The sequence below is a fragment of the Grus americana genome, chromosome 2 (genome assembly GCF_028858705.1).
Source record: "Grus americana isolate bGruAme1 chromosome 2, bGruAme1.mat, whole genome shotgun sequence".
NCBI lineage: Eukaryota > Metazoa > Chordata > Aves > Gruiformes > Gruidae > Grus > Grus americana.
This window is the reverse complement of record NC_072853.1, coordinates 80,702,329-80,846,507: the sequence shown is the minus strand read 5'-3', so window position 1 is coordinate 80,846,507 and position 144,179 is coordinate 80,702,329. Positions and strand designations below refer to the sequence as shown.

General features: G+C 37.4%; 1 long non-coding RNA gene across 1 annotated transcript; it reads left to right on the top strand.

Moving 5' to 3' along the window:
• The first annotated feature begins 31,720 nt into the window (after positions 1-31,720).
• On the top strand, positions 31,721-128,920 carry LOC129203602 (uncharacterized). Its single transcript, XR_008576090.1, has 4 exons — positions 31,721-31,776; positions 32,039-32,125; positions 122,803-122,917; positions 126,432-128,920. It is a non-coding gene; the product is annotated as an uncharacterized LOC129203602 (long non-coding RNA).
• Positions 128,921-144,179: the final 15,259 nt, after the last annotated feature.

Here is a 144,179-nt window from a genome sequence, read left to right as displayed (position 1 = left end):
CTACTTCCAGAGTAATATACATGTTTTAGGATTTCCAGTGTATTGGTTGGTGGGAATTCTTGATTTACGCTGTCACAATGATTTATGATATATCAATATAATTTAATTTAATTTAATTATGTAATTATTTATTTCCTTTTGGATGCGCTCTTTAAGTTATTTTTTAGCTTACTTAAACATGTCTTCATTTACCAAATAATAAAATATGTTTTTAAGTTTAAGAGTACTTTAAAGGAACATAAGACATTTGAGTTATTTGAAGTTTAAAGTGTTGTGCAAATCTAATATTCTGTTCAGTAATTAGCACTGAGCACTTAACTAATTGAACTCTACGCAGCTTTTGTAATGAAACCAGAAAACTTGGCCCAACACAAGCTGGCACATTCTAGCAACAAAAGTGTCAGGAAACCCCATTCTCAAAAAAAAAAAAAAAAAAAAATAGTTTTTATAATCAGAATGGCCAACTGCTGAATGCCAGAAAAGCCTGTCACAAATTTGTGTGTACACATATTCCTGCTATCTGAATCATTATAAATCTATATACATATTATACTGTGTCTGGCTGGAATGGAGTTAATTCTCTTCATAGCAGCCTGTATGGTGCTGTGTTTTGGATTTGTAACCAAAAGAGTGTTGATAACGCTGTAAGAGTGTTTCGGCTGTTGCTGAGTAGAGTTTGCACAGCAGCAAGGCTTTCTCTTTTTCCCACTCTCCCCGCACCCCTCCCCGCCCCCCAGTGATTAGGCTGGGGGTGCATAAAGGTTGGGAGGGAAGAGCTGCCCAGAATTGACCAAAGGGATATTCCATACCATATAATGTTGTTCTCAGCAATAAAAACTCAGGAAAAGGAGGAGGAAGCAGGAACAATTGTAGATGCCTCCTGATAGGAAGTAGCACATAAATTCCTTATTTTGCTTCGCTTGCACATACAGCTTTCCTTTACTTATTAAACTGTTTCTACCTCAACTAACAAGTTTTCCCACTTTTGCTCTTCTGATTCTCTCCCCCATCCCTCCTGGGGGTGGGGAGTGACCAAGTGGCTAGAGGGGTGCTTAGGTGCTGGCCAGGGTCAACAAAATATATGTATATATACACATATGTATGTTTTCACAAGCTTTGCCCTTCCTTATTTGCAGTTTGTTCTCTGAGCCATTAAAGACAATTCACCTTCTAAACTTTCTTCCTAAAGCTCCATATTCTAGAAAGCTTTAACATTTGTGCTGGGATTTTCTGTTTGTTCGCTTTGCTTTATTTGGCTTTAAACTTTCTCATGTAAACATTTATCTGAGAAACTTTAAGGATGTCATAGGATTCATAACTGGAGTTCCAATGTTAAAATATTCCAGCAGATGACATAACTAGAGAAGAAGTAAAATTAAGTTATTCAGGCTTCATTGTAAATTATCTGACAGTGTCACCTCTGAAAGATATCTTCAAATTATTGGATCCTTCTTTAATGATTGAATCATTTCATTCTTGTAATTAATGGCAGCCACAATTAATAGTACCTAACTACCTGAAGAGTTTCAGTTTCGTCAGTTAACAGTTTTGCATGAAGATGTCCAAGGGTTTCAACACACAAAAGGTGTTTGTGAAAGCAAATGAGTTTTCTACAAAATGTCTACTGTGCTTTTAGCCACATCCTCGCAGTTCTTCTCCACTTTTAACTACTGCTTGTCCTGTGGCAATAGTGAAAAAGCAATATATGCAGATCATCCCAATAGTGCTGTATGGCCATATATATCATTTTTTCTTCTGCCCATCCCAATTAAATAAGGGTGAAACAAAATCTGTCTTTGAGACTCCCAGAGAAGTCACAAAAGTGCTTGAGAAACCTGAGGTAAGTTAGTTTATGTGAGAACTGAAAACAAATCTTCTGCCCAGAAAAGATACATGTGGCACTTGATTATTATATTTTACTTTGGATTTACCGTAGAGTAGTCAATATTTTAGAGTTAAATATTTGGCAACAAATTAGATTAGGAAGCATGTGTCACATACCTCTCCATTGAATCTCAGTGTTGTCATCGACATTGAAAAAACAGATAATGTATCTCTAAAAAAATTATTATTATAAAATAAAATGTATTTTTGTTTGTTTAATAAATTAAGCTGATAATGTGAATTTGTATTCATTTTCCTGAAGAAGGATTTTGTTGTCATGGTTTTTTATGTATTTTCAGCTTAATATCACATCCTTTGGTTAAAAACATATATATTCTGTGCAATTATTTTATACAACATCACTAACTTTGTGCTTTATTAGATTAAATTTGATTTGAAACTATGTTGCTTCAATACTACAGTAACTCTTAAATGTATTCAATGAATATCTCATAGGTTTTTTTGAAGTCCTTCCTTTAAAATCATCCCTCAATTTCTCTCCTCTGAGATGGTGTGTTATAAATACTAAGAGTAATACTAAGAACTATGCTGCGTATCCTACACTGACACTGATATTTTCTATATAATGTTCTCTTACTCTTTAGAATAATTTATTTTCTTTTTGAATCAGCACTCGGTATACTTTGGAAGAATGGCACATTCTCAGGATTACATGGGTAATAAAAATTCAAGGTCTTGAATTCTTGCATTTAGCTTTGGTCTCAGTGAATTTTACTGCACAGAGTGATGGAGTACATCTGGAGTTAATGATGTGCAATCCCCGTACCTTAGGAGGGATGAAATATGAAATATTCAGCTAGCACTTCTTTACTTCCCCCTCCCTGACACACAAACAGCTAAATGTTTAAGTCCTGGCTACTAGATAACAATCTTTGTATTATACAGAAGAAAAGGTATTTTTAGGTTCATACTGGGGAGAATATACCAGCCCTGTCTTACGGTTTTGCCTTCAGAAAAGCAAACAGAATAAATGGCAAGAGGTTATATACTAGGCAGCAGAGAAAGAAAAAATAAAATCAAATCAGTTGTAAAAGTGCTGTTAACATACAGAAAAACATAGATTGGCAACACCTTCAACAGACGCTCCTGGGACACCTCTTGCTTGTAATCGGAGAAGCAACTTTGATAGAATATCTTGTCCATCACTGTGCTTCGAGCTCGGAATTACGCTCTGCACAGGAATCACAGGGCCCACAGAATCGCTGGAACTCTGTCAGGTCAGGCTGCCGTGCCCGCAAACAGATTGATGCTTTATCCTGAAACAAGGTTGAGACCAGTCATTCTGACATCTAACTGCTAGGTCTCTGAAAAACCCATGAATATAGATCAGAAAGAATGAGTGGGTGGAATCAGGATCCTAAGGACAGCACAGCAAGCTAACTTGTACTCTCTTCTGCCCCCCCCCCCCCCCCCCCCCCCCCTTCTGTGATTCTCTGTCACCAGCCAGATGCAAATATTTGGTGGGAAAATTCCCTCCTTTCCTCCCATCTAGACACACACAATTATCTTTTTCAATTGCTTTTATCATCTTTGTGAGCCACTGTCTGGAGTGGAAATCCAATTACTAAGGTAAATAAATAAAAGATAGCTAAAATTCTTTCCAGTATATTGACAGGAAAATCTTCTATTTCTGTAAGTATTATCTTAGATGATATAAACAGACCTACCAATATTTTTTTTCTGCATAAAATTTAATGTTTCAATAAATAAGAAACATTCACCTTTTCTCAGATATTGTTCTAATATTCGAAAGATTTTTAGGCAGGGTTCATAGGACCCCTGGCTCACAGCTTTGGGTAGCGAGACCTGTAGTCCCAGCAGCCCGTAGCATAGTTAATTCACGTGCTCCGACTTCACCGAAGCCTGTAGAACACATTAACACAAGTCGCAGACTCCAGGTCACTCCAGAACTGCAGTTACAAATCACACAAATAAGCAAAAAATAACAACAGAAAAAAGCAAACTCCTAGCTTATGCACTGGTGGGGGAGCCCTCATCTTCTGCAGTTGATCAACTGGAATCCTAAAGCGCAGAGCTGGTGCAAATAAACAATCAGGGAACAGTAATGAATTTTCCTGCAACCACTTTGAGATTACAGTAAATTGTCCTACTAGATACTCTTGTCCCAGACTTAATATTCCACCTTTGGGATGACTCCTCTCCTGTTACAAAACTCCTTCCCTAATAGGCAAACTGCATCTTGAAATAACTTAAGAACTTTCCTTCTATTATTTCATTCAGATGATCTTTTTTAGCACTCCACTCACTCATAGGTTAAAAAATTTTGTTCCTATTTTCTGTCAAAACTTATGTTACCAATAAAGGCACTGCTATACTCTACTAAGTGTGATTTGGACTCATATCATTATTTAAGTACATTAGTGTATCATTCAACTCAATCAAAATCCCATGTAATATCAGATAACTTCACAGAAGTAAATCTGGTAGTAAATATTAAACTCTTCACACGTGGAATATCTAAAAGAACCCAGACAGTGAGTATTGGACTCTGACAACCTATTTGTAATCATTTCCACCAGGCTCTTAGAACACTTTATATCACATTTGAATAGTTACAGGATTCCTGCCACTCCCCTTCTTGTTACTCTAAAACACACTTAAAGAGACTGAGTATCTTTCTCAGTCATTTTTGTGCTGAAATAGGTAAGATTTTTAGTATTTTCTTAAAATAAATGCTCCTTCCCTGGTCATCCTAGCAGCCAATTGCTACCCTTGTTGCAAGTTAACCTGGTTTTGAACATAGATAATCAGAACCGCATAGAATATATTAATTGACATGTTCTCTGTGTCTTGTGTACTTATCCATTGCTTTTCTCTATTGCAGATACTTTCTCTGACAGATCTTGGCATCATTTTTCCCATTTTTTTTTCCTATGTAGTTGCTCATAATGATCCTATGACTAAAAAATATATATTCAGATTTCTCTCATTTTCTATCAGCTTCAACTAATGATGTATTTCTATGTAGCAGAACTCCTCATTATTATTCCATTAGCCCATGACTTTGAAATTTTGTGCTAAGAATTTTATTTCTTTTTCTACTAGGAAGCAGGGTCTAATTATTCTTGTAGTATTATCTCATTCTTCACAGCATCAGCAATACCTCCAAATTATAAGCATACACCTCCTTCAGGATATTAACGAGCTCAACTTTACATATTTAAGGAAATTTCATTTGTTATACCCTCATTAAAAAGATCAAACAAAAAATAATGCATCCATTGGAAACTGGCATCTTCCAGGATGCAGTTTAGTGCAGAGTTTTTGCAAGAGAGACTTCGGTTCCAAATCTAGTCCCTATTCAGGCCACTGTAACCAGTGATAGCTTCAGCCTAAGGTGGGTATATATTGGCCAATGAATACACCTTGCCTTTTATTATTGTTTATGTTATCTTCATTACTTTTACTTCTGTGAACAATCAGAGGACTGAATTGTCTGCAGTGAAAATTTATATTGCTACCCATAGACTACTGGTACATCATTATTAATTTGGAAGCTTGCAAAATTCTAGAAGCTATGCATATGGTACATGAATATGGCATAAATTTTGTTATATTTACTAAAATGTAATCACAGTGAAGGTTGGGTCATAGTCTCCTTTTTCAGCATTTGCTAGATACAGGATTTTTATTTTTAAGTACTTACCCAAAACAATTATATTTCAGGAGATCTTTCATAATGATTCTTTCAGTTGTTCGGATTTTGCAAAGCCATATCATTCCTTTTAATGAGATTTTGTCCATCCACATCAACTGTTGTCAATCTAAGCAGAACTGCATTGATAACAAAACTCTGGTTCCTAAAAGGTTGAAGCATTTCCTAACTAAAATGCTCAGAAGTGACTAATGATAGTGGCAGTGGCAGGCTTAAAGAGATGTTTTTCAGGAAGGGGTGATCATGCTTATTTAAACATCACAATTCCAGATGAGAACTCAGATAAGAAATCCAAAAGCCAGTAGTCTTTCTGAAAATATTGGATTTCATATCTACAAAAAAGCCAAAACTGCAAGTCTGACTAAATGATTTATAATGCCAGTATTAGCCTGAGTTGAAGTAGTTAGACTTCAAATTCTCACAATACTTGTATTATTTTTATTTTAAAGTCTTCTGTTTAATCCAAACACATTGTTTAAAATCATGGCACTTTTTTCTTTTTTGCACTATGAGACAAGTGTTTCAACTACTTTGAAAAGTAGATCTTAAATCTCATCTTGTAACTTAACAGTCATAATGTAGAGAGAACTGAGGTTGTTACTTTACCTTTGTTCTGAAATACTGTGAATATTCTTTTTATTATTATTTCTCCTTTAAATTTATTTTGAATGGAGCATTAATTCCATGACTAGAAGTTAGGAGTAGCTGCAAGTTGGTAAAGTTAATAAAATTTTCTCGTGCCTCTGTCTTCAAAATCTTAGGTTTAGTGCAGGGAGAATAAAAAAAAAAAAAAGGGTTTTAAAAATGAACAATATCTTAGTATGTAATTACCTGTCCTTGTAAACAGCACAATGCAAAGTTCATGATCATCCAGCTATCATGGTACTGCTGTATAATGAAATTTAGATTCTGTTAATGGTGATTAATAAATAACAACACAGGAACTGGGACTTCTAAAGAAGACAGAGCACACAATTTGTAAGCTGCCCTAGAACTTAAAAATGGCTTTTGATAAATTATAAATACTGGGCTGAAATTCTCAAGCCATAGTCTGGAGGATTTACTCCTGGTCATTTTAAATTGTTGTTTGTCTGTTTCCGGCTACTGAATTGAATTAAGACTGCAAAATACCTTTGAGCTAAAGCAGAACTATCCATTTATTTCAAACCAAATCATTTAAAGCATGAAAATGCTACTTAAACAAAAGCATCATTTGTAATTTTTTAAACGTTTAGGAATCTATGTGTTTGTGGCAAAATTAGTCCATCCGAAATATTATTATATTAAAATAATATATCCTTTACTTTTCACAAGGATTCAACATTGGGTTATGAGCACAATCATGTTTATATTTCTTACAAATCAATAACATGCCTTTAAAAATAACCTCCTTTTGGTGAGGAAAGGTAGGGAGCAAATTAGCACTGGTTGACATTTATATCAATAGTCAACCCCCATACTGATATAACCCCCGTTAAACTTTTTTTATTACTATCCTTCTACCGTTCCTCCAAGTGACATTAATATGTGACCACAACAACGCTGGTTCTGCCATAAGGAAAAAGAAAATCTTATTCTGCAGTTCTCATACCTTTCCTTCCTTATAGCAGTTTGAAAAACGGTACAGTTTAAAGTAGTAATAGTGTTGTAGCACTATAAGGATAAAAAAGTTCACAATACAGTTTCTCCTCACAAACCTTGCTACAGTTTTTTATTGATACAATTTTTTCTGCAGATTGTTTTTCCTTGTAGATTTCTTGGTCCTTTTTTCACAATGTAGAAAACGCTGGTTAGATTTCTTAGCAGAGACTGCAGAGCGGGCGGAAAATCCCCTTGCTGCAGAAGCACCCAGGTCAGATGGTTCTAGTCCCGTGCAAACTTGGCCAATATGTTCCTGTGTCACCGTGTCTAGAGATCCCACCTGTGACCCAGAGTCCGGCTTCTTCTTGAAACATAACGGAGAGGAGAAAGCCCTGGCTTCCAGAAGTACATGCCTATACTGCAGTAAAAACATGGGTTTGTTCGGGTGGTTCTAGTATGAAGGTAGCGAGGATTTCAAATGAGCTAATAGTGCACAAGCGGTGATGGTGTGCACAGGGGCTCCCGGTACTGCACAGAAAGTTAGAAAAATCTGGTGTGTATGTTTGTGCACTTTTGACGATATTTTCAACACACGTTAGTTTAGATCAACACAACAGGAGATCGGTAGCTCAGTTACTGGTGCTTTAATAATCAGGTATTTGCCCTTTTATTTCCCATGGTTTTAATATGCCCAGCTGTTGATTTGTACTTCAGTTTATATGACCATTCTAGGTTAAAATCTCCAAACTGTACCAGTGATATGTATGAAATGGGAAATTAGTATATATAAGAAGTAAGTATAGATATAGGTATACAGATATAAGTATATATAAGTATATATTAACATAAGTATATGTTAAATAAGTGTATATAAAAAAATTATACACTGAGATAAGTGTTAGTTTCAGATTTTAATAGAGAACGTGTTCCACAAAGAGAAAAGTCAAGGTGGATTCCCACATTAAAGAAAACTGATTTGATATATATATAGCAGTATTTACGAGTTTTCATTGAGGATGCCAGAGTTAGGAAAGAGTGCATTTTCAGATGAAATGGACATGCAACAAAGTATTTATTAGGTAGATTCAACTGATTCAAGTGAAGACTTGAAAGTAACAGCACAAAGAGAATAGCAAATGCTGTTGCTTGACACTAGAGACAGTGGAGAAGATTTAGGGGTTTATCTTTCTAACAGGATTTAGAGAGCTTAGCACACTCTCGCTTTTAGGTCTAATATAGGAGCAGGTTTTTGTACGTAGGGATTTGACAAACAAACTTTATTTGATCTCTGTGAGGAGCTTAAAGAAGACTTTAAGGCAAGGCAATGGAGAACTATCCTTTACAGAGTAAGAAATACTTGAAGTGTCACACTAATCATTGGCCAGAAGCTCTCTGTAGATTTTGGTAAGTTCAGTAATATTAACCCTTTTTTTTCTTCCTGGACTTGTGCCATTTTCTCCTTGTAAGTCCAGCATCGCTTCAGGCTGTGAGAAAAAGCACGCTGAATCCAGTGCTGAGATACGCGACGCGGTCAGTCCCGCAGTGCTGTCGCGGTTTAGCCCCAGCCGGCAGCTGAGCACCGCGCAGCCGCTCGCTCACATCCCCCCTCCCCCTCCCTCCTCTCCCTCCCCCTGGTGGGATGGGGAGGAGAATGGGAAGGAAAAGGCAAGACCTGGTGTGTTGGCGTAAGGACAGTTTACTGGGACAGCAAAGGGAGAGGGGAAAAGGAAAAAAACAAACCAAACCAGTACTTAACAGAATATACAAAACTGGTGACACACAATACAGTTTATCACTCGAGGACCGTACAACTCAGACCGCACGCTCAGACCCATCCCGAAACCAGACCGTCCCCAAGCCACGTGTCCTGGAGCTGCTGCTGCACCTCCCCGACTAGCCCCCCCCTTTTATGCTGAGCATGATGTCACATGGTATGGAATATCCCTTTGGCTGGTTTGGGTCACCTGTCCTGTCTGTGTCCCCTCCGAACTCCTTGTGCACCCCCAGCCATCCCGCTGGCAGGGCAGTGCGGGAAGCAGAAACGGCCTTGGCTCTGTGTGAGCACTGCTCAACAGCAACAGGGCCATATAACAAAAACATCTCTGTGTTATCAACACTGTTTCCGGCACAAATCCAAAACACAGCCCCATACTAGCCACTATGAAGAAAATTAACCCTCTCAGCTGAAACCAGGACAAGTGCTCTCACAGCAGCTGGGTGGTGGTGATGGAGAAGCCATAGGTGGCATTGGAAGGAACGTGTGACTCCCCAGAGCAGGCTGGCCCTGCAGTCCGTGGATCCAGCATGCTGAGTGCTCCAGCAAAGGTCAACCCAGGCCACACTGGGTACCAGGCATCATGCTGAAAATGTTAGAGGTACGCCCATGTCTACCACCACTGTGCGCTTTGTTGAACAGTGGGAATAATTTTCAGCTCTTCTCAAAACTGAGCCCCAAACCTAGTGCCCACTTCTTGTATAGAATAAGGAAAATGGTGAAATTCTTGTTCTTCATTATTTTCTTGTCAAGAAGAATGTATTAATTCACTTTACTGGGGTTATTCTTGGTTTAGATCAAGAATGCAAATGAAAGCAAAATCTCAGTTAAAAAACCTGTTTAACATTTTCTCCATCTCTCAATATTGTTAGTATACCAAATATTTGCATTCATTTTCAAACAAATCCATTTCTTAAAAGGATAATATGAATTATTGGTACCAGCACTTTATCTAACAAAGTGAATTATTGTAATTTTAACTTTAAATTCTTATCAATATAAGATACCATATACTTTAATTTCTAAAAGTTAAATGAGATTAAATACCTGCCAATTGCTCTTTCTAGTGGAGGGATGCTATTAAGAATTGTTTCTTAAAATGAATTTTCTTTCAGCTTAAATCAAAATTACATATTGTAGCACAGAAATGGATATGATTGCATACAAATTCTATTTCAATTATTTAGTTAAGAATAGTTATCTTCTTAATTTTAATTAAAAAAAAAGTTTTTCTGTTCTTTTCAAAGGAGAACCGGGGTTTTACAATGACAGGGCAACCTAAGCTTCCAATTACCTTTCTCTGTTTAACAGATAACTTTCTTTGCCCACAGTATTTTCTTTGAAAATAATAAAGCCTTCAAACCAAGAGCCTAATAAGGCTATTGGTCTGAGGCAATTACAAAGTTTGAATGTAAGCCCAAATGCAGTCAGCATCTGCCCTGTTTCTTTGAACAAGATGCAAATGTCTGAAATGCAGACTGGTTTTGGTGGCCTTCTATGATGGGAATACAGCGTTGGTGGATAAGGGAAGGGCAGCTGACATCATCTACCTGGACTTGTGCAAGGCATTTGACACTGTCCCGCACAACATCCTTGTCTCTCCAATTTAGAGACATGGATTCGATGGATGGACCACTCGGTGGATAAGGAATTGGCTGGATGGTCACACTCAAAGAGTTGTGGTCAATGGCTCAATGTCCAAGTGGAGACCAGTGATGAGTGGCGTTCCTCAGGGGTCGGTACTGGGACCGGCACTGTTCAACATCTTTGTCAGCAACATGGACAGTGGGATCGAGTGCACCCTCAGCAAGTTTGCCAACGACACCAAGCTGTGTGGTGTGGTCGACATGCTGGAGGGAAGGGATGCCATCCAGAGGGACCTTGACAGGGCTTGAGAGGTGGGCCTGTGTGAACTGCATGAAGTTCAACAAGGCCAAGTGCAAGGTCCTGCACGTGTGTCGGCACAATCCCAAGCACATCTACAGGCTGGGTGAGGAATGGATTGAGAGCAGCCCCGAGGAGAAGGACTTGGGCGTATGGATTGATGAGAAGCTCAACATGAGCCGGCAGTGTGTGCTTGCAGCCCAGAAAGCCAACTGTGTCCTGGGCTGCACCAAAAGAAACATGACCAGCAGGTCAAGGGAGGTGATCCTGCCCCTCTACTCTGCTCTCATGAGACCCCACCTGGAGTACTGCGTCCAGCTCTGGGGGCCCCAGTACAGGAGAGACATGGAGCTGTTGGAGGGAGTCCAGAGGAGGGCCATGAAGTTGATCAGAGGGCTGGAGCACCTCTCCTGTGAGGACAGGCGGAGAGAGTTGGGGTTGTTCAGCCTGGAGAAGAGAAGGCAGCTCCAGGGAGATCTAATTGCGGCCTTCCAGTACCTGAAGGGGCCTACAGGAAAGCTGGAGAGGGACTGTTTATCAGGGAGTGTAGTGACAGGACAAGGGGTAATGGGTTTAAGCTGAAGGAGGGTCGATTTAGATTAGATGTTAGAAAGAAATTCTTTCCTGTGAGGGTGGTGAGGCACTGGAACAGGTTGCCCAGAGAAGCTGTGGCTGCCCCATCCCTGGAAGTGTTCAATGCCAGGTTGGATGGGGCTTTGGGCAACGTGGTCTAGTGGAGGGTGTCCCTGCCCATGGCCGGGGGGATGGAACTAGATGGTCTTTAAGGTCCCTTCCAACCCAAACCATTCTGTGGTTCTATGATTCTATGAATAGATTATTTAAACTTTTACAAATTGAAATTGTATTATATTACACCCAAATTCCTGATATTGACAGAGAAATGCCATACTGTATAAAAGAAACCAATCATTTTCTCTTAGGCCAAATAGAACTTTTAGCAGGCATATTATAGTACATGTAGTGATGAGGTTTACCAGTTTTAAAATAAAAAAGGGTCGATTTAGATTAGATATTAGGAAGAAATTCTTTACTGTGAGAGTGGTGAGGCACTGGAACAGGTTGTCCAGGGAGGTTATGGATGCCCCCTCCCTGGAAGTGTTCAAGGCCAGGTTGGATGGGGCTTTGAGGGCAACGTGGTCTAGTGGAGGGTGTCCCTGCCCATGGCAGGGGGGTTGGAACTTTAAGGTCCCTTCTAACCCAAACCATTCTATGATTCTATGATTCTAGACATTCAGACAACTGTATCAACATATCAATTGCATGCTGTGATTTGTCAGTTACTCCAATGCAATTGAATAATATTCTTTAGTTCTACTTACTAGTAGCTTTAGGATGAAAATGGAGTCTTGATTTAACTTATAACCATGCATTTTGTCTGATGAGTTTATTTCTAAAATAATAGATATTGGAAAAAGCATTTACCATGCAATAAGAATCGGGCTGTTTTTTGAAAGACTTGCCATCTGAGTATGATTATGATAGTCAGGATGAAGGCATTTAGGAATCAGTCTTATGGTGGGATGATTAAGGAATTTAGAAGCACATTCTCAGAAAAAAAAATGGGTATGAGTCTATGGTTGTATACAAGACTATAGCCTCACTACTGAACCCACTTTATTTCTGCTCGGGATCTCTTCTACTCTGATCTTCTAAAAGGTATACGCTGTTGTACTGGAGATAAAGGAGAAGTAGCAACCAGTGAAATAAGTAGGCTTCCAATGAAAGAAAATTTTAAGCAGACGTTTCTCAGAGTATTTGCAGTGTTTCTGCTCATACTCAAATGTGACCTGCTGACCTTGGGGCTCAGGATTTCCTACAGCAGCCACATCCCACCACAGTGGCGGCTCTGCGGCCTGGGGGTGGCCAACTTTCTTACAAATTTTCACAGGAACCAGACTTTCTTCATGCAATTCATTCCCATTAGGTCATGCAAGTGTGGAACACGTTTCTTTGAGACAGATTACGCAAGTGAATCCTTCAGAAAAGTCCGCCTTTGGAAATATCTAAAAGTACATATTCACTAAGATTTGTTTGTGCTGTGTGGTAAAAAGAAAGGAAGATTTCTATTTGATTTTATTTTGAAAATTTGGGCTGATTTTCAATTATGTGTTTCAGAAGCAAGGCTTGGATCCTCAAAATCCTTATGCAATTAGCATTCATTATTTTAATAAATGCAGTGTCAAAGCTCTGATAAACATGATACAGCCTATTTTATGACATATATTGCTACCTTCACTTATGAATATACTTTAATTTTATGGATTTTATAACCTTTATGCTGGTCATTTTTTAATCAATAATGGTTTGAGGGATTGTAGCTTCATATGTGTGTTAGAACTACTCTAAGCAAATCCTTCTGGGTTTTGGATTGATATTTCTACTACCTACATTACATTTCAATGCTTTCTTTTGTGGGTTTCTTTTTTTAACATTTTTGCAAAACAGCTGCAGGAATAAGTTCTTTGTAGGGGACGAAATGTCTGAGCTGCAGAACACCATTTGTTGACCTTTTTATATTTCTGTACACACATAACCAGCCAACTGGTTATCTCTTTTGCAACTGGTTCAAAACTAGTCAATCTCAAAAGATATTTTGAGATAAGGGGCGGTAAAAAAGCTCTTATTGCCACCTTGACCTTAAATACAGCATTGCAGCACCACTTCTCTGTCACCCATGTAGATAAAAATGACAAGTGACTGAAGATCTTCACTGTACTTACAGATTAGTATACACCTGTGATCACAGACACACTTATTTCTGTAGAAGTGAGAACTACAGAGTTTTATTATAGGTTTTCTTCTGATGCATACCTCAATAATGTTAAAAAGGGATTAAACTGTTGTACCTTTCTCCTCTAGAAACAGTGTGTTCACGACTGAAAATTTCTGGCATTTTATAACAGAAAGCAAGTTTGTCATTGGGCTGGATCAACCATGCTATTTCTGTAGTTAAATTGAAGCGCAAACTAAGTGAAGGTTGTTCTTTACATGCAACTATCTCTTTTTAAATGAGAACAAAGTTAATATTTTGAAACATGTAAACACATGTAAACACAAAAATGCATTTGACTTCCTGCAACGTCCTCAGGAAGGAATGCATAGAAATGTACTATTTATACATGATAAGGACACAAAGATGTACTGTGAACACATCTCTTTAATTTTCTAGTTTTCCCATTAGTATTTTATGTAATTAAATGGAAAAAAATATTGTTCTGTGCATGGTGCTCAGACTCATTCTTTCTACGACAGCAGATATGCTCGATGAAGTCCCCCCCATTGAAGCAGCCCCAGAAGACTTCACCATCATCACAATGAATGATTTTGTGCTGACGTTACCAGTTGAGATGGGGCTATTATACTATTGTATCCACTTTAGAGGGGGGGAACATGAGACGCAGAATGATATGCTCAAGGTCATGCATAAAAACAGAAATAGGCAAAAATGGAGTTTTCTAAGTAACTTCCGAAAAGTTATAAGCCTAGATGCATTTGAAAAATCTCACTAGGCATCCTATTTTCAAGCTTAGCTGTTTGAATGCCTTTACAATCCGTTCCTTATCACTGTGGAAGAAAAAATTTGGTCCTGTAGCTGAACGATAGCTCATGTCACTCAAGATTTTCAAAATTGTGCTGCAAAGTAGAAGAAGGTGTCCCATTCCATATCATTTCAACTGTTTGTAGAAAATAACAATATTGGTGAGAAATAAAAAAAGCCCTGAAAGCTCAAATCTGGGCTTTCTGGGAAAGGTAGATTTAAAAATAGGAAGCACCATACGGTTTTGGAATTTATATTTATGAAAAAATAGAATAGCAAAAAGTGCTGAATGGTTACTGCAAATAAAACGGATTCAAATCTCATATGTGAATCTCTTTAAAGTGAATTTGCATGATGTGGAAATGCACTTATAAGTGGAAAAGAGAGATAAGAAATCTTTGGTGTATATTTTTCTATTGTGCATTTGTAAGCCCTTAATCTCACATTTAAAACATTTCTCCTCGGGGAACAGAAGCAGTGTTATGTGATTTACAAGGAAAATTACATAATAAATAAAAAATAACCAAAATTTGATTAAAACAGCTCAGGAATAATCCACCATCTGATTACCATTGGTCTAAGATCTTCAGTGAAATTCTTTAGTCATATACATATTTTCAAAAATCAGGGTGACTTTCCTTTTATTTAGCAATTGAATAACGGCCAAATTTTGAATAACTTATAAATCCAAGGGCCAGTTTTACTTTAATCCATTTAGAGAACTTTTTCCAGCGATATGTAGCCTTATGTTGCATTCTTTGAATGTCAACATTCAGTAAAGAGGCAAAATTTAATGAAATAAACAAAGTATACATTTTTAATGTATCCTAAGACAAACATGCAAGAATTACTGTCTGAACCAGCTGTATATCTTTGGTCCCTAGATGTACTATTGTGCATTATAGGTGTTATATGTCTTCATATAAGTAGTTGTGGAATGGTGTCTATATGAAACAAAAAAACCCAAGCTGTATTTGATTCATGCCATATTTATTGTTCACATCAGAATTTTTCTTCTTGTTTTCCCTGCTCAGTTTATTGTGCTGCAATCATCACATGCTAGCCACATATAATTGGATTCTGCTTTTCATGTCTTGTTATTTCTCTGAGATGAGAAGCATCAAAGAAAGCAGTTCCCAGTTTGCTCTTCCTTATCTTCACCATTTCTTTTTTTCCTGCTCTGGAACAATGAAATGTGAATCTCTTCAGAGCCTTTGGGCCAGAACAGAAGGTAACAGTTGTGTCTCCTACCGTTTTTGCTATTAGTTGTCCTCCTGCTGGAGGTCTTTTAAGCTTTTGAAGGCTTGCTCTTGGAGCTCATGAAACCGAGTCCTGAGTATTAATGCCTCCACTGTCCCTGAAATGCTTTTGTTTTTCTTGTCAGCCTCACTGGGAAGAGTCTGCTGCCAGAGCTACTGTAAATACCTCTGGTAAGCATACCTGTCACCTGTCTGGATTGAAGCCAAAAAATAAAACAAATATGCATAAGTGGAAACAGCAAATATGAAGCATGATTTTTGACTATAGGATAGAAGCGTGGGTTTTGGTTTGTTGGGTTTTGGGTTGTTTTTTTTTTTAAATGCTGACTACTGCCTAGGAAGCCTCTGAACCTGTTCTGGAGTACACTCAATTTATAGCTATGTAAAGGACAGATTTCAAGGCTGGACAATTACAGTTCATTAATACCAGAAAACATTCTGAACAGCATCATTAGAATTTTAAATAAAGGGAATGCCAAAAATACCCAAGTAAAAATGGATGCAGTGCTTAAAATAGATTTTGAGCTAACTCTAATTAATGATAATTGCAGTCTAATTCATTAGGATTGAGATGATCCTGATAGGAGAATGTGGTGTAGCACGCAGAATACACTCCCTGGCTGGCAGTGGGGGCAATCAGCCTTCAGCTGGGTCAGAAGCTGCACATGGTTAGATATGAGACATTCATGAAGTATCCGGAAAACTTTGAAGCTCGTGGTTATTTCAAGCTTTTGAAGGTATATGAAGAGCGCAAAGAGGAGAAGCTGTGGGTTTCTCTTCTGACAAGATGGTGTTGAGGAGCAAGACTGATAAGAGATGAGTGTTGTTTTAGTGGGTTGTGTTTTGATGTTGGAAATGAAGAAAAGTTGCTGTAATAGCTAAAATAGAATAGATCTCACAGACATTGTAAGGGTATTTCAAATTTAACTAGGTTTTTTTTTTGTCCCTTTGCTTTTCTGTTTAGGATACGATGCTTTGCTATGGGGCCATGGGATATGTGGCTATTAAATGAAATCGCGTGATGTTCTAAAGTATTTTCACCTCCTTTCACTTCTTTAAATAAGGCAGTCTACAGAGAGCTGGCCAGGCTAGCAGGGAGTGTAGTCACCTGAAAGGAGACCTGTGGGATTGGATGTTTGGTTTAATGTAATATGTATCAGATATATATGATGAACTAGTGAAAAAACGAGGATAACTTTCTTTGTAAGTATGAATTGGTGTTTTGTCTGATGTCTTAGCAGGTATTTTGAGACTTTCAGATAGCCTTTTTAAGGCACACCCTTCTGGTGTGTTTCTGTCTTTGTGATAAAAGCATCTGCTCTGTTGTCCTCTGGTCCTAATACACTTTTACTTCAAATGCATTTTAATTGTGATAGATAAGGATTGCAAAATGGTGGGAAGGTTTGTTTTTAGTGAGTCTTTAACTCACTAAAGTATGTGATTATACACATAAACAGCTGAAGTGCTAGGGAAAATAAAACAGAGGCTTTATAGAGTCATTTTCTGTTGGAGTTTTTTGTTTGTTCTTTTTGAGATAAATTTTTTCCCCCTGTGTGCTCCTGAGGGTTCCTTTTCCTGGTGAGAGAGGCTTCTGATTTGGGGGAAAGGTGGGAAGGAGAAGCAAAAAATGGATGAATGTTATCTTTCTGTGCAATTGCAACGGTCTCAGGAAAACCTGCCATTGGATGGCTTGGGCTGTTGGGAGAGAGCAGAAAAGGCTTTTGGGCAACAATAACTCTTACAGAGGGGTTTCTGTGCAAGACATCTCTTGCCTCTTGAGCAGGCGGGCAGAAGCAGGTCTTATGGGTCTTTCCCTGGGCTGGATAAACATCATGAAAAATTATGGAGGGGAAAAAAAAAAACAAACAGGAGGATGGCTCCTCTCATATACTTAACTCCTAAACTCTGTTTATCTCATCATGGCACGGATAGCCAAAACTTCAATAACAACAAAAAAAATTGCTGTTTACTATTTACTATTTTGCTGTTTGACATACTCTAAACCTTTAGGTAGTTTCTTGCAAAGAACTTGTCAATAAAAAGTCTTGCAGTGAATAGAGGACTTTCTCAAGGACCTGGCATTACACAGTTGGGTTTCAGGTTCCTGTCCAATCCCAATTTCTGTTTAAAACCTTTAATAACTTCCATAGCAGGGTAGCACCATGATAACTGTTTCTCTCTTTTTAAAACAATGGAGGTATGGAGGGGAGGAATGTAAAACAGGTTAACAATAGTTTGAGAAAGATTATAGCGAGGACAGCACTGGTATCTTTCTGAAAAAGAGAATGTGTGAAGTAATGTGCGGTAGGAAGATTTCTATGACATGATTACTGTTGCTGTGACCACTGCCTGCTTTTCCAACTTTCTCATTTACCTCGAATTGCTGGTAAATCTCTCTCTGTCAAAAGTAAACGCCCTCATTAGATGGAGAAGAAGATAAATTTTAAACCTTTCTTATCAATAAAATAGTATTTTGAGCAGCATCAGAGGCTATGATGATAGACTCAGCTGCAATACACTTAGGATAACAAAAGGAAGGAGACAAAATGCGAAGGAATGGTGTACCAGGTTCTTTAATCTGTTTAATAAGTTACAGACAACTGATTAGGCAATAATTCAGATATGAATGAGCTAATCTGTAACATGCAGTGGTAGGAACAATCTTTCCTGGCTAAGCTTTTTTCCATTCCAAAAAGATGCTAAAATATCCGCAGAATGTGTGAAATCGTCACAAGGACACTATGGTACGAGTTGAATACTATCTGATTTCCACTAGTGAAAGCAAGATCCACATTCAGTGGATTTTGAGAATGCTCTGTAATATCGAGATCAAAGTTGTGAAAGTTATGGACTCAGTTTTATGCATAGCAATAATTTTACCTTTCTTCAGTCTTCAAGTTCTTGTGGTTTTGAACTGTTAAAATCATATTTGTAAGTATAAAGATATAGGCCCTTTAACAAAATGGAGTTTTTTTAATGTGTTCAGAAAATAACTGCTATGGCTGCAATTTTTTATTTTTTAAAATTTTTAATTTTTTTTTTTAGTTTGGTTTATATGCATTTTCAGTTCCTTGGTGTTTTTACTCATCTAAATTTAATGTTAAACTAATTAAACTATTTTGTAATTAATTTTTATAGCATGTGTGTCTGAAAAACAGTAATTTTGCTTTGTCTTCTTAACATCTAAATGTTTGTTCTAAAGCAATGGGGAGATGTTGATGGGTTCAAATTAAGGGATTTATGTCTGTGTATGTATCTTTTACTTTTATTAACAACTTCGTAAGTTAATGATCATTCTGTAGCTGTTAAGTCCCAGTTAAATCCAAGCTAATTAGTTTTCTAATGATTAAACTGAAGCTTCAGTGCAGCTGCATGAAAGACAAAGTATCTTAGCGAGGAAACTTCACCACTCTTATCTTTTGTTTAAGTTGATACTTTTACAATAGAACATGATGATGATGAAGAAATTCCACGCATAGATGCTAAGAAAGCATACACAAGTATAAGGTTAATGTCAGATAAACATAAGAATTGCAACAGACCTGAGAAAGAAATCCCTAGTATGGTTGGTTTGTTTTCTTCAGGAAAGTATTTTCTAACATGGAAAATTACTCAATAACACTGCCAGTTAATAAGAAATGTATGGTAGGAAAAAAGAAATGTCTTAGCATGGTAGGACACGGTACCTGATTTAGAATGACTTCGAGATTAATCCTTGTTTCATTGATACTGAAGACTGAAGAAAAAGGAAGAAACTTGATTAATGGGCTTGTAGAAGGATGAGTAGGGTTATAATTTAACATATTCATGTCCTATTGAAGTTGATGCATGGGATAGAAATAAATCAACTTTACTCACATCAAGCTGGAATCTGTCAAAGAACAGGAATATATGATTATTCAGGCATGGAATTCACTGGATTCAGACTTTCTGGTATCACTTAAAATGATTAATTTTTACTATTATTATAACTTGGGATTGTGAATACAGAACATATTTTGTTGCTTTTAGTGATCACGAGGTATACAACATTTTGACTATATAAACATTTTTCATCATTGGATTCAACCTTTGGGAGGTATGTATGAGTGTTTAAGTCATAATGAAAATTGTTGAATTTCTTACCACACGCATTACTCAAATTTAGCGCATCGAGACCTGCAAATCAATGCAGTTCTGAAGATAACTGGTGTATTTTGACAAAAGTATAAATCTCAGTACATCTATTTCAACCTTCTCCCCTCCAAACTATTTTAAAGAATTCATACAGAATCATAATAGTTGTATCTTCTTGCTGCTCCACCAAGTAAATATGCTATTGATCTTCAAATTATGTATCTTTAAATTCCAGGTTTCCACAGCTCCGTTTGTGTATGTGTACCTCTATATGCATGTGCCAATATGATAATATAATTTTGTGCACATAGCTGCATAGAACAACAGTTATCCAAAACTATTATTCAGGGGAAAAGATTCTGAAGGTAAACCACAAGAAAAACTTTTTCCAACACCATAAGTTGAAAAACAGATGTTATTGCTATCTTCTTATTGGCAGTTGTTCCAACAGAGAATCACTTATGATGTGAAATAGTATATAGCACTCATAAATGGGTTTCCAAAATGGAGTATAATATGAAAGACATAACTTATGAAGAGTTTGTTTCTTCGGGGGAATTCATAATGCTAGTTTGATCTTAAAATTAAAAAAAAAAAAAAAAAAAAAAAGATGTACTCTTCTGCTCTTCTTCCTTTTGACTTGAACACTACACTGGCAAAAAATGAAGCTCGTATCTGAATTCAATCACTTTCTTACAAGGTCTTTTCTGTAAATGCCAATAGTAGTGAACTGAATATTCTTACTGAGGAAAAACTTCCAACAGTAACTTCAGTAACCCTGTTGCCTCTGGTCTGTTTGGGGGGGATCCTTGTGCATGTAAGGTTTACCTTCAAGACGGATGAGACTAGTGGTATTGATACTTAAATTAGCATGCCAGCTTCAACAACAGCAAATGTACTGGCAGCATAATGCTGCCAAGAAATTGCTCAGCCTTCAAAAAATTGTGGTTTTGGCAGGCAATCCTTTTAAATATATATTAGAAAAGGGGGGTGGTGAAAGTGACCATTATAGCCACATGGCAGAAAATATCCTCTAGAAACTAGCCATGTTATATCTTTGCTAAATCTCTCACCTGTAGCTTCAGGTTTTGAGCATAACCTGCACAAGTTTTCAGAATTTTGGCAAAATGGACATAGACTATTGGGATATAGGAGATATTTACTAGTTCTCTAATTTAAAGTGTATACATGCAGACTCCTAGATAATTTTATGCTTGACATGTATGGGTTACTGAAATTTCCAAAATGTCTATACCACAGAATTAAGTAGAAGAAAAAGTGCCCAATTCAATTCTTGTTTAAAATCTGTAACAAAACGTCCACTGTTGAGATGGTGGGGTTTGCAGATCAACTCCATTTGCATACAGTGAAAGAGCAATGACTGTTGTATTGACTATTGCTACTGGAAGATCTCTTTACGAGGTTTTTTTGAGAGCCTTCCCGCATGAGTTGGATGGTGATATTAAAGGTAGAGAAAGGACATGGATGGGTAGGATAAGCTTAACCAAGTAGCTTTGATTCTTTTCCTCTGAATAGCAACGTTTTGGGTTACTGCTCTGGAAGTAACTGGCACAGGTAAAGCTACACGTGTGGTGATCACTAAACAAGTCTAAACATGTATGAAGACTGAAGCTGCACACATAGGAAGCCTGAAGCTTTTTCCCAAAGGCAGCAAGCAAGTTCATTCTGATACCTCGAAAAACACGAATACACTAAATGTGTGCACTAAATGTATACAACTTATAAGTGCACAGTTTTACAGTGTGTAAAGCACTGCTGGACCCAAACTTGAAACCTCGAGTAATCACAGACAGTGCATAAACTAATGCCTTCTAATAAAGTTTAGAAATCTCTTCAACTAGGAAGTTATTTTCTTCAGTGATACCTATAATATTTCTGTACTACAAAAAGTTTGTGGAAAGAAATTTGGATGAGATTAATCACTTTCACACAGTATTAAAAAAATATATCTAATCCAGGTGAAGAAGTGATCAGACCCGTGAGTTCTTGAAAGTATAGTTTGCTTCCTATTACTTCAGGAAGGATCGGTAACTGGAAAGATAAAACCCCGGAGGAACACTGAACGGAAAAAAAAAGTCTGTTACAGGAGAGAAATCAGCATGAAAATTAATCAGCTGTTGTTTTCCTTCTCCTTGGTAAATGGATTAAGAAACACATAGGAATGAAACCAGCTGACACAATCAATTTTACCAGTTCACATAAGAGAAAGGAACTCTTGCTTCTCAGCTTGTCTTGCCCTGAGCAGACGATGTGTGGAGAAAAATTACTATGCAAATTTTTTTTTTCTTAGGTTTCAAAGTCTTCCTTCAAAAGTCTAATGCTCTCTTAGCACGCAGAAGTCTCCCATTCCTTTAACCATCACAGGTATTGTTCAGGCAATGAGAGCTTTCCTGAATTTGAATCTGGTGGTGTCATGAAAGTTTTCAAAGTGAAGGTGAAGAACAGTGTGTCACCATGTTCACAGAAAAATGTCTCCAGATCCAACTGAAAAATATTTGGATGCTAATGCCTGACTCTCCTATGCCGCTGAAGCCAACAGGGCTGTTAGAAAGTGTGGCTGTGACTAAATGAATCGGTATAAACTAAGGTACGAACGTTTGACTGTAAACTAACTTATGAGACGATAGTTTTCTTTTGATCAACAACTGGTAAAGGGTCTTGAGCAAGAAGTTAATCCTCTAAAATTTATATGAAATGGGAGTGTATCTTTGCTATGTAACAAGTCCTTAAGTACAGTGTCCTGAAGCAGATGAAGCCTTGTAAGAACTGGTCTTTAAGGTTGTTTAAATCTTTCTTTAACTCTTTCTCTTAGGAAATTTAGTAAAATTTTAAATAGGAAAGCTACCGAGGACTTCCTAAATGCTACACACAAGCAAGATGTCTTCATGAAATCCAAGCTAAAAAATATGACTCATGACTTGTTAAGGTGACTTTCAGGTTGGAGAGTATGCATGCAAAGGCATGCATAAGTTAAACTTTCTATTGTGCTGCAAGCTTGGCCTGAGTAGATAATTTTATCTTGTACAAATGAGGATGAAGAAAGCACACTAAAACTCAACTGGTGTAAGTTTACAGATTTGCATATTCTGAATTCTTGTTTTATATGGAAGGAAATTTATGGCAGTCTTGCTCTTGTGTGTAAAAAATACTTTGAAAAGTTATCATAAAGCTCTGCCAGTATACATGTAAGAATAATAGTAGTCAATACTCCTCCCGATAGTCTTCTAAGAGTCAGCATTGCAAAGACGGTAGAGGTTGTACAGTTGAAATCATAGAATCATAGAAATACACATCTTTGTTTTAGTAGAGCTCCTGGGAATGTTTTGTGTGTCTTTGATAATGAAAAACATGGTTTATAGATCAAGATGGGAAGAACCCTTTGTGGAAGGATTAGCATTGTGAATCTTTTTTTGTTGTTGTTATTTTGTTTGGAAAACAGTGCATCTACAGAAAAGAAACTTGTAAGCTTAGTAATAAAACTTAGAGAAACTCATGTTATATGCAGCGTGACTCCATCTTTTACATGTTTGCCATTCATAAATTCTCAGGATTATCTCCTCTTCAGCCAAGGAAGCTCAGGGGAAGAGCTAAAAGTAGGCCATAGACCAGAAACAGTTGCCGTCCTGTTCCCTGGAGGATGAGGGTTGGGTCGCAGGTGGGTTTTGTACAAAGCTAGCTTTAGCAGCACCTTAATTAAGGACATGAATTATGTACCACCTTTATAGGCAGCACAGCTTTTGCTGCTGGAGGTAGTTTGATCCTAACACAGGAACAAAACTGCCTTTGGGCCGTGGGTTGGCAAGATCTCCTGTATGGCTCAGGAGTCTCTCCTAAGGCGAGACTAAAACAGGAGCAGGAAGTCAATTGTTAAACTTAGCCAGAACATCTCAGCTTCTGTAATCTCACCACAATGATACATCCCGGAGTTACAAAAGAGACTGGTGTCCCATCAGGTTTGCTTTTCACTGTATAACTCTAAGCTGCAACAGTTAAAGTTATGCTGGAAACAGTGAAGCTCAGAAACGGTGGTCTTTGGTTTGTGTATGTGCTGTCTGATTAATGAAACTCTGTGCCAGTATCTTGGACCATCTGTAGCACCTGATCATAGTATAGTCAAGTGATTAATTACCTTATTTTGCTGATACTTATCAGTGTGACGATGATCATGATGTTTAGTTTTGCTTAATAGGATTTTTCTCTACTCAAATTCAAGAAACCTTTGAAAGAAAGCAAACTTGTGAATCACGACAGTGCACCAGGTCCTCAAATAATGAAAAAAACTAATAAACCCCGAAGTATCAATATTGTTGTGTTCTGGCATTACTTAGTTTACAAGGGGGTTTTTTTGTGGTGTACATTATAGAAAGCTATTAAGAAGACACTGAATCAGCCTGGCCAGTTGCAAGATCCAGTCACAGTGTACTTTGGTGAGAGGTGTAACTCATTGTAAGGAACCTTCAATACTGAACCAAGTTTTCTTTCTTCTGTTCTCAATTGTAACCTTATTTCTGTGAATAAAGATGTTTAGAATGACTTGTTTTCAAAATGACATATTAATTTTCAACTCCTAAATACATAGTATATGATGGCATATGGGTTTTATATAGTCATGGTAAGAATTTGACTTTTCATCATTTTAGGACTGTGTCCGTTTTCTAAAGATACTTTATCAATATGTCTATGCCTTCAGAGAAAAGGAATATGAGAAAGAAGCTTCTGACAGCCAAGAAGCTTGTTTCTATGGAAACATTTTGTTTTCTTTGAAACGTTCTTTTTTTCTTTAAAAAACAAACCATCTGAAATAAACACCATCAGTGTGACAGATGCAGATGTTCATGTATCTATTCCTTTGAGACAGGTTTTGCACAATTAACTTTGGCAACTAATGCTGAAGAAATACAGCTTAGTTGCTAGAGATATTGAGTAATACAGTGTTCTGGATCTCATAGGGTAGTGAATAATTGCCATCTTTGATTTCACTGAATCTGGAACAAAGAAGTAATCTTGTGGTTGCTTGGGAATGCAAAGCCAGGCAGGATGCAAGCTTGGCACCAGCCAAGGCTCTTGTTTCCACCCCTGCCTCACCAAGTTTCAAGACTTGGTTGATGTCCTGGTAACAGATTTTTTTTTTTTTTTTAAATAACGACACTATTTATTGTTGTTTGATACTAACCTCTGTGTATCTAAAAGCTCTCCATTGAAGTGCTGCCCCACATAACTGGCCATTTTCAAGTGTCTAATGATCTCACACTGCTCGTGGCTAGAATAAGTTTTAAGAGCCTCATGAATTTCAACATGGCAAATGCAAAGTGCAGCCGGTGGGAAGACCTCTTTGCAACAGTATAGGCTGGGAACTGAATGTCTGCGGAGCAGCTCTCCTGGAAAGGACCTTGGTGTCTTGGCAGGCACAGGCTGAATATGAGCTGTGGGCCCTGGCAGCAAAGGTGGTCAAAGGTATGCTGGGCTGTATTAAAAGGAGCACATCTGGTAGATGGGGATAGTGATTATTCCCCTCTACTCAGCACTCAGTAGACTCTATCCACAACACTGTGTCCGGTTTTGGCACTGCATCATAACTATTTTGTTATAAGAATAATATTAGGAATGATTAATTATATCATACTATTGATATCAATAAACTGGAAAGAGTTTGGGGCAGGAGGGCATGGCTGGAGCAAATGTTTGGGGGCTGGAGCACTTGGTCTATGAGGAGAGGTTGAGGCTTGTTCAGCCTGAGGGAGAAAAGGCTTTCGGGAGGACCAACGGCAGCAGCCAGTATCCACACGGAAGTCATTAAGATGGAGCCAGGCTCTTTACTGCTCCAACAGTATTTGTCAGTTTAGACAGGATCACTGGTGCCTTCTACAGTTTCCCTATAGTTTCTTCTATAGTTTCTATAGGGTTTTTTATAGTATTATTTAGCTAAACTGCTTTCAGCTGTTTTCTACAACATCTAGCCACAGATATCAATGTTAACTAAACAGCACATACTCAGACTTCTGAGAAGGGAAGGAGAAAAGGTGGCAATTAAGGAAACAATGCAATCTTCTATTTTGATTTTATTTATTTATTAGTTCATCAACAATCTGATTAAAGAAAACAGTAGTCAGAAGTAGCTTGCTTTAGAATTTATTTCCTAAAGAAATTATGTAGAACTGATATCCACAAAGTAGAATTTTCCACTTTACAGGGACAGAAATGTGTTTGGCTTAGTGCTTAGACACTTTAATTTAGGGTTAAATGCACTATTTGCTTTGCTAACGACTATACCTTTGAAGAAGAGCCGAAAGACTGATAAAAAGCATGCTTTGCTAAAGAGTATCCTTGAAGGAGAGCTGAAAAACTGATAAAAAGGAAACATCCTGCCCCAGAAGGCGTGGAGAGCTGGGTGATTGCCAGAGGCCTGAAGTCAACAAGAATGGGCAGTAACTAGGGGAAGGGAAAGGTGGCTGGGGGAAGTTCGCGACCACATACCCAGTTAAAGGACTATGCAAATTACACCCCCCCACATACACTCTCAAGGAGCATGCGTGCTAATTTAAAGATGCTTGACCATTAGTAGATGATACAGTAATTAATAACCAATTGGCATAAATTTAAGCAGGTTTTTCTAATCCTGTAACAAGATAAATATGTGGTAGTTTTTGTGTGTAGGGTGCTAGCTTTGTGGAATTACCACCTAGCACCTATCTATGCACAGACACAAAACAAATAAAATACCTCTGCTCTGTGTGTATATTGGCATACTGCACACTGGGTAAATGATCCCACTTTTGGGACAATAGAACCAGGGTGGATGTTGACAGCTCCGTGGAAGAAGTGGTATAAGTCAAGTCATGTTAAATATCTGTACTGCAAGATACTCAGCTACAAGTAGCAGGGATCAATATTTAAGGATAAATAAATTCTAGATTAAAGTCTCTTCTGGTTTTGATAGTATTCCAATAATTTACTGAAAGCGTAAGGTTAAGCATACTTTAGCTTTCCCCGGAAGGCAGTCAAGTTTACCAGTGCAGTGAGTGTTGTTTTGTCTGAACTGGAAATGGCAAAAGAGTTAAGGGCATACAACTGCTCTCAGGGTATGTTATGGCAGGATACCAAAGCAAAGCCTTATGCACATCCTCACAACAGCTCCTTTTCAGTCAGAGTCAGTCTGAAGACATACATTTATTGGTCTGCCTTTTCTTTCTTAGTTTTTGGTAAATTCCCTTATTGGTTTCAAGCAAATTTAATAGGTGATCTCAACGGTAGCAGTGGTCTCCACTTTCTGTAGGACTCTATTCTTTGTTGAACTTAAGAAGTTTGTCATGTGATAGTCTTTTTCTTAGAGCTCACCTCACTGGGAGGAGGAATTCATTGCCCATATATTTCCAATAACTTTTTTTTTTTTCCCCAAACTCTCTCTAAATGTGATGTTGAGTCCTCATTTAGAACTTAGACTTACGACTAGGACTGCAGAAAGAGTCTTTTCTACAGCTTGTTACTGGGAGTTCATTAATTATTCAAATGGTGGAATTATTGTGCTGTAAAATGAAGCAAAGTTCATGTATATGGTGCTTATCAGGGATTTAACTAGATATCTTTTGTGAATATCTTTATTAAGGAATGCTGAGTCAGCTTCCAGAGCTAATTAGTTATAAATGTGGATACATAGGTAATCATAAATGCATTTGTTGATTACAAGCTGAGAGCAATGTTAATTTCCTTGCAAGCAGATTTCAAAGACCAGTGAACAAAATAGGGTTGAAATTCAGTTTTAGTGTTCAGTACCTCCAAGATTAGACCACTAGCAACATACAGAATGAATAAGATGTGAGATCCTTTTAGCAGACAAATACAGCCTCATGAACTCATCCAAATAAAGAGTTACGATAATTTAAATGAAATAAACATGCAACTTTTTATTTACTGTGTAAATTCATACTTGAATCAGTGTTATCTACCTATTTTTAATTTATAGTGTAACAAACAGATCACATCTTACGATCTGTGTACAATATTTTCTTACATCTTTATTGTTCTTATGAGCTTAATTCCATACAATCTTTTGTATTAAACAAAAATTATGCTATACACAAACAATTAGTGCTTTTATTACTCAGTATTTATTTATCATGTAGAGCATACTATTGTCATTAACTTTCCTGCACTCTAAGAATATGTATAGCGCTCACAAACTGCAGAACACCAATTATGGATATGTGATTCACAGCTTACTCTAAAGTACTTATTAATTTGATGTACTCTATTTTAGTAAACTTCAGTCCTCAAATGACATTTTACCTAAGTAAGAATGAAAACTCTTGAGTCATGCCAAACAGAGCTCATAATGCTTAGGCTTTTCATATCCAAGTTGAACAAAACACATAACTGGAGTATTGCTTGCCTCTGACTTGCACTAATTCCTATAGCTTAATCAATTTATTGTGGGTACCAAGCAGAACGGACCTATACTGATAAACAGACCTACACCAACCACAGGAAGCAGGGAGGGAAAGAGAGATTTTCTGAAAGCACTATGTTTTTCTACGCTATATTGTACCTAAATCTCTACAGTTAGGAATGAAAGTGTTGTGTTCTGTAGTTTAAAAAACTTTCTTCTGTTGGATAAACAGAAAACTAAGTTTGTTCTTGGTTGTTATGGAATAGGAACTTTGAAATTCTCCTTCTCCAAATCTTAAATCTAACCTAACAAAATTTCTATTTTTAAAATATTTGGATATGTTATATAAATATAAATATTATAATATTATATATTTTATAATAAATATTTTTAATATATATTATAACCACAGTTAGAACAGTAAATTTTATACTGCCTTATAATTCGATTAGTTGAATCTGTAACTTCATCTTGCTTTTTGAAAGACTAACCTATCTATCTATTTAATTATAGCTCTCATTTAGTGTAAAACCTAAATCTTCTAAGTTCTAGCTGACACAGTCTGGGGTAGGGAGGGTTTTGATAAGGCATCAGTGCCGTGAGGTCTGTCTGTGGAGGACTGTGACAATCCTGGTAACACCCCTCAGCCGTGGGGTTCGCTTGGGGCCATTTTTGTATGTTTTCCTATCTCAGCCTTCCGCCTTCTCATCGCTTCTCAGGCAAAGTCTGGGAGCTGCAGGGGGCCGTACCACAGCCCCGTTACCCAGAGGGGCTGTTCATGTAGAGGGGCCAGCCCCCTGCCCCCGGGAGCTCCCAGAGCGACACCAGCGCAGGGAGGACACGGGCACGTGGCCACCAGGCGATCGCTGCCACGGCTAAAACCAGCTCCTGCCAAGGCAGGGCCGGACGTGTCCTGAGACCCAGTGCTGCCAGCTGTCTGCTGATCCTCTGGCTTTTTAGTAGGAATCGCAAAATAATTTTCTGGCCTACACAGGTACTTCAGCTTTAATAACAGTGAGCTATCCAGACTTATTTATTTTACCAATGGAAATGTTTTGCAATTTTTATGTACTTATTTTTTGGTAACAGCAGTAATGAACACCTTTTTTACTATTTTCTGTCATGTAGAACCTACATTATAAAGAATGTGATTACTTACGTCAGCACACATCATACTATTTTGTGGTTTTACAGAAAATATTAAAACTTGACAGTAGCTTGGAGTACTTCCTTTGGTACTTTCCAATCAAGGATTAGAAAAGAAATGTTATCAAACAAACACATCAATCAGTCTACCCAGTACAACACAGTTTGGAAGCAGATTCAGCCGATCATGAATATCCAGTTACTGAATGATATGTCTTTCAGTGTTTAAGCCCAGAACGTAATTCTGTTTTGTGAACGTGGTGACGCTTGCTTGTAGACTTCTAGTGTGATTACCAGGGATATTTTCCACCAGCAATACAGACTGGGCACACTGTTCATGGAAAACATTTGAGATTTCTGTTACTGCAATATACGGAAGTTCAAGATTTCATTGTATCAGGTCTGTAGATGTGTGGGTTCGCTGGCTCATACCAAAGATCTACACGGCCTTGCTTGTTGTCCTGTTATGCAAGTGAATGCATAAATAGACAGCGAGGGGACTAGCAGCACACCTCTCCTTCACACTTTCCTAGACTCCCAACTGTTTTCCGGTGTTTTTCTATGTCTGGCAAAACTTTGTCTCTTCAGTCACTGTCTGATTCTGATTTCAAATATTTGTCTAGTTTCTCCTTGAACACTTGTAAACTTCGTCCATTCACTACGTCCTCTGCGAAGAGTTTCATAGGTCTACTACACATTGTGAAACGACATTAACTAGACAACGCTTGCTCACTCTGTTTCAGTAAGTAGGTAAGCTACCTAAAAACAGTCACCAGAGAAGAAGCTTAAGACAAACCACTCCAAGTTTCAAACATTTCGTAAAGAACAAAAAAAGATATGCTGTTAAGAATCGGACTATAATCTAAAATATCCAAATGAGAAATCTGTCACAGAACTTGTTGGAACAGGAATACTTTCCCCAAAATGTAGGATGTGGACTATTTCTTTTTCCTATCCTTCAATCGCCAGATATCTACTTTCTTCTGTGTATTGTGCAACAGTGAAAGCTGACACCTATTTTCATTAATTATGTTTCATTTCTTAATTTTTTCATGATATTTTCCATTTTTTAATGTGAAATAAAAAACAAGCAGCTTTTGGCTTGCTGCTACTCTACTTTCCACATACAACTGCCTCTTGCTTCTCTTATTCAAATATTTGATGAAAGGTGGCATTGTGAACTGATTTAATGGTTCACTGATCCTACTATAACTTAGGTTAGATAATCCCTCAGCTGAATCTGCAGAATAGGAAGTAATTTAAAACAAAAGCTTCAGGCAGTTGGTATTCTCTCTTGTTTTAGCCTTTCTTGCCTAAGCAATCAATGAGCCCAGAAGAATAAGGCATAGCAGATTCATTTTTGAAAACTGACACTGAGGTGATAATTATCATAAACCTGCAATTTTTTTATGGCTTAAATTAGCAGTTAAAGCAAGATGGGTTTTTTTACTTAGTTTAAGAAGGAGGTAATAAACATTCAAGGAAAATATTTCCATTTCTTTGAAATATCTGTACATCTCTTATCCCATCTTGTTTATCCCTTTCACTAACAGAAATTGCAGGTAAAAGGGGGTGGGTGGTACAAGAGTGATATTGTTCCTGTAAAACTAACCTATGACAATGACTCTGTCTAGAATTAGTGAAGTAATAGATCTTAATTACTATTGTAGGATTTCCCTGACTCTTTATCAACCAAATAATTTTGCTTGTCAAACTTTTCAAATCTGACTATTTATTCTAATCCAGTGCAATATTCTGAAATTAATATATCTGGATCATAACATTCCTTTTAGATGGTAAAAATTCATCTTCAGAAGTGTCTCAGTAGGTATTTCGGCTCATGATAACCAAAATCATTCCACATAGTTGCAGTTAAGAGTTTAAGAAGTCTTTCTCATCTGGCAATCTAAAATCTCCGAAATGTTGCATTTCAGTTTAGTCCCTTCTCTGCAAGATCCTGCTTAAAGGATTATTGCCTTCTCTAGATGGCCTTGAGTCACTTCTTGAAATAAACTATTTTCTTACTCTGTAACCAAAACTAAAATGCTTTACAAAAGTAGTTCTGTGCACTCACAGTGTAGACAGTTTGAAATGTCTGTTCTAACCACAAAAACTGCCTTGCCTGTTTTCCAGGGAATCATAGTCATCCTGGCAAGTTAAAGCCAATTAAAGAAACTGATACTTGCCTCTGTGGTTACACCAAGTAAAAATCTAAACTTACCTGTAGTATAGCTCTTCATCAGTGAACACCATTAGTTAAAATTCATTAATGTTAACCTCTTGCAGGTGCTTAGTGTGTGAAAACTCAGTGCCGGAAATCACAGGTTAATAATTCTTTCAATTCTTGGAAAGGAGAGCAAAGGACATTTTACTTCTAATTAGTTATCCACTTTCTTGTACTCAAATTGTGAGAGTGGAAGACTGCATGACGTACTTGTCTCCAGATATAGGACCATCTGCACCAACTGACAGGTGGGATTTTTTTATTTATTTATTTATTTATTTTTTTAACTAGAGAAGTGCAAAACACAGAACATGTTAAGAAGACATGAACTATTATACTTCTGAATTTAGGTTCAGGTGTATATAAGACTTGGAAGCTTGCTGCTTCTATAACTGTTTTCTCTTGATGGTAAAACTTCATCCATGAAATCCTAGGCTGAATATTAAATAGTTTTTGTTTGTAATTTTGCAGTAAATTTGCATACTCTCATCAACTGTTTTTCTTTTGAAGGGGAGGAACATAAATTCTGAATTATGGGCCACTGGCTTATTTGTCCCGTAGTCCTCATTAGAACTTCACATCCCCTTTCATGTTACAGTAAGTAAGATATCTTTCAGGATGTGCCTAAGGATGTGCTTTAAACTGAATTCAAGTTAAGGACTGAAAATAAGAGCGAGCTGTAGCCAACTCAAAGTGCTTTGTGAGTGGTGAAAGGAATCTCCCAAAAACCCTGGTGGAACAGCCTGAGCAACCGTCAGTGCCACTCAGCACGACAGTAGGGTATTAATGTAAACCAGGTATTCAGTTGTTTAAGATAGTAATGCCAGTTTTTCTTAAAGAAGTACTTAACAAAAAAAAAAAAAAAAAAAAAAGAAGTAGCTGCCTCCTTAGGTGAAAGGTAACAAATGAGAGAAAATTGAATTCATAGACTATTCTCTACCAATTTCTGGGTAAAACTGAATGTTGCATACTGTAAGAAAAGGGGTTGAAAAGTTCTGAAGTGTTTTACCATTCTTGTGATATTGTCTCCTAATATATATATCTTGAAGTATATCTATCTATATATCTATCACTACTGTATTCTCCTTTTACCCCTTTATAGCATGGGTTTTGGGGAGAAATTCTGTAAATTCTCCTTTCCATAATAACAAAATAAATGGGGGGGGGGGGGGGAGACACAGACCACAAAAAATATTTCTTAGACTGAGTTTAACTATCCTCAGCTCATAAATTTTGTTTGCTTATGATAAATTTCAATACAATGCAATTTTTATATTGCAAGATATCTTTAGTCTATTTGATTCAACTGGGTCCCAATAGTATCTGAAAGCCTGCTGTTCTAGACAGCGTCCTTTGCATTTTAAAGAAAAACTATGTACGTATGGCAAGTTAATTGGCAGTCAGAATGATTCGTAATTTTACATCTGAGAGAAGAAACAAAAGATAGATGGTATGTCCTTGAAAGGAAATAGATGATGTTCTCTGAACCGGAAAAATCTCAGTGCTAAGAAAACTGAGTATCATTCAATGACAAGTGCTTGTTACTCACTGTATTTGGAGATGAGCTTTTTTTTTAAATATGTAACTTCCTAAACTGTAACATAGTTAATTCTGATGTCACACAAAAAAAAACCCCAAAACCAAAACCCAAACCAAAACAAAACATTACTGCAACACATCTGAATTGAGACTTCATACCTGAATACACAAAAAATAAAGTTTAATTTGAAATACATAGTGCAGTTTCCTATTGTGCAATTTTAATTATGAGTGCAAACTTCACTGGAAATGGTTGATAACACTGTAAATAATACTAACAATATAGCTGCTCATGAAAATGATTCTGTACAAAGCTATTTTAAGCTGGGCCATCTTTAAGCAAAAGGGTAAAGTTCGTTTACATCCAAGTGATGGTTTTGACTCTCTCTTCTTCAGTAACCTAACATGAAATTTAATTAGCCGTGGAAAGAATTTATGGTGTGCTTGCTGGTCAACTTTTGTGTTATGAATGGTGTTGGCTGTCTTTAAAACAGGTTTCAAGAGATGTAATATGTCCCTTCCACAGACATTTTTTAATTATGTGGAAACCTATAGCAATAACTAAACTTTATTCTGTTTCTATACCAAATATTTGCACTTACACTTTTTTTTTTTTTTTTTAAATCGATTGTAAAATTAGCAGACAGTTTTGAATAAGCTTTGGTTCAATACTACATTTTTACTTTGAGGGAAATGGGGACTTAAAACATAGGGGTGTGTCTTCAAAATAGAAAATAGGCAATAGAGGTTCTTATTCCAGTCTCAGTGTCTATGCTTTCCTTCCCTTCAGAGCAGGGTCTCTCACAAGTAGATCTGCCTTAAAGTATGTATCCATACTGGGATAAAATGGTTTGTTAAATACATCAAGACTGTTGGTAAACAATCATAGAATCATGGAATGGTTTGGGTTCAATGTTTGTGCCTACCTCACTGTGACTATATAGAATTAGAAACTCCAACTTCCAAAGCAGGTTGTGGTTTCTCACATTTAAAAAGATATATAGGTCTTCAAACTACAATGTCCTTACTTTTCAGCCAGCTGTGTCCTGTTAAATCAGTCCAACGTAAAGTGGGGCCACAGCCATAGAGCTTATATGGGAGAATCCAATTGTATCTTGGAAAATGAATGGAGCCTGAAACAGACAAATGCTTTGGAAACTCACTGAATATGAAAAGTAATACAAATTGGACCTCCTTCTACTTCTCCCAATATTGGTTTAGCATACTCTTTCTAAACCAACAGCAAAGTCCCTAGAACTTAAATTTCGCTGCAGTTAAAGCAAACTTGCATTTCAGGGGTGTTCAGAGTAGTCTCCAGGGTGAATTGGAGTATGATAATCAAATACTGCATAGTGACCCAAACTTTTATATACCAGATGAAACTTTTGTTGTTGACTTCATACGTCTGTGCTGTAGGAGAGCTCTAACGCCAAACAGTGGATGAATGAAGTCTTCAAATGATAAATGGAGGAGAATTTCAAATAAACTAAATAATAAAGGCCAAGTTTCTCTAGTACTCTGATGTCCTGGCTTTCTCTGTTCTTGAGTCTCAAGTGACATTACCATTCCAAAATTTGAACATATAGCTGTTATTCCTGCCCTTGTTGCTCCCTAACTGTAAGATTTCTGGGTACAACTTTTCTGCTTTTTGCCAATCATTTTGTTCTTTTCCCCACCCTGGCTACATAAATGCCTAGCAAAAAGTAGTAGGAAGTACCCTTTTTCTTTTCCATAGAAAAATAAGTGCACTTGCCAGGCTTTTAGTTTCAGGAAATTGGATGAAAAGATAACATACAGAGTCATTTTCCAGATGTTTGCTCTCCTCCCTGTACAAATGTTTGATATGAACTTATGTCATGACTTATACCGGACTTTCTGGAAGTTCAGTAGTTACGTAAACTTGGATCAGTTCAGTCTTAATAACCTGAGGAACAGGTGTGAAAGTACATTCTCATTAACCTTGCATGATCATTTCTAGGAGTCACCGGTTTCCCTGGAAGCATTTGGATACTCCTTATTAAAGTACATTAATTTAGGTACCTTATTAAGGAAATGGAGCCATTTTTAACAGATGTACTGTTTTCCCAATGTTCAAATGGTAATTGCTACCTAAGTAATCTATTTCACAGTCTAATAGCTCTATACAACATTTTTAGTGATATATATGCAAAAACCCAACTATTTTGAAACCCTTTTTGTACTTGCCTCGAGAATTGAATTAGCAATTTTAGCTATTCGTCCTAACAATTGTAGCTTGTTACTGATTTTTGTGTGTGTGTGTGTTTCTGAGTGTCCCTGCATTGCTATCCTTACCCTACCAATTGTTTGCTTCAACTTTGTGACTGTCTTTTATGACACTTGTTCCCATTATGGGATTGCAATGACTATACTTTCTAATGGAGAAATATATGAAATGCAAATAGGAATCTGCTTCAAGGACAAATGGTTGTCTTCCTTGATTCTGTACCTGAATGAACAGCCAGTGCTTTAATGAAACCAGTTCCTTTGAATACTTTCTATGGTAACTAGATCTCATAAATTAGGCCAAAGTAAATAAGTTAGCACAGAAATGTTAAATCAACTGTAGTTCACTTTATTATGCTGTCTGACAATCATACGTACATACATACGTATATATATATACACACACATTTCATTAAAATGTTAGCTTTCTTGCCTGAAATCTTGTGTGCCTCATTAACAGATTTCAGCAGATTTCTTATATGTGGATTTTAAGTCTTAAAACCAAAAAGGCATGAATACGCTTGTATAGTCAGGACCACGGCAATGCTAAGAATACATCTGAAAATTCATTTCCTTGATTGTAATGTCGCTCACCAGGTGAATAGAAAATAATCTGTGGCATGTCTGTCTCATTTAGAAGTTAAGTTTTGAGAGGGTTAAGCTTAAGATGGAAAGAAGAGTAAGTCGTGCTAATATGACAAGGTAGCAGAAAGCTGCTCTGTCCATAATCTGCCATTTAGAAGTATTTTGAAAGGAGAAAAAAGAACTTATTTTTTTATTCAGAGTTTAAAGGAAGGAAAAGAAGTTTTGTACAAACAAGAGGTAGTTCTGGGTTTATATCTGCCATTATCCTGAAAAATCTTATGGCAACTTAAGGCATTTTTTCTGCTGTCCAATAGAAAAAATATATCATTCTTCCAGACTCTACTGTCAAAACAGGAGGTTTGCAGGTTTTTCCCCTTCTTCCTATTAGTATGGATGTGCTAAGCATATAAAAGAAAAAAGAAACCAAAACGAACTCATAATCATCCTGTGGAATGTAAGTCCATTTAACTGTTTGTTAGAAAAACTCGAATCGCTGGCAGACTATTTTGTGCAAAGTGTCCAGCTTTCAGCAGTATTTTTCCACTGTTTCCTACTGTACAGTATGTGCACACAAAAAAATAAAAATCTAATATTTCACATTAGAGCAAATCAAGCATATATTTGTGGCACAACAGAAGGAAAACACAGCAGTCTGTGAAGTGCTCGTCTGACAAAAGAAGGTTAGTCATTTCAATAGAGCAGGCGACAGACTTTCAAACATATCCTGTCATGGTTACAGGAGCCACATGAGGAGATCTAAAGATAAATATAGCAGGAGTAATGATGCGAGACTTTATCTTGTTGACATGGAAAAGGATATATCTCTATTTGAGTAGTTCAGCTAATGGAAACTGTTTCTGTGAGTTCAGATTTTTGTTGAAGTATTTACGTGATGAAAACTTGAGCTTACACATTCAAATAGCAATCTGTCTCATACAAATCTGAACTTGAAACTGAACCAGCAGCAGTTAATCTTCCAGTGAAATTAAAATTCAAACCACTTTCTATATCTTTTCTGCTTGAAAGCTGATTCACTTCAGCAGATACAACAAGGTGACTGCTTTTAGAATGGTGGAGGCAGAGGCAGTGTGGTTGGCAAAATTATTTGGGAGGGTGACATCCCTCACTTTCTGCAATAAACTTGTATTTGCTTTAAAAGGTTTATCACACCTTCATAAGGATGCATTTGTACTTTTTTGTGTTAGTTCTTAAGGATTACATTAAGAGTTGATTAGTCACAGATTCATATCGCTGCATATATTGTGAGCCTGCATATCATTACACAGTTCTTTTAGCCATTTAAAATGTTACTGAAGTATTTTAGTGTCTATGGAACTTGACATTTTAAGCTGCCAGTATGGGTTATTTTGTCTGAATATTGGAATGAAGTGCCTCCACCTAATAATGTTGTTTAATAGCATTCTATTTTAATAGGATATCAGGGTCATATCAAGATCTTTAATTTCTTTTAATACATTGCTGAGTGTTTCTGCTAGAGAAACATGGTTGGCAGCTGCTTCTGCTTGACCTCTACTTTTACCTGTAGCATGCTTTTTAATAATTACTTTTATTTCTTATATTTTATTATATACAAGGCATTATGCACTTAGTTTTGTATTATGAAAATATTTCAGTCTTTAGAAACCCCTTAATTACTATACTCATGTCACTTTGTTTAGGCACTATGTTTTGAAAAATTAATATTTTAAAATACTGTTTACTTGTTTCTGTAACACTTTCTCTCTTCTGGTTATTTTTAACATTTCTAGTTCTATTACTCTGTGAAACTAATATTTTAGGATGTTGACTGTTTAAACAGAAACCAATAAGGGGCTACACTGTGCTTATGAGGCAGAACATGCAGTGTTATAGTTTTCCTTAGCACAGATCCAAAAGTGATACAGAAAGTAATTTTTGTCTTTTGTTCCCTGGAATTTGCAGGGGCATGTTTACAGTGGTTTTTAATCAATGACCAGAAGAGGTAAAAAAATCCTGGAACACAAAAAGCCCAAGGTCTGCTAATGGGATGGGACTGTTACTTTAGACATCTGTTTCCATATTCCTGGCTCCCTTACAATGATATGCTTATTCGTGTTTTTCATAATGTATGGTAATGAAAGCTGTTTAAATACTTTAGCTATGTAATACAAGTAGTCCAGTGGATGTTGAATGCACCTGAATTCTGAACTTTGTGCTGGCAGGTGGAAATATAGATTACAGTTCCTACTTTAAATAAGGTCTAAACAAGACTATTCTTGGGCAATATCCCACCCTTCTGCCATGTTAGGAGAAATATGCTTTTTCTTTAAAAGGATTTATTCCTATTTGGTCTTTTTTATTGATTCTTTACTGGTCTTGAAATACTGGAGATCATTTCCACAAGGTATTGAGATGGTAACAATGGTTTGCTGCTACATTACAGTTATACCTGAAGGTTTTGGCACACAATCAAGTGTAATAGTTGTATTATCTTTATGATATTTCTGTGGTTTAAGTAGCTAATAAAGAGAACTACACGTTATCTGTATAAACCTCTTCTCTCAGTTGCTAGTTCTCCTTGTTTCAGTTTAATGTTTAGCATTTGTCTTCAGTTTAGTGAAGTTAATGGTAAGGGGCTTTCATTTTTTAAGAGGTTATTGAGCTAAATATATAATCTGAAAAAGGAAAAGATATATAGCCATGATAAAGCACATTTTATTTTCAATATATCAATTTCATATTGAACTCAAAAGTGTTGTAGCTAGCTTGAACTATCTTGAGCTTAAAACTATTTATCCTTCTCTTGTCTCATGCACAACCCACTGCATGATTGTGTGCTACTCTATTATTGTGTCAGAATCTTTACTTTGAACACAGTAGTTCAAAGGAGCTCTGGTCACTTTTATACGGTATCATTTATTACTCCTCTGGCAACTAGTCCAACCTAAAGCCTCACAGTTTTGTCTGCTTGTCATACATGACTCAGAGCATCACAGATACATTCCAGGGCAACAGAAGGTTCTTCGTAATCCAGTCTAATTTCAGTGCTTTGCTATATTTCAAGATATTGCCCAGCAATAGAGTCTTGGTATTAACTTTCAGTTGTACTCTTAACCTGCTTTCTCTGAGGAAGAAAAAAGCTATGTAGATTCTGTCATTTTCTGAGCTTGTCTACATTTCAGAAAACTTCTTCAAATATGGGAAAACAAAAGCAGGTAGAAATGCCTGTATTTTGCCTTTAGACATCTCTCTCTGGCACATTTCAAATTGCACATGGTGACCTACTTCAGGGTCTGTTTTTTTCCTGGGGACTGTTGTGAACAGGTCTGTATTTGTAGCTTTGAGATGAAAAATTTAAGTCTCTGCATTTATAAGAAAAGCAAAGACCTCTACACAAATTACAAATCTAAATAATACCTTTATGAGCTTTCTTTGAAGTATTTAAAAAAAAAAAAAAAGCCCAACTTGTTAAATATATCTTGTTTATTCAATTGGCAGTTCCACAGTAAAAATTTTACTTCAGGTAATGCTTTGAGAGCATTCCTTTAAAAGTAGTTGTCATGCCTTATGACATGAGACATCATCTTGGACAGTATTGTAGCTCGAACACATTTCTTTGACTACTAGCTTTGATTATAGCCAGCTGCTTAAGGCTTTGCTTGAATAAAAATGGGATATATTGCATACATGACTAAACGTAGACTTGAGCAAGACTTCAAAGGATCTCTTGTGGGAGGAAGCACAAGGATAAAATGACATCAAAGCACAATTGTATGAATGATAGCTGACAGCAGATCTCATTGAAGTTGTTGCTGTCCCCAGTTGCTTGTTGCAATCTTTTCAATGATATAAATGAGGAACTGGTTTGGTTTTCTGTCTGGCTTCTGACTGTCTTGGATGGTTATGACACCAGATAATATAGAGCTATGAAATAATGCGTTGAGAGTATCCTTCCTTCATTGAGGAATGGAACTTTGCATATTTTAAAGCTTCTAGGAGAACTAACAAAGCTTAGCACATCAGATAGTACAGACAATAAACACAGTCATACAAAAGCTGAAGTGTTGATCAAGGCTCTGTTGTGGCAGGCATAACAAGACAGTCCTCATCTGAAAGAGTTTACAATGGGCACTGTCAAGCTTTCTCTGAGACAACTGAGCCATTGAGACACTTAAGAAAAAATCTCAGTAACTGTAAGAAAAGTCACCTCCTTTGTTTCTAGTCAACATTATAACAGCATGATTAAAGTCTTGCTCTATAGCTTTTTGGAAAATTCAGTTGTGTATGTACTGCATCCTCATTTTAATGTATGATCTTTCATGCAAGGCAACAGCTTGAACAACTGGGTTTATTTAAAAAAAAAAAAAAGAAAAAAGAAAAGAGAGGAAGGGGGGAGAAAGGGAGACACATCTTGGATGCTGTGGGTTTTAACTTATTTTCCAGGAAAAGTCTGGTGAGGCTTAGTTATTCTGTCAGGCAGCCTCTTTGTATGTTAAATTACCTGATAGATACCATTATATGTCAATGACTCTGGTTAATCTTTCAAGCTAGTCTAGATATGCCCATGGAAGATACTGTGTATTGATAACTTTTAGCAAATATCTTGACACTTGAGTGAAAGCATTCAGTTTCTCAAAGTCATGTAACAAACTGCAAGGTTATTCTGGTAAATAGACACAATATTTGTAGGATTGTATCATAAATTTCCTGTGTTCTTAATATCTGATGACATCAGATCATTGAAAAAACTACCAAACACAAATCCTTATGCAAATAATTCTGCAGGCTATTGTAAAAATGAGGAAAAAAAACCCCCAAAAACAAACCAGAATTAAGAAAAAGAAAAAAAGCCCTACTTAAAAAAGTTCTGATGTTATTTTCTCCAGAGAATCTGAAATGAAACTCAAAAATTTAGAAACCAGCCAGTTCTTGAATGGTGCTCCATCAATTCTCAAAGTTCTTAATCTACTAATTATTGCTTAATCTATTTCCATGTTATGAAATAATGGTCACCTTGGTCCTATTGAACTGGAACTCTGCAGGGCACAAGAGTTGAACTGAACCAGTAGCAGAAGTCTTGCTTTTGCCACGTCAGCTAACCCATTGCTGATAGCTATTCATCGTAAGCGTTTTGTGTATACATATAAATATATAATTACATAATTTATGTCCTTAGATTGAAATGTCCTATATAAACATAAACTATATAATGCCCTAATCCTATTTGAGTAATAACAGATAGTTGCCACATTATATTATCTATGAAGCCAATATTAGTCAGTAATCCTGAACCCAACAAATCCAACAACAACTTTTAGAAATTGCTTTCTCACATCTACCCTGGTGAACAGAAGGCTAACTTGCGATGCAAGATCTGGGTTCAGATATTCACAGACTTAACTGAGACAAGAAAACTGAACCTACATATCACAATGGAGTTCCATATCCAATTTGAGGATGGAACTCACTTTCTTCAGTTCAAATTTCTTTGGTTCTTTTGTGTAATATATTAGATTCTTTGGTTTGTCACTTTCTATAATAATGCTTTTCCTGACACAGTGGTTGTTTTCTTTGTGTGTGTGTGTGTTTGTGTTAAGCAAAGAAGTGATACAGTTTCACCTGGGGCAAATTAAAGCTCTACGTAAGTTTATTCCCTATCTTTGTGGCCTGGGAACTCAGACTGGAGGTAAAGGTTCAAATCAGTCAAAACTGGGACTGAAATAAAGATCTCTCATACAATGAATGGGCTTTAACTAATAACAATAAAAGGGCTATGTCTCCTTCCTAGACCTGAGTTCTGAAGTCAGACTCACTTTCTTTTATGCGAAGACTCAAAGGTTGATAATTCTAAACACAGAGCAAATCTATGGCTTATACAATCATGTATAGAGCACAGTAGTTTCTTTGCAATCTGCTGTGGAATTGGGGGACTTGAGGAAAAGGTTTCTGTGGCAAAACTTCTGTGCACAATGGCAAAATTCTGTGGGGAAGTAGCAAATTCCAAAGAAGGCTCCCTGTATTAAACTTGGTTCTCAGTTCTTCTTACTCATAGATGATAATGAACTAGCTTGACAAACAGTATTTTATTAAACAAAAAAAAAAAAAAAAGAAGACGACAAAATATATAGTGTACAGGACAGAAGATAGATTTAGGAGGTTTAGATTAGATGCTAGGAAAAATTTCTTCACCGAAAGAGTGGTCAGGCATTGGAACAGGCTGCCCAGAGAGGTGGTGGAGTCACCATCCCTGGAGCTGTTTAAAAAAACGTGTAGATGTGGCACTTCAGGACATAGTTTAGTAGACATGGTGATGTTGGGTTGATGGTTGGACTTGATGATCTTAGAGGTCTTTTCCAATCATAAGATTCTGTGATTCGATGATTCTATAATACCTAATTGCTCAGTTATTTTAGTGCATCTGCTCTTCACAAAGAAACTCAGGACTGGGTGTGGTTTTTGTTGTCATTGGGTTGGGTTTTTTTTCCTCCACTTCTTTCCTCACTGTCTGCCTCACACTCCTACTACTCCACAAATTGTCAAGTACTGTGAGGTGGCAAAGCTCATGCCTTCTTAGGCAGGACTAAGGGTGTGTTGGGTTTGCGTGGCAGGGTTTTGGTAGCGGGGGGGCTACAGGGGTGGCTTCTGTGAGAAGCTGCTAGAAGCTCCCCCTGTGTCTGATAGAGCCAATGCCAGCCGGCTCTAAGACGGACCCACCACAGGCCAAGGCCAAGCCAATCAGCGCCTCTGTGATAACATATTTAAGAAGAAGAAAAACAATTAGGGAGAGAGAGCTTTTGCAGCTGGAGAGAGGAGTGAGAAGATGTAAGAAACTCTGCAGACACCAAGGTCAGATGCAGATGGAGGGGGAGGAGGAGCTCCAGACACCAGAGCAAAGATCCCCCTGCAGCCCGTGGTGAAGGCCATGGTGAAGCAGGCTGTCCCCCTGCAGCCCATGGAGGAAGGATGAGGGGGTGTAGAGATTCCACCTGCAGCCCGTGGAGGACCCCATGCCGGAGCAGGTGGAGGCACCTGAAGGAGGCTGCGGCCCGTGGGAAGCCCACGCTGGAGCAAGTTCCTGGCCGGACCGGTGCACCCGTGAAGAGGGGAGCCCATGCCAGGGCAGGTTTGCTGGCAGGACTTATGACCCCGTGGGGGACCCCACGCTGGAGCAGTTTGCTCCTGAAGGTCTGCACCCCGTGAGAGGGACTCCATGCTGGAGCAGGGGAACGATGAGAGGAGTCCTCCCCCTGAGGATGAAGAAGCAGCAGAAACAACGTGAGATGAACTGACCGTAACCCTCACTCCCCGTCCCCCTGTGCCGCTGAGGGGGGGGAAGGTTGAAGCCGGAAGTGAAGTTGAGCCCGGGAAGATGGGAGGGGTGGGGGGAAGTGTTTTAAGAGTTGGTTTTATTTTCTCATTCCTCTACTCTATTTTGCCTAGTAATAAATTAGATGAATTCCCTCTCTAAGTTCGGTCTGTTTTGCTCGTGACAACAATTAGTGAGTGATCTCTCCCTGTCCTTATCTCGACCTGCAAGCATTTCGTTATGCCTTTTCTCCCCTGTTTAGTGAATGAGGGGAGTGAGAGAGCGGCTCTGGTGGGCACCTGGCCCCCAGCCAGGGTCAACCCACCACAAAGGGATATAGGAACTAAAACATAGTGTCCAAGTAGACTTTGGACTCAATTTAATTTTCTCACTAAACACCAACCACCCCACCTGACTAAATGCCCTATGAGACCTTAAAATTCTAGAAAAACAGTTCTGTCCCTTGTGATATTTGGGGATCATTTTTTTCACAGTATATTGAAAACTGTTATGCATAGAGTCGCAAACGCAGATTTCTCCTTGGCACAGTGAAAGATAACTAATGTTATTTTACTGGTATATATAGTTCAGAATGTAGCATCCTCTTGTACGGTATACCAAAAGGCTTGGGTATTCCCTGTCTCATTATCCCATGCATTTGATAGCCTTGATTGGAAAATTTCTGACAACAGAGCATTTCACACCCAAAAAGTGAACTTTTCAAATGAATTAACAATTCCGTCATGTCTATTTATTTTTTTCAAGTATTCTTACTGTTAGTAATACTTAGAATGAAATATTGGTACTGCACACCTGGAAATGATAATGCAAGAGAAGCTCCAACAGCTAGATGATCAGTTTTACTGTTCATGAAGAACTCTATCATCATTGATTTCTGCAGGACAACCTGTTCCTTAGTAAGGACACAAATGTAGTTCTCTGTGTTCTCAGTAGACTAGAAACAAAGTTTGCTTAGCTATTACTTGGTAAACTTTGGATACCAAGTATATTTTTGTTGGAAAAAAATAACAATTAGTCATTCTATATTCAGTCAGCTGTAGGACCTTTTCAATCTATCAACCCCAATTTATAAATACTTGGAAAACTGAGGTCCTCTATTTGCATCCCTTTTTGCAAGTGATAAACTGCTTACTTTGTCTTCTTTTTTGTATTAACAGTACTGAAGGCAAGGAACAAAGCCTGAGGCACAGCTTTAAAGTTAAAACTGATGGACAGATATATATATATAAAAAAGATATATATATAAAAGATATCACCTCAACATTTAAGTTATTAACAAACTATGTTCTTCCTAACTGCATGAGAAAATACCTAAAATAAGAAACTTCTTAAGGAGAAGTCAGCTGGAAAAATACCTGTTTCTGAAAATACATGATTATTCTTGATTTTTCTATAGGAGTGAAAAACAGTGAAGGTATACTTTTGCAAACTCCTCATTTTGCTGAGATTTTTGGTTGGTTGGTTGTTCCTCCCCCTCTCAAAAAAACCCAAAACCCCAAACAAAACAAAACCAAACGATTCCATGTACTAGAATCACTCCAAAACAGGCATCCTGTGGAACTTGCATCAGGTTCAGAGACTTTTAAGATATCAGAGCAGAAATGTAGTTTTTGTGTTAATCAGGAGCATTCAGTAAAAAAATTGTGGAGTGTGTTCAACCCATGCTGAATGAACGCAGTTCGCTTTTCAGATGAGAGCTTCTTCTAATAGTGAAACACAGATCCTGATAGCACAAGTTTATAATTTATGAATCCCATGGTCAAAATATATACACATGTGGTGGGTTGACCCTGGCTGGGGGCCAGGTGCCCACCAGAGCTGCTCTCTCACTCCCCTCATCCACCAAACAGGGGAGAAAAGGCATAACGAAATGCTTGTGGGTCGAGATACGGACAGGGAGAGATCACTCACTAATTATCGTCACGAGCAAAACAGAGTAGAGGAATGAGAAATAAAATCAACTCTTAAAACACTTCCCCCCACCCCTCCCATCTTCCCAGGCTCAACTTTACTCCCGGCTTCAACCTCCTCCCCCCTCAGTGGCACAGGGGGATGGGGAGTGGGGGTTACGGTCAGTTCATCTCACGGTGTTTCTGCCGCTTCTTCATCCTCAGGGGGAGGACTCCTCTCATCGTTCCCCTGCTCCAGCATGGAGTCCCTCTCACGGGGTGCAGACCTTCAGGAGCAAACTGCTCCAGCGTGGGATCCCCCATGAGGTCACAAGTCCTGCCAGCAAACCTGCAAAAGCTCTCTCTAGCTTGGTTTTTTTCCCTTCTTAAATATGTTATCACAGAGGTGCTGATTGGCTTGGCCTTGGCCAGCGGCGGGCCCGTCTTAGAGCTGGCTGGCATTGGCTCTATCAGACACAGGGGGAGCTTCTAGCAGCTTCTCACAGAAGCCACCCCTGTAGCCCCCCCTGCTACCAAAACCTTGCCACACAAACCCAACACAACATAGCAGCTGGAATTAAAAGCAGGTGTGAATGTTTGGTAAAAAGGTTCAATTTTCTGTTAGCTACAAACACAGAATGCCTGCTCCTGAAGCTGTAAACAGAGGCCAGCTTTAGCAGCATAACCTAGGAGAGGTGTCAGGTTCAACCTATGCAGGAAATATCTTCATAGCCTCCTGTGTATTAGCACCCTCTCACAATCATGTTTCTCTTCACTGCTGAACTGAAGTTTAGATGCCTGTCAAAGATTATATCCTATTTAAATGATATTTCATTTATAGCAACTATTATAAAGAGATGAATTCTCTGTAAAATATCTAGAGCAGTATCCATTAGCAAGTGTGGCTTGCTACTGGTTAGCAACATACAGCTGTAGGTAAAATATAAAATAATCAAGGTATTATCAGGAGAGAGATTTTCTTGTTTGTAAGGCACTGGAGGTTAATTTAGGTGAATACTCTGCTTTACTGCTATTCTTTCTTTAACCAAATCAGAAACATGACAAGAAGCCTCACAAATAAACATCACTTAGAATTGCATGTTTACAAGTAATATTGAAATCTTAATCCAAACTTGATGTATTTTCATGAAGATAAAAGTAAATGCAGAGTGGTACTGTGGGAATAAATTGCTTTGGGCGAGTGCCTGGGGGTGTCTTTCAGGGTAAAAGGACTTCTTCCTTCCTTCAACTACTTGAACTGGTCTTATATCCTTATATTATTAATAAACCTGGCATACAATCAATGAAAAAGTAAACCCCACTTGCTTGTCGCAGCATAGTGATGGCAGAGGAAAAGGAAGCATGTAACAAGCTAGGTCTGGAGTACAGTGAGGGCATTGCCAATTCCAGGCAGACTTCATGAACAGTATGGATCTTGAAATTGCTACAGCCTTTTGCAGGCTCTGCACAAGTCTGATTTGCTTATAAGCTTTCAGAACCATAAGGCTCTTTACGTGTTTCAGGAAGAGAGGAAAAAAGTCAAAATGCATGTATCTTATTTTCTCTTTTACTTCAGGTGCAATGAATATATAATTTCAAGTTGCATTATTTTATGTGTTGTTTCTTCTGTGCAGAGACTTGATCAGTGAAATTTGCACTGTAGTTACTCTTGACTCAGATCAAGTTTCTACTGAAGAAATTTAAACAACTCGGGGAAGATCCCCTGACAAGCCAGAATGTGTTTAGGGTTCATATTTAAAGACTGCTGGAAGAGATGTCCTGTGGAGGTTATTTTTGTTTGGTTTGGTTTGATTTGATGTGTTGGTTTGGGGTTTGTTTGTTTGTTTTGGGGTGGTGAGGTTGGGGTTTTTTTGTTTGCTTGGTTGGTTTTGGCTTTTTATTGTCAAAGAAAAAGGCTGCTCTGGAGATCTGGATTCTTCTCTTCCTTTTGTAGAGCACCTCATGTAAAGATTTTTGAAGGATTTTGCTGTGTTCTTCAGTTCATGATATCTCTTTTGCAGCAATATGAGCAATGCAGCTGCAAATGAAGTCGACAGAAACTTAATCAAGAAAATGTCTTTGATAATAGTCAGTTATGATTCTGGTATTAAAAATCATACTGGTGTCAGTTTGGGCATCCAAAATGGACTACTTCTGCCTTTTCTGTCTTAATAATATTATTTAATGATTTTTTTTTTTTTTTTGGGGGGGGAGTACTTAATGATTCATGGTAGAGAAATATCAATAAATAAAGCAACTTCTTGAACTGGACTTCATAAAAATTATACAAAGCTATATATCCTACAATAAGCAATGGAAAATTAAATATTGAAATGAAATGAGCACTGACATCTCTAAAACTAACTGCATAAGTATAGCGGGAAGCAGAATATTGTAACAGATGGGGGGGTGGGAAAGCAAGCCAAGTTAACCTAATCTTAATTCTGATACTTTCTAAGTAATGAATAAATCTAGAGTAAGCAATTTGAGCACATATTTGATCAGAAAAATCCATATGTTTGCTTGGACTGGTGCATATTCCACCCCACAATTTTATGTTCTACAATATTGTCAGGTAAATTTATTTCATTATTTTTCACTTACCCATTCTAAGATGAAAAGACAATATGCAGGACTTCAAATGTTGCTTTCCTTTCCCATCTGGCAAATATCTCAACCTCACCATATAAGACACATGTACACATATTGACATAAATTTTGGTTTTAAAAGCTCATTATTGGTCTGAATAGTTCTGGACATTGATACAGTTTACAGACGTTTATTTATTCTAATTTTCTAAAGATTTCTGCAATTTCATTCCAAGAAATTGCTTTTGTAAGTATAACAGACCATATTTTACTGTATACATGCTTACTTATTAAAACTATATCATATTTTCAAAATTAACATAGAATTATAATTCATAATATATTTTCTTTGACCTAGCAATGCTATATTTTGATAAATGCCAGACATTCTTGATAGGTTATAGCACTATAAACAGAAGAAGGAATGGAATTACTGGCCAATTAAATACTCAACATGAAGAGGTCAAAGTAGACTAGCTCAGGACTTTTTCAATAAACGGTGTTTTAAAATTGTAATATCTAATTTTCTTGACAAATATTCTAATGAGGGGAGCAAATATTAATCCTTTCTTGTGACAGAGTGTAAGAAATGGGGAAATGATATTAAATTCATCTTATTACAGGTTTGATTCTAGCCTTTCCATTATTACCTGATGTTTCCAGCCCTCTATATTTACAGAGACAATGTTCATGTCAGTTTAGCTTATATCAAGAAGAGACTTAGCATTTTTAGTATACTCATACTTTTTTCTTTCCCCCTCTCAGCAAGACCCTTAACTGTGAGTTAAAATTAAGCGATCCTTCAGATGTACAACCACTGTATAATGCCTTAATTCCCAGTGTTCATGATTTTCTTTTCCCTTAAATTTAGAACATACTAAATCACAGCAGGAGCACATTCTCAGTGAAGTTTTCATCTGTCCTTCCTGGTCATTTGCCAGGAAGATGGTACCACTCCTCACAAACTGGTGGGTGTTAACACTTCTCAAAGCAGCAACAAGCTGTATCTGCTCATACAGCTTTTTGGCTTATTTAGTGGTAACAAATGTAGCCACAGATGTATGAGTTTCTTGAATTAAATTAATATATTATCCTCTGAACAATCCTGGCACTTCCAAGAATCTGACAGATTCAACAGAAGAAAAATAATCTAGAAAAGGTCAGAGTCAGTCACTTGTCCTCAGGTGTCACATTTTCTGATCATATCAGATACCAACCACAAATATTAAGATATGTGGAGTAGGTTATTATCAAGAGCACTTTTCTGTAATGAATTGTTAAATTATCTTCCATACAACATTGAATAGCTTTACATCTCTCCTGAACCCTCAGCTGCTTCCCTAGAGAAACAAGTTTCTTCATGTGTGTCTCTAACTGTCAAAGCTCTCGGGCCATTTCTGCCAAATCTCCTAGAAGGCTAGCACTCTCCAAATATAGAACTTATGTTGAAATTGAAGTTTCACTTACAGTTGCAGCCAGGCAGGTGGGAGAAATAAGTTATTACTGGGAAAGCTAGAGCATGGTCAAACTGGAGTATGCGTCTGTAGAAAACCAGGTTTTGGCTCTGTAGAAAAAGAGGTCTTGATAATCTCAGAGCTCACAGAATTACACTTTTTGCAGGCCTGGGAAGGGATGCTAATGTTGAATGAGGACTTCTGCTCATAGTGGTGTTAGATTGAATCATTTCCTAGTTTTGCCTCTCAAAAAAGGCAAAAGTCTTTGAAGCTCCTGTATCTTTAATATTATCTCCCATTCAGGAATCTTGTCATTCATAAAGCAGGCTTAACTGCTTTCATCAAATCCTCTATCTGCTAATGGCTATGGAAAAAAAAAAAACCAAAACAAAACCAAAGTGAGCAGTATTTGGATATTATTATGCCTCCAAGCTTTCATATAGGCATATAAAACCAGCCCTTCTCCTTTATTCGCAATTGGTGAAGCCAGATTGATGCATGTTGTTTTGAGGGGCTGTTGGGAACAATTGTCTGTCAGCCCCGAGCTATGGCAGTGATACCACTAAGGCTTCCAAATTTGCCCTTCAGTGCATGAGGAATATCTCCATTTCTCTATGCCTTGACGAGCAGTCATTTCTTGGAGTTCTCTGCTGAGTGTAAGGATGGCTTTCTTGGGAACTATCAAGCGTTAAGTCTAACCTGTTTATTTCTAGAAACTGTGTAATATGCTCCATCAATCTACCTAGTCTTGCTTTCCTTAACAATAGTTTATAACTGGTTTAAATAGCACAATGTGAACTGACCTGTCTCAACGGATTCTCTTATAGCTTGAAATTATACCCATGCTCCTTTTTGAATTTCCAGATCCACCTTTTGAGGAGTAAGGGAATGTTCTTCATCTAGATTAACTAGTAAAGGATGGAGGTGGGATCTATTCCATATTGTTGCACATGATTTCATAGGGACTTACCTGCCTTGTATTTCTTACCTTGCCTTTTAGTAGGGCCAATTTTCTTTCAGTGGCTGTATAAATTTGCATGCAGCTAATATAAAAAAATTCCACAGGAAAGTCTTCAGTAAGTAGCTTTGGCATTGCTGTCCAAATAATTTCTAGCTGTCATGCTGCTTTCTCATCATGTTTTGTGTTGTCGACGGTGATGTGTGTTTTTCAGAAGAGCAGTAAATCTAATCCAGAAGTGACTGGATCTTCTCTGCATGATGGAGAAATACTTTTTGGGTATATTTTCTTCCATTTTTAAGAGAGTTGGCACCTCTGAAAATATTTGCTTAAAGATATGAAAGAGCTTATTAAACAGCAAGTTTCCTAGGGAAAGTTTCCTTTCAACCCTCCCAAGTAAAGGGGGCTGGGACGTGAAGACAGCGAAAGTCGTTTATGTATGAATAGTGTTTGGACAAAATACTGTAATATTCCAGTCCCTTCCACTTCATTGTGTGATGGTGGCATGCCAAATCATAAGCCTTGAAAAGATTATTTTTCTTTCTGAAATTGGATTACCCAGAGTTCTTGAGTATATAAATACATATGCTGAAAAACAAGTTTGGATTCTTACTATTAGTTACTTTTACCTGGGTTCAGGTATTCAGGATCAGCACCACTTACCAGCTTTCAGCCTGTCACTGTCGGAGACTTTATTTTACATAAATTACTTGGAAAATTGGTATTTTTTTCTCAATAATGTTTCTTTTCTCACAATGATGTTAGAATATTCAGTCATGTAGGTAGTCATATTGGGTGTATATGTTTGATCCAATACTCAGATGTTTTTTAATTTCAGATCTAATTAGCTGACAATAATAATAAATAGAAAATGTATTTTGAAATTCTAATTTTAGTGTTAACTTTTAACCTGAGTATGATATTTCAAATTTATGGCACTGGAAACCTGTCCAGAAACATATAAGGATTGGACAGGATTGGAGCCATAAGCCTAAATAGCTCCCTGTATAGCAAAGCTGTAGAAGAAATCTGAACACGTGTGGAAGGAGGCAGAGACTTAAACTAAGGTAGATGAAGGAAAATGAGTAAATTTTATGGTTAAAAAGCAAGTGGAAAACAGATTGTTCTGGGTAGGTTTTACTATACTCCTATATTTGTCTGTTTTAACTGACATTTTCAAAGGTGGTTGTGGGTTATATACTGAGTAAAAATTTCTTAAATAGCTGCAGTGGACAGATTTTCTTTATTTTCCTTCCTCTGTAGCAGGGATATCTAAGGACACATGCTCTGCCTGCTGCAATTGCCATCAAAATTCCCATAGTTTTCAGAGAAGCCTGCAACCATATTATCATAGCTTGGTGATTTAATACTTGCCAGCTGACTAGCGATAGCTTGAACAGTGCTTCAATTCTAACTGTAGAAGTAAAGGGCATTAGCTTGAAGTGTTTTGTTTTGCAGAATGTTAATTTCCATGGACCAGCTGATGAGCAATGACTTTAGTTACGCTCTCATTTACAGAGATGGAAGGAGGTCCTGTTTAATATTGACTGCTGAAAGTTCTGAAAAATTACAAAGATGGATATTTTAGGTTTTAATGGGTTTACATTAAAAGTTCTTAAAAGTTAAATATTTTTGATGCAGTAACTGGATACTACATGTTACACACTGATGTTGATCTGTTACACCTAGACAGTTTCATGTACAGTTAGAAAACCACTGTGCCGTCATAAGGCAGTAGATTGTTAAAGGCCTATGTGCAAGTGTGTGTATATATATATATATATATATATATTTCCCCTAGGAAAGATACTTAATAACTATTCTTGATTATCTTCAAAATTCTGTTTGCAAAATAAGGCATTATCATGTAAAGGAACTCTAAACTTATTTAAAAAGTGGTGGTTATAGTCAGACATTCGTAAGGGGTTTTAAACCGTTATGTGTATGCAATACAGAAAAATGTTTAACTTTCGGAGGTTAGCTCGGATGCAGATTGCTATCAGGAACTCGTGCTCTGTATGTTGACCATAATTGCATTTGGTTTAGAGACTCATAGCTTAATTTCTACTGACACTTGTGTGATTCAAATTTCCTTAAAAGAAAGGAAAACAGAAGTGGCACTGGATGTCAAATGCAACTGTGACTCAGAAATAAAACCTTTTTTTCCCCCAATAGGTTCCTATTTGAAAGGAATTAACTAGAAAGGAATTAAATAGTAATTTTTGAGTAATAAAACCTGTCATATATGTTAGAGTGCTGTCCCTGGCGATATTGGCTTCTTGGTTCTGCCACTTTACACAGGTTTAGCTGGACATTATTAATGCTGTATGCTAGTTACAAGAAAGAAATTCTGTTATAGAAAGGGCTAAACATTGGAGGCAGAGCAGAAGCATATCAGTGCCATCTTGGAACTGGGCATCTGCTTATGGCTAGTGTTAGGTTTTGCTAGAGCTGGACTGATCCACCTCTCCTGAGAGAACCAAAAAGCACTTTCTGAAAAGAAAAATGAGCGTGAAAAATTATGATGAGGGACCACTAACAAAAAAATACCAACATAACAAAAAAAAACCCCAAACCCAAACCCCCGCAAACAAGGGGTTAAATGATTAAAAGTATAAGGAAGAGAGCCAATGGAAAACGCTGAGTGAAGCACTCCTGGCAGCATGTGTTGCTGCCTAAAAGTAGCCAAGGCAGAACCAAACACTTTTTTCCAAAGATATGACAAGCTAAGCAACGGGAAATAATCCTTCCTTTCCCCTCCACCTCGACCCCTTCCCACAGTGCTGTGAACAGTTGGACTGCGCAGGGTCAGGATGCATCTGGCAGGGGAATTCTGTGGCTTTGGTAGGGCACCGAGAGAGGAGGCTACAAGTAAAATGACAGGGGGAATGCGCTGTACCACACAGAAAATACTGAATATGAGGGTTTTTTTCCAGATCACAGAAGTCCCCTTCCTTCACCAAGGAAATGAACACCAGCTATCCAAGAACTAGGCCCAGGCAGTAACAATGTCCAGACAAAGTGTGTCCTGGGGTATGTGGCAGTCCGCTGCTACCCACAGCTGCGTGAGTGGGTACTCAGTATAGGGCTTCCCAATGCTCAGGGGTGGTATTGCTCTACATGGCTATCTTTGCCTCATCTTGGACTTCATCTGCCAAATTTTCTCTGAGGGAGCAGCGATGGGCCCAGGTCAGCCTACACTGATAGTGTGGAGAACATTGTGAAGGAAGTAAGTGCTGGGCCTGCACGTTGCATCTGACACTTTAGAAAAGATCCTTGCTCATATTATACAAGTTATTGGCTGAGTTTAAGTTTGGAAGTGGGATGAGTCACCCACCAGTGATGCTATGACCAGTGTTCCTATTTCCAGGGAATGGAGCACCAACAGAAAATGCACTGACTACTCCAACTTACTGACTAAATGCACTGACTATTCCAACTTAAATAATGACCTGGAACTTTATCATTTCCAATAGGTTCCTATTTGAAAGAAATTAAATAGGATATATTGAACCGATATCTCGGCATATATGTTAGAATACTGCCCACGACTACTTGACCCTGGCACAATAATGCCATAGCCTCTGTCCCAGTGAAGTGAAGATTCACGTTCGATTGACATGTTCCATACCTGAGGTAATTGGTTCACAACTGCTGTAAAGCTAAAAGGAAATATGTAAAATGTTCATTCAACAAATTATGCTTCAGTATGCTGACAGGCTTCCAAGTGTTCAGGATGTAAATATACACTACAATACGAATTCTTTTTTTCAGATCTGAAAAATGAACTACTTTTTCACCATCTAGGCAAGGCCAGACATGCAGCCAATCTTAACAAATAAGGGCCAGATAAATTATTTCCAACACATTAAGCAGTTTAAGACTTTATCTTTTATATTTTAAAACAACATCTTGACAAGCATCTTTCGTAGATGTGCCCCCTCACAGACAGTGTTTACTTAATATAAGAATCAAAACATCCTTATCAGTAGAATTGCTGAAGTGTTTATTTACATTATCATATTTTAGCATGCACTGAGTCGTTTGTGTGATTGTATGTTGAAGGAATTATACTGAGTTACAGAAAAATTGAACTAATCACTACAAAGAACAGTCCAGTTGCTTCAAAGCAGAAACCCCTGAGATTTTTTCCCCTTCATGACCAGAGAGGCACGATTCCAAAGGAATAGTAAGGTATCCTTCCTAAATATTCTTCTGTAAATTCTGGCAATATGAGCTCATGTGGTTTGCCAAGTTAGACTCTTAAACAAGTTTAGGTTTGGAGAAGGAGAGCAAAAATACCAAAAAAACCACAACCCACAAGGCTGAAGATTTGTGTGATGATATCATTAAGAGGATGTTCATTACTGTGAGTGCAGCCAGGAGTTCAGTTAACAGAAAAGTTTTCATATACTCCAAGAAGAATAAGGTGGAAAAGAGCATAAAGCAGTCAAGAAAGGAATTGTCTTTACAGAAAATCATGGCAATCAAATTTCAATTCAACAGAGGTTGTGCTAACCTCTTACAGTGAATAACAAATATCTGTTAAAGAGACATGAAAATTAGGTATTCAAAACCACAGACAAGCAGAAGCAAACCATCCAAGAACTCCACAGAGCAAATAATGGAAGTGAGATTCTGAATTACTGCTGGTGAACTATTGATATTCCCGTAGTGGAGTTAGTTAAAATGTTGATGGACAGAAGCCCTAAGACTCCATTCAAATCACACTTTCCTGAATTTAGGAGCTGTTTAACATAGATTGAGTAATCTGTTGTCTGTCAGGCTTAGTCATGTCATACACACAAATGAAATAAAGCTATCAAATTACTTTCTAAAGGGCTGGAAAACCTTCTGTAAAAGTAGCGACCAGTAATTAATGTCAAAGAGAACAAACATTTACCTACCTTCAAAAGATAAAGTTTACCCTCATAGTGACACATGATATTGGGATACTTGAACAGAAATTAACTGCTTGCAGCGAGCATTAAGTGCAAAACAGTTCATATCACACATCCTCACAGTCACCTGCGAAGGCAAGCACAAGTAACTAAGCTTTTGCTGATGATTTTTTATTTTTTTTACAGTGATGGAACTGAGAGATTGCATCAAGTTAAACTACATGATGAAAAAGAAATGTATAGAGATGAACAAGAGAAGATACAAATGTTAAAATATTGCTAGAGTGTATTGCCATTTTTAGAAGTCAATCTTGTTCTATGGCAATTCCCTGAAATGTGGCATAAAACTGAACAGTTCTCAGCACTACCTCTGCTGCTACTATGTGAAAAACACCCTTGGACTGTTTTAAAATTATAGATGAACGTGATTTCCTGACCTGCAGAAATCAGATGTAGTAGTTTGTTAAGCCAATAATCTTTGAGAGTTATGACAAATAATTGTGATTTCCAAATGTTTTTTAGAAAGAATTTTAGCATTACTGTATGCTATGCCTGTTCTGCTGTTCATGTGGATTTAGCCAAGGTTGGGTTAAAAAGACAGATTTAGAGCTTGTTCTGCCTTTAGGAGTCCCCAAGAAAACCAGACTAAACCAAAATAAGGCTACCAGGTTATGATACTCTCAACGTTGCTACAGCTATACTTTCATTTCTACAAAAGTTCTTTAGCTGAAAACTTGTTTAAGAGGGAGAGCAGACATAAACAGTCAAAGAGGAAGGGTGTGAAAAGGTGATTTAAAGTATCATCCTCATCTGCCATTTTGTAGCCCAGGGCATTATCAGATCCATTATCGCCCCCTGAGGAACTCCTCTCCTAACCAGCTGCCAGTTTGACTTTGAGCCAGTAACCACCACCTCCTGAGCTTGACAATTCAGCCAGATATCCACGCATCTTGTGGTCCATCTGTCCAGTTCAGATCTTACCAGGTTGTCAGTGAGGATCATGTCATGGGAGACTGTGTCAAAAGCCTTGCTAAAATCAAGGCAAATGACATCCTCTTCTCTGAGCAAATTGTTTCCTCATAGAAAGCAACCAGATTGGTCAAGCAGGATTTACCCTTGACAGATTGATGTTGGCTTTTTCCACTGACTTTCTTGTCCTTCACTTGCTTCCACAAGCACCTGTTCTTTCTTTTATGGTGCAGGGTGTCATTACTCTTCCAGATGTTGAGCTCTCAGGGCTTCTTTGTATTATTCTGGTATTTTTTGGCATATGTGAAAGGGATTAATAAGATTATTAATTTTGCCATAGAAAGTATCCTGAGTTGCTGTATTCTCTAACTTCATAACAAAAAATCCCTTTAGAGTTAAAAATTAATAGAATGTACTAACCATTTTAACTATAGTAAAATATATCAACTAGCTGTTTTATTAGGATTGTATTTAGTAAATTGACAATTTACATTTTTATGGCTAAATTTTAAGAGACATTTTGGCCATTTTTGCTTTTGAAATCTATGGAAAATATAAGAAGAATTCTTATAAAAAGAATCCCTTTACTATAACATACTTTTAGATACTGCAAGTCAGAGTTCAAAGAAATGTTGAGAGCGCCATTTGCAAGAAATATGGCTTTTGTACTTCTATTCTGAATTTCTATTCAGTACTTCGTATTTTCCTTTTTCCTTTATTAACCTCCTGAAATTAGGCTTATTTTAGTTTGAGTATTGGGTGTATTTAGACGATCCTTTGAAGTCTTTGTACTTACTTATGAACAGGGAAAGTTAAATGTCACCGCTTTGTCAAATAAAGGTGAGTGATGTTGCATTATGGTCAGCGGCTGTTTTGAGCCAGTGGGAGCAATAGACTGGCAAGATATATATTTCCAAGACACAGAAACAGGAAAATAAAATAAGGAATGAATTTGCTATTAAAATTATGGAAGCATCATTCCCCTCCACTGCAAGTCAAAATGCTTACATTAACAATTTATTTTAACTCAGTGTGCCTGGGGGCCCTTTACTATCCTCTTTTATAGCTCTGGAAACTATCACAAACCTTTACTGAACCAGGTTTTGAAATCTCTGCATGTCAGTTTAGACTCTTAAACATGTGGCTAGACAGGAGAGAGCTTGTAAAGTTCTCAGTGATTTTTTGTTGTGCCATTAAAACACTGATTTAGGACACTTTTTCTGTGCATAATTTTACATAACCAAGATGTGGTGAGGTGGAAGGAACCTTGATCTGAATATATCTTGTTTTGTTTGTGTACTAAATCATAAACTCTTGATTTGCAATTGTCAGGTTCTATCTCAAAGTGCATTTAAATTTCATCCATCTCAATAGCAGGTAGTAAGTGCTTTGGAAAAGGCTGCAGCACATATACCTTTGTATACCCTGCCTAGGTGAATTTGTTGGTGCTGACAACCTTTTGTTCTATATGGTATTAACACGTCTAATGTATTAAACAACTTGTTGATGTTTAAAAATCTAGTAGCTTCTGTACTGCTTCCTAAAAATAAATTAAAAAAAATGAAGGTTGTCTCAATTGTGTAAATTTAGAAATTTTGCTGGGATAGTACTTCACTGGAACTCACACTTTTAGTCTTAGGTGCCCTAAATTTCATAATCATGGAATCATAGAATCATTTAAATTGGAAAAGACCTTTAAGAACTTTGAGTACAACCATAAAACTAACACTGCTAAGTCCACCACTAAATCATGTCCCTAAGCACCACATCTACATGTCTTTTAAATACCTCCAAGGATGGTGATTCAACCACTTTTCTCGGCAGCTTGTTCCATTTCAGTTAAGATTTTTTTCCTAATATCCAATCTAATCGTCCCCTGGCACAACTTGAGGCCATTTCCTCTTGTCCTATCGCTTGTTACTTGTGAGAAGAGACCAACACCCACCTGGCTACAGCCTCCTTTCAGGTAGTTGTAGAGAGCGATAAGGTCTCCCCTCAGCCTCCTTTTCTCCAGGCTAAACCACCCCAGTTCCCTCAGCCGCTCCTCATAGGACTTGTGCTCTAGACCCTTCACCATCTCCCTTGCTCTTATTATAAGAACCACTATAATTTAACTTTCACTGTTTAATTAAAATTCTGGAAGAATTTCTCTCAGTATCATTCCTTCCAGTTAGAAAGCCTCTAAATACTGCCATGTGAAAAGGTATGTTTTTGTTAATATGCCAAATTGATTGAATCAAAATTAAATTAATGTTTTTATGTTATAAGATGAAATTAACATTAGCTGATGAAGTAACTAAACCACTATTAAATTCATTGAATTTGCCCCAATTAACACTTTCTAAACTGACCCCACATTGACACAAAATACCATAATAATGTTATTTTCTAAAGATCCTGATGCAAAAAAGTCAAAGTTGGTCAGAAAATGATTGAGTTCAGAGGTACCTAGGTTTAGAGGCAGGAAGGTCCTAACAATTGATAATAAAATTCTACCTGCATTTTTGTTCAAGACTCTGAAGATTAGCTGCAATGTCCTTTTCAACAGCCATCTTGAATATTTGCATCCTGGTGCTCAGCTGTGATTTGATGTAAAGCTGTGCTTTGTTGTGAACGATGGAAACAGCAGGCATGATTCTGTCAGGAGATGACAAAGCTTTTCATTGTGAGGTTTTCAGTTTAAATGTTAATTCCTGTAGGTATTTCTGTCTGCGTAGCAAGTCCCATGCTGATTCCCATTAATCCATAGCTTGCAGAAGCATGACAAAGTTGAAAGGTGCTTTCAAGATCTTTTAATGTATAAGGTACTCTGTCTAATAGCTTCTTGAGTACTGCCTGAGTGAAAAATCTATCAACATGTTAGCACACTCGAGGTACTTCAGATTTAAAGGCTGTGTATTTGAAAGATCTATGATTTTGTAGCATGTTTTTGTCATGAGCATAAGCACGTCCCTGACTAAATAAAACCAACATAGGAAAAGGAGCTTATTTTCACTGAGTGCCTGTTATCTCTGATGTGCCATGAAACAACTTTGTTCTGGGAAATGAAGCAACGTCCATGGAAGAGCTGAAGGACAGAGATTATCTGTTGGGCTGAGCTCAGGGCTACAAGCGAGGAAACGGACAGCTAAACAGAAGTCCATGAATATACATACACAGCAGTGCTGTGCTGAACCACGTCCCCAGTCCTTCTCCCCACATACTCAGACAAGACAAGTGAGCAGGAGGGCAGGAACTGGCAGAGTAATTTTTCCTTTGTTGTGCCTCTGAAAGCTGTATCAGACAGAATCCCCCTTTACTGTTAAAGTGCAATTAAAAAAAAAAAGATAAAAAGAAAAACAACAACAACAACAACAAAAAGCTAAACCAAAGGCGTTAGAGTGTCTTAACTTGGATTGAGCAGTTAAAAAGCAGAATGGAAAAGGAACACCCACTGTGGATGACTACAAGAGTCCTACTTCAAAGTTTGTTTCTACATTAATGACATTTTTGCTCCACCTACTGGTAGGAAGGTTTGGAGCCTTCTAAATTTCCATCAGGCACTTGCACCTCCTTCTGCAGCTAGCCTTCGTGTTCCAATTAGAAGATTAAATTTCACTATGCAGAAAGAGAGAAAAAAAGGTCGATACCTGTTTCTAAAATTTGAAAGTGAGAGATAAATTCTAATTTTAAAGGGGAAAGAAGCATCCTGGGTCAAAATGCAAAACCAGAGAAATGTTCCCTGTGGTGAGGGAGGCTGATGCTCATAATTTTGGGGGGTAAAACAAAAACCACAAAAGCCCCACAAAATCAAAGCAAAATAAACCTCCAAAACAGTCTGCAACTTTGTATTTTAATTTTTTAGGTGTTAATTGGTTTATTATCTAAAATCTGTCTGGCTATAGCGAAGCACAAAACTGTTTGTCCTTATGTCAGCTTCCTTTCTAGCCTTATTGGCATAAGGGAGCTGACAGTCATTCTGAAATGCTGGTTTCTTATCACTGAGCACTTCTCAGTTCCGATGGCTCGTTTTGCCACATTTCTTGATTATTGGGTGATGTTAAGAAAAATAGCACTTCTGAGTTTATTTGCACAGCTGTTGTGATGAGTTATGTTTGGGTTTAAGCCAGGAAGTTCTCAAAGGTTTACTCTGCTGTTTCTGAAGTTGTCAGTTCACTGCCTCTGTCTTGTTAGAATGATATCCAAACACTGATTTGTTGGATGCATTGTTTCATTCTCGCTCACTGGACTGAAGTCAATGAATGAGCTGCTTTGACAATTGCTGATTCAACAGCTGTAGCTTTCTCTTCTGATTGCAAGCTGAGGTCTTCATGAGGACACTGTGCTGTAACACCATGACAAATCTTTTACAAGGTTTATGTGGTGAAGTTCATATCGCTATATAAATCAGATTGCAGTTTTTCAAATGGGAGAAAAATCACAAGTCCACTAGTAGCCAAGGTTTCATTGACATTCTGTAGATACTTCTAGTTGCACTAGATACAATGCTTTCTGTGTATGGACCAGTGTATTTTAATTCATATTAAACCAGGCCCTGTTAATCACACACAAAATCACAGAGCACGTAAGGTTGGTAGGGATGTTTGGAGATTATTTAGATCAATACCCTTACTGAAGCAGGGTCAACTAGAACAGGTTGCTCAGGGCTGTGTCCGGGTGGGTTTTGAATATCACCAAAGATGGAGACTCTACAGCCTCTCTGGGCAACCCTTTCCAGTGTTTGGTCACCTTCACCATAAAGAAGCTTTTTACACAAACAAATTTGAGCCCACAACAAATAATGTTGGTACTTCACCATACACATATAGTGAGGTATAAAGTGAAGTGCTTGTGTATCCTCTGCAGCACTGAATTATCATAACTAAAATGATAAAAAGAATCAGGCTGTCTAGCAGAGGACTGGAGATAGAAGTCATGTCCCTGAGTCTGCAGGTGGAATCAGAAAACACCATTATGCTTCTGACCCACTCTTACTCAATGAAGAAAGTCTCCTCCCACCCCTCCCCATAGCTGCTGGTCTCTCTGATTCTGTAGGCTCCCTTAGCTGTGTGTCTGAGTCTGTCCACACTTCCACAAGTTTAACAAAAGAATTTCTGACCTATTCAGAGGCTAAATAAAGAATCAACCAACCTATTCTGCTTGAGATATAATGCAGAAGAAAAGGATAAGTGCTTTTCAGCAATTTTAACAGGAATAGTTACCAGCTTTACAGTCATCAAACCTCTGGGAATGCCTTTCTGCAGCCTGAAAGCGTGTAAATTCCAGAAAACACATGGATTTCAGATGCTGCTGGAAAAATTCTTATCAGCTACTTTTAGGTATTGACTGACTACAAACTGACTAACACTGTCTCGTTTTGAGTTCCTTTCTACAGTGTCCTTTGAGATATGCATTGCATATATCTATAAAATAGGTGCTGTGTTCTTTCAGTAAAGATTACAGGCCAGAATGAATAATTACATAAATGCCAACTCTGAAGCAACTGGAGAATTTGTAGGGGTATTCATCAGAGAATTTGCAGCTTTTATGTATTAACTGATCATTCTGCAAAATAGCTATGTTACATCTGAGTTTACTCTGACTTGGTGCTGCAGCATCAGACACTTTGTGTCACAAGGCTAGAGCAGGAAATTCACACATTACACACACACACACATACACACACAGATATACACACACGTACACACATATACACACAACAGAAAATACACTGCATTTTAAAGTTCTAATCTACTAATCCCAGTTTTATAACAGAAAGTAATTACTGCGTTGCAGAAGCTAAATACGGTGAATGGCAAAACAAAAAGTGGTGTTTTCTCTGTCAAAAAGGGGAGAGGGACCTGCTGATGCTTAAGTAGTGGCAGTCAGTGATCAGGTGTAACTGAGTGACATAATGCAGCAGAAAATTTTTTCTATCTGGTCTTCCTTTGGTCTGCTTCTTGTGGGGGCTTTTATGGTCTTCTGTATCTTCTCAGTGGTGGCTCTAATTCCTCTAAACTGTTGGGGATCTCAAAGGGTAAGCACATGTTACTTCCAGTTCTGTTGTACACTTTCTGTACCGGTGTTGGGCTTAGTCTGTTGACCATACTTACCACAAGACAGGAAAAAAAAAAAAAAACAAACCCAAAACCAAACAAGAATTAAAAAGTTTTACTAGGGATAGACACCATTGTCCCTAAGGTAGAGCTTCCTCTGTTTCTGGCTATGTCCTTTGTGTATAAGGATATTTATACCTGCTGGATACATGGGTTTTGTTCTTTTCCTAATGCCCTAAAACTGGTCATCCCAGCTTTTAAGGTTGCATTCCTTTAATAACAGGTAAAGCTGTGGGTTGGGTTTTGTTTGTTTGTTTTGGGTTTTTCTTGTGGTTGATGTTTATACCCTTGGGGATCTCTGTTTCCACCTGTATTCTCAAGCTCTCTCTATCATCTTGTGCTTGCACTCTTGGAAGCCACTGCTACATGACAGTGACTACTACTAGAGAAGCCAGGGCTTGTAAGAAACAGGCTGTTGTGCTTGGGTTTTTTTGTTTTTTTTTTTTTTCTCAAAAAACCCCACATCTGTTATGACGTAAGGTTTTTATCCACATGCATAGAAATACACTCATAAAAGTATCAGCCTTTTCAGAATCTTAACTTTGCAATTAAGACAATTTGATCTGACAAGAACATCAGTAGTGTTAATAGAGCTCAGGAGAATCTATGAAACTGATTAAAATTACCATAATAGATTTCTATTCTTTCAACTTTTATGATAACACTGGAATCAATTTTGCACATGTATCTTAGCACTATTATATCTATTCCATTAAGGTGATGAAACTTTCTTAGTAGAGAGATCCACCATACTATGAAAAATACCTCAGTGAAAAGACTTGAGTAGTCTTAAGGCTACCATATTTTTTTTTTCTTTTGAGCATAAGAATGGATCATTTGGACAACTAAAAATATAATGTATTTGAAAATGAAGCATAAGCATATTAAAATAATTAAAGACTTAATTAACTTTGACTAATTGGAGTTATTTGAGGTCAGGTGAAAGGTTTCAGGAAAACAGATTTTTTTTTCTACCAAGAGTTTTAACAAGATAACATAAAAAATGCCAAGACTGAATATCTTGAGCTGGCATTAGATAGGAGAGCAGTACTGATTTCTTTAAACTGAAAGAGGATAGATTTAGATTACATATTAGGAAGACTTTCTTCACTGTGAGGGTGGTGAGGCACTGGAACAGGTTGCCCAGAGAAGTTGTGGATGCCCCATCCCTGGAAGTGTTCAAGGCCAGGTTGGATGGGGCTTTGGGCAACCTGGTCTAGTGGAGGGTGTCCCTGCCTGTGGCAGGGGGGTTGGAACTAGATGGTCTTTGAGGTCCCTTCCAACCCAAACCATTCTGTGATTCTGTGATTCCATGATACTATGATTCTGTGATTCTATATTGTTGTAATACATATAGTTAACATAGACTATATATAGACTGATCAGGGTAAAATGACATTTTTGAAATCTGTGAACAGCAGTAGTTAAGGAAAGTGAAAAAGTAGGAGTCTGGAATGTAAAAGAAGGGAGAAAAGAGCAAAGCAGTGATTGAGACAGAACCTTAAAGAAGTTTAAAACTGGTAATGCAGGAATAGAGCAGAATTTATATATATTAGCATGCAGAATTTTTAAACTCTTGTACTATGGCTAGACGTATGGATAGAGCATGCAGTAGATTTTGAGAGTGTGTGTAGGAGTGCGAATCCAGAAATGGAATGAAGAAACCAGAACTCCTACAGGGTATTTGATGTTCAGATTTGTATTCTCAATGTGGAGTTCTTTAACCCCGATGCCCTTGTCATATCATGGAATTATATTCCACTTTCCAGTAGAATGCTATCCAGTATAAGAAACGATGTTTTTCAAAACCGTTACTTACTGAAATGAATTGTTATAAGAATTATATCATAAACTTATAATTGTATAAGAACTGCAAATTTCATAGTTAAGAATATTTTAAGTGCATAGAATTCCTTCTATCAGTTTCCAAGATCTGTAATCGTTTTGAAATATTATTAAAAAAACCACCTTGCCCATGACTGCTGCCTCTTATTCTTAGAGAATCAGGCTATTCTGTCTGCATTTTTTTCCTCCCTGAAAATAAAAGGCTTACTACTGTTTTATTATTATTATTATTATTATTATTATTATTATTATTATTAATTTCAGCAGAAACTGGAAATACAGCTTTAGATTAGATTTTTGTTCTTCTCTTTCAAGTTAGAAGCAGCTAATTTTCCCTGTTTCCCCATTTTCTTGCTGGTCTGAGGTATTTTTCTAAATGTGTACCAAAGTAAACAATCTGTGTGTAATCAATTGCCTTAGAGTAGTCTTACTCATCTCACCCTCATGTAAAATTCTACTGAAGTTAAATAAACTATACTGGCAGAAGGAAGTAATTCATCTTATCCACACTGTGTACCCTTGGCCAAGAACTTTGTCTCTTCAAGTGACTCTCAGGGAAGAGGAAGAAGGAAGTTTCAAACCTTATGAAGTGGCATGTGTTTGTTAATCTTCTCCAGTTAAAAACTGTATCACATTTTGATTGGCATGTACCTCAGAGTTTACAACTTTTTTCTGCAGATGCTCTATTAAAAACCAATTAACTTGCAGTGTAATCAGGTATTTAACTTATCAGTTATGCAGTGAAAAATGTTGGGGTTGATAGCAATGACAAACAGACTTACCAACTAATCAGCTGTCTAATTAATTTTAAAGTCTTTCATGTTTAATAAAAATTATGCATAATATCAACTGTTTAAGGCTTGGTGATAAATATACCTGTGGAAAAGCCTTTGGGAAGGTTTTACTTGAAATATGTTCAAAAGGCAGCTGAAAGATGCAAGGATTTAGTGGCACAAAATGTTTTGGTCTCTTCTTCCTTATGTAACCTTCCTCAGAGGTTAATAGAAAAATCTAGGAAGAGAAAATGATTTAACTAGGGTTCATTAGTAAACAACCTTTTCAATGATGTCAGAAGGACTGGCATTCCGGGAGAAACCTGCACCTGTAATCAGGGAATATTTAATTTCCTGATAATTCCAGAGCAGATTAATACTTTTCTCCAGTTATTTAAAAACATGATAGCTTTTTCCTTGTTTCTTCCCAGACAGGCAAGTATTGGGCATAACTAGCAGGGTTTGGGTACCTGTAAGGTGCCCTGAGTAGGAGGAGGTCAGGAACTACCCTGTGCCAGTCAAGTCAGATCCAGCTGACTCAGCAACAGATAGAAACAGCCCAATGTGCACCAAAACTTCAGTCTGAGGAGCACACAGCACTGCTGCTCAGACATCATTAAGAAAGGGCAGTAGCTGTGGGGAGTGAGAGACAAAAAAAAAAAGATGTGTGGAGGCACAGGAGATAAAAAAGGAGATACACCAGATGTGAAGAGATACCAGAAACCAGAGAAGGAGGTGCAGGAGTTACACAGAAGGCGGCTTTTGTGGTGGGTTGGATGCAGAAACCAGAGAAGGAGGTGCAGGAGATACACGGAAGAAGACATTTGTGGTGGGTTGGATGCCAGGTGCCCACGAAGCTGCTCTATCATTCCCCTCCTCAGCAGGAAGGTGGGGAGGAGGAGATGTGGGTGGAGAAAATAAGATTGAAAAAAACCTTGTGGGTCAAGATAAAGGCAGTTTAATAAAGCAAAAGCAAAAGTAAAGGCCACATGTGGAAGCAAAGGAAAACAGAAGACTTATTCTCTATTTCCTATCAGCTGGTGATGTCCAGCCACTTCCCAGGAATCAGGGCTTCACTACGCATAGTGGTTGCTTCAGAAGACAAATGTTGTAAATAATGAATGCCCCCACCCCCGCCCTCCTCCCTTTCTCTTAGCTTCTTATTGCTGAGCAGACATCACATGGTATGGAACATCCCTTTGGTCGGTTTGGGTCAGCTGTCCTGGCTGTGTCCCCTCCCAAGCTCTTGCCCACCCCCAGCCTACTGGTGAGGGGGATGTTGGAGAGACAGCCCTGGTGCTGTGCCAGCCCTGCTCAGCAGGAGCCAAAACACCGGTGTGTTACCAGCACCTTGCTGGCTGCCCAGACACAGCACAGCGCTGGGGGGGCTGCGGTGGGGAAAAGTAACTCCATCTCAGCCAGGCCCAATACAACATTGCTGGGGATGCAGCTGGAGGAGGTCTGAGGGACTGCAGAAACTCTGGGAGACTGTGGAGCAGGGACAACCCTGAGGTACCGCAGCCCGTGGTGGAGCCGACTGCTGAAAACCATGGAAGCGGAGACGAGAAAAGGGGAAGGAGAGGTGCTGAACTGAAGTTGAGACTGGGAAGTAAGGAGAAAATGTGTTATCTTACATGTCTATTTAATTGTATGTGTTTTCTTCCTCAATACCTGGATCAGTAGTTAAAAGATTATATTAATCAGCAATAAATCAAATGAAGTGAAATTCCCGAAGTCAAGACTGTTTCGTCCATGACAGGAATGAAAATAGTAACCTAACTTCAAAACCTTTTTTTTTGTTACATTCACTACCTTCTTTTGCATGTTAGCTAACTTAAATTCAATTAGCAAAATATCTTTAGACATGTTCTTTAGAAATGGTGGTATTCTCTAAGCAAGTTGAACTGAGTATGGCTTCTGAAGGTTTTGGTTTTTTTTTCTTTTTTCTCTGGTTTGGCTGTGCAAGAATTTATGGTAGGCATATGTATATTACTAGGTATAGCTAGTGGAAGATTTGAACATGCATTGCTCCACTTAAACGTTTCTTGCACAGTCTGGAGACCAGAACTGTAGCCTGGGTGACTTGACTGCCTAAGAAGTGCATTAGGAACACAATACTTTGAGAACTCAAATACAAGCAAATGCAAGTCAGACAACTGAAGCAGGCAACATTATCCTGAACTGTCAATCCAGCCTTTCTTTAGGCTGTCTCTTTCAGAGGTTGAATACATAGCTAAACTGCATATTTACCACTGGCTTCAATTTTGCTTTACATCCCTGGTTATTAAAAGAAACTGTAGAGGATTTTTAGATTCCCTTAGCAGAGACAGGGAGTAGTTGCAATTTAGCTAGAGGTTAAGTTTACCAGCGAGTGCGCATGTGGCTCAGCAATTGCTTCTGTAACAACAGCAGGTTCTTGGAGAAGGAATGGTGGTTTAGAGATTAGCTGGTAGTAGCAGCTTTTGTGACTTAAACTTACCTGTGACTCATTCTTCATTTCCGAAAAGGATCTAAACCAAATACTAGACTACAGAGAAAGGTGCCTGCAGCTAGCCACTGGGAAATGTAATGATAGATTACTGAAAATTTTCCAGCTGTTCTAGTTATAAAGAATGTTTTCAGATATCTACAGTAAAATAAAAGTGCTGCTGTCAAACTATTGAGAGAAATTAAATGACACAGGTATCTGTGCTTTGAAGAATTTTAACATGCAGCTTTTGTTTGCAAACACCTGTTCTTCAAGGGACTGTTGCTCAGTTCATTATTTATAAAAAATTCAAAGCTCACTGATGAGGACTAGAGGATGACTTTTTTTAGGATACTCAGATGGAGAAAGGTTTTGACTTTTCTTTCTGCCCCTAGGAATTTATACACTTCTGTCTGACATTAAGCACATAAAAGAAATCTAGAACAGAGACCAGAACATAAAACTATCTTGACTGAATCTCATCTCGTTTGGCAGGTACCAGAACCATTTCCTTAGCTCACAAAGTGTGTCAACCACTGAGCTGTTACAGTCTTATAGGTATGAATCCTAGATACTGTGATTAGCAGGGAATCTAATGTTTTTATGAGTTATAATCAGTTGTGTTGGTTTTTCATTGCTAGGGATCTCAACAGAAAACCATGTAGTAACCTTGGACACATCTTGCTCGTGCAGGCTTTGCACACAGTAGATGTTTAAGAGCAAAAATCACACAGAAAACAGTATAACTTCTTCATGAACAAGGATAAGAATATTTACACTCTCCTTGTATGCTGAGGTCAAGTTTCCACATGCCTGTCTGAAAGCCTGGGGATAGCCCATGAAATCCTCTCTCGTGGCTATTGCACAGAACATTTTCATATACTTTGAAATCACAAGCTAGCGGGATGAATGACACCTTTTCTCACTGAATGGTAAATATGAAGTCTGGACACAGTTGTAACATTTAAAACATGCAACTTTTAATTCACAATATAACAAAAAAAAGCAAATAAGGCTAATAGAGGTACACCAGAACTAAAAACCATGCAAGGGTTCCTACAACCATCCTCGTGACCATGATATACATGGGTTTATGCCTAAAAGCATCCACACATGCACACATACATCTTGTCTCCCAGGGCCAGTTTTCTCTATTTCTTTCATGTACTGCTGTTCTTTATTTGATACAGCAGGTTACTTATTCACAGGGATGTGTCTGTAAGTGTCTACATGTGTCTGGGGAGGTCTGGTGGGAGCTGTGCAGTCCTGACACTCTCAGCGATTCTTCTGGAATTCTCCACCAGGGTCCTCTCTGCACCAGGGCTTTGCTTTATCCCTGGTCCCTTCCAAATACAAAGAGGAACCATTTGGATTACAGGCATATTTCTTGGTGGACACTTGGTTGTTTCTAAGCATTTTTTGTATGTTTCTTGGTCATGTCTCCCTGTTTTAGCTTAAACAGGCAACTCTGTATCATTTAATCACACTGCTCTGTTGAGCAAGCTACCTTCCATGCGAGAGCACAAGGACTTCTCCACCTCCATGCTCAGGAATCTTCTGTCTTTGTTTTTGCACCAACCTGGACATCACAGCCCACAGGAATATTGTGCAAGTGTCAAAGTGTTTCTAGGTTTAGGCAGCACTTGGCAAGGACTTTTCAGGAAGCAGCTTTGAAATTGGGGACTTCAGTCTTAAATCTTTCACTAGCTGTCCATCTGTAGTTCATCTAGCTCTTATTTTTTTTTTAATAATCCTAATGACTAAGAAATTCTTACCAGGCCTCATTTGCTATGCCTGTAATACATAATAAAACAGCCCAGAGTAGTTTAGTCTATAAACATGACAGATTAAATGTACCAACTTGTTAGAAGCCTCTAATGAATTGCTAAAGGTATAGACTGCTGCTGGGTGAAGCTGCTTCTGCTCGTTTCAGTGAATACAAAGACGTATATTTTAAGTTCATTTTAATATTCATGATACTATACTTAATATTCATTGAAGTTTGTGGAGAGCTAACAAAAATATGACATAATTCTTTTTTTTTTTGCTATACATAATGAGTCTATTCGGAGAACAAGTTCTCGTACCTCAGGATGACCTGAAATTATTCTTGCTGTCAAGCCAGAATCTCACTCAATGGAGGAATATAAAACCAGCAGGTCTAGAAAAGGCATGGGACTAACAGGCAGCTTCCTGGTTTCGTCCTAGGGAAGACAGAGCATTTATGTAGGAATAGGTTGCATAAGAGTTCTGACAGAACTTACACTTAGGGTGTATGAGGACTTTTTGTAAGCTTCAGGATAATATAATCAAGCAATCCCAAATTAGTTGTTCCTGTTAAAAGAGCATCCAATTTGATATAAGAAAGGTACAAGAACATCTGAATACTTCACAAACTCTTTCAGTGTTCTAGGTGATGTGCTACACCAAAACCTCTCCAAGTCTGACAATGCTAAGTTGAAATAACAAGCCAGTTTCTCTTTTGCTGCAAATGATTTTGAAATGCTTTAGGCAACTCTTTACTAGTTATTAGCTTAAGTACTTAAAGAAAACCCCGTTAATAATATAATCTTTATTTTTATTCAAGAAAAAGATTTCAATTTGTATTTGGTAATCATTACAGGAATAAATTCAGTGAGTATAATTGCCCTTTTCTATTACTAAAATTTATCCTTAGAGCTCTATTAGGGAGAAGAAACAAAATCCATTTGCAATATAATTTTCAGGTGTACTTATTTCCTTTACTTCTCTTCTTTAGCCTTTTTGTCACCCACAAAAATTTTTTGATGAGTAGATGACTTAAGCCCTTTCTCTTGCTGACATACTGGGCTGGCAAGAATCCTTCAGCTATGCCAAAACAAGTGCTGGTTTTCCACTTGGCTCCCTTAACTGATTCCTTTTCTGAGAAGTAGTTCCTTTGGATTCACCAGGCCTTCAGTACACAAGTCAAAACTTCTCTTATTAATGATGTAGACAGCGGGACCAAGTGCAAACTCAGCAAGTTTGCAGATGATGCCAAGGTGAGTGACGCAACTGATACGCTAGAGGAAAAGGATGCCATCCAGTGGGACCTAGGCAGGCTTGAGGAGTGGGTGCCTGTGAACCTCATGCAGTTCAACAAGGCCAAGTGCAAGGTCCTGCACATGGGTCAGGGCAATCACCAGTATCAACATGGTCTGGGGGATGAATGGATTTAGAGCAGTCCTGCAGCACACTTTAGGATACTGGTAGATGAAAGATTAGACATGAGCCGGCAGTGTGCGCTTGCAGCCCAGAAAGCCAACCGTGTCCTGAGCTGCATCAAAAGAGGCGTGACCAGCAGGTCGAGGGAGGTGATCCTGCCCCTCTACTCTGCTCTCGTGAGACCCCACCTGGAGTACTGCGTCCAGCTCTGGGGTCCAGTTCTGGGCACAAGAAAGACATGGACATGTTAGAGTTGGTCCAGAGGAGGGCCACAAAAATGATCAAAGGGATGGAACACCTCTCCTACAAAGAAAAGGTGAGAGAATTAGAGGTGTTCAGCCTGGAGGAGAGAAGGCTCTGGGGAGACTGTGTTGTGGCCTTTCAATATATAAAGAGGGCTTATAAGAAAGATGGAGAAAAACATTTTACCAAGGCCTGTAGTGACAGGACAAGGGGAAATGATTTTAAACTGAAAGAGGGCAGTTTTAGATTAGATATAAGAAATAAATTTTTTATGATGTGGTTGGTGAGACACTGGAACAAATCGCCCAGAGAAGTTGTGGATGTCCCATCATTGGGAATGTTCAAGGTCAGGTTGGATGGGGCTTTGGGCAACCTGATCCAACAGAAGATGTCCCTGCCTGTGACAGAGAGGGTTGGGACTAGATCATCTTCAAAGATCCCTTCCAATCAAAAGCATTCTGTGATTCATTCTATGATTCTATGATTCCTAGCTTAGCATCATTTAACTTAAATAGTTGCATATTTGAGTTCTTAATTTCTAATAGATCAAGAGTGCAGTTAAGTTAATAGTAACTGAACTGAAGTTGTTACTGCAGAGTAAAATTACTTTAATTTTAATCTGAACTGCGTTACAACTTGCCAGAGTAGGAGTAGGGAAATACAGAAATTGGAATAAATGTGTGATGTGAAGCATGTTTTACACATAAATCTACTATAATGAAATTAAGACTTAAATTTCTGTCATTAGTTTGTACATAATAGTACTGAAATTAGGCCATGCTTCCACTGCTGTTACTCATGTTAGGCAGACTTCTAATCTAGAAACATCTTGAAATTTCGTGCAAAAAGTGTGCATTTGCTCTGCTCAGTCAGGCATATGATGAAGCATTAAAATGAAAGCTACCCTCTCCCTTCACTGCATTCAATAAAACTTCTGACTTTCAGCTTTATGCTCAGACCAGTAATTGCTTCCCAGATCCTTTGGTTTGGACAGACGTCAGTGGAGAGATGGAAGAACAGTGACTATAATCAATAATGCATCTCCCTGCAGGTTCTTAAACAGAAGCAACATATTAATATGCTGAACCCCACTGAATGAAACACAAACTACACTTCTACATTACAAGCTGGGAGCCCTAAAAGGATATAGCTGCTCTGATCCAAAGATTCAAGGATAGTATTATCACTGTAGCTGGTATTAAGAAATAAAATAAAGTAAAATGATCCTTTGCTCACTCAATATGCTTAGGCTGTGCTTTTCTGAAGTATTAAGTAGAGTTCTGTGGGTTTTGTATATGTTTTATGAAAATTTGAACTAAATAATCATGTAATATAGCAGCAGAATGAGATTTCTTTTCCTAAGATACTAGTAGGAAAGATGCAGTGAAAGCAAACGCTACCCAATGTGAATATGTTTTCAAAATACCTGTCACCACTAATTGGCAATTCTACTGCTTGCTCAGGGAAAACTTTATGAGCATCTCAACCTGTTGATTAAGAAATCTTCTGCGGGTCTTGATTTAGATGGGTAGAGGAATTGATGTAAGGGGGGTGGGAATGAATGGTCTGCCACACAGCCTGCCAAATTAAACTCAGTTTTGATTACCATCAAGAGTAATAATGCACATATGTTATCTAACACTTATTTAAGATGCATGTTCTTATTTAGGTATAGAGCTTGCTGCTCAACATCTGTTTGCTCTACTCAGTACCAGACTTGATAAAGTTATACTAAAATGACCATTTAAAAAGAGAAAAAAACCCTGCAAAATTTAGAATATGCAACTTAATTTTATTGATCAGAATGGGTTTAAAAGTCGGTCCACCTACTGTTCCTGAAAATCAAGTGTTTGGTTAAATTTGGTAGGCTAATCTTCATAGTTTTTCCAGTTACTAGCGTCCTCAGTTTCCACAGAAGCGGCACAGGACGAATGTAAAGTGTTACTGCAGTGTGTGATGGCAAAAAGACATTTCCTATGCCACAACATGCTTAGGCAGTATGTATAAAAGAAAGCATTGGAATTGTTCACTTTAAAACAATGCCTCCATGACAGTTCAACGTAAGATACATTTCCCCCATTAAGTGGTGATAGCACTTGCCCTGCCTCTGGCAAGTGAACAAGAACTGGGCTGAAGCAATTGCAGACTTTGTGCACTTGGGCTGCTGGAGAATTCAATTATCTAAGAGGTGGCAAGTCCTCAGATCAACAGTGACAGTTGCTTCAAAGACTATCACTTGTCAGCTTCAGGAAGGGTCCAGAGAGGGTGAGGAGAAAAAAGAAAACACTGAGGAATTCAAGGAGCTGAACTGTATTGCTTTATACAGCAGTAACCTCTGACATTATGTCCTTTCAGGCCCTTGTTATTCCAAGCTGTCTCCTTTTTGAGGTTAATTGTAAGATATAGTTCAATTTATTATGAAGAGTGAACTGAAAGCAAACACACAAATTCATGTCAACGTGTTTCTTAACTCTCTGTGTATGTAAATCAAAGTGTTCCCTGTAGCATACCATCAGCTTTGTTCTGTGAGATTTAGCTGCAGCCTGAAGAAAATAAAAGATTGGCCTAAGTTCAGGTATTGGAGGAGGGAAGGGAAAGCACTGGAGGAAGCAGTGCAAGAACCACAGAATCACAGAAGGGTTGAGGTTGGAAGGGACCTCTCGAGGTCATCTGGGCCAACCCTCCTGCTCAATCAGGGACAGCTAAAGCAGGTTGCTTAGGTCTGTGTCCAGCTGGGTTTTGAATATCTCCAGGAATGAAGACTCTACCACTTCTCTGGGAAGCCCATACCTGTCTTTCACCACCTTAACACTATAAGTGTTTCCTTGTGTTCAGATATAATTTTCCGTATTTCAGTTTGTGCCTATTGTCTCTTGTCCTGCCACTGGACACCACTGAGAAAAGTCTGGCTCCCTTATCTTCATTGCCTCAAAAGCACGCATTTGTATACATTGATGAAAGCCTCCTCTTCTCCAGGCTAAAGAATCCCAGCTCTCAACCTCTCCTCATATGAGAGATGTTCCAATCCCTTAATCATCTTTCTGTCTCCTTTTCAGGCTCACTACAGTAAGTCCCCATCTTTCTTGTACCAGAGAAACCAGTCCAGCCAAGCCCTGGATGCAGTACTCTAGATGTGACCTTATCAGTGCTGAGGAAAAGAATCACCTCTCTTGAGCTGCTGGCAATACTGTTCCTGATGCTTGTTTGCTCCAAGGACACATTGCTGGTTCATGTTTAACTTGATATCCACAGATATCCACAGATATCCACAGATATCCATAGAATCACAGAATCACAGAAGGGGAGGGGTTGGAAGGGACCTCTGGAGATCACCTAGTCCAACCACCCTGCTAAAGCGGGATCACCTAGAGCAGTTCGCACAGGATCACGTCCAGGTGGGTTTTGAATATCTCCAGAGAAGGAGACTCCACAGCCTCTCTGGGCAGCCTGTTCCAGTGCTCGGTCACCCTCACAGTAAAAGAGTTTTTCCTCATGTTCAGGTGGAATTTCCTGTGTTCCCGTTTGTGCCCATTGCCCCTTGTCCTGTCACTGGGCACCACTGGAAAGAGTCTGGCCCCATCCTCTTGACACCTGCCCTTTAGGTATTTATAAGCATTGATGAGATCCCCTCTCAGTCTTCTCTTCTCCAGGCTAAACAGACCCAGCTCTCTCAGCCTTTCCTCACACGAGAGGTGCTCCAGTCCCCTCATCATCCTCATAGCCCTCCGCTGGACTCTCTCCAGTAGTTCCCTGTCTGTCTTGACCTGGGGAGCCCAGAACTGGACACAGAACTCCAGATGTGGCCTCGCCAGGGCAGAGTAGAGGGGAAGGACAGCCTCCCTTGACCTGCTGGCCACCCTCTTCTTTATGCACCTCAGGATACCATTGGCCTTCTTGGCCACAAGGTCACACTGCTGGCTCATGGTTAAATGATCCCAAGGTCCTCCTCTGCAGAGCTGCTTTCCAGTCTTAATTTAGGTACTAGATTACTTCTGCAACATGTCTTCAGCAATTTTTAAGTTTTTAAAGCTTTACTCTTTACAAGGAAATTGGAAGTGCTTAACCATGTGGACACTTAAGTTCTCAAAATTGAGAGATTGTAGGCAAATAGAAAATGCTAGTATTTCTTTTCTTATTCAGCTATGTGACAATAGTTACTGATAACATTTCAATAACATGTATAGCTCTAACTGAAACATTATGAATGGACCATACAAAGACTCCTTCCTGACCCAGAGAAAGTGGACTTTTGGTGTCACAAACTGCCTCAGTTAGGTGGAAGAGTGGGGTGTATTATCTTACATAAGAATTACAGCTCTTTTGCCTGTTGTACTCAAGAGCAATAGAGTACCTGGAATTCAACATATAGGATTTGCATTTCCACATTTTTGAAAAGAACATGTACCAGTATTGCAAAATATTGGGAGAAACCACAGCTGAAATGTGAGAGTGGAGCAGGAAGAAGAAGAGGGAAGAGAAGGTGTCAGAATGTGTAGCTGAGTGGCCTCTGTGGAAAGGCAGCGCTGTGCACAGCACTGGACGGTGCGAAGAGATGTAAGCAATTGCCCCTAGAATCCTTTGAGTATATATTTTTCAAGTGTATAGGGAAGCAGTCATCTCAAACAGAATACTCACTCAAGTGTGTCTAGACAACTGTTAAAACAGTTTTATTTCTTTGGGGGTATGTCTAAAGTGAAATCAGTAAACGGTTGAGGGAGAGAGAAATTTATTCTAAATTGACTGGTAGGTTATTTTGATGAAATTTTGTACAGAAACACCTTTAAAATATTACATGGCATGGACATACAATGGCAATTTCCAGTATTTAATATGAACTTTACATAAAATTTATAGATGCTTTTGAAGGTAGAAATTTTACAGTCCCAAGTTTTCATTTGTTCTGTTGAGTAAGAAAAATGAAAGGGAGGTCACCTAATATTGCAGAGTTGTTTGACTTAATTCCAGCTGATTCCAAGAGCTTTTGCAAATTATGTGAAACTGTATAATCCCTTTAGGCTTTTTCTCACACGAGATAATGAATGATGTCTTACTCTCCTCAATAGATAAGTTCAAAATAAAAATGATATGCAGCCTTAAACCACCCATTTATATTCAGGTTTAGGCATGGAAATTTTACTAGCAGAGGGGGTTTTTTGCTGGTTTTTTGTTGTGCTTTTTTTTTTAAAGTTGTGTGTATTTGCAGTCTAAGAACTCTCTATGATAGAATGATGAAACTATCCATTTGGATAGTAACAAATGCTAAAAAAAAAAAAAAAAGCAACATATTGTCATTAAAGGAGATTAAAAGTTTTTATTTGGGGCATGTTTCCACCAGTGTAGTATTGTGTTCTTTTGTACATCTTATCCTGCGCATGTCTGGAACTGTGTAATCCATCTGGTAATGTGACAAGATGCAGAGAGAACTGTCCTCTCTGGATACCTCTATATCTTGAAGATCTTGCTGTGAAGGCAAAACAGGGATGTCATCTTTACAATAGGAACAGTCACCTGCCTCATTTCATCACTGCTGAATTCTGGATCTGCCTCTTTCAAACCACTCTCCTTCCATCCAAATGTCTTTCCTGAACTGCAGCTGGGTGCACTGTTTGCCATGTTCTGCTGTGAGGGGACATAAGGCAGCTGTATTTACTCGTCCCTCTGGAGATACTTTCACAATTTTTTTTGTTGGCTTTTCTTTCTTTTAGTCAAGGATCTTCATCACTACACGGCCTTCCTTGCAATGACATTCATACATAGTACTTTTGACAAGATGAGGAAAAATTTAGCATCGTGAGAGATGAGAACAGTGTCATTATGGGAAAGTCCTTTATAATATCAGTAATATCTACCCTCTCTGGAAACATTTTCCCATCAGTGCATAAGCAACAGTATTCAGCTGTTCATCTACTTCTCCAATTCTCCCATATATGACCAGAACAGAGTAGAGTTACTAAACCATAAGTATAGGGTCAGCATTGTGTTCATAGGATGCTTCAGAAATGCAGTTAACTCAATACAGGCTCACTTTGCCTAAAGGCTCATAAAAACCACTGATATTTCTTACCCTGTAGTATTTGTGTTCCACTTCATGGAATGGATGCTGGAGAGTTTTCTTAAATAGAGCTATCCTACAGAAGAGGTGCTTCTGAGCAGCACAAAAGAGGTTGGTAGGTCTAGCTGACTGCGTAATGAGTCAGGTTTGTCTGAATGTTTTCCATTGTATCATCTGTATTGCCGTCGTATCATATGTCTGCCCAAATTTAACATTTTCGGATTTTCTGTTTAGCACTGAACCTGTCTGTCAGCACACTACAAATCCGTGGGAGCTATGGGGCTGAAACAGACACCAAGTGTCAGGATAAGATCTCTGTAGGTCTGTTGACATGTTTATCCTCTCAAACCTAGAACTTCAGTGGAATCTGAAACTGTCCTATGTTTCCATGACTCCTTCCCTCAGAAAAGTAAAAGATAGTAGGATTTTTTCCAGCACCATGGAAGAGTAGTTGAAAGCTTCAAGGTATAAGGGCATATGCATGCATACACACACAGAGACACACATAGATAGATAGATAACTATGCGTATATTTTATATTTAATACATATGCAACTGTATAATACATATGTATATAACTATAAATATATGTCAATAAAACATGTCTGACTGCTGGTTTAAACTACCTTTCCTTTCCTGCTTAGCAGGACTAATGAAGAGAAGGTACTACATTTTTGACCAGTAACATTTTATAATGTTGCAAAAAAGGTGTTTCTCAAAATAACCTTTTGCAATAAAGGTCTTTTTTTCCTCTGTGTATAAGCCCCTTAAAAAAAAAAAAATAAATTCTGCACCTTTTTCCTTTTATCTTTTCCTGACCAATGAATAATGTGATGAGAATAAGTCAAAATTTGAAGCACTTTCCCCTATGCCACTTACTTTTTTCTTGATTTTTCCTTTTGTCTGCTCCATAATTTAACATCATTTCTTCAGTATGGGAAAAGCTATGAAAGCTATAATATTTTGAGCATGAAAAGTACAGGAAAAAAGCTCAGAAGTTAGTTCCAGCATAGCTGTCAGTAACTGTGGAGCACAGTATTGTCTATAAACCTGAAAACTTAAAGTTATCTTGCAATTAAAAATAAAACTTAAGAATAGACTTTATCTATCTTATATCCTAAAACTTGGGAATAGTTCTGCTTTCTAGTTCTACTTATATTTTGATCAAATCAACTTTGGACACTTTTTGGCCTCCAGACATTTTCTGTGCCATTTGAACTACAAAAAGAGTGGGTTTTTTTTCCTTTGCTTAAATTGCTGAATCAGAGATACTAAGTAAGGATCACTACAGGCATATATCTTATAGACAGATATTGAATTTTTAGTAGAAAAGTCTCATTTTTTTTAATAGTTTGAAAACTAAAACTGTATTCAGAATATTCCATACTGCTGGAAATCTATTAGAAAATTCTGAATATTAGTTGTTTTCAGTAATTTCCTTAGATTCTGAATACCAGTTGTTTCCAGAAATTTTCTTAGAAGACTTGTTTCCCTTTTGAAATAAAAAAAAAAAACCAAACCTGTCCCATTGATTGAAAATCTAAAAAGAAAAATAAGTTATTTCTAACACAGCTATTTCACGTCAGTGGTTGATAATGGTAATAGCCTAAGGAGTACTTTCCAGCCTGTTCCATTTAATGTAGTCTGAAAATACCATCTTAAAAAAATCCAACCTTTTAAAACTTAATAAATTTTCAGAACACTTTTTCTCTCTGTTCCATATGCAACTTTAAGAGCAAGGTCTATATGGGGGAACATCATGACATAAAACAGAAAAGTTGATTTCAAGTGAAAAGCCCCATAAAATCACAGAACTTAGTAAAGACACATCTTACAATGAAACAGTGTGCTTTTAGGATTGCTAGATATAGGCATAAGTTCTGCTTTTCTATCCTTTTTCTGATTTATTATAATTAGATTCCCAATTCAATACTAAGGCTCATAAATATATTGAAAAGGATATGGTAACGTTTAACGCATCTTGTGCATTCTATGACTTCAGGTAAAAACTATTTGATTTTAAGATGACTTCAGATTCACAGTTTAGAATAATTTCATTTCCACTCTGCAAATTTCTCTTGTATTTCAGTTTAAGTGAAATTTGCTTTTCTTTGCACAATAGGAGTTCTTTTCCTTTCAGACTACAAAGCGAAAGCACCTCGACCTCCCAGCACAAGGTGAAAAACTGACCCCAGTTCATCTCTATGCTGCCTATGAACAAGTAGGCATCTGTCTTATTTTCTCAGTTATCTCTTTTCCAAGCTGAATATAGTCTATTTTGTTGTTCTTAAAGCAGAAGCCATTTCATATACTTGATATTTCTCATAGACCTTTTCCTAATTCCTGAGTTCTACAGTATCTACTAGTTCTACTGCATCCTTTCTGTGACGTCAATCCAATCTGTGCACAAAATCCAGACACTAGCATTGCACAGGCTCACGCAACAGCAGAATGAAGTTTTCTTCTCTTCTATGTATCTTTCCCGTTAATTCCTGGTTTTTTGTTGGCTGCGTTGGGACTTTTTTACAACAAATGAACAACAGGCCACATAACCTCAAGTCTGTTTGAGTTCTTATGGTCAGTTTACAATCCATCTGTGGCACACATGTTAAATTTTATCTGCTGTTCTGCTGTCCGGTCACTGAGTAAAATTGTCATGCCCCAATAGCTGGGGGTACAAGGACTCATTGCTTGTATTAGTGTTATCATTGTCAGCATTTGCAAAAAGCCTTTACATTTTAGGGTTCAATTTCAGTGACATGACTGACTACTATTTACATTCTTTTACCAGAACTGATTTAGCTCTTCCTTTATGGGAAGAGTATGATATACCTAAAAGTTATCACAGCCGTATGTGTCTTATAATACAATAATATATAATTAGTGCAGCCAATGCATTTGATGTTGTCTTGCTTCATTCATTATCTTTTTTAGAGTAGAAAAAAATGATATATTCTTATTTAAATGTTCGTATAAGGCATATTTATAATAGCTAAATTACAAATTAATGTTGCAAAGGAAGCTTCATCAGTCAAAAAGATAAGATCCTAAATTTTGAATGAAGTCCTTCTCAATCTTCTTTTTATTGTAAGAAAAATAAGGTTCTTTCTTCCACAGCGACTTCTTGTCCTTAAATTTCAAGTAAAATAGCTGGCTGCCCAGATTTAGTTTTCAATAATGTCAGTCAGTCACACATTTACTAACAAAAGAGTTTTTCAGCGTAACGCTGAGTTTGAATGCATATTTTTGCATACAGGCAGAAAAAGAAGGAAATTCTGTGTCTGAAAAAATCCATTTGTAGTTGAAAATGTAATGTCCGAGAATTGTAATTCCTGCAATTTAACCAAAGCCATAAACATTTTGGAAAATATGTTTTTTGCACATCTTACTTTCCTTATTGCCTATTTCCATCCCTCTTTATTGCCTATGTCCATCCTTGAATTTTTTTTTCTGCATCAACATAGTAATACCATGGCTGTCATTGCGTTTATCCATTTAGTTTGGATTACCCATACATCTATACATGCAAAAGCATGTGAGGTCTTAATTTAAAAAGTCAGGAGAAAGGGGCACATGAATCTAATGGAGTAAGTTTGAGATTCAGAACATGTGATTAATTCTATTATTCTGATAGCAAAGTCTGTATTTCAAAGAACTAGCTTTCTGGCTAGTGTTTCCAACCTTTACCTTTTAGAAGTAATTAGTCTTGAATAAGGATAATTCACTACTAAAATTACTGACTAAGCCATTGCAAAATCTGACCTTATGTAATTATGGCTTCTGTCCTCTCTATTCATACTAAATGCTATTCTTTACTAAGCTTTATTCAAATCAGTAATACCCTTTCTGCTTACAGTATGTAGGCTGAAGAGTAAATACGATATGATCTGGACTAAACATCCAGTTAATGACACATCCATTGATTATTTGGGTGGTACAAATCTGACTTCTAATGTATCTCAAAAAGCATGCTTGTGTGTGCTAGAAAGCCCTGAGAAGGTTGGGTTCTTCTTACCTACTTTACAAACATGTCTTTTGGGTGTCTGCGTGTTTGGGGTTTTTTTGTTTGTTTTAGCACAGCGAAGAAGTTAACATTGTGCTTTAGAATGAACAAAAGGTATTTTTAACAACATGTTGGAATTAGCCTTAAAAAATTGGGTTTTTAAAAAGTATCTTAAGTTCATATAGTTATTGACTTTCCCAGTAGTAGAGACAGGAAAAACAAAATTGTGCAGAATCCTGTTCTTTGACCGGTAAACAGTGATGGTCTGATTTACTGACCTTGTTCTTTATCTTAGTTGGAGAGATAATGGAGTGACTGAAATACATATTATCGAAATCATCCACTCTTCTTGTTGTAGGAATCACTGTTTGTCAAGTACTACTTGACAAAGTGATAGCATCTATCTCCTCCCCTGCACCTTAATACAGCAGTGGCTGATCAACCATGTATACTGCCTCTCCATCCAAGACGGAGTCTAATTCAACAGTAGTTTAACAAAAGCATCCTCAAAAAAGATTGAGGTTTTACTAACTTCTGAAAAGGCTTATAGGGTTCATATTTCCTAGCATCTGGAGCAGCCAAAGAGCATCTTTTAAATGCATATCCTGTCAGGTTTCTCTCTCTCTGATTGTACATGCACGCAGTCTCTCTCTCTCTCACACACGCACACGCAGAAAAGTCTTGGAACAGAACAGAATTGCTGTGTTTAAAGGTCAGAAACTTCTTGTTTTGCATCCATAGTGGTGTCGTGCTAGATTACTATACAACCACAAGAAATAGCTGACTGTTGGGGGTTTTTTGGTGGTTTTGTGGGGGTTTTTTTGTTTTGTTTTGGGTTTTTTTTTTTTCCTTCCCTGGAAAGTCTGAAACAGTGTTAGGGTTCTGTTGTTTTCTTTTTAACCTGGTTTGAATTGCTATGGAAATGTGCTTGTATGCTTTCTCTCTCCACCACCCTTCCCCCTACTTATCTATTCTTTCCATGCAAACTGCTTTGGATAAATAAGAGTATTCTGAAAGTGTTCTGGAAAAGTGTACTAACAGTTCAAGTGGATGTTACTAGTTACTGATAAAATAGAGAAATCTGTAGATTAAAAAATGAGGTATTTTCCTTCTGTGCTATTTATAGATATATTCCAGAAGTGATCTGTGGTTTTAAGCCTTCACGACTTAATAAATAAATAAATAAATAAACACACACCACCCCCCAAAAAAACCCTCTTAAATTAAACAGCTTGGATTTATTCTCATCTTTCTATACTTGAAATTTCATATAGATTAGCACTATAGAAATGTTCTTGGGTGATAGACTGATTTGTCATAAAAACTGTAAAACAATACATTGTGAGGGATAGATACATTCCTGGAAGAAATCAAAGTTTACTTTGGTTCAGTGAACACTTTTTCTTCTACTTAAAATGGAACATTTTTTTTTTTGGCCACCTATAATACAGCCCAAGGAAAAGAAGAGCTGAAGTGGCAGAATTGTTAATAGAGATCCTCAAATCCCAACTCAGTAAGTTGCATTTATAGCAGAGCAGGACTCCACAGCTCAGATCCCTCACCTGGTTATCTGCACAGAGAGAGCTTCAGTCTCATTATAGGTGCTCGGAAGTTTTTCTTCACCGAAATCTTCAGGCTGGTATGAATTTTTTCTAGAATTAATTATTTCTGCTGGACAAAACCCTTCTTTTCAGACAATGACTCAGCTTCTGACTGGTAACTTTAAACTATTTGAGAATATAACATGATTTTTTTTTTTTCAAATATTGGTGTCTAAAGTTAAAGAACTAAATCTAAGCTGAGCACATAAAAGATACTGATAGGTATATCAGAAATTATATTACAGCAAATCCCACTGAAGTGTGTGGGAAGCATTCCATGTTCCTGACAAAATGTTACATTTATTTCGGTGTGTAGTTCTGGCTTTTTTTGTTGAAGTTCTTAATACTTCCAGGTTTCAAACATAACAGTGTACACTCTGATTGCCCTTGAAAATCAGTCTGTAATGCAATTTACTGGGATGACTTTATTTCCCACCTGGAAAAAAACATAGTATACTGCCCTATTAGGGCTTTTGCAACTAGTAAAAACCAGTGTTTTTCAAAACATTGTCGCTGCAGTCACAGTTTTTCTCAACACAGAACACCAAAATAATACGTAAAAGTCCTCTATGGATACTCAAAGTTAGAGAAATAAGTCTAAGCAAGATTACTCAATATTTGTTTCATTAATATTTCATTTTTTTTGCCATTGTTATAATTCCCACAACACACCCCAAGCATTGAAAAGAGACCTTTAACTGCCTTAATCTAGAGAAGAAAAATGAAGTGATGATTTCAGCATCATCACTTCAATCACTGCTATATATGCATAACTTCATGACCTAACACGTAAGCAGTTTACACTAAGGACATATAAATAGTTACATAGCGTACATAATGTACATTTGTATTCTAAAATTATATTTTCAAAGTAAAGAAAAATTCCATAGAGAATAATCTCAGTTATTATTTTAAAAGAGCCCCAGAAGATAACAATTTACACCAAGAATCTCAAATTTTCCTCATAGTTCTGGGCAGATAATTGTAATAAGGCAAAACAGTTAAGAGAATAATTTGTTTTATGAGCATTTTTGGATGAAATAATATGCAGAGATATGTTCACATAGGCCTTTTTACCAATTATCAGAAAGAAGTCTGGTTAAGGGTGTTGGGTTATACGATAAAATGTTTATTTCTATACACACAAAGAAGCAGAGAGGAGAGTAGTGGCTGGTGGAGAAGCCAAATGATCCCCTGCTCCAGCTTCTCCCAAGCCCATCACGGGAGCCATCGCTCCATCAAAGGTCCCTCTCCAGACACACAGAGGAGCACAGAGGTGCCATGGCAAGTGGGAGAACCCCATTAACGCAGTCAGAGCAATGGGCGCGCTGTCCTGGCTCCTCCCAGGGTTGTCCCAGGAAGGACACCGGTCCCATGGCCTGGGCACGACACCCATCACCATGAGTCAATGGGAGAGGTTGTTGTGATTGCCCGACAGACTGAGGGGAGTCCTTGGCTAGAGCATCGGGCACATTACGGGATGGAGGGAAAGAACGTTTCAGGATTGCAGAAGACTCACTATGGGATGTTTAGGGGAGGAAACGAAGGCAAGGAAAGGGAGGGATCAAGGTGCTTTGGAGAGTAACAAATGTGGGAAAATAGAAGGGTAAGGGGATAAAGAGGGACAGTCATGTAAAAAAGGTAAAATTTTAGAAAAATATCTTTACATCAAAGAAGTATAGTTTGTAGACTAGAAGACTGCATCTGTTGAGTAATCTGTGTTCACATGGCAAAAAAACCAGAAGATGAAATAATGAAGAAATCTGACTTATTTCTAAAATTGGTACGACAGCTACCTTTCTCTTAATTGAAAAATTATTTTACTATTCTAAGCTATATTTTTTTCTTGCCTACTTTTGGATTTTCAGTCTTACTTCAACCAATTTTTGACCTGAAAAATAATTGGTGCTGTGGAAAGAGTTTTCAAAAATTCCAGTATGAATTGGAAGGGAAATAGATTTTAGTATTTATTTGAAAACATTCTCTTTTGCTTCCAGAGGAAAGAAAATTCTACTGTCCCTTAGAGTTTGAGCTTATTTAAATCTTTCATCTTGCTTTAATTTTCTATTTCATTTCATTGGATATACGGAAAGTCTATTCTTAGCACATAGTAAAGTTTCTCCTTATGGTTTTGCTTCATGATTTTATTTATTTTTTAAAAACAATTTCAAATGTAATCTCATCCCGGTAAGATTTAATGTTTTATCTGTATGAAAGAGCAATTTCTTTGGAGAATAATCTACAAAAAGTCTGACTAACATTAAAAAAAAAAAAAAAAAAACCAAAAACCAAAAAAAACCCCCACCAACAACCAAAAACCCCACACGGTTTTCTATATGAATAAAGTGCTTGGAAAGATACTTTCCCAGTTTCCTAGACAACTTTTCTGGACTTAGTATTAACCTCATGTATTATTTAATCATTACTAATGGAAATTGTGAATGGCATGCTGGCCAATCACCTTCTATACTCCATTACAGATTTTCCAGACCACAGTTCTCTTTTTTCTCAGCTCTTAGCTTTTTTCCAGAGAACATAAAAATCTAAAAAAATAACTAATTTTCCAGAAAATGTCTGAACAGTCTGATTCACTAATTTCAAGTTTCTCAGATAATTTTTCAGAAAACATGTTATTGAGGAAAGATTATTTTATTGTTTTCCATCTGAAAACAATAAGAAAGTATTAAGTTGGATTGGAGGAGGATTACAGCGACTGGACTCCTGAATAGCTAGTAGAATGGAACATGATAGTAAACCTTATGCTGGCTAAATCCATGAAGACCTACACTTCGGCCTTCAAGAAGATAGCAGAGGGAATTAATGTCTGTTATCTTCCTTTGTAATCAGACAACCCCAGACATTTACAGGCTGCTCGATGAAAAAGTTGTTAAAGATTTGTTTTCTTAGACTGTCTTTTTTATATAGTTGGATCATAAGTCTTTCTGTATTATTTTACATTAAAAGAAGTACATACCTAGGATCACCTGTCCACTGAAAATCAGAAATATAAATTTAAAGAATGGTCACTGCCACTGACTGAGGACCCAGATTTATTTAGTCTCACGGATGTAGTGAGAGACAAAATGTCAGGTCAGTACTTGTAGGCACCACAAGTTCCACAAGATCTGGAAAACCAGCTAGTTCGAATACGGTTATGACAGTCTAACCTCCCCATAGATTGATTAAGTACTGCAGGCCTTGGCAGGAACAGTGATTGCTGTGTATACTGCTATAACACCTTTGCTACAGCATCACTCAGAATAGGTCCTGTTTAAAAATCTGGCCAATAGATATACTGTCTACACAACAATATATTAACAAAGTTGAGAGAATGGTGGAAAATGAACAGTCCTGCCAAGTAAGACATAGAGGTAGAAGTAATAAGGGAGACATTTATTCAGCACAAAATGACCTGATGTCATGTGATAGGTATGCAATATAAGCATCCAGATCAGGGTGCAAGCATCATTTAATAAGTAGATTACTGTTTAAAAAGGAATAAAAAATATGTAAGCATTCTGTTATTATGGTATTGGAGTCCTTGTAGTGTTGTGCCAGTGCCTTGCCACTGCAATACCTCCGTTAACACTTTTTTGTAGTGCACATATTAGGATTATGCTATGTAGGCAATAAACCTGTCTGAGTCTTTGCCATTGAATTTACCAAGCTAGTAACACTGGTCAAACTTAATCTCTCTTAAAAGGAAACTTGGAACTTATAATGGGAAATAGTTCTTTCCTCCCTTGCCCCTTTCTCCCTTGAAAACTTAGAGATAACATTTATAAGCCAGACGTATTATTAAAAACCTGAATGTCTGAGCAGATAATAACCTGAATTTTATTGGATTTAATTTTGGTGAGGAATAGAGGAATACTCATACTTTTTACTCTATACTTTACAATGTAATCACAAAGCTCTAGATATAACCTATGACTTTGTTCTGGTGAATGTCTAACCTCTTTCTCAAGGTATTCTACACAATTGCTCTCTTGTCTGATAAAGGCATTTTACTCAATTCGATTTATATTTTAACTACACAGTATGGAATGTAGGTCAACACATGTTATGTGGTTGAAGATTGTATTTTTCAAATTTTACTGTGCATCACTTAACTGATGCAAAGTGTTAGAGCTAAGTATCCTTGCTTCCAGTATCAGTACTATTCTGAAGCGGTTTTATCTCCTAAATGTTTGTAAGGTATTATAAAATTTATGCCTTACACCGCCACGTTATGTAATTTTCTGTGGTACCTTCACTTCAGAATTGCAGATTTCCTCACCACAGGATAAATCAAAGGTATTTTTAAATTAAAGACATACAGACGAAAGCATGTAGAAAACTAAGGCAAAAAGTGTCAGCTCCAGAAGGTAAGTCCCTGAACAGACAAATTAGTTTTGAAGTTTACAATATGAAATAAAAAATTGTCATTAAATACTCTGTCACTGACAACTTCACGGAAAACAGACATAACAAAGTAGCACATGATCTGAGCTACTTTGTAAGAAAATAAAATATTGCGTTTCTAAGTGACTCTCTCAAACAACAAAAGTGTCTCTCTAATGCAATGAAGTACTGCATTTTGTTTTGCATTTCTCAGATGAGTATGCCTATTTGGCCTTTGACAAATTGATACGAATGACACTCTTCTGACAGACTTGAAGTGCAATTTGTTGGTGGCTTTTCATTTAACAGAGTATCACACAGAGCTGTGGGAGATGACAATAATAGGTTCTTGTTATTTTTAGCTTAAAATGGTAATGTTATTGTCCAACTCCATTACTTGTAGTTTAAAGCTATGTTCTGTAATGTTGTATGTGATAGGACTAATGAAAGAGACAAAGTGGTATATATAAACTGGAAGAATTTAATAAAGTCATTTACACCAGATGGTATACTGGACTACTTTCAGATAACTCATGTATTTGCTGGAGTTAACCAATGGGAACCTAAAAGTCCACTTTTGGTGGATGAAGGGCTGAATATCCATAGATGACGTGTGAGAATACAGACTACAGGTGTCCTGGCAACGGCACATGTAATTCTAAGTAATAGTATCACTTTCAATAGCCTTTTTCTCAGCTAAGACAAAAGGAAAAAAAAATGCAAGCAAACTTTCTTTGATATGCAAACAAATCCTTAATGAATTTTCGGGGCGGGGGGGTGGGGGGGGTGGGGGCAAATCCAGCAGCCCAATGGCGATGAGGCTGCTGCAGCTCCATTTTCCAGTCTGGAACATCGTTTATAAGACAGCCATTAGCATTGCCATCAAAAGTTTCTTAGACCTTCAAAAGGTCTCTTAGATCTTCTGTGTCCAGACTGTGGCCCACAGCTCTGCATTTATGCGTGGATATAAGTAAACTCCGCATACCTTGCATAATATTTTTGGATACATTTGGAAATTCAGATTTTCTCCTTACTGGTCATTAGCATACAAAATTTTACTAATGACCAGTAAGGAGAAAATCTGAGTTTCTTCCTGATGTTTCTACACTGATGAGCAACTGGTGGAAAGAAACAGGGCAGGAGGGTGTTTATTCATATGTTAATGTCCACTGCTTTGGTGGGTTTATAAAAGAAAGACATTTTAAGTTTTTTGTTTGTTTCTTTTTAAATTAAGCTAATTACAAGGTCAAATAGTCTTCTTTTTGCCATTATGACAAGTTCAGTTTTGATTTATTGAAGTGTTCTCCTGTCTTTGCTGCAGATTGCAGCACAATAGAGGTGTGCGTAAACAAACCGCTCATTTCCTCGTGAGTAGTTCTTCAAACCTTCTGCATTCTTTTCTCTACTTAAGATAAACATGGAACTGCCACAATGTTTTTTCAGTCAATTATTACTATCTTTGTTTCATCCATTTACCTTTTAACTTGACATAAGTTTAAAGAATTACGTTAATGCAATGAAATGAAGTTGAATTTGTTATTTAAGTGGCTACTATTTATCATGTTCCTGCCCAATCTATTTTGGTTCTTTTTTCATCTTTTAAGAGTACTAGTATGTCCTCTTAGCTTACTTTTTGTTCTTGACCACTCCCAAAACTCTTACCAAACTCACTTCATTTAGTTCCTTGGAAATTTCAGAATCCAAGCACTTAGTTCAAAACACAAAAAACAGTAGGATTGTTAGTTTATTATAATTTGCTCAAGCAGGTCTGAATTAATCTAATAACAGCGTTATTCTTCTCCTGCTTGGCCAACTAAAGAATTCTGTAGTTAATACTTTATCTTATAACAGAAGAAAGAGGGGCATATTTCATTTACTTCTTCCCTTCTCCCAGACCAAATTGCAGTTTCTACCCAATGTTTCAAACCTAAATATTTCTTCTACTGCCATCTTAAATCAAATTGTGAGGCTTCACCCTATTAAAATAAATGGGACTATTTAAAATTGTACTGCAATCAGTAGGGTCTACCAGTGTTACCATAATACAATGGCAAGCAACAGTGCTCTTTGGTTTTAGATGTCTTAACAAATAGTTCAGTGCTACTGGAAATGTGGCTGGGATGCTCAGTGCTCTGGTTCTATTTTTTGTAGTTGTTGGAAACCATCTTTATTCTAAAACAATTAAAAAAATGGAGTGAGGATTTTTTTCCTCTGAGGTGTCTTGACCAAACCAGATTTATTTTACAATATTATAAAAAGGAGTGGAACTTGACATAAGGAAGTCATCTCAGTGCTTCTAAATTGATGATGGTGTATGGATTGTTTTTTTTTTTTTTCCAGCAAGAGGTCTCTGGGAGTCTGTTCATATCCAGAAGAGGGAGTGGGAGTAAAAAGAGTGATATGTAACCTCAGTGGTAATGGTAGAATTAAAGTTAATATCATCTTTCAAAATCCCTGCATAATTAGTTAAAAAACAGGAGAGTTGCACATCACTCAGGTGGCCTTGTTGCTTGATAATGTTATAACTACTGAAATACCAGTCTGAAATGCCTTTTTACCCAAAACTCCTTGCAACAATGAATTGATATCTCAGAAGACTTAAAATTCATCCAGTGAGTTAAAATCCATTTACACACTTTAAAAAAATGCATAAGTAAATTAGAACATCATGAGAAGTTAAACATTTCCAAATTATATATATTCTTATTGAATCAGTTTTGGTTTAAGATGTCTAAATTTTCTGGAGGGGGTATTTTTTTTGTTGTTTTGTTTTTTTCTATTCACATGTTGAATTGCTCACTTAACATGCACTATAAAACTCCACTGTATATTAATACATGGTATGTAGCTCCACACTGTATTTTGGAGAGGAATTAGAAATATTTAATAAGGAAGAAATCTAGAGGTGACGAACTCCTTTTAAACATTTATGTATTTAAAGTAGTGAAAAATGTTAAGACTCCATATTGTCTCTGTCTTTCAGAATGTAAAATTGCAGTTCTGACATATTAACTTGTGGATAGTCTTGACTTCACATGCAAACCCATTTAGGATGATAGTCTTGCAAGCAGTCATCACATATTTCCAGTTCTACTTTCTGAAGCAAAAAAGCCTTCTGACAGTTATCAGTTAAATTATACAGAATGCCTCCTCAAATAAATAGCTTCCTTTTTTTAACCAAGTTTAGTTCCAGGACCAAGCAAAATATTCATTTTCCTATATTGAGAGAAATAGGCAGCTCTTTTGTGTCATTTAAACCAGACTGTGAACTTAAATAAGCCCTGAATCCAGCAAAGTAAACAAATCTGAAAAAAAATCTATTTCTCCTACATTTCTAAACACTGTGCCAAATCACTTATCACAGACCAAGCCAATGCAGATCACAATGAGCTGCACACTGTAATGAATGGCTTTTCTATTCCTGGCACTTTCCTTATTGAGTGGGTTTGCTCAGGAGGCAAATCCATTAGGTACTGAAATAAAAATGTTTTCTCATGATACTGTCATGGTGTCTCTATGGAGACAGTCAGCAGCAGCTTTGTCTTCTTCATACATTTTGAAAGACTGAGAGAGAAGAGAAAATGTCATTAGACAATATGCATAAATATGGATTTTTATGCCTTTTTATCATATCATACCATATCATAAAACAAAGCATCTTATGCTTTTGAATCAAATGTTAAAAAAACCCAAACATATCCAATTAACTGAACAGAGAGGTCAGATCAGAAAAATGCCTCTGTTATGTAGTTTTAGACTTTTGATTGAAAGAACTGGAAGATAATAATAGAAAGATAATAATAAAACCCCGAACTTTACTTGCATGATAGAGATGATTGGCAAAATTCTCTAAACACAATGTTAATCTAATGACACTCTGCACACAAGAATCAAGTTACAGGGGAGATAAAGGGGTTTCTAATGGTAATATGTGATTTGTACATTTGTGAATGGTCAGAGAAAAAAAAAATTAAAGGCCATAATTTCTTTTCTTGAAGGGCAGGAGGCTGAGAACAGTTTTGGTTCAAATCAATAATTGGAGAAATGGAAACAATCACTTCTTAATGGTTAATTGCAAGCATTTTTATTGTGTACTTATTCCTATCACTATCACATGTTCTTATATTAAGCATAAGCTAACTTCACAGTGAACAAATTCTCTTTAAGTATAACACTCTTTCATTCATAGCTTTTGTATATAGAAGAGAAAAACATAGAAATTATCTGTTTAGTTCCAGTCTGTCATTTTCTTGATAGTTTTTGCTGGCAATTGCTAGTTTTTCAGTACCAGAACTTCATGAAGATGGATTAATTTCTACAATATCTTTTCGAAAGGGTCTCAGCTTTCCCTTGTATAAGCATAATATAATGAGAATATATAAGAATTCACACTGAGATATTTAGAAAGCTGGTTTCAGATTTCTACACTGACAGCTGAATCTGGGACTTCAAGACACGTTTTTTAGCTGGCCTACCACAGCTTGCAAGTTGATTACTCCTTAATTGTTAGTCTGTTGGATTTCATGAGGTGGAATATTATCTCTTTATTGTATTAAATGTATTTTTTCCAAAAATCTTAATTGATTTTAATTTTCCTCTAAGAATGATATGGGGAAAATATTGTGAAAGAGCATATTTCTCTCCACTGTCAAATACTCAAAGCAAAAAGAAACAACAGACTGTTTAATAACATGGTGGAGCGCTTCACTGCAGGAGTAAGTCCAAGTTGATACCAAGTATTTTACTGACTGAACAAGAAGAAAGATCAAACTGGAGAAACGATCAGCTAATTAAACATATCAAACATAGCTACTAATTACTTGATTATGTCTTGAAACTTATCCTTTAATTCACGTTGGATGTCTGATTTTTCTGTGACACAAATCATCATGTGGGGAAACCAAAACCATCTTCACACTAGAAAAAAACCAAAAAAACCTGGAGATGTTATGAGAAGCTCAGAGCTTTTTAACAAAGGTTCATCTTTGAAGTTAATCACATAACTTTAAGAGTACAGAGGTTAGCTTGCAATTCAACTTTCAAATCTATTAATGTCATTGACAATTTTCAAGATGTAACACTTGCCTTTTGGACCTTATTGTCAGGTTAGAGTGGTAACAGGCCTCATAATTAAGTGCTTTCTCAGCTTACAGATTCAGTATTCACAGTAGAAAAATGAAGTTAAAACCAGCAGTGTCAGACATATGATGTGCATGAACTTTGTAGAATGAGGTACTCAGAGAACAGACCAGGAGGTTGCCTAAATGTAGTCTAAAAATCTCAGGACCATTTTCTTGACAATAAACTATAATGGAATGTTTGCTAAGACTATGTCATGAAACTGAGCATTCATGTGTATGCATGTGTAGACACATATGCAAAGACACACACATATTGCACGTTCAGACTAAAAGACTTGCTAAAATGTGATTCTTTGAAGAAATATTCTCACTGTTAGTGATAATGTACTTGTAAAAATAAACATAGAATAGAAGCATGGGAAAACAATGTACCCAGCTATGTACAGGAAAGGACAGATTGAACTTGTCATGTCTGCGATCCATTAAGGTGGCCAATAAGATCGTGTACCTAGCTGAAGAGTTCAGGTTTTGTTCTGATGCTACAGTAATGTCCCTTGATATCACAGGGACTTCTGTTGATGCAGAGGTTGCAGGTATATATCAACTCTAGGTTGTGGAAGGAAAAAAGCCATTTTGTTTTTCTTCATCCTGTGAAGGTTTCTGTGGGTTTCAAGTCCATCTGGGTGGATCAGCTCTGTGACACATCCAGTGAGGTAATGTGTCATTTATAGAATAAATTCTGTCTGCCATCTTGCTATGGAAACACTATCTTAGGTAGATTTCCTTGATAAAAAAGTTCGCTTGACAGAAAATACACTTCTATAAACTATTGACAGGTAATCTAACAATTCACTGCCACTAAATGAGATGTTTTGGTTAGCCTTTCTCTATCAACAGCCCTGCATTCTTACTGTACTTTGTGCCACCTCCTTCATATCTGAGACCCTTTCATGGCTCCTTTAATATACTGTTATGTAGGGGAACATTTTTGGACTGTTTTCTGTTGAGATAATGTTAAAGCAGCTTATAGAAGGGCCAGAAATGTGCAGAATATGGTTCAAGGTGAGGGGGAGGAGGGAAAAGTGTGAGGAAGTTTTCTTCATTTTGACAGCTGTGAGCTATTAGGCCACCTCTACTTCCTATTAAAAAAAAAAAAAAACCCCACAAAAACCAATCTTAATCATGCTACTGTATTAGCAGTGTGGCTTGGGTATAATGTCCCACTTATTCCAGTATGCTTGAAAGCTTAGAGTACTGTTCTATAGCTGAAGAAATACTTGACTTTGAGATGAAAGACCCAAAGGCACTGCAGAAAAATAGCTTAGTACCTATGAGAAAGATCATATGTGAAAATGGACTGCCCTTCAAACCTTTTGTCAAGTAGTACAGGTAATAAAGCAAAACAGAAGTCAATGTATTAATAACTGTTAATAAAAAAAGGGATGGGGTTAACAAGAGAGAGGTGAACCAGTTTAGGAGCAGAATATTGTAAGCTTGAAAACTAGCTATTTCAGGACATGAATGCTAATAAGAATCTGGAAACAGGTAATACTGGACATGAAAAACGACAGAACTGAGCAGAAAGAAAGCAAAGCAACACCTGCAAAAAAAAAGAAAAAGCCCAGAATATACTGCCTGGATTCACACTCCTAGCTACTATAAACTGAGTTAATTCCTATCAACAAGAAAGCACTGCATAAATAACAAGCAAACCAAAAAGGAATAAAAAATATAGCAGCCCCACTTTGTCTGTCTGTAAAAGGAAAGGGTGGGAAAGCAATAGTAAAAATGCTTTGTGCTCACAGTGCTTCAGTTGTTGTGAGCTAAATGTAGAAAACTGAAAAAGGGCAGTGAGAGCTACTGGGAAAACTGAACAAGCAAGACCAAGTTTGCCACTGTCCATTGCCTATAACGAGAAGATCTGGTACCTGTGTAAATATCTGGGCTGGTATGAATGAGAGCCTTTCATGTGCATGGGGACTAAAGAAATTATTGCATGAGTCAAAGATTTCACACATGCACTGAGGAAACTCATTTAAGTTTGAACTATAGTTAACTGCTACCCAGAGCAGATGGCTGTTTTGCTAGCATAATTGTGAAAGTTTCTTTCCTGTGGAAATGGCTGTCATACCAGAATATTTAGTCCTGTATTTATATGAAAGCTGTACTGGTCTTTCATCCTGATTTCCCCCCCCCCGCCCTACATTTTTCAGTATTTGTCTACTATATTTTTTTTTAGGTGAATCATAGAATCATAGAGCATCTCAAGTGGGAAGGGACCTATAATGATCATTGAGTCCAACTCCCTGATCCTCACAGGACTACCTAAAACTAAGTCATATGACTAAGAGCATTGTCCAGACACTCCTTAAACTGAGACAGACTTGGTGCCATGACCACTGCCCTGGGGAGCCTGTTCCAGTGACTGACCACCCTCAGCGAATAATCTTTTCCTAACTTCCAATCTCAACTTCCCATGATGCAGCTTCATGCCATTTCCTTGTGTCCTATCAGTGGTCACCACAGAGAGGAGATCAGCACCTCCCCCTCTGCTGCCCACCTTGAAGAACATGTAGACAGCAATGAGGTCACCCCTCAGCCTTCTCTAAGCTGGATGAACCAAGTAACCTCAGCTACTCCTCGTAAGTCTTGCTCTTGAGATCTTTCACCATCTTGATCATCCTCCTCTGGACACACTCTAACAGTTTGATGTTCTTCTGATATTGAGGCACCCAAACTGCACACAGTACTCGAGGTGGGGCCACACCAGTGCAATGTAGGGTGGGACAATCACCTCCGTTGACCAGCTAGCTATTCTGTGCTTGATGCGCCCCAGGACATGGTTGGCCCTTTTGGCTGCCAGGGCACACTATTGACGCATATGCTTGTCATCAGCCCAGACCCCCAGATCTCTTTCTGCGAGGCTGCTCTCCAGCGTCTTATCCTCCGATTTGTACATATAACCAGGATTACCCCATCCCAGGTGCAGAGTCCAGCACTTGCTCTTGTTAAATGTCATATGGTTGGTGATTGCCCAGCTCTCTAGTCTATCCAGATCTCTCTGTAAGGCTTCTCTACCCTCAAGGGAGTCCACAGCTCCTATTTTAGTATCATTGCCAAACTTACTTAATGTACATTTGACTCCTGCACCCAGATCATTTCTGAAAACATTAAAGAGCACTGGTCCTAAAATTGAGCCCTGGGGAACCCCACTGTTGACTGGCCACCAGTCTGATGTAACCCCATTTACTACAACTCTTTGAGCCTGACCCATCAGTCAACTGTTCACCCAACGTTTTATGGACTTGTCTAGCTGTATGCTGGACATTTTGTCCAGAAGGATACTGTGAGAGACAGTAGCAAAAGCTTTACTAAAATAAAAAAACCCCAACAAACCCACATTTATTGGCTTCCCTTGGTTGACCAGGTGTGTGACCTTGTCATGAAAGGAAATTTAGTTAAACACGACTTTCCTCTTGTGAACCTGTGCTGGCTATGACCAGTGACTGCATTCTCTCTCAAGTATTTTTCAATAAGTCCCAGAATAACCTTTTCCATAATTTTATGAGGCACTGAAGTGAGACTGACAGGCCTGTAATTACCAGGGTCTTCCTTCTTACCCTTCTTGAAAATTGGGACAACATTTGCCAGCTTCCAGTCCACTGGGACCTCTCCAGATTCCTAAGACCATCGAAAAAATAATGGAGGAGGTCTGGAGATAACATCAACCAGTTCTTTCAGTACCCTGGGATGAATCCCACTGAGCACCATAGGCTTATGTGCATCCAGCTGGAGCAGCAAGTCTCAAACAACTTCAGAGTCGTCTGGGAGTTTATCATCCCCACAGTCACAGTCTTCCAACACAGGGCTCCAGGTGTCCCAGGGCCCATCGTCAGTGTTGAAGACGGAAGCAAAGGAGGCATTAAAAGCCCCTGCTTTGTCTTTGTCCCTATTAGTGAGGTGACCGACCTCATCAAGTAACGGACCAATGTTATCTCTGATCCTCCTTTTGCTGTTAACACATTTAAAAAAGCCCTTTTTGTTGTCCTTCACAGTACTGGCCAGCTTGAACTCTGCTCAGGCTTTGGCTGAATGAATTTTCTCCTTACAGTGGCGAACAGCATCTCTGTAGTCTTCTGATGTCACCTGTCCTTGCTTCCAATGTCCATACACTTTCCTTTTCCACCTGAGTTCTAGTCTGTTTTAAGAATGTCTTACAGTGACCTGAACCTTTTCTATTAAAGCGAGTAGAAGGCAGTGGATATCTAAGTTTGCCAGGGAATGGAATGCAAGCAGAGGAAAATTTTAAAGTGCAGGATTAAAGTATCACCGTGATTATCAGAAGTCAAATTCTGCCACATTCACTCATTTTGGTTGTTCTTTGCTTTATGAGTGGTCTCATTAGAATAATTTAATCTTCATGCATAGTAACTCACTAGCTGCTATGAATAAGCATAATGAAATCTAATCCTGGGGGAACGAGTGGCATAAACTGGTACTATCCATGGAATGTTAACAGCATCTAGGTTAACAACAAATGATTCATGCCTGTGTAGTATTCACTTAAGAGAGGCATTTATTATTTTAAAAAGATAATAAAACTAATTAAACTAGACTTGTTCTTTAAATTTACCCATAAGCATATTGTCTTATTTAATAATTTGCCCTTCTCTCTGGAATATTTTTTCTTCCTCTCCCCTTTATCCAGGCCACAATTAGGAAATATCTCAGATTTTTTTTCAACCCCAAGTGACATGCATCTAGCAGAGGTCAAACCAGAAGAAGTGCATTCATTTGCAAACCATAGAATAGAAAAAAAAAATGTCATTAACTATTATGATATAAAGATTGGCAGTGATTCCTGCTGTCATAATTTTTTTGTGGTTTAAAATAATAAGATTGATATTCTAACCTCATAATATATAGAAAGAGATGATAGTACCCAGGAAAGCTCCGAAGGACAATACTCTATTTTCACTAGCCAGAAAATATTAGAGTGGAATTCTTAAAACTAATAGAAGAGAAATTCCTGACTTTATTCCAATGTGACAACATGCTCTTTTCAAGGACAATATCCACGGTGTCATGTTTTTCATAACTTTCTAGTAGGTCCATGAGAAGCTTTACCCATGAACAGTTGCCACAGAAAATAAATGTGTTTTGTAAGCACAGCGTTTTTTCTTTCCTCAGATTGATGTGAGCATTCATTTAGCACTTTTTTCCCCACTGTGGTACACTTCCTGTGAGCTTCAGAATTCAAACACAAAGCCCACAGTGCATATCAGAATGTGAGGGAAATTCATCTTCTTCTGGTACACTTTCTGGGCTATACAGCTCAAACAAGGGCCCGTTGTGTCTCTTTTTATATAGTAGGCAATGTGCTGGGGATCTAAAACGCACAGTAAAATGTTCCAGTCGGTTGATCGGCCATGTCACAGGCTTTGTTATTACCAGTTAGTTGCTTCACTTTGCCTTGAGCCAGGGTGAAGTAAAATGCAATGAAATATTTGTTCAGAACTTCCTAAATAGTCTTCACACTTACTGTTATTTATAAGAGACACAACTAAAGGCAAAAATATTGCTTTACTTTGAACATATAAAAATGCCTTTTCTAGACTAAGGATCACCCCTGTATATGAACTGCTGGTGGACATCTAGTCTCACTGAAGGTTGAACTCCCCTGTTCTTGGTAACTCACCAGGATGTTTCAGTGCGAAATATGTTCTTACATTCTATAACCTTGTTGTGGTTTAGCCCAGGCCAGTAACTAAGCACCACACAGCCCCTTGCTCAGCCCTCCCCCAACAAAGGCATGGGGAGGAGAATGAAAAAAAACCAAACTTGTGTATTGAAATAAAGACAGTTTAATAGGATAACTGTATTGGCTTTGTGTGACAAGGTTTTGGTAGTGGGGGGGTGGGGTGGGGGCTACAGAGGTAGCTTCTGCAAGAAGCTGCTAGAAGGTTCCCCCATGTCTGACAGAGCCAATGCCAGCCGGCTCCATGATGGACTCGCTGCTGGCCAAGGCTGAGCCCATCAGCGATGGTAGTAGCACCTCTGGGGTAACACAGTTAAGAAGGAAAAAAAAAAAAAAAATGAAAAGAACAAAACAAAACCAAACCAGGAGCTTTTTGGAGCCAGAGAGAGGAGTGAGAAGGTTTGAGAGGAACAGCTCTGCGGACACCCAGGTCAGTGCAGAAGGAGGTGCTCCAGGCACTGGAGCAGAGATTCCCCTGCGGCAGCCCGTGGTGAAGACCATGGTGAGGCAGGCCTGCCTCCTGCAGACCATGGAAGTCCACGGTGGAGCAGATATCCACCTGCAGCCTGTGGAGTACCCCACATTGGAGCAGGCAGATGCCCAAAGGAGGCTGTGACCCCATGGGAAGCCCATGCTGGAGCAAGCTCCTGGCAGGACCTGTGGACCTGTGGAGAGAGGAGCCCACGCTGGAGCAGGTTTGCTGGCAGGACTTGTGACCCCATGGGGGTCCCACGCTGGAGCAGTCTGGTCCTGAAGGACTGTACCCCATGGAAAGGACCCCACGCTGGAGCAGGGGCAGAGTGTGAGGAGTCCTCCCCCTGAGGAGGAAGGAGCAGCAGAGACAACGTGTGATGAACTGACCACAACCCCCATTCCCTGTCCCCCTGTGCCGCTGCGGAGGAAGGAGGGAGAGAAATTGGGAGTGAAGTTAAGACCAGGAAGAAGGGGGGAGGGGAGGGGGGAGGGGGGGGAAGGTGGTTTAAGATTTGGCTTTATTTCTCATTATTCTACTCAGATTTGATTGGTAATAAATTAAACTTGTTTCCCCAAGTCAAGTCTGTTTTGCCTGTGACAGTAATTGGTGAGTGATCTCTCCCTGTCCTTATCTCGACCCACGAGCCTTTCGTTACATTTTCTCTCTCCTGTCCAGTTGAAGAGGGAACTGATAGAGCGGCTTTGGTGGGCACTTGGTGTCCAGCCAGGGTCAACCAACCACAATAACAAAGGAAGAGAATATTATTGTTATAATAATAATTATTAATAATTAATTATTATTAATAATAACAACAACAACAACAATAATAATAATAATGTGAACATGCCAAAGAAAAAAAAAAAAAGACCCTATCTGATGCCCAGTCTGTTACTGAACAGCGAATCTGCCTCCCGGCTCACTTCCCCAGGTACATACGGAGCGTGACGCTGTGTGGCAGGGACTGTCCCTGTGGCCAGCCTGGGCCAGCTGTCCTGGCTGTGCTCTCCCAGCTTCTTGTGCAGGGTGTGGGAAGCTGAAAAGTCCTTGGCTTAGTGTAGGCACTGCAACTACCCAGCAACAACTGAAAACATCAGTATGTTACCAACATTACTCTCATCCTAAATCAAAAATATATCCGCTACTAGAAAGAAAATTAACTCTACCTCAGCCGAAAGCAGGACAAACCTGTATATTACAAACATACAGAATACTCCTAAACAGGACAAATACACATATCTAATATCTGGTATTGGACTGACACCAGACACAACACTCATTAGTTGGTTTTGGATACCGATCCCCAACTTCTTTCTCATCTACATCCTATACAGGTAAACTTCCCTCTCCTCCAGGTACCTGATTTGATTAACAATTTACTGTTAATTTTAGTTATTTACTGATGGTTAGCCTTAACTTACTTCAATTGTCTTACTTCAAATATATAATGAAGAAAGGATCTAACAATTTCTAGTGATAATATATAGAATTAACTATAATTAACTATAATTTAATGGTTGGACTTGATGATCTTAAAGATCCTTTCCAACCTAAATGATTCTATGGTTATGATTCCAGTTGAACCCATAAGACCTTAGTGGTTAGAGTTAAATTCTTCAATAACTGTGAAAATAGGCAACTCTTGGCTTTGACTTATATGGGCTGCAGTTACAGGAGGGAAAACTTGTCCATATTCCACTATCTTTGTTGCTCTTTTAGCATGCCTGTTGAAAAACACTTTCCAAAGTCTTGCTGTTGCTGCTCAAGTTATTTCATTTTCTGTGGTGTCTCCCAGTATGCTGACTTACTGTGAATCTCAGTGAGATTGATTCTGAGAAAGAGAGAGATGGTTGGCTTCCAGTCCCTAAAGTTATTTTTCCTCCTTCTCCCTTTCCAAGCCAACTGTTCTGTTAGCAGAATTCTCTCTCAGCAGGCAGCTGCCAGTGCTGTTGCTCAAGTGTTTTTGCTGGTGTGTGCTCTCATTGAGATATTGCCAATAAATTTCATGGTGCTTCCTGTTTGGATATCTTGGACTTTTCAATGCCACTGCGCAGCAAACTGCCTTATGGCAGACCTTTTTTTTTTTTCTTCCCCCAGAGAGACTGTAATATTCCAGACATGTACAGAAAATGGCAGAAGCTCTGCATGAATTTCCTGTTGTTCATTCTTTTTTTACTCCATACAGTTTGTAGTCTTTTTTTTTTTTTTTTTTTTTTTTGTTGATTCTGGGTTTCATGCACCGCTTCTGTCTCCCACTTCATCATCAAACATATGGACTTGCATATTTCTCACGTCTCTTTTAAAGAAACAGCACTTCCTTCTTCTGATGTCTTAAATTCAGAAACTAACAAAGAAGCAGTAGTCAAGTTTTCAGAAGGAAGAAAATTAGAACCAAGTGGCCCAACTGTAGGCTGTGATATGTCTGAGATGACCAATACGCTGAAGAGCTTTTGAACATTTTGAATGCTAAGCTTACTCTATTTCTTCAGCTTACTGGAAACATATGAAGTAAAATCTCAGTCTTTTGTTCCCCACAGCCAGTCCTTGCAGGGACTGGGGTGTCATTTCTGTGAGCAATCACCTGACAGAGAAGTGCCAGGGTCAAGATTTCTAATCCCAAGAAGAGTAAGCAATGTATGTTGCTTCCATCTAATATCCCCTGTCCTGCTGTCACTGAGCCTAACTCTTGGGAATGGACCGGGTCTGTCTGACTGCTGAAGAGTGCAGTTCTACCTGTCTGGTGTCCTAACTGTCCAATATCTTGCACAGGAGGAGGTGAAATACTCCAAAATCTTCATTGATTCAGTGCAAGTGATTCCGCATCTCCTCTTAAAATTATTTAAGCAAGCAGTAGGTATCCAGAAATGCAGATATAAGATAGAGTGATGTTTTCTAAATAATGTGTTATTCTCACTCTGTAGACTGCATTATTTTTCTACTTCTTGGATTTTGTTGCAGTACATATTTCATTATTTTAAACATCTCTATGTGGAGACTATGATTAACCCTTTAAAAACCCCTACAGACAGCTTTAGCTGTGATCAGTTCTTGATGACTGAGTTCCAAAACAACTAGACATATTTGCATGTGAATGAGGGAAAATCATTCTTTTTCATGTAATGGTGCCTAAGAATGACTCAGCAAGCTTAAATTATCTGTTGTGCAAACACACAGACTTGCATGGCATCTTACCTTTCTTTGAATTTTTCAGAAGTGCTATCAAACTCTTGCATTTGTTCATGATTATAAACGTATCAGTGTATCGGTATATATATTTACAATAAATTGGGCTGCTAAAAATATACATGATTGAGATCAGAGTTTCTGAATTGTATGTGCAAAGAGAGTGACACAAAAGGAAGCTCTTGCATTAATGCATATGGACATGCTCTAAGTCTGCTTGAACAAACAAAACAGCAAATATTAAATGTGTGGTTCTGAGATTACTTTGCAAAATCACACCCTCATAATCAATATGTAGCTATGTAGAAGGAAGCCATGGTTTCTGAGAATGGAAAAGTAGGCAGGATAATAGAAGAAATCTTTGATCACACTTTCCCAGCAGCATATTACAGAAATAAACCTATTACCTCAAAGATCAGAAATATGTAATGATGTAGTGACTGAAAATGGAAATTATATGAAAGTTACTAATGTAGCATTGTAACATCTTTTTCAGAATGTTTTGAGGTTCAGGGATAGTGAATCTTAACATTTCATTAACTGTTTTTTAGTTTATCTACAGGCACTTTTTAAAAAATGTAAAATAAAATAAGTAAAATCAAGCAAAAATATAATAGATTGCCTCTGTTCATAAATCTTGTTTGTTTGTTCACAACCTACTTTATGTCACAAAAATGAACAGGTCGTGGGTTTGGGTTTTTTTCACTTGAAGAATTCATGTATATTTAAACAATGAATTTGACAGGAAATTTACTTGAATTCATATGGTGATTATGGATTGATTTTGCATGGTGGGCCTATATTTTGACTGTCCATTTATAACTATAGCATTTTTGGTCAGTCATTAGTGTTCAATGAAATCAGTATTCTCCATAATTTTTAATTCAATCACTCTGCTGTGACAAATTGTCACTGTGAAAGCAAGTTATTTTTGAGGTAACACAGCGATTTCAGCTACAACAGCTGGTTAGGATGTTTTTTGAACATTGGTCAGAGAAGATTACCTGAAACTTTTTGGAGAAAGACATTAATTCTGATTAAAATCAAATTTCTCAGATCCTAAGTCAATTTTGGGTAGAAACACTTAGAACAGTATTTGGGTGTGTGCGTAGCAGAGGCTAAAATCTTTATCTCAGACAAAAAAGAATCTGAACTAGAAAACCTCTTATTTCAGGTGAGTAGCTTTGTTCACTGAAGTATTGCCTAATATTGATGATAGCAATATTATCTTTCTACTGGCTGCTTCAGTGTTTTCTCGTACTTTATCAGTTTATGCCCAAGTATTTTCTCAAATTCCTGGTATACTAGTTTTCTCAGTTTCATGTACTTTACCTAATCAAGATTGTTCTCTTTTTATTTTTTTTTCTAGCAAATGGAAAGTTTGCATGTTGTTATATTTCTAATAAGAGTGGGTTGTCATTTTCTAGTAGCTATAGTGTTAGAACCTTCTCTATGATTTAAAGAAACAAAAAAACCCCCCCAAAATTCCAACAAAACTTAACTTTTTTTTTTTTTTTGAGAAGTTTACAGTGTCTAAATTTCAAAAAATAGAGATTCAGAGTTTTGGTCCTGTTCAAAGATACAATTCCTATTGAGACTTGAAATGTTCGATTTCAAGTAGCTTGAACTTTTGTAAAGTCTGCCTTGGAACTAGATTCTTTGCCCTATAAAGTCAAAAGTAATTTTTTTACTGAAACTTAATTGTATTTTATAGAACTTACTGTAAGCCAAGTAATGTGATTTAGTACAAATACAACTTCTTATGCATTGTACTCTTAGTGTGTTACAATTCAAAATACAAAAAGTTGATATCTTTTTCAGAAAAGACTTGTCTGTTTCTCTTATTACAGGAAATAAAATGAGAATATTGATTTGATGATTGTGCTGGTTTTGGCTGGGATAGAGTTAATTTTCTTCACAGTAGCTAGTATGGGGCTATGGTTTGGATTTGTGCTGAAAACAGTGTTGATAACACAGGGATGTTTTCGTTACTGCTGAGCAGTGCTCACACAGAGCCAAGGCCTTTGCTGCTCCTCACACCACCCCACCAGCGAGGGGGCTGGGGGTGCACAAGGAGCTGGGAGGGGACACAGCCGGGACAGCTGACCCCGACTGACCAAAGGGATATGCCGTACCATATGATGTCATGCTCAGCATATAACCGGGGAAGCTAGCTGGGAGGTGGGATTGTGGCTCAGGAGCTAGCTGAGCAGAGGTTTCAGGTGGTAAGAAATTGTGCTGTGCATCACTTGTTTTGTATATTCTTTTGTCATTATTACTACTATCTTCCTTTTCTGTCCTATTAAACTGTCTTTATGTTAACCCATGAGGAGTTTTTTTGTTTGTTTGGTTGTTTTTTTCTTTTTGATTCTCTGTCCCATCCCACTGGATGGGGTGAGAGAAGTGAGCAAATGGTTGTGTGGTTGTTTTAGCTGCTGGCCAGGTTAAACCACAACACTGATTCAAGTTTTCCATGCAGACTTAAATGTGTTTCATTTACAGTTCTGACTAGAGTTACTCAAATGTTGATGAAATATTGGTGAAAATGGTTCTAAAGTATTTTTTGGATATTATGACTGGTTTTTTACAGGACACTAGTATATTAGCATCACTTAAAATAATTCCTGGTGCAGTTGTTCATCTGGATGATTGCTAAATCATCCCTTTCTCTTAATAATTAAGGCATTAGATTCAATGTTATTCATTCCTTAGACTGGGCCCCAGGATATTTACTGTACTTAGGCTTAGCAAATCAAAGTTCCTCTTTTAGGAACTCTGACCAAATATTCTACAGCAACCTCACAGTCTTTCTGAAATACAAGTATAGTGAATTAAAAGACCTTCAGGGAGAATTCTAAAATCTCATATTTAGCTTACCTAAAGCTCCCCACTCTGTAATGTTTGCCTACACAAATCTAACTTTTTCAGATACTCCAGAGAAGCATTTTGGCAATTGTCTTACTGAATAGTTCTCAAGAATGAACTTCTCCAGAGAAAAAGCAAGTGTCGCCTGTTATCCCCTGAGAGTTCCTTCATTCCTGAGCATATGGCACTGTCAAAATCACTTCTGTCAGCTCCAAAGGATGCCAAAACAGACATTATGGAGTCACTGCCAGCGCCATTTCCTTAAGTACTTGCTACTGTGTAGCTCATCACAGACCTTTCTGTTTGTTTTCTGAGTCCTGCTGATGTATCCCACGGTAGACACACAAGAGAAGAGAGTTTAACCAGAGTGCTCGTGAATTAATTAGCAGTTTGGTGTGAAGAGTTTTGCAAATTTCACATATTTGTTTGAAGGTATTTCTTTTCTGTATCTTAAATGTCTCAAATTTTATAAATGTCCAGCATCTTACTGTAGATAGGGTCCCCGACAGCAACCAATTTTTGATACTCAGAATTTCAGCTTAAGCATTCTGACATTTGATGTGGAGAAGAGATACGGACATGGTAAGGGCTTGATTCCAAAAACTGTATGTGAAATTTAACTTCTTTCTCTTTCTAGTAGTTATCATTGAGCAGAACTCTATAACAGTGAAACAGAAACTTAGGCATTGTTCCAACTATCATTCAGTAACAAGCTATAGCGTTTATTTTTTTCCTTCTCCTCCTCCTCCTCACCCCCCCCCCCCGCCCCGGTTCCTGTCAAAGGAATACAGCAAATGCTTTATGATGGAATGACTATGAAGTGTTGTAAGACACATGTATAATAGACCTTACGGCAAGGCAAATGTGCATCTTTCTTTTGAAAGGGGAGGCATTCGGGAAAAGAAAGAAGTTTAATATTAATTTTACCAATAAGAGACTAACTGCAGGTATTCCCCTTACCTTCTGTTTTCTTGTTGTGATGGAAGAAGAATTGGTTTTGACCAGTAATAGCGCAGAGTACCATTGTGGTGTCACATGAAGGGTACATACACCTCAAGAAAAAAGCAAAGTACGATTAAAAATATAATTCTCCAATACTGACTAAATAAAGATGTTTTTAAGCGGATATTTAGCTTAGGATCAACATTTAGACACTTAGAAATATATGGCACGATGTGAGCATCAGAACTCTCTGCTTTACTTCATTGCCTTTAGATTCGTAATTTTGCAAAGAAATTGTAAGTTTCTTCACTGAAGAATGTTGGAAGAAAGGCATTCTTTTTCCTAACAACAAGCTAGCATTAGACTGCAATTAATATCCTGGCAAGAAGTTTTCATGTCAATCCATATTGTATGTAAGAGGTGAAGATGAGGCTCAATAGGGGAAATTTAGTCACCAATGACAAATCAAATACATAACAAAGATTAACTAATTCCAGATGACATAAATTTATTTCCTGCCAGCTCATCTCTGGATTCATCCTGGATCAACTTCATTCATCTCTAAGAGAGCTATCACAATTCTGAAATAAAAACAAAATAGCATAAATTATGTGTCTAGTGAAATATGGAGGCTATAGGATCAGTAATGCAGTGACAGTGAGCTTTGAAATATGCATTCAGTTGAATAACATATGGTTTGAATGCTTTAAGTTGCGCTAAGTGAATTTATGAAATTTTTCTGGTAAAATCACTTAAGTGTGTGCAAAATATTCATGGAAATCAAAGTTTGGGATTAACACTAAAATACAGGTAACTCCAATCCTTGTAAGAAGGACTCACAGTAAGAAATGAGCCATTTTCCATACACTAGTATAAACAATAACCACTTAAAATGGAGCACTTAAATAACAAGGCTCTTTTAGTAGTTACCAGGACAACAAAACTGAAGTTACAGATTCAGACAATGAAGTTAGTTTAATTCATAATATTATGATTTTTATTCTTTGTAATTAAGGTCACACAAGTAGAAGCCACTTTTAGAGATTGTGACACGTTGTGCTGAAGGGCATGGGATCCATGATCAGTTCTTGCTCAGCTACTGTGGTCTTTTTCTGAGGATGTTCAAATACTATAGTTTAAGCTGATTGACATAAATAAAGATGCTTATTACTGGCTATGAAAAGTTCATAACATGAAATGTGAATTTTGAAAAACACTATTTTGAAATTAAATTCCAGCTCTAGTTCCTATGCATGTTAAAAAATGTTGGGTTTAAAATTTAAATTCTCTTATAAACAATGTGCTTTAATCTGTTTGAAAGTTAATTTAAAATTAAATTGCTTTCAGTTCAGTCTAACATCATCTTCTATAAACTACATACTGAAGTTGTACATTTTTGTTTGTAACTGTTCAGTTTCCAAACATTCGTTCTACAAGCTTAGTGTTAATCCAAAGAAATAGTAATGTAAATAGAACCTGAATGAAATCATAAAGAAAATACTTCAATTTTAAAACAGTTTGGTAAGAGAGGATTCAAAGTACTTGATCTCAGGATATGTTTGTAATTGACAATTATATGTATGAAATTATCTGAATAGCTAACAGCAAAGGAAAAAATACACCTATTTTTTACCAGAAAATTTTATAGTTTCTCCTATGATGTCATTAATGGAAAAATCTGACCATAAATACTGATGTGAGAAATGCCCTTTCATATTTTTCATATTAAGAGAAGATATTGTTCTTAGTAAAATAGTGTAAATATTATTTTCATGTGGATAAAAGGAAATGGGTATCTGTTCCTCCCAACAAATAAATGTGTGTCCCTCTTCTAATTAATTCATAGACTTCATGTGGATTCGAGACGGTTTTTTAAACATTATTTCAATGCTTTCTGACAATTTTACTATGAGAACATTCGTCATAGTAGATTTTTTTTTTTTTTGCATTTTCTTAAATATGTGTGGTTAGCAAATTTATCTTATGGCTTAATAGTTCTTTTAGATATCAGAAGTATTAGTCATATACATTTTCAGAAGTGATGAAAAAATAAAGCTTTTATTTTTTTATATCAATGATTTCATAGAAAATAAATCTTTATATTGTAATGGTTTTTAGACTATTAAAAAATTCTGTCCTGTTAACCCTTGTTTGGGGTCTGCCTTAGACAAAAACATAGATGTTTTCTGTGCAATAATGTCAAATAATGTCAATGAAGAAGTTAAATAAGACCTGTGAAGTACAGTTAACCTGTAAAACATGTTATGCAAAACTAGCCCTCAAAGCACTGAGATCCCTGATCCAGTTTAATAAATGCAAACTCATCAGACCTCCTGCACATGTTAGCAGAGTTCCTTAGATGTCTTTCAGTTCACCATTTTGATTTTGATCAGCAAGATAGTTTTAAGACAGTAATATATACTATTAAGACAGTAATATATACCAAGGGGAGGGGAAAGAAAAAGTAATGCCTGAATTGTCAAGGCATTTAATCTTTAAGGAGTTTAAGTGGAAAATTCTTTCTATTTTTTTTCTCCTGTTCACATTTGCTCCTTTTAAATTTTTCAGTGTTACTAACATTGAGCTGTGATTGCAAAATCATGAAAATTAAGAGTTCTTTTGACTATCAGTGGTAACTGCTGAGAAGAGCTTTCTTTGTCTACATATTTTCTCATGTTTAAGACCATAGGAACTGTGAGAAAGATTGTTCTCCCACTCTCTATCCAGCTCTCTACTCTCTGTTAGCAAGGGGAACTGGTACCATGTTGTTGGCTAGAAATATAATTTAAGGATAATGATGAATCATCCCTGCTCTCCAGTTTTCCACCTGTTCCTTCCAACAGCATGAGGCTGCAGATTGCTCAAATACATTTTTTTTATGTAGTACGTACTTCATATAGTACACGAAGACCAAAATTAACATGCGTAGTCATAACTTTCCACTCTTCCAGTACATCACACTTCCAATATCAGAAAGTATATTGAGATTTTCTTCTACAGTTTCTCTGCTTTCAAGACAACAGAACATGGTTATTGACTGACAGTTAATGATTTTTTATGAAGATGTGATGTCTATTGTCCTTACTGCTTCTAAAATCATTGAGTAGTTAATAAAATTTGAAACTCTTACACCACAACAAATGTAGAAGTGTCCTTTCTTATGGATTCTCCAGTTTGTTATTTACATTTCTTCTTAATTTTCCAGTTTCATATTAGTTTTTGTTTCTTAATGTGTTTGGGAATAGAATGAGATAGATAGAGTGGTATTTAGCTGTGGTCTTAGGGTGAAGAAACTTTTTTCCTATTTTCCTTAAGTCAGCAAAGTTGAGTGTGACTGCTCATGCTTAACAGGAATAAGCTTGGATAAAATTGAACTCTCTCAAAGTAATTCCTCTTTTTTTTTTTCTTTTCTTCTTTTCTTTGTTTTCTCTTTTTTTTTTTTTTTTTTCTTTTTCCATGGTAAGGTTTAACTATGACTCATAAGTAGAAGGCAGTGAGCAAATGGCAAGTGGAAAGATAAAGATGCTCTCATATCTCAGCAGAAACTTGCTGATGCGGCCTGCTTTGTATCTTCTAGCTACTGAATTTTCATGTATGTTTATACTTGTGCATCATCTTATTTCTACAGCATGCTGTCAAATTTGTCACATGAAATGAAAATGAGGTTAGCATCCATATTTTTAGTTCTACATGAAATAGTCTGTCATATTTAACCTCATGCTGAAGGATGCTGAAGAACTGCAGAAAATACATTTTGATTGTTAAATTGCTGAAGAAGGAATTTATCTTTCGGAGTATGTGCATACTATATTTTGGAAGCCTCAGGGCAGAGATACAGCAAATAGAAAAAAACACTAAGAACATGGGGGCCTTTTATCCTAAATATATATATATATATATAGTCTTAATATCTTTTTTTTAATATTCATTTATTATTTGTTTGCAGCAGGGTGGCTTGCTTCAAGGCTGTAAGCTCTTCAGAGTTGGGATTTTATTTCCTATGGCCTGTATATTATAACATTTATAGAACCATGGAATGGTTTGGGTTGGAGGGGACCTTAAAGATCGTGTAGTTCCAACCCCCTTGCTACGGGCAGGGAAATAATAATACTATAATACTAGCAATTAATGAAAAGTGATATAACTAGTAGCAATGACTCTGCCACCCTGGTTAGATAGTTTTTTTGGCAGTACTTAATTATTTAGGAAATATCTTGTACACCGCTCAAGAAATGTTGATGATTATGCTGATCTCTTCAAAACTACTCTGACTAAAAGTGCTTATCTGGTTTCCTCTGAAAAAGAACAAGCAATCCTTCTCAAACTGTACCTGTTTTAAACCAGACTGCTTAGCACTGCAACTTTTAGGAAGACAGCCACACCTTTGATTTTCCACTGCTTGAAAAACAGATATCTATGGGGCCAAGACTAAAAAGTATCTTGAAACCAACAAATGTTTCCCTTTTCAATGAAATAAGTAGCGATATTATCCAATGATCATTGGATTATAGTATTATAAACGACTGTTCAGCTTTTTCTGAGTGGTGCAAAAATAGCAATTGAGAAAGACTGTTTTGATACGCGCATCTGTAGGTACCTCTCCCGATAATGGCTGTAAGTTTCTTTTAAAACTTTTCTTTAAACAACCCAATAAAGTCCTTGATAGACATTTTGTCCATGTAAGCTTTGCTTTCCAGATTTGATTCCGTAAATTCAATGTTTGTATTCCTACAAAGGTTGTAAATATGAGAGAGACTTATTTTTCAAAGCTTTACAACCCTGCATTTGTGTTACTTTATGTTCTCCATCCAATGGGAAAAGCTGGACTTTGTTGTCCATTCCTTCACCATTAGAGTAAAAGGTCTTCTTTTGCTTCAGTTTTTGACAAATGTTTCTGAGTGGCTCATCTGGAGACTCCAATTCAAAGCTCTGTTTCCTTATCTGCTTTTACTTTCTGGGATGCTGCCATCTTAAATTTACGAATAAATTGTAAATTCAACCTTTGTGTCAGAAAATGCTCTGCAAGAGCCTAAGCAGTTTTCATCTACATCTTTTATAACTGAATCCTTGAGTTTTCTAGATTTTTTTGCTGTTTGTAATGCTACTGATAATTCCACTGCTTTTTGGAATAAAGCAAATTTTCTGTGTTTCTTCTGCTAATGATCCTCTTTAAACATATTGATGATTTCACAAAAAGGTCTTTCTTTAGAATGTGCTTTACAGCACTTTCCAAGGGCATGGTATACTTTTCCTCTTTTTAACTCTGCAGCATTATATATCTATTGCAAAACAATGCCACTCCTTCTTTTATGAAAGTAGAGTTGGACAGCAGTGCTTGCCATCAATTTGTAGAAGACTCCAAAGGCATTAGGCACATCTTGTGAACTTTTGTTTCATTGTTTCCAAGTTAGCCAAAAATGCCTTACTTTTCTGACCTTTGAAATGGAAGCAAAATGGGAACTGTGCCCTTTGTTTCCTTATGTTGTCAGTGATGGCCTCAAAGATGTAACGTTTAATCTTCCAAAATATTCTCTGCCCTTTTTATTTTTTTCCCCATTAGAAATGTCACATTTTAATGTGTTGGTCAATGCATCAAAGGACACTTTTGAGAAACTAGTCAATTTGTATTATAATGAAATCCCAGCAGTTTCTTTCTAGCATTCAACTTGAAGGTTGAGAAACCTTCACACCTTTGTTTTCTTTACTTAATTCTGACTTGCATCCAAATACAAATAAAACAGGAAGAGAGAGACAAGAGAAAATTTAGAAAAGTTTGTATTTCTTATGTTGGCAAAACCCACTGTTTATTTTTCAATATAAAAACCTATCCTACTATAGATAGTCATGATTTTGGATGCATTTCACTCTTTTACAAAAAGACAGATATACTACTTCATTTTATATTTGTGTAGGCAATGTCAGCCCTACCACCTTTCTTTACATGATTCTTGATTTTGTTAGAAAATTCCAGGGGGACCTGAGGCAGTATTCTCCTCTCAAAAAACTATGTTGGCTCCTTCCCACACTGTTATCTTTATTTGGTCACTAATTTTACTTTCCAGTGTGTTTTCTATCAAGTGCCAATACCAGAATTAACAGCCTGTGACTTGGTGGATTTCTTCTAGTCTTCTTTAAACAGAAGAAAGGCGTTATGTCATTCATCTTCCCATCTTCTGTTATCAAGGCACTACTAGAGCAGAGATTGTATGTAGAAACAGTTAAACTTAAATTGTGGAGAAAAACCTGGTCTCTCTACTTTTTTCCTCCTCTAGATGAGACCACTCTCAGAGGAGGTGGTGCCATAATGGAACTAACTGCAGAAGAACAGGGTAGTATTTCATGTCAATGCCACTGTAGAAATGTGCTGAAGGTGGCTGGAAGGTACAGAAACCTAAGAGCAACAAAATATGAGTGCTAATGGGATGACAAAAGGAACTGATCAGTGACATCTCCTCAATTCTGACCACAGGTTGTTTGAGCTGTAGGAGCTTTTCAAATAAAAGGGGTTTACTTGCTATTCTGCATCACATACAGACAGATTGTGGAAATAAATGGAGAGCAAGAAAACTGAGGTTTTGTTAGTAGTTATATCAATACTGCAGTCCAACGTTATCTTTCCTGCCATCATAATGTTCTTAGGGATCAAGACTGAGACTCAGAGCTACACTTATTTCTTCTTGCTCCATGTTTCTTACAACATTTTTTTCAGTTTTCATTGATTCTTCATGAAATGATGCTGTTTTCTTAATGGTGTTTAATCTACTTTATCTTCAGCTTATTAATTAGTTGTTGTTAAAGGAAACATTTATTTCATTGCTTGGGGTCTGCCATGGACATCTTGGAATTAGAGTTTGAGTGAATATTACTCTTCTGTAGAAGAAATTCAATTTTTGTATTGAAAAGGCTCTGTCTTTCCACCTTTCAGAAAGCTATTTCAAAATAGAAATGCTGAGAAAAATTTAACTTGAAGGTGTTTTGAATTGTGCTAAGTTGAAGAACTCCTAGAGATTCTTTGTGAAAAGTACTCTAGGTTTGTATTTTAGTGTTGTTATAACTCAGCTGGACTTCTCAATATCCTTTGCAAGTCCCATTTATGTAGGAAATTATGATTGCTCTAATGCTAATTTCACCCTTTTTTCTTTTTTTTTGTAATATTCAGACATTTCAGCTTGCATTTCAGTAGAGACTTCAAGCTGCTATATTTACTTATGTAATAACAGCAAGTAAATTGTGCATTTTTGTGACCAATGAAGTATATCTGTAGAAGTGCCAAAACAGGTTTTATTTTTAAAAGAGATAGAAGAGATTACCGTGCATCCAAAGCTGTAAGTTTTAATTATGTTTTTACCTCAAAACTGCCTGAAATAAAGTGTATATTTACTTTCTTGAAGCAGTTTTATTAGGTAAAAACGTTTCTGTCATCTGTTCTTAAAAATAATACCGTCTGGTTAATGTGTCCATCTGCTGTCTAAAACATCACAAGTTTTATATTTATGTGTAATTTATATGGATGCTTATCCACATCCTGAATACAATAAGTTGCAGACAAACACACCAGAATCATTTGCCTTTCAATCATGGCTTCGCTTTGGGAGATAACTTTACTTCTTGCAGCTCCTCAATGGCCATGTGATTTTAATTTTTTTTAAATTTTATATCTTGCATAAAGGATACTGAAATACAATCATAAATGACTGCCACTGTTTAAGTATATATACACATTCAAAAAGATACATATTTATTTATACATTGTGGAAAAGAAGGGAAGTCTATAATGCTAGTTTAATTTGAAGGATTCATTAGTAATCTGAGATAAAGTCTGGGACATTCCAGACTTTGATAGGAAGTTTTTTTCCCATCTTAATAACGATTAATGACAGGAGCTACATTTAAGTGATGGAACAAAGCATTGACATATTTGTTTCAAGGTAGTGAATAAGACCGCTTTCAGCTGAGCTCATAATTTTTTTTATCCTTGAGATGTATTGTAACTACGTGCATTAGTCCTGCAACAAACCTCAGTTTTCTAAGTTTTGAAAAACAATTGTATTGCTTTCTGAGAAAGGAGCTGTTGTGACTTTCAAGTGGTATCTAGCTGGGACATATCACTTAGTATCCATCTGCATAATGTCACTTCTCACAGTATGTTATCACTGACATATTCTGGTATGTCATACCAAAGTAATTATAATTTTGCAGCTAAAAGCTGAAGCTAATACAAGGTATCTATCCATTGCATACAGGTGTTAATGTCTGCAGAACGCTAGACATCTGGAGCATTGCTTTACCTTGTGATTTTACTGATCTCCCATTAATAGCACAAATTAAACCAGCATATTTAAATGATAGACATTATGGCAAAAATAGTATCAAGAGATTCATCTGAAGACTCATTAACAAAGGAAAGGCCATTGTTTCAGTGGTATGAAGGCTTGCAAGATGGGAAATTACTGTGTCCAATCTGTGATCTGTGAAACTCAGCCATGAGAGAATTGATATATAAGGTGTCTTCAGAAATAAATCTCATCTGATAGTGTATGGAAACCTTGACTTAACAGTAGCAAAAGGTTAATTTCTTGTTAATTGCGCAATAGTGAACAAAGACTGAGTGGAAAACTTTGAAGTCTCTTTCACTATCCAATATAGAGTTAAAATATTTCTATTTCCAGCACCTGAATTTCTCTTCCAGCAGAAAATGCTCTTGTAAATTCTCATACCAAACATAGTTTCACTATTTATACCAACCTGTGTTTAGAATTTACCTTAAATATTTTTTTTTTTTTTTCAAATCTCCATTACCCATGGTTCCCATGCCCTCTGCCTTTCCTGGTGTCCTTTACCAGTCAGGTTCAGCAGCCAGTCCTGCTAGCCTCCTGCTGCTTTTACCTGCAGGAACTCAGCTGCAGTGCTTTCTGGAAGCCTCTTTTTTCACCTGCGACTGTCAGCAGGAAATGCTGTTGAATGGGATTGTGAAACCTCACTCGTTTTGCCTGTATAACCTACTGCTAAGGAAAAAGACGTTCATTGCTTTGATTTCAATAACATTTTCTTCTCTGAGGTCTGCTGCAGTCTGAATGTTGCACGTACTTGAATATTGCTTGTACTGTATACAAGGCTAAACAGAAGAGTGAGAGGTGGTGGTGGGGTGGTGTTTGGTTGTGGTTTTGGGATTGGTGGGGGGGTTTTTTTGAAAGAAAGGAATTTTCTCTGTTTTCCAGTTTCAGTTTAAGTATTCAAATTAAGGGATAATTGCAATCATGCAAGAGCTTCTAGATCTAAATGTGTGACTATAGTCGCTTTGTGTTGTATTTTGTGGGTCTTGTTTTATCGTACAAAATTGTGGAAAATACTTCAGCAGCAGAATAATTATTTGTTCATAAGGTTTAATTTAAATGGCAGAGTGTACAGATTTTATTCATATCTCCAACTGTGTGCCTCTCCTGCAAAGGGAAAGAGTTTAGTTCACTGCAGTTGTAGCTTGGCAATCTGACAACCAACATATTGAGAGCGCTGTATAGATGACTAATCTGGAAGGCAGCAGCTGGGCTGACTCAATCAGCGCTGGCATCTCTGAACGCATTCCTCGCACAATTCTCTTTCATCTGACAGAATTTCAGTCCTTTTCTTGTTGTGATTTCTTGTGAAGATTATTATTGTGAAATATTTGTACAGTGCTTAAACATCTTGATCTTAGTGCAAGAAAGCCTTGTTCCTTGCGCTTCATCACCTGCAGCTTTGAGTTGTAGTTCCTTGGGATCACATGTAGGCACTTCGAACTTGTGTGTTCTGTTCGGTACCTAAATGGCCTCTTTTTTTCTCTGAATGATGTGTAAAATTATGTTTACCTGCAAACATAGAATTCTTTCTTTGTTATACTATTAACCAATGTAAATCTTTCAGAAAATATGATTTGGAACCATTATTTGCTTTGGAATCTTACTTTTTTCCTTCAAAATGCTATTTATCCTGTTCTTATTGATGATATGTATTAGAGGTCTGTTTGCTTCCCTTTGAAATCAATATCAGTAGGGGTGGCAGAATGAAGACCTTCATTATCTAGATTTCTCTCCATAGCCTGCTGTCTGATTACAGATAATAGGAGTAAACATCTTCTTAATTACTAAGGATATTGCACCTAAAGCTGTCCAGTAACTATAGCTATAAGTAGATTCTACCATATCATTTCATTTATATTTATGACCTCTTTTGTTTGCTTATAGATGAACATTTGGTTGAATTAAATTTATTTGCAAGCATGTTTGTGATAAATAAAAATGCTGCATATGGGAACCCAAATAAATATTGGCAAGATATGAGACTTCAGAAAAGAGCTTTCATGCCCACTTAAAGTTCATCTCTTTCTCCTCAACCAACTTCTATTACTTTTTATGTTATAAAATACTGGTACCTGTACATCATTATGCACATGTCTTTCAGCTTGGCAATGTATCTATAAAACTGTCACCTCTTTTTTCCTCTCCTGTTCTCATTCTTTTTCCCCTCCCTTACCCATTCCAAACAACTTTAAGAAATTTTATTTTGAATGTCTCAGAAAACAAAGATCTGATTTGAACAAAGTATGTGCTTCCTTTTTTTTTTTTTTTTAAAATCCACAATCTAAAAATTAAGGGTCATGTTGCATAAAAATGTCTTTGAGAAAATCATGTGATATGAATTAACAAACTGGACAGTACAACCAAACAAAACAACTACAATGTAGTTACACTCATGATCACAGATGCAATTTCTCAAGAATCCTAGGTCATGAGAATATTGCAACCTTTACACATTTCTGTTGGAATATGAATCCTTTAGGGTTTGTCTACATGAAAAAATTACTGGCATAGTTTTTACTGCTATAATTACATTGCTCTAATTCTCTCTGTAGATGCTTATTTTAGAATATATACCATGAGAGGGAGCTATAAATACAGTGGTATGGTTGTATTAGTATTTCCCCCCCCTCCCCCCCCCAACAGATCTTCTTTCAGGGTAAATCTTTGATGCAGGACACAATTTCTATACACATTTCACAAACGCACAGAGGTGGTGACTTGGCAGCATAAAACTAGCACAGCTGGGGGAAAAAACCAACAAAGTCCTGGTCTACTGTGTGTACTTAAGGGCTACATTTATATTAGTAAATTAAGTTGCCTGAGAACATTCCCATAAGTAGAACAAGTTTATCTATGCAAGTAGGTTGTTAGAATTCCTCCTTGCATCAGCTTGGCTCATGCTAACCACCAATCTTCCCAAACAATTCCCAGCTACATTTCAGCAGTTAAAATGTCTCTGGGACCTGTTTGTGCCCTCCAACAATATCCAAGTAGGCCTTGTATCTCCATGTACTGTAACTCCATGCACTCCTTCGTGCTGTTGTGCTGCTCTGCGGTTGCACTGGACAGGCACTTAGAGGATCGTAGTACGTATTTCTACCCTTAGGGTTGCAGAGCAGCCTCTCGTTCTCACAGCAGGGTACGATTGCAAGGGAAAGCAACCTGAGGTTCAAGGAAGGCACACTGCAGTGGCAGTCTGTGAGGAGATTGGCCATAAGTAGATTCAGGTCTGGATGGACCTCTCTCTTTACTTGTACTGAGATTACTCTATACATGGAGGTGGGATGCCCTCCTTCACCTGGAGGAGAACAGCCACACTGCTGAGAAGAGTGGTAAAAGAAAAGGATAGGCAATTCATACTCAAGTGTCTTCCAGCTTTCTGCTTCCCTCCTATCTCTTCCCTAATTCCATGACATCCCTTGAACTGTAAGCATGGAAATATTCCCATTGTTGTTATGGTTTCCTTTGCCTGGAAAATAAAGTGTGGTATACAGTTGCATTCATTTAAATAGAGGAGGAGATTTGGGTGTTGGATTGGGTATGTTGGCTAGCAGTGGCATGCGGTAGAGGTCAATGCAGTAAACTGGGGAAAGGAGAAAGTTTCCTAAAGCCCTTGTAACACCATGATAGGAAAGAAAACACTTTATAAGAATGCTTGTCTGTGTCATATAGAAAGAGGAGAAACAGTACGTAAGCCACTTAAGATAGAGGTGTAAGCAAAGTCTGACTCAGCATCCACAAGCTCCAAGTGTACAGCACAGACAGCTCGAAACAGTGGGATCAGAAAACTGTTCAGCTGAGTGTGTGTGGTGGGTGCCCAGGGTTCATCCAAAAAGTCTGTGTGTGAGAAGACTGTGGAGGCAGGTGGAGACCAGCTGCAGGAAAGGGCTAGAACAGTTGGGAGGCAGCTCTGATTGAGCAGAATGAATGTTGCACCTCATCACTACCTGTCAGAAGATCTGTGTTACAAGCAGGTGGTGTGGCAATGGAGAGAGAGGGATAGTTAGAAGCAAAGAGTCCACAATATGTGATAGGGGCTAAAAGGAGTGCCTATTATAGATTTTTGAATTGGCTATTTGTCTGTTTCTTCTGGTGGGTTTTTTTTGGGGGGGTTGGTTTTTGGTTTTTTTTTAAGTCAAAGGAACTGAGGTACAGCAAGAGAATGTGTTGGTGCCATGTAGAGCGTGGGAGAGAAGCCAGATCTATTTTTAAAACCTGCCTTGGGGTATGGCTGATGGAATGCTGCTGCAATGCTTATGAATATTTTGATGGAAAAGCCCTGACCTAGATGGGGGCAGTGAGGTTGGGCGAGATGTATGTGAGCTAAAGGACCCAACCCTGCTGTGAATCCTCCCTTTGAATTAGTTTGCCTGCATTCTCATGCAGATGTATCATGTGCTCCAGGTAGAAGATGTTTTTCACAGCATTAAGCATGCTGATGTCCAGCCTGTCCCTCAGAGCTTTCTATTTCAAAATTAGCAGGCCAAACACTTCAACGAGATGTAAAAGGACCACAGGTCCTGATCCAGATGCAGGTCTTGTAGTTGTTGTTTGAATGGCAGCAAGTTTCAGGCAGAACCAACCACAGTATGTGTGATTCTTCCCTGGTAGTCTAGCAGCAGCCTTCAGGATGCAGGACTGGGAGACTCTTCGGTTGTTGTAGGAATTCTGCAGAGGCCTGTGACTGCAGAGATGGAAGAAAGGAGTATGCATTTTCAGTGGGGTAACCAGTGGGCCCGTTTTAAAAATCCTTGTGCAGCTGGCGCTGTGCAATGTCTTCACCCTAGGTTTGCTTGGTCTTGCTGATATTGTGGACATGCACCTGCTGTGGGTAATGACCTGTGTGATGGTCTTTGTACCATCTGTCATAATCCTGCCTGCTATGGACTTTCTGACCCCAAACTGCTTGCATGTTGACTGGGAAAAGTCACAGGAACGTTCCTTTAATTTTTATGGTGGAGATGCAGGATACCTGAAAAGACAAGTTCACACATAGTAGCAAAACATAGTTTCCATGGTAGTCATTTCCCACTTAACCATAGCTTTTGCATGCACAAGGGAAAACCCTAATTGTCTAAAGATTACAAATGACAACATGCTGAAGAAGGGAAGAAAGGGGACAACTTTTGAGATGGTACTAGAGTAAGAACAGTCAGTTTAAAATATTAGGTAATTAACAAGGTCATGCACTGTAGGAACTTTGACCTCAAAAATTATGGGCAGCATGAGGAAGAAACAGTTGTGCAAGAGTCCATTCCCATTGTAGTCTGCTCTGTGGGCAGACTTCAGAAGCACCTGCTTTGCAACTGATAGAAGCTGAAACTCTGCAGATATCCTTCACAGGCGCTGTGTCTGGACACCTTCTGAGTAAGCACTTTATTTATTTCTATTAAAGTGCAGCCTGATGTTAGAGATGAGGTGTGGGCCTTTCCCCCTCAGCAATAACTCTGTAAGTTTTGATTAGCATTTGTAATCAAAATGCTATTCTGCTCAATTTTGAACAGATGTTTTATGTTCTATGTCTACACGCGGCATATGTCAGATGATGATTTAAGCTGTTAGATGAGATTATGATGCAAACACTGGAACTCAAAACTAGAAAGTATTAGTTTTTATTAAAAAAGAGAAATGTATTTTGATATCAGGTCTTGTGAAGGATTAAAAAATATTGTTTCTAATGCAGTTTATTCCTGGAAATCAATTGTAGATATCAAATATATGAGCATTTTGTTAATGTGACTCCCTCTTTTTAAAAAAAAAAAATACAAAAAAGAGAATGATTGATGATCGCTACTGAAAAAGAAATTAACTTTGGTTGTTGCCTTGTAGCTCCCTCTGTTCTATCTGAGATGTCGTCATTGAAACGTTATTATTCAGAATTGAGAAATATTGGAGACCTACTGCCTAAGGCAGTGAGAAAGCAGAATGAAGGCTGTTTAATTGAAACTCCGAACAATAACGTTGACTATTCATGTGAAACAGAGGTGCATAATCAGAGGAACTGGGAGAAAGGGAATATATTCTTAGTCCTGGAACAAAGTAGAAGCTCTAGAAACAGTCATTGTATTTTATTATTTTTTTTTAATGGAGCATTATTTCTCACTGTATAGAGAAAGTAGGCTAATAGGCATGTATAGTGGAGCAAATTTCTGTTTGAGACTCCTGAGTAAGAAAAACACTTTGGTTCTTTTTCTTTGAAAGTATAAAGTAACAGGTCGTAGTGATGTACAGTATTTTCCATCTGTCCTCTAGACAGTGTGGCTGCTCGATACAACCTGGAGGTGACACCACACAGGCGCAGGAAATCCTGCAAGCATAGACAGCTTGTCAAGCAATAAACCATGTCTAAAGGTTCTCTTTCTAGAGGATGTGGGAGTGATCACACCCGTCACTATATTGTAATGTGAGTAAACTTACACAGCGAATAATGCACAGCCTCAATCTTAGATTACAAAGCAAACAAAGGCTGAAGCATCAGGATGAGCTCCCGCAAACTGAGAAGCATTAAGGCAGGTTGGGGCTGTGTCAGGAGAAACCCCCTGAAATTCTGAACAACCCTTCTCTGTGGTGGCACACAGATGTTTTACACGCAGGCGGCTTACTTTTCACTCCAAAAGGTGTTAGCTCATGGTGGCTGGTTCTCAGCATTTTCACCCCTATTCATTTAATGGGAAGGAAGGAAGGACACAACAACCGAGTACTGCGCCCCAGCGCGATGTGATGTACAGTATACAGTACATGATAAGACTTCTGCGTTTGTTAAGTTTTACCAAACTAAATTAGCCTTCTGTAACCTCCCAGAGACAGTGTCTTACAAAGAAAAAGGTAGTCTGCACTCAGCCATCTTGATACACAAGCTGGACCTTAATATTGTGGTTGTCATGGCAACAACACAGTATTTAAAACAAAAATGCATCTGCAGAATGTGCAAATACAATACATTTCACAATTAAAAAGGAATTAATAGAATTCCTAGTAAGAAAAAGAAGTACTTAGTTAAATCTATCAAATTTGGTACCATACAAGTACTTGCAATTTATGCAAGTCCCAAATGCCATATTACACAACACACACTAACGGGAACAGGTTTAGATACCACTGAAAATGAAACAAGTCTGTGTTATGAAAGCATGTAATGGAAATAGGATAGCAGTTTGTAAGCGATCTATAATTTTGCTCTGAAATATTGCAGTAGTATTGAAAAGTAGATGATTTGTCCATGTTAAATATTTGAAATTCATATTCAGTGACATCGTAGATGTGCAAAAAAAATTCACTCAATCAGAATGAATGTCTCAACTGCAAACAATTATGAAATTACAGCTTAGTGTAATTTTCAAGAATTTGAAATTTTCAGTTAAAGGAAAGAATGTCTAAGAGATGAATTCTTATTGGTTCTTAAGTAGTAACCTTGGGAATTTCCAACCAAATCCTTTTGGAAGTGATTACTCTTTACTAATCCATACTATTAAAGATAAGAGAATTTTTCTTTCCCTGGTGAAATCTGAGGTCCCCAAATTAAAGCAATGAGATGTAGCACATCCAGCATAACTATTTAAGTTATTATACTTAAGTGTTTAGTTTACTGTGCTATAGCTATCAGGACCCAGTTGCTGACTCTTGTAATTTTTTTTTGGTTGCATAAAATTGTTCAGACATTTGTTTTCTAATAAAATATTGCCGGCCAGAAAAGTATCTCTTCTACTAATATCAATACTTCACTGAGGCTTGACCTTTTTACATTAAGAATCTGAAAATAGAAGGAGAAAAAGAAAAAAAAAAAAAGAAGGGAAAAAAAAACCCCACCAAAAAACACCCTCAAACTAGAAGACTTTGGGGTTTATGATAACTACAAACAAACAGGAAACAAATTAGAGGAAATATTCACAGCCTAACAGAACAAGCTTCAAGAATCCTCTGTATTCTGTAACTTGTACTGACAAAAGCATCCAGGAGCCATTTAAAAACTTTCTGTTGTTTAAATATAAAACAGCGGACAATAACGTCAATCTGTTTCCATTGCAGGAATATCACAAGATATAATAAATTCTATATGATTCAAGTGGCAGATCTTAGCAGTCCTTTTCATGAGTGGGGACAGTGTGGGATCTGAATAAGATTGATTTACTGGAAGGAAAAAAGGAAGGGGGAAAAAAAACCAAAAAACACCCAAACCAAACCAAACCCCAACAAACCTCAAAGCAAAACTGAGATGATGCCAGCTGGACAATTTAATAAATTTTAATGCCAAGCTGTGTAAAATGAATACTATATTGGTCTAATTCAGAAGAAAGATAAATGACTATTTCAAAAAAGTAACTATCTCAAAAAATAATTGTACAAACTCTGACTGTACATATATTTTGATGTAATTCCATTAAACTGTTGAAGCTCTTGATGTCATGCAGGATAATTAAATATCTAATCATCTAAGCAGTTACACATAGTACATGGTATATAAACCCTAAATTTTCATAAATTAAGTCACAAAAATTATTTGGAAACAGGTGAAGCTATTGCAAATATATACATATTCTCTTCAACTATGAAAAAATTATGTGTGTATGAATGTGAGAGATTGACCTAGTATTTAAAATGTCACAGGGTAACATTTTCCCAAAAGTATCTCTCAGATAAAATGAGACCTTGGCTACACTACCCAGCTCTATGTCATTAGGTGATGTTCATATGTACTGGGAAAAAAAGGAAAGCACAGATAATTGTTAAGGGGAGATGTGCCACCTACCTCTGGATTACATCTGCCCTGCTCTAATTTTTTAGGTACGAGTGGGAAAGAAACAAAGCATCACAGTTATACCTCCCTGTAACACGAGTGACCCAGGAAACTGTGCTAACTGGCTTTAGATATAGTGAAATTCAAAGAGATTAGCCTGGGGTGATATAAGCAGCAAGGTCACTGGTAGCTTGCGGGACAATCTAGAAATCAACAAACAGTGAACAAACTAACCTCTCAGGAGAGGATACATCCACAAGCATCTGAAGCCGTGCAAAAAGCTAAGCCCAGGGTGGAACTGCCACACGTAGAGGCCAGGCCACCAGGACAAGCGCCTCAGCCAGCTGCAGGGAGCGTACTCCACCACCACGGCCATAATGCTCGTCACAGCTGGACCGGAGACCTTAAGCGGTGTGCATGTGTGTCTGTATGTGTTTAAATTGCTATTTGCTCACTATATCTGTCCCGCTTTTAGTAAATAAATGTTGGATTTTATGTTGCTGAGTGGTGTGGTTCTGTTTTTATGGCTACCTCACCCTAAATTCCACCATGATGTAAAGTTAGCCACATATGTGGTAAAGCCATAGTAGATCAGAGAATCGTGGGTATATGCTGTGCTCCTTCAGAATATGAGTTTTTCAACGTTCCTCAGAGTTTGTAGTCCTTAAGGCTCAAGGTCTTTTTTTATGTACTTACATACTTAACAAACGTCTATTTTTTTGCAGTTGATACTCGAAAACTTTGGTTGAGAAAAAATTACAAAATGGATTTTGCTGGTGTGACCTGAAGCCCCATATGTCATGATCAATCTGTTTTCTCTACAGATATCTGATAGGTTCCTGTCGTTGTTTAGCCCCAGCTGGCAGCTCAGCACCACGCGGCCGCTTGTTCACTCCTTCCCTCCACCGGTGGGATGGGGTGGAGTATCGGAAGAAAAAGGTAAAACTCATGGGTTGGGATAAGGACAGTTTACTAGGACAGCAAAGGGAGAGGGAAATAACAACAACAGTACTGATAAAAATATACAAAGTGGGTGATACACAACGCAATTTGCTCACTGCCTGGAACCCGATGCCCAGCCCTCCCCAGAGCATCGACCCCTCCTCCCCAGCCAGCTCCCCCTTTATATCCAGAGCATGATGCAATGGTATCAAATATCCCTTTGGCCAGTTTGGGTCAGCTATCCTGTCTGTGTCTCTTCCCAGCTTCTTGTGAAAATTAACTCTGTCCTAGCTGAAAACCAGGACAGTTCCATACCAGTATTGTATCTGTTAATATAAAACATTTTCAAGGCAGACATTGAAGGAAGACAAAACATTTGCTTTACAATGTTGTAATTAAGTGTTAGTCTCATGAGTTTTATTGGATTGTCTGAATCCATAAACCATTCACTACTTCTACTATCATTGCCTCTAATAACATTATGAACCTAAACCTTCTTATCCCGCTTTCCATTTGCTAAAATGTTCCATAATTACTGTTGATTCTTTCAATAATAGCATAGCCTAACTATTAAGCCAAAAGAAATTGACAATGGCAGTGTATTTAATCTATATGGAACAGGAGCTAATAAAGAAAAGAAATGTAGGGAAATTCTCTCATTCTATGTAATCTTTTCAGTGCCAACACAAAATTAGGATTGTGTAGTGAAATGAAAATGCACAGTCCAGAATCAGATAAAGATCCCTAGATTAAAAGTACATGAGGGCAAGCAACAGAGCAATACGCATTAAATATGACCTACAGTGGTCCCACAATATCTGTGAGAATAAAATAACAAAATGAGAGCTGGAATTCTGTCCTTGCGATACCTCCTACTGCTCACATGTTTCTAGCTGTCTCTGGCCACAATCTTTGAACCACTAGGAACAGGTAAAGGCGATCTTTCTAGACTATAAAAAAAAAGAGAAAAAAACAACACAAACCAAACAAAGAAACAAACAAACAAACAAAAACCACCAAAAAACCAACCTACAAAAAACAACCAATGAACCAAACAAAAAACATAAAAATGCTCTCTACTGGCACTTTCATAGTCTGCCTGAAAGTTCTGTATCTAGAAGCAATGCTCTATGCTTGAAGTTTTCACTTTCGAAAACAAATAGATAAATGTCTGGTTTGTGTGTGTGTGTGTGTTTCTTTTTGTAATGCTGAACTATGTTAAGAATGATTTAACTAGATATTCAGAAATTATTTGAAAAAATATCTGGTATCACATTAGCAATGAAAAACTCCATGAAATGTCAGAAACTAAATGCATGTCTAGAGAAGCTCCGGGTGCCAGTAAAATAGAGAACTAAGAATTCAAGCCATGGAATTATTATTCATGTAGAAATATATGGGTTTGTGTGAATCCAAAAAAGTGCAAGAAATATACATAAATAGCAAGATGTTATGAGGAAATTGTGGCTCTTAAAACATGCACACTGGGACCTATTCTTGTATAATATCATCAGTCGCAATTCTGAGCTTCACTGTCTTAGCAAGGTCATGTAGCATTTTGTCTTTTCAGCATCAGGTCACGACTAAAGTTATCTTTCAATGATGTACCAAAGCTCATGTTGGAAGACATTACTAATGTATCATCCTGGGACTGGGCCCTGCAGGGACAACAGTGCTGGGTATAGAATAAAGGAAGAGAAGAGTTTTATACTGAATTTTAGTATAGGCTTAACAATTATATTTATTGTTTTGCACTGGGAGGTGCTGGTTCTTTTTGAATCCCAACAAGAAAGCCACATACTAATATTCCAGAAAAGGTGATAGTAAGTTGTAAAATATTACATCCCTGATGATGGACACCTGGGATGGTACATCACACAGACCCCTCTGGTCAGAGAATGGCATGCTGAGCAAAATTCCCATTCACAGTAAGGTTTGCTGTTGTTGCAGTCTTTAGAGTTTTTTAGGATTTTCTTCAAGAGAATGTTTTTATGAAAACCTATTCCTTCACTTCAGAGTAAAGACAAGGACATGCCAGTGGCATCATCACTGATGCCAGTTGGTAACCAGCTATAGGATTTTCCATTATGGTTGTCTAGCTGAGTTTATCCTACACCAAAGGATATGTGTAGCACAGCACAGTCCTTGAGGCCAACTAATATGTGCAGTACACCACAGGCCTGCACCTCCTCAGGTCAACTGTTAGTGGAGCACTAACTCCTCAATAAACAATAGTCTCCCCGTCAGGACCACTACATTTATTAAGAATACTTGGGTAATATTTGGTGGCTAATTTACCTTTGTCTTAACTGACCTCCAAACAACAGCTCCGCTAGCAAGCTGGTAGCCCCAAAAGTGCCACTGAAACTGTATCAAACCTCTTGCTTACATTCTGTGAAAGGTATTCTAGGCAAAGGACTTGAGACCAACCGTTTTGTCTGAGATGCTGCAGTAGGGTATAAAAAGAGCTTAATGATAACATATAATGAATAGGGATACTACTACTGGTGAGTTTTAAAAGCTGTCTTGCACAACTAATTACCAAAACCAACTCCTCTGCTGCCTGCTGCATGGTATGATAACATGGTATGAACACATCTGAAACTTGGAAAAGAACATTTTGAAAAACCTCTTTTGCAAAATTTTCTTTTTGAATCTTTTTAGGGAAAATGTGTGTCAAAATTAGAATAATGAAACAATTCATGGCAACGTGTTGCAAGAAGTAACTTTTAAGACTTTCACTAGGATTGGACTTTTTTAAAAAAATAATTTTTAAGACTGGCAATCTTCTAAATCATTTTAATCTTGGTGATGCTGTTTCAGTGGAAAATGAGCATCTTTTTTTTTTTTTAGATCTCTAAATCTAATTTCCATCTGTGCTGCACACAAATGTATTTTCACCTTTGAAAGTTCAACTTCACCCACAAAATCATCCTTAAATTTAGTGACTTGTTTGTTACATATTATTACTTACAGAAAAATACTTCAAAGCCTTTGCTGGATGGTAGTGAATAAGGATATACTGAAAAAATCTCAGCTATGTAGCCCCCATTGTATGCTGGTGCCTGGGGTTATTCCTGCCCACATGCGGTACTTGGCATTTCCCTGCATTGAACTTAATGAGATTCCTCCCTGTCTAATTCTCCAATCTGTCAAGGTCCCTCTGAATGACAGTGAAACCCTCTGGTGTATCAGTCACTCCTCCCAGTTTTCCATAACCTGCAAACTTGCTGAGTATACACTCTGCTCCATCCTCTAGGTCATTCACAAAGATGTTAAAAGGTATTGGACTCTGTATCAGCCCCTGGAGCACATCACTAGTGACTGGCCTCCAGCTGGAGTCCAGCAGTTCAGCCAGTTTTCGGTCCATTCCCTGTTCATTCATCTAGCCGGCAGTTTGTCAATTTGTCTGACAGGATGTTTACAGGAGACAATGCCAAAAGCCTTACGCATTGCTGGAAGGACATCGATTAACTAGAATGAATCCACCAAAGGCCAACTTTTGTTGCAGGTGACATCAGCACATAACCTGTGAAGGGAGAGGCTGAGGGACCAGGTCTGGAGAAGAGTTCACGGAAACCTAACAGCAGCCTGCAAAGGTCTACAAATGGTAGTCAGGAAGATGGATCCTGGCTCTTCACAACAGTAAATGGTGGGAGGACAAGAGATGAGGAATGTGACTTGAAATGAGAAAAGTTTCACATTGGATAGAAGGAAAACCTTTTTCACTCTGAGAACAGTCAAGCAAAGGAACAGGTAGCCCAGGGGTTATGCAGTACCCATCCTTAAAGATTTTTACGACACAACTGGTAAAAGTCCCGAGCAACATGGTCTGACCTCACAGCTGACCCTGCTTTGGTCAGAAATTTGGACTAAAGACCTCCTGAGGTCTCTTCCAACATGAATTATCCTATGATCCTTTACAGTCACACAGTTATAAAATTCTAAGGCTATAGGTGATGTTCTTCATCTTTTGAGCATTGTGTTCTTGAATCCTCTGCAGCTTCTTCCTTCCGAGGCAAGTCACAGAGGCTGACATGCTGAAGTATGTTGCAAAACTACATTTCATTAGAAACAATATATTTTATTTTTCTTCTGTTTCGTTTAATCTGAAAATTAGATTAAATTTTCTTTCTAAAAGAAATGAAATACTTGTTACAGCTGACTGGAGGGAAGGAGAAGTAAATGGGAAAGTTCTGTGCCCATTAAAAGACAAAATTACCTAAAAGGTAACTTTAATAATATCCAAAGATATCATCATAAATTATCAGTTTTATTTATAGCTTTGGAAATGAAAAACAGTCATTTCTACCAAAGCTTCACTTCAATTAGTCTATTGAAATTAATGTGTTATTACATATAAATATATTGCATTTTTTATTTTTATTACTCTTTTTGCTTTAATCAGTGTCATCACTGAATAACTGTGCTTTCTAAAAAAGTTTTGAAAAATTTCAATTTCTTGTGCATCAGGTATAGTTTTATAAACTGTTATTAGTACTGTACTTTGAACAAAACAAATAGTTTAAAATTAATTAAGAAAATAATACTACTCTTAAAAGGAAAGTTAGTCCTTTTTATCATAAATTAGCTTAAATGTACAGAAGAATGTATTATGTTTAGTGGGAGCCTTCATCTTTATATCTAGTTTATGAGTGTGGGTTGAGTGGTTATGTTTTAAATGTTCCAGATGCCTAATCCAGGACAGCATCTATTTGCCTTCAATCTGAGTATTTTCACTGTCTTTGTTACGTAATGAAGGTGATCTTCTTGCTCAAGAAAATTCATACAGGTAAATTACAAAACTTCCTTGAGTTTTCCACCTTGAAAGAAGAGCCCAGATAAGAGGGAGCTTTTTACAGATTTCCTGAAATCTCCCAAAATTCTTGAAAAATAAATTTATGTAGCATCCTAAAAAAAAAGGTATGCTGTCCTCGGTCTGAACAGAACTCTAACTTGTGGAATATATGTAACCTTCTAACATGTCTACCTCACGCAGTAGGTCACTGGGTGCACTATCCGAAGAAAGGCCTTGTACAAAAGCCCAAGTTCAGAATTGTAATACTAGAAAAGAAAACTGCGTGAGGAGGAATGAGCTTTGCCTAGATTTCTCTTTGCAAAGTATTTTTCCGTTGTATTTTACCTTCTCTTGAGATGTCTTTGCTTGTTCGTGTGAGCACTAAATTCTCTCTGCAGAGAGGCCAAAAATTATATGCAGTGATAGCATAACAAGCTATGAAGACAGAACCAACTCAAAATGTCCTTTGGCTTGATGGCTAGTAATACTTAGATCTGAACTAATAACGATTCTTATATTAGATTGTCAGTTGTGCTACCAATAAAGTCTTGGCTATATTTATGGTCTATTTCTTTTCTATGCTTAAGATTTTGAGGGTGACACAGTTCATAAGTTGCTGAACCTCCACTGAGATGATGGGGTCATGCATATGTGTAACCTTGCTCCAAAACGTCAGAAAATATAAGCCACTCTTGAGTTAGGAATAGCTCTTGCCTAATTCTTAATTTTTAACTTTTTAACTAAATTAATTCTTAATTTAAAAAATCCTAGTCATGGTGTTCTTCTAGGACTTCTGCAACAGAAATTTGAGACTTCATGACTTTCTTCAGAAAAAAAATAGCACATAAATTGAGTGTGGGGAGGTTGTTTTTATGACTTCTTGAAACATGTTCTACTGCACAAAGATTCATTTCATCCACTTATTATATGATAAATAGATTAATATGGCTTTGTATTACTGCCTCTACACCTTGCTATTGCACTTTTGGTTGACTTGATAATAAATAGTAACAGCTGAGACAAATTGTATTCTCTGGAAAATACATAGTGTGTGTATTATAAGCTCTATGCATGCACTTTTATTGTATTTTCTAAAATTTCTTTAACTTTTGTCAAAATATTATTTCAGGTAAAACCTTATGCATAAAAGTTGTAAGCTGGTGTGAAGAATGGTTTTATCAGTGTTAAATGTTCTTACTGTACCAGGAGTATGCTTTTTCAGGGTTTGCAGTCACAATTTTTTATTTTTTAGTTTGTTTCTGAGGGGTTATAGGGCTGCATTTGGTTTGAGAGTTTACACAACACTTTCTGTTGCTTAACAGACAATTTAACTATACGATGGTGTTTATACAGATAAAAAATCTGTTCTCAAAACTACTTGCAAAGACCTCTGCATAGATTTTTGGTTACATGACGTGGTTTCTTAAACTTTTAAGAAAATTTCCTAAAACCCTACTTGCAACATAGAAACCTGAGTCCTGTGTTTAAGTAATACTTCAGAAATATTTTAGGAAATTCTACAGTTTCCAATTTAATTGATAGTTTGCAAAAATCTGCCAGACAACAGAGCTGCGATGCTTTGGTGAGAGCCATAACTATGGCTAAGTATTGATTTATTTGAAATGTAATATAAGAGAGAGAAACAGTGTTTTATTGCTAATACGTCTGACAGTCTCAAGTGTTCAAGTTTATCACCCTGAAAAGTGATTTTTTTTTTTTTAAATGTCATTCATTTAGCATTTGTAGATTATGTCAGGGCAAGGCTTTTTGTATGAATTAATTCTTCTATCCATATTGGCTAATATAACTGAGAACAATTATTTTTAAAATAAGGAAGGCAACAAAATTTTTGGGATAGGGATTTTTTAATTTTAACTATAAATTATTCCCAAAGCAGAAATTGCATTGTTTTAAGTCATGAAAACAGCTATCTTGCAACTGAAGTTCTCCAGCTTCACCAAAAATCTATCCTGTAGTCTGGTTGTGTTCTTATTTTTCTTTTTAAACTCTTACAGAATGATTACTATTTACGTTTTCCATAATGGAGCTTGGGGATAATTTGGTCGTCTTTTTCTTTATCTATTTTAAAGACATTTTTCCAAAGTTAAAAGCATTTTTCCAGGTGAGACTTCATCAGGCCCAAAGTGGGAGAAGGATATTCATATCTAGCACTGTTTTATCTTCGCGCTTTAATATTCCAAGGTTTTTTTGTCCTGAGTGACTCTGGAGCTTATGATTCCTGACTATGTGTGGAACCTTACATTTGTCCCCACATAGTTTGAGCTGCTTTTTTGGAACAGTTCTCCAGCGCTTTCTGTCCTGCCTTTCTGAACTGTGGTTCTGTCCTTGGGGAAGGGGATGATGTGTTGAGCTGTAGAAGCCTGTTTTTTGGGGTTTTTTTTTAAAGCAGAAAAGCAGTTTCTGGGTACTAAATTTAATAGAACAGATCTATTATAAATCTAGTCTATGATTTATAGCCTGAAAGAATAAACATTTAATAATTTAAGCATCAGTACATGACTCCCTAGTTAGGAACTTATTCACAGGCTAGTCCCAGTTTACTTCTAATCATAGAAACATAGAATATCAGGTTGGAAGGGACCTCAAGGATCTTCTTGTCCAAACTTTCTTGGCAAAAGCTCCATTTAGGCAAAAGCACCGTCTAGATAAGATGTTCCAGCACCCCGACCAACTGAATCTTAAAAATGCCCAGTGTTGGGGAATTCACCGCTTCCCTGGGGAGATTATTCCAATGGCCGATTGTTCTCATTGGGAAAAATTTTCCTCTAGAGTCCAGTCAGAATCTCCTCAGGAGCTACGTGCACCCGTTACCCCTCGTCTTTTCCATGTGACTCCTTGTAAAAAGGGAGTCTCCGTCGTCTTTGTAGCCAGTCTTTAAGTTCTGAACGTGGTGATGAGGTCACCCCTAGGCCCTCTTCTCAAAGCTAAACAAACCCAGTTCTCTAAGACCTTCCTCGTATGGCAGGCTTCCCAGTCCTTTGATCATCCTGGTGGCCCTCCTCTGGACCCTTTCCAGCCTGTCAACATCTTTTTTGTTTGTCATTTGTGAATACTTCCTAAATAATATGAATAAATACTTCACACACATACTTATCATGTTCAAATTGGGGTTTTTTTTGTTTTGTTTTTTTTTTAAATCTTCAGATTTGGGACACCTAAAAGCTGGGGCATTTTTATTTCTGATCTATATTTAGGTGACAGAAAAAAATTAAACCAAAATATAAGGGCATCTGGTCAGCAATGAATCTTCACCTGGCTCTTATGCTGATCATTTTCCTGTATAGCAAGCAGTGTATGACAGTGCTCACACACAAAACTGACTTGTGTGTTTTACCGACTTTATCTTATGTGGTGGTATACTTGATAAATACTTATTATTTCATTGTTTGATTGACAACATATATATATATAAAACTTGGCTATATTAACTTGTTAAAAGCATTCATTCTGTGTAGCATAAAATAGTTCTCAGATGTTCATTAAAGAAGGACAGAGGCAATACAATTGTTGACCTCTTTTGCTTTGCCTAGGGATGTTTTTGACATGTTGCTGTCTAAATACTAGTATTCTTCAAGAACTACAGTGACTATTGGGTCTCCAAACCCTGAGAACTTCCTAAAGTGACAGTATTTTTATTTTCATTGAACTTCTGTCACATCCTATTGTGAAAGTTAACTGTGATTACTGCCTTTCAGGGGAATTACACAAGTGAGAACCTACTTAATTCATTGTGCTGTTTTCTTGCTAACATTTGTGCATCTGAGTGCTGAATTGAGTACAGCTGTATCAAAGCTAGAGTGAAGAAAATGGATTTCTGGAAGACACAGTTGCACAGACAGAAATAATGATACCTTTTTACCTGAAGAAAATGAACCAAATGTGAAATATTTACTTGTGAACTTTAAAAGTTCCAGATGACCAAAGGATATTTACAGTAAATATAAATAATTCAGTGGTTGAAACTAAGGCAAGAAAAATACTGAATTGCCTGTGTAGTATTTAAGTAAGGTAATTTTTTACATAGCCTTGCAACAACATCTTTTTTCTTTCCTTGTGAGAATAACCATGAGAAATGCAACATAATAATTTGGAGAAATATTGTCTTTAAATATATGACTCAGTTACTCTGATAATATGGCACTACAGTGGAATGGCATGATAGGGAAATTAGTGAAGTAAAACTCAATCCAGGGTATTTATTTACAAAGTCTTTAAGCAAGTGGATTTTATGTATTCACACACTCTTGCTCACATACTCTGGCTAGGATCACTTACGTGCAGTATGAAAAGCACGACATCAGTTCTTCTTGACTGGAGGTGACAAAAAGGTTTCTGGACAATTCTTAGGTGTCACCAGATGTTACGCCTGAGAATCTTGCTGATTTCTGCTCTCATAAATCTTTGGCTAAGATGATGCGTATTGTATGTTTTTCCTCATTTGTGGATACATGGTTGATATACGTTTCCATAGTCTGTGCTTCTTTTGAGCAAACAGAAGATAATTATATATACTATATGTGGCAAACTAGTTGCCATCTTCCTGGTGTGAGGGTAACGCTCTTCAGCTGGGAAACCATCTGTGCTGTGACCTTTTCAGAGTGCAGGCCTTTTCATCTTGACATAAGCAACATCTTACTCAGTGCTACCCATGACAACAATGCCTGGGGAAGGATGGCCTTTCATTCCCAATGCAGACCACGTTTTTAAGCCTTTTTCTGCTGTTCCTGCTGATGGTTACACACATGTACTTCATTCATTCTGCATCCATACAAACCTTACTATTTCTGTTATAAAATTGTGCAACATAAATATGCAAGTATTTACATTATCTGAGGACTTGTTGCCATAAAACTTCAGAAGAAACTAGAAGTCTATGTCTGCAGTTTCAGTCATTTGTATTTGATGGTATCTATTAGCCTATCCTAAGGGCTCATCAAAATCTAAGTTTGAATAACGTTATACAGGAAGAAGACTATTAAGAGTGGGCATATTTGTGAAGAACAAGAGATATCTTCAGCTTGAGGCTTCAGTTAGAACTTCCTTGAGTCTTCTCAGTGCTTACAGATGCTCTGTGCCATCAAAGTAGATTAGCAATGCTCTAAGGAAAGGGGGACCATAAGAAACACATTGACCTGTTAAGAAAGGCATAGACCTGTTGGAGTGGGTCCAGAGGAGGGCCACAAAAATGATCAGAGGGCTGGAGCACCTCTCCTATGAGGACAGGCTGAGAGAGTTGGGGTTGTTCAGCCTGGAGAAGAGAAGGCTCTGGGGACACCTTATTGCAGCCTTTCGATACTTAAAAGGGTCTTATAAGAAAGATGAGGACAGACTTTTTAATAGGTCCTGTAGTGATAGGACAAGAGTTAATAGTTTTGCTATAATTTCACAGTTTAAAGTAACAAAATACATGGTTTGGATAATATTGTATAATATATGCATTCTGGTTATTCATTCTGATTCTCTTATTAATGTTTTATATGCATTTCCACTGGTAAAATCATTATTATAATCTTTAGGACCTGGAAAATATACTCCTACCCTTTAATTTGGCAAAACACGTTCACTTAAGTTTCTATCATTTGCATTGTATTTCATTTGACTGTTCACAGGAGGCCAGCAGTACCAAGCCACTGAGCATCTTAATAGGAAGGTTAATTTTTACTTGCTTTTACGTATTTATTTATATATGTATATATGAATATGTTATAGATCTTGGCAATTCAACACAGTTCAGCAATGACAGCAATACTTATTTTACAGCTTTGCAAAATCATGTAATCTCTATAGTGTAATGTGATGTAACTTTACATATATTCATAGGATTAATTATAGGTACCACAACAGAGATCAGTCTTGCTGTGCTGATCCCCTAATTGACAGCTAAAGTTAACTATTCGAATAATCCTAAAATCTAAGAGTCATAATTATTGACAGTCTGCTGAGAAAGGTGTGGGGTGGGCTGGTATGTTGGTTCGGGCTGTTTTTTTCAGGGAGGCTTCTCATGGTGGCTGCTGCATGGTGGCCAAGTACTTTCTCGCTGTCAACACACCATCTAATCGGATTATCTTCATAGTGAAATCATATGGCAGTTGAAATGTGAAGAGAGGAAGAAAGTTGCTACAAGAAGATAAACGTTTACACTGTCTTTTTGGCAATGTTTCTAGGCCTGGAATTAGCTCTTTCATTGAATTTAGCTAACTTCACTAACATATTTGGAGAATCTCCTAGAAATGATATATATTAAAACTCTTTCACTATTCCCCCAAACCAACATACCAAGCCCTCAGAAAAAACCTTCAGTCATTAACTTATGTGGAGACTTTAATATTCAAGTCTGAATATGATTTGGCTGCAGGGAAATCTAAGAAAGGAAATGAAATGAGTTGATTTACAAGGTTTTTGAAGCACTGCAGCCAAAATTACTCTTTACCTTCTAGATTTAATAGAGTGTAATAGAATGCATGACAAACCCAAAAATCCATGGTTGATAAGTTGCTCATGGTGTCTAGGCTGACTCACAGATAATCTATAATACAAATTTACTCAAGATTTTACACCAAATGAAACATGGGAGAACTCTTTTTTTGACTGTAAATTTTGAGCAAAACCATACTTTCTTCAATAAACCTTGGTTAAGCAAACCTTGAGGAACCATTCAAAACTCTTTATGTGAGTTTTGTTTATGTGAGCAAACACATTGACGTGGCTATTCACTGCTGCATCCAATTAATGAAAATTTAGCACATAAATGTTGCTGTCAGAATCCTGCTACTATTAATGGCATTTCTCTGCAGGGCAGGAAACTGATGTGCTGTTGTCTTCCAGACAGACTGTCAATGTTGACCACGTTTCTGTCTTTGACATTAAAAACATTCTATAATTCAGGGCTGCTAGAAATTGGACGCGTTTGGCTGAGATCAGAAGAAATTATTTGAGACCTTGGTTAAAAGCATTGTAGTATGGAAAAAGGCCCTTGTAAGCAAGCAGGCACCGCCCCTGCAGCAAGTAATGAAGCAGGGAGCTAGGATGGTTTCACTTAAACTCAGGACTGCTGTAAAGACTTTGGGCAGACAGTCAATGGATAAAACTTGGCAGGAAGTGACTTGGCAAGGAGTCAGGAATTATAGGACTGAATGTCAAACCTGGTACTGCAGGACCAATTTTTCGGGGAATGTAGCTTCAAGGTGAATTTGAGAAACATTAGAATGAGCTTCTGAAAAGAAGATAACCTGACAGTAAAATTATAAAGCTATACTGATCAGGGGAAGAATCAGTAAATCGAGAGTGCACTAGACTTGTGATTACCATATCAGATACGAATGAGATGAAGAACTGGCAACATTTGCTTGGAATTTCTTGTTGCTATAAATGACCGAAGGGTTTCAGTCAGGTAGCCTCAGTGCAGGAACGTGTTGAGTTGAGGAAGAGATTGGCAGACATATCATAGAGTCTGCATGAGATGCCAGTTCCCATCTCATCCTCCACCTGCATCAATACTCTTTGTACTCACATGTAATCCTGCTCTATATACCTTACTTTTGCCTCTTCCCTTTAAATTATTCAGTCTTTCTACTTTTGAAAAAAATCGGCCAACTCTTTCAAAGAGCAGATGAACAAACTAACATTGTTCTATCCTTCTGCAACAGCAGCTGCAACAGAGGTTCTGACTGGACCTTTTTGGAATAATCTACTCATAATTCTAATAATAATAAACCCAGGAATACTTTTTTTTTTCCCCTCACAGTTTGTTTTGGATTTCTTTTTTGTATGATTATACATATAATGTAAGCAGCAGTAAGAGGATTTTAACTTAACATTGCGATAAGCTAAATGGCAGTATTATCAAATTTGAAATGTGATTAAATCTTGAAATCTCTTTTTAAAAATATCAACCAGGATGTTATGGATGTGTGCTGAGTTACAAATAAATACCACATAAATCTACCCTGAGCTGATTAATATTGTTTTTTATAATACAGCTACCACAGAACTCTGTTAAGATTTGGAATTTGCAGCCTTTCATTGACTATTTTTCTAAAGCTTCTTTTTCCTCCATGAGCACAAGTCATTATTAACACAATCTAAAGAAAACATACCTGCTGTATTTGCCTAGCCAGATAAATGTGAATTGAAATGAGTCTTATTTAAAATATTTGTGTTATAAACACAAGAAAAATAATGTAAATGCAACAATTCAATTAAAAGTTTTCAAATAATTTATACGTAGGAGGTACCACTGAATTCTACCACTGAAGAGTTCCTAAACTAGCTACCTTTAAAATCAAATGAAATGTCATTTGTATATTTTCAAAGCCTAAAACCATGAAGCTTTTATTTTCCACCTTCTTTGTCATTTACAATAGTTTCACGGATTCCTTGAAATAGATGAGCAGTACTTTACAAATACAACTTTTAACATTTTAATAGATTTAGTCCTTCATAACCATTAAATACAGTAGTTCTCCATCCAGGTGATTACCGTGATCTGGAACTAACCTTGTGATTCTCTTATTTTTTACATTACAGATTGTGATCAGACAGTAACCAGCATGATCTTTCAGAATTGAATTGCTAGACTGGAATGACTTAAAGACATTATGTTATCATCTCTTGATAAATAAGTCCCTGCCAACTAAGTCATCTGTGTATAACTTATGTCTGCCCTCACTGACGTAAAATGCACAATTTTACTCTTCTTTCATTAAGTTTCAGCACAATTGCATAACCTCCCAAAGAGGGCAAGCTAATATGACATACATGGATATTTACCAAGAGTACAATATCGCAGGTGACATCCACTACTTTGTGAAGCCTCTTTGATTGAGATGTACCTAAGGGAATAGCTGAAATTTGTGGCTGATAAAAAAAACCCACTTCATTGGCTTCATAAGACAAAAGTGTAAAGCAAATTATTTCCCAATTTAGACCAATTCCTAAATATCCTTTCTTTGGTTTTAAATGAGAATTTTTTTAAAAAAAGAATATAATTTTTCAGCAATATTAAATTAAATATTTGCAAGGGTTTATTTTTAGAATGGCTAGAACATTATTGATTTGATATTAGACTTGTAATAGCAAGAGAAGAGATTAAAATTAAAGCTATGAAATGAAAAGGGTATAGTTAAGAATATAGGATATTTTTTGAGTAACAGTTTCATCCATATACTTTTTTGGTTTTCAGATTTGTTATAATTTCTATATTTGCTATTTCTTATATTTTGTTGTACCATACTTTATCGCATCAAGGCCTTTTATGTTTCTCACTCTGCTCCCCTAGGCAAGTAGATTGGGGGTGAACAAGTGTCTGGGAGGGCGCACAGCCAGGAGAGCTGGTCCCAACTGACCAAAGGGATATCCTACACCATGTGATGTTTAATTGCAGCTTACCAGTACCTGAAGGGGCCTACAGGAAACATGATGAGGGACTGTTTATCAGGGAGTGTAGTGACAGGACAAGGGGTAATGGGTTTAAGCTGAAGGAGGGTCGATTTAGATTAGATGTTAGAAAGAAATTCTTCACTGTGAGAGTGGTGAGGCACTGGGACAGGTTGCCCAGAGAAGTTGTGGATGCCCCATCCCTGGCAGTGTTCAAGGCCAGGCTGGATGAGGCTTTGGGCAACGTGGTCTAGTGGAGGGTGTCCCTGCCCATGGCAGGGGGGTTGGAACTAGATGGTCTTTGAGGTGCCTTCCAACCCAAACCATTCTGTGATTCTATGATTCTATGCTTAGCAATAGAAGTTTGGAAAAGAAAGATGCAGCAGGGGAACATTTGGAGCGATGGCATTTGTCTTCCCATTTAACTACATGATGGAGCCCTGTTTTCCTGGAAATGTCTAAACACCTGCCTGCCCATGGGAAATGGTGAATGAATTCCTTGTTTTGCTTTGCTTGTGTGTGCAGCTTTTGCTTTATCTCAACCCAGGAGTTTTCTTGCCTTTGCCTTTCCAATTCTCTTCCCCATCCTACCAGAGAGGAGTGAGCAAGGGGCTGTGAGAGGCTCAGCTGTCTTCCAGGGCTAAACGACAACAATTCAATTCCAGAGGATAAAAAATTAGTACCTCAGGTTCTCAAAAATGAGTTTGGCAGAGCTATTTGCATCATATTTCTAGCTATTACTGATTCTTGCAGAGTTGGCCATCACTCACTCGTTATCGGATAACGTCGGGATTTTTAAAAATGTTCTAATATTTGAGTAGTGTTCAATGTAGTTTAATGTTTATGCAGGCTTGTTAGGAAATATAAAATTAGCAGGATTCTAAAATGCGAACTGTAAGAATAAAGCATTTCTGTAAATATTTGCAAATGCGGGTGTATCTGCAACTATGGGCACCAACCCCAGCAGCTTGAAATGTGGCTAAAAATTACTTGTTCTGTTTGCCCACTATTTCATTCCTTCAGAAGTAATGTCAAATATCTTTCTAAAAAATTCTTTAATTCTGCCAGTATCACCTCTTAAGGGGAAAAAACAAAACAAACAAACAAAAAAAAACCAAACAAAAAACCCACCAAACAACCAAAACAACCAAGCCATAGTAGTTTCTCAAAGCATTTGAAACACTGTTACAGCTACAGAAATTTCAAATATGAATTAAAAAAAGAATAGATTATGACCTCATTAACTATCCCATGGCCATCTGCAAAGATCCTGGGAAAAAAAAATGTAGTGATTTAAAATGTGTATAAGATTGCTCTAACAACTTAAGCTTAAACGAACCTCCATATTCTCATGAGTTGGTCGTCTTTGGGATTTATTCTAATTGCTTTTTATCAATACATTTTTCTTTCATTCCTGTTATAATTCACAAAGGATATCCCACTCATTAATGAGAATTAGCAAGGCATTATTAAGATCAAATGCCCTTTTTCTTTTTTGCCCTTTTGCTCAAGGGCAACTACTACATATCTTTCTGATATCCTGGGTAGGAGTAAAAGTAATTTATTTCATGGTAAATTATTCTTCAGCGCCAGAATCCCAATGTCATGTGGGGCATGCAGTGACAATCCTGTTCATAATATTACCAAGAGCATTTAACAGCGCTCTTTTACTGAAGGATTTCTGTCCTGAAGGTTGAAATGTTTCATTGCTGGAAGCAGCACCGCAGCTGGTGTATGAGATGAGCGAGATAACCCTGCTCTCTGTCCTAAAGGCAATTAAATACAGCCCTGAAGGGCACAGCTAACTGAAAGTGGATTTTTGTTTTGTATGTACAAATTCTGTCAAGACCAACAGGTGTTAATTCTGCATTACCAAGAGCACTACTGGGAACGTAGCTTAGTGCGTTAAATCTACTACTACTTTCAAGCAGCAAAGAAGATTCTGCTGTTTTTTTCACCCTTGCTAGACTTTACTGCTTTCATTTTCTCATACTATAAAAGAGTATTGAGGACTATAGTACAGAAAGAGTTCTTGGTTTAGACATAAATTCAAATGAAAAGAATTTATATACATTCACAAAACCAAAGATCATTGTTTCTAGAAATTGTTTTAGCTGATACTAAATAGTTATTTGATAGTGCTTAATCCAGTATGTTTTGTCTTAACAGCTTCCAAAGAAGTTTAACTATGAGGCTTCCATTTTTCGGGTTTTGTTTGTCGGGTTTTTATACTTTTAGTCCATCTAGTCATTTTCTCAGCAGTTACCTGGTACCAACCCACAGTAGCCTTCCAAGGGGCTGAATTCATCTGGCTTTCTGCTATGTGCATGAACATATGCAATCTGCATACAAGTCCAATAGATTTGTTCCAGCCCAACTTAAATATCACTCTTTTAAGCAGTTTGGGACCTTCACTTTTTCTGCACACCAACCATCAAAACATCACGTTAAGAGCAGAACATACTCTGCCGATCTCTTTTATATGCTTTTATTTTCCTGTCATCGAATTTAAGCAGGGCATTACACAGTATTTACTATTCAGTCTGGAATCACTTCACACAGTCATCTATTTTTGAATTTACAGGTATACCTTTCTTTTCGGTGGTTCATTAGGCTCTATCTGCCATTAAGTTATCAATGCCTCACATGTTGCCATTTCAATTAAAATGATTTGCTAATATGACTTCATTTTTAATATAGACAGTGAATTTCTATTAAGTATAGAGTGGCCTTACTGATGAGGGCTTAGGTATGCAGAACTAAACTAGCCAATTGAGTCAGTCAAAAACTAGAACACAGAAATTTGCGTTGAGGCTATTGACATGCCCACACAACTGGCTTCTTAAAAGACCTTCTTATCTGAAAGTTGGAATTCTCTGGAAAGAGTGAAGTGATGTTTCCCTCTAAAAAGAACTGAGTGCCTAAATATGGTGGTGGTCTTATGGTTTTCAAGGTGTACTTAACGGAGTAAAGTGCTCATTTTTTTGTGGAATTTTACTATGTAAATTGGATGTCTAACTCCCTGAGGCACTCTTACAAATAAAGGATTTCAAATAATTGTCATACTCCTTAAGTGTTGTATTTATTTGTAATCGTGATGGTGAAACTGCACTTGCAAAGTCTTATGCCAGCTTTGAATGTTTAATACAAAAGGCGCACAAGGAGTGAAAGGAAGTGATATGGAGAAATCCTCTGTAGGCTCTGAAACAGTTCATTGGTTTCTCTAATTGCATCTTATCTCCCACTGCATCACACTTAGTTAAAACAGCAAGAGAGAGATCAAAAAGGTAATACAGATGAGATACTGCTCTCTCAGAAGTTCAGGAATTTTTCAGTCCAATTAAAGCTAGGGTGTCTAGAAAAAGGCAAGGAGGAGAAGTAAACAGTGCTGTCATGACAAAAAAAACTTTACTAGATAGTAATAAAGTGCTTTGGATTATGCTGAAAGATAGAGAAAGAAGGCCTTACAGTGTATCAAGCATGAGGATATTAGCTTTTTAAATAATACAGCCATCCTGGTCTTCTATCTTGTTTCCAAGGGGAATGAAAATATGAACAGCAGCCAAAAAAAAATGAATTTTATTAAAGTTGCTTGTTGTCCTGTCTTGTTGCATCACTAATTCCCAGTTTTTTTGTTGTTGTACCAAGAAACCTATTATTAATTAACTATATTTCGAGGAGACACTGCTTTTCAACAGATGACTCAGAAGCCTGGGCAATCCTACTTAATTCCTGCTGCTCTTACGAAAACTCTCATCTAATGTCATCAAACACTCTCCCTGCTCCAGCAAAATAAGTGTCCCCTGAGACTGCTCATTTTCTCCACTCCCAAAAATATTTCTTATGTCTCAAAATGAGAATTCTGATGTAGAGGACAAAGGCCCTTGTCACCCACAACAGCCTTCTGGTATCCAGGCATCACGCTCTGAAAACTGTTACTCTAGGGCATGAAATGTTTGGGAGGAAACTCAAGTGATCATGCTCCGATCAGGTAGAACAAAAATACAAAGTTACAATATTTAACAGTGTTTCTGAACATATCTTAAGGGTAATAGGCAGTAACAATCAGTAAATCACATGCTGAGGATCCCACCTTGTTCCCAGTGTTGAATTTTTGTTTTCATTTACATCCTTTGTCCCTGCAAAGTGCTGACCTGTCTAACAGATAACACCTTGCCCTAACCCATACCTTGGAATCACCAAATCTGTTGGGTTTTTGTGTTGCATCTGCCCTTTAATCTTTATATCCAAATATTTGAACTATGGTTTGGTTTGGTGTGGTTTGGTTTTGAAAGGTAGGAAAAATTACTACCTAGACTGAAACTATTGACAATGTATCCTAAATTTTGTTTACTGTTAAAACCTGTCTGCTAGAATTCACCATCATTTCATATCAAAAAGTTTATTTCTTATAAATGAAATATGTTTACTAGTGTGTTATTTCTTGTTTAAAAAATGGACAATATTGATTTCCCTGGCTGTTACTTATAAGAAAATGCAGATATTTCTATCGTGGGAAACTACAAAATGTAGTGTGTTATGTGGTGCAATATCCAGGGTAACATCAACTTTGAAATTTTGAAGCTGAATGTTTTTTTGACCAAATTAACTGTATCCTCTGAGGTAAAAAAAAATCTTCTGTATCCTTAAGACAGAGTACTTTTCACTGTACACAGAAGTTTGGAAATCACACTTTTCACACAGTGATTTTAAAGGATCTGTATAAAGGAAACCAATTGTTTAGTATGATTATCCAGTATGTCTTCTGATCCAATAAACAGAGTGTATCAAATTAAGATAGCAGACAACAGTTTCAAAACAAGTTAGTGGTTGCTTTTCCTAAAATGGGATGTTTGAAGAGCAGAATTGTGTCAATGGACAAAATCAGCTGGACTGATGATACAAGAGGAATATATCAAGCATTATTAAGTATTAAAACATCAGCTTTGACTTCTCAGTCATGATCCCCCGTTAAATTCTTATTCCATTTTGAAATAATTACTCCCATTAATACACTTTAACGTTTTTGGAGACTATTGTTTCTGTCTTGGCTACTCCATTGTCAGAAGGGGTGATTTCAAATACTTGTCTTCCTGCTGCCAGAGAGCGCTGTGGGAGCTTTATGTTACCTCCCATCTTGTACCGGTTCGGTGTGCCTGAGAACAACAAAGACACTGCAGTTGCAGGGACTTTGGAAGTCCTACTAAAGCTGAGAGACAAGTCTTCAAGATATTCTTAACCTGATTAATAATTACTCTGCAATAGCCTAGAGTGGCATATGCTTATACTACTCCAATCATGTATCAGACATACCTACATCATTATGACGGCAAACTTAGGTTGTTAAGTTCTTCTCTATTCAGTCCAGTTCAGGCTTTTTAGCAGAACCATGCATAAAGAGGCTACACAGAAACTTCTTTTGACTTTGTCAGCTGGGAAGGAGTGAGAACTCTGCATCATTTCCAGTATTTCCAATAAGAAGATGCAATTTCAGTTCTCAAGATATCTTAGCGAGCATCTGTCAGGGTTTGAGAATACCAGTTGTCACAGAGCAGTGAGGCATATGGTTCATAAGACAGTGTGTTGATGTGCTGTGAAGAGCATCCTCTTGGGCACAGGAAGTAATGTCTCCCACCCTCGCTCGGTGCTGCTGTTAATTGCAGTCATGGCTGGGAAGGAAGGGCACTGGCAGATACCTCTGCTCAGGTGCTTTATCTGACACTCACTGTGGTACCTTGGGACAATGTGGAAATGGCGAAAAGTGGAATAATCCTATAATAAAATCGGATGTAGTAGATTATGTTCATATTGATGATAAAGCTATAGAAAATTAATTTAATAAATATTTCATGATAATGTGAAGAAAGCTTATGAGCTTCAGATATCAGTATAAAAGTCATGAGAAAACAGACTGTGAAAAGAGAAAAGGACACAAGCAAAGGAAATTTACAGAAAAGGACAAATTTGTGGTTGTGCTGTCACTTTATATGTTTCCATAGCAAACGTTAGCTGGTAATATGGATATCTAGTGTCCTTCTGAATGTGTATGAAGGTACCATATTCTAAATCTCTGACCCAAGCATGATGGTTTTTTAGAGCTATAAGCATTCTTTACTCTGTGTGTTAAACGTTATGTACCAGTATTTTCTGCTGTACTGACATTGAAACGTAAAGTTAGTTGCAACAGAACCTGACTGTTAGGCCCACCCAGCCTGGCACCTTTTCCCTTAAGACGTCCCAATCCATTTACCAGAACTTTATAAAAAAATTAACAGGGAAAAAAAAAAAATCTACCAAACTAAATAAAGCATTCAGTAACTGAGAAAAGTTTTGGGTTTGCACCCATAAGGTTTGTCGAGGTGTGTCACAAACTGGTAAGACAGTATCCACTCTAATATTGTTAAGAGGGCTTCTTGCTTTTCTTATCCAGGGATAATAGTTCATAGCTTTTAAATATTTCCTCAGCATAAGAATGTCCAGTATTCAAATTAAAGATATTAACATCAATCTGTGTTTTTATAGTAAACCACATATATGCAGAAACATTACTGAAAACAAAGCATAGACTCTTTACAGGTTGACCCCCAGAGAAACTGTGCGAATTAACAATATTTGTTTTGTTACTGGTTTTAGAAATTACTCCAACTAGAGGCTGCTGACTAAGCATGATAGTGGCATATATATTTCTATCTGAAAATAAGAAAAGCAAAATATCCCTTGAGTTTCTCCTTTAAAGAAATCATTTCTAATCATTATCTCTATAATAAGTGCTTTATAATTTAATGTCACTTCAAACAACTTGGTCTGCTCTCTGTGTATCACTTTAGCATAGCTGGATTTCAAACAAATGACTAGATTTGTATAGGTAGAGAAGAATTTAGCTAACTGTGGAGACACACCTTTCCTGGTGGGCTTCTGCATGGTGTGTGCAGGAGAAGGAAGGAATGCCTACCAGAGCCCTCTCAAACTCCTTCAACAGATGCTTCTCTAGGGATTCAGTTCCTCATTCCTCTGCTCGTGTTATTAGCTTCCAATTTCCTGACGGTCAGTCTCCTGACTGTAGTT